The sequence below is a fragment of the Oncorhynchus kisutch genome, linkage group LG6, assembly GCF_002021735.2.
Source record: "Oncorhynchus kisutch isolate 150728-3 linkage group LG6, Okis_V2, whole genome shotgun sequence".
Taxonomy (NCBI): Eukaryota; Metazoa; Chordata; class Actinopteri; order Salmoniformes; family Salmonidae; genus Oncorhynchus; species Oncorhynchus kisutch.
In genome coordinates, this window is record NC_034179.2 from 16,922,187 (window position 1) to 17,054,686 (window position 132,500).

Here is a 132,500-nt window from a genome sequence, read left to right on the forward strand (position 1 = left end):
CATAAAGGAAAATATGAGGTAGATATAAACCCATGTTGACTCCTCAACAGTTGGCAGGTTGAACGAGAAATGTAACCCTTTCAGAAGTGTGAATTGAGGTGCCTGTGACGTCTACAGTTTGCACCTTATTTGTTTGTTGTTGACAGGGCACTGGAGAGTCGGCCTATAGGTTGGTAACATTCGAACAAAATGTAAAGGAGTTTTTAAACGGAGAGTCAAGAAAACAAGACTCGGTGAGAAAAATAAATAGCAAAGCCCCAATAGCTTTGGGATTAAGACCGTGAGCGGGGCCAAGCTTTGCTGCCACTGTCGCCTGCCAAGTGCGGCGGGGGTCCCCTCCGCGGCCCGGGCTCTCCCTTTCTCTCCCAACAAGCTGAACGGCCTCCCCCCGACAACAGAAATTACTGCTTTATTATCATGTAGAGTCACCAGTTAATACTAACCAGCACCACGGAAAACATTTCACATTCTACAATCTACAGATGGAGATGGATGGATAATCATGCATGCACGCGCTACAACTTCACACTGGCTATCAAGTTGTTTTTGTTGGCTCAATTTTAGGTTAGGTAATAACATGACAGTATGCTATGGACCTGCTTTTATCACTGTAATATGCTTTTGGTTGAAAAAATATACTGATGATGATGATGAGGATGATAAGGATGATGTGGTGGAGATGATAATGATGATGGTAGTGGTGGTGATGTTGAAAAATTGTGAGGATGAGGATATAATAATAATCATAATCATAATAATAATCATCATCATAATAATAATAATAATAATGATAAAACTCATACAATCTCACACAAATATGATGATGGTCCTTTATTTTGCGTAAAAACATAAATATTGTTAGCTTCTTGCCATAAATCAGACTATTTACACATTCATCTTAAACAACAGGCTACTTTTCTTTGAATAATTGTTGAATTGACCTTAATAATTCACACATTTCTTCAGACGAATTCTTAGACGAGTTATTTATGTACAGCAACAATGTGCGATTCAATTGATATTATTATGAATGCATAAAGTTGCCAATGTTGTTGTAATTGTTAATGTTGTTCTTGTTCTGATTTTAAAAGTTATTTTAAATGAAAATATGCAGTGGGTCAAAATGAACACCCATTGGGCTACTTAACCAACTCATTATACAAAACAATTGCTCAAACTTAGTTTTAAACCAGCCTCGCCTCTCCACTAACAACTATTAGTGTCTGCATGATGTTTGCACTGCCTCGACTAACTTAAATGATGGTCTGGGTAAATATTGAAATTCCCCTCGATTGGTGGCTATACTCTATTAAAGCGGCGGGCGACCAGGCTCTCCCTATTGATGAGGCCCGCTATCTTAATCCTATGCATTTCCCTGTAAATAGCTTTCTGTATGAGAAAGGGCATGCCTGGGTCCCCCTCCCTTCTCGTTCCCTCCACTCCACACACACACACGCATACTGTAAAGAGCCAAATGACAGCCTAATGCAGGAAGGGTTTTGTAGCCTTAACTCTTGTTCAGCTACTCCCGTCTCCCATTGCATCCCATTCAGGGTCATTTAAGGCGGGTACATGTCATGTAAGACGGCCCCCTCACTTTGTAGGCCGCTTTTAGGTGATGGCTGTAGGCATCAACATTAGGTCATCTTGTCACAGACAGAGGAGGAAGAAGAGGTGAAAATAAGAATTAAAATGAAAGATGATCCGCAGGTTTTTGTTCTGTGCCTTGGTGTCATCAGAAGTTTAATTTAGATTAAATTGAAACAATCAAAGCTTTCATTTCGCCTAAATAACATGTCTAATTGGCATAATTGTATCAGAGAAGATATTGTTGATTGGTGATATTAGACAAAAAGTATGTTTGGTTTCTTATAAGGCCCAGCCCAGGCAGCGTTCCATGGGGATAGTCCCTAAAATCTATTCACCCCACGAGTTTGACGGGAGCTACAGCAGGAAAATAGAAATTGTAAGATTATAGACCTGTTTATGCCGTTTAGGTCCATTCTGTAACGAGGCAGTAGCAAAACGAGAGTGACCATCATTTGCCAATGTCTTCAAAAAAAATCGTGTCCCTCTTAGCAGAATTAAAGTTTATTAGCCTATTTATGCTAGTATGGTTTAAGGTTTAGGTCGACCTGAAGGTAGGCTACCGACCATTATTTAAATGAGTAACCATGACAACTGAGTCCTGATTGGCCACCCAGGCACAGGAATTAAAGGAGAGCGTCACCCAATCTGAATACGGACGTGCCTCGCGCCAGCACAGCCGGGCACAGTGATGCGAAACGTGTCCACGTGAGGTGAGCGAAGGCGAAGAAGTGGAACCTAAAAACAAAAGATGACAGAATAATAAAAGAAAGGGCTATTTACAACAACAACAAAATAATAACTTTGCTACAGCCCCATGCAACGTATTCTCTACAGCGTGGAAGAACAGGCTTTTCAGGTGACCATTTTTATGCCCGTCAATGAAGAGGAATAGGTGCTTTTTAAATTCACCTTTCTATCTTCTGGATTTTGGATTGTGACAAGTGCCAGGACAGGACAGGGGCGTCCAGAACCAGAAGTACCGAAAAGGAACTTCGGGGAGTGTTCACCTATAGCCTGCCTTTAAACGGTAGGGGATAGGGTCTTCTCACCGCCCACCCACCTGACGGAACATTCGCGTCTGCTTTGTCCCAAACCCCGGAGCCAAGACGTTGCTGCGCAGAGAGCCGTGTGGCCCCAGACCCAGCACCGGAGCCCGCGTGGGAAGGTCGGTCCTCGGTGTCCTCCAGACAGGCGGGATGATGGTCCACTGCGCCGGGTGCGACAGGCCCATCCTGGACCGGTTCCTGCTTAACGTGTTGGACCAAGCCTGGCACGCCAAATGCGTCCAGTGCTGCGAGTGCAACTGTAATCTGACAGAGAAGTGCTTCTCCCGGGATGGGAAACTCTATTGTAAAATGGACTTTTTCAGGTAAGGATTCAGATTGGGGATTCAGGCGTAAAAGCAGGGCTTGACAAAAACTCATTAAGGAGAATTATAATCATCCTGCTTCTGAAGATTGTCATTCTGGATTATGTTTTCTTGTTTTTTGTTCGCCAGTGGATTTGTTTAAAATCTAATGCTGAAATGGGATTTCATGTCACAATTATATGAGCTAAAAATAGCTCTCGTTTAAGCGTCCCTCACATAATTAACCAGATATTATTATGCAGGCCTACACATTGTTTTGTGGAAATGGATATGGTTTACCAAGGCCTATTTCACATGATATATTTCACCTATAAGCGAGATAGCATACATATAAGTTACTTGAAATGTTTAAGAATGTCACTTCAAAATAATACTATTTATAGTCAATAGAAGTAATATTGCAGTCATGGCACATTGGCATCTTGGCATTTAGTGTCACATTGGTTTTGCAACAAAAATCATAGAACTATTAGGCCAATAAATTAATCATAGTTATAGGTTCACTTTGAATACCACAATAATATTTAGCATTTTGACAGAACCATATAATAATTGCCTAATATGGCCACGTTATCACTCTTTGTCCGCATGACGTGTGTGTTCTTAAAGAAACAAAGTGTGTTTTCTGACAATACGAAGCATTAACTTAGTTAATAATTGTTATTATGACACCAATAATATCACTTGTATTTATAAATAACATATTATGGGAATATTCTGAATATTATGTGGGCTTGAATATTCACACTTCTCTTAAAACATTCATGCAGACATGACAGTTTAAATCTATTTCTAAATCAGCTACATTTCCCTCAAACTCGTACTCTCTGCTTCCACTTTTGTTTGTTCCAATATATTTTAAAACCTCCTCATTAGGCCTACACCATCAGCTCAGTTCTTCAAAGTGTTCCATGTAATTCAGTGATAAGTATAGGCCCTTGTTTGTAGCATCATAGCAATTATTTATGTGTCAGCTTTTTCCCGTCTCCCCAAACAAATTGTTTAATGACATGTAAGGCCCAGTGTTTAAGCCTTTGTGACGGCATTGTTGCCCCCAAACGACCTTGACCATCATATTAGCCAGCTCCCATCAAGCAGTGGATTTAAATGGCCCAACCATTAGCCAGGAGAAACAGTAATCACCCTAACGTGGCCATTTGTTGTGTAAGTAGAGCGGTGGCCTGCACTCGCCGCACCAGAGGAGGCTGGCCCGGGCTGTGCGTGTAAAAGGCTACAGTGGAGCGATACTATTGCAAATGGATCGAGAGAGATTCCGTAGACTACATTAGTGTTCAAATAAAGGGGGCTTGCCTGAACCGCTCGTTCAGTCGTGCCCTCGTGCAACCGCTTCCCCAAATCCAAAACAACAGCCCCCCACTCACACCCTCAAACACACACTATCTCCAATACTCGTATTATAATTGAAATACTTTCAATTCCTGCAATTTTTTTCGTCCTGGAGGCGACTCCATATTGATGAGAGAGATTACCAAATCAGCATGAAGCGCATGACGAGGTTTCTGGCTTGTGATGAGTTGGATTAGGCCGATTTATTTCACATCCGAGAGAGAAACACAAAATAAGGCTTCCCATTCTCCATCACTTTATGTAGGCCTACATTAGCATACCTTTTCTTCCAATGCAACACAGGCATATTCAACCATTTACCTTGTCGAGTTATCCCTGGAAATGTTGAGACGTTGAATTATGCTATTGTATTCGTCTGTCTATCTAAATAATACAAGTCAAGGTTTTTGCATGTGAAGAGGGTGAATGTGGATTAACAGAGATTTTCACGGTAAAAACGTCCTATTCGGTTTAATCCTCGGATATCTCCGTGGTCACATTGTGCTGACTGTCACTAATGCGTTAACGTGGGTTTATTAATATAACAACTCCATAAACAATGTGAAAATGAATGTTTTTCTATTCAATGTTGAAAACCTGTCTAGCGCACATTGTAGGCTATTTCGTATCAAGTAGGATGTTAGATTTGAACGAAAATTAGTTCGAAATAGGCTACCCTTTCTTCAATTATGGCAAAGATGTAATAGCCTGCTATAAAACAAATATATTAAGTATGTTATTTATTATTTATTAAGATGATGTTATTGTTACTACTATTGTTATTATTAGACATATTATTATTATTAAAGGCTATCTGTTGTCATTGTTGAAATAGGCCTTTTATCTTGTTATGTAAAATCTCTTTACGACAGATTTAGTTAGATTTCGTGGATGCAATTATAAATTCAGGCTACTCACAAAAACATCTGCATTGCCCACAGTTGCATAATTCACTATAAGCCTATAATTTTCCTTTCTTTATTAAGACTCACGCTGGTTGAACGCCGCCTACTTATTTCCAGTTAAAACTGTACAATTTCCCGCTCAAATTCAGGATGTTGTTAACTATTTTAGTCTCAGAGTGATTTTACATCAACATGCTTGTTGTCTCTGTCCTCTCGCTTTCCTTTCAGGAGGTTTGGGACGAAGTGCGCAGGATGCCTCCAAGGCATCTCTCCCAGTGATCTGGTGCGCAAGGCGCGCAGCAAGGTGTTCCATCTCAACTGCTTCACGTGCATGGTGTGCAACAAGCAGCTGTCCACCGGCGAGGAACTCTATGTTATCGACGAAAATAAATTTGTTTGTAAAGAAGACTACCTGAGCTCAGGGGCGATCAAGGAAGTCAACTTGAATTCAGGTAATTATTGTTAAAGGCCCAGTGCAGTCAAAAACGGGATTTCCTGTGTTCCACACTATAACGTTGGAATACTATGAACTTGTGAAAAAGATTAGAATGCCCATTTAGTGGAAGAGCTGTTTGAAAATACATTTCAGCCTGTTTTGGTGGGATGGAGTTTTGGACTGCCTGGTGACATCACCAGGTGGTAAATGTGTTAATATACAAATAAGAAAGAGAGTTCTAAATCTCTCTGCCACTCAGACCACTCTCAGACATTCCTAGCAAAATTCTTGCTTGAGAAGAATAGCTAAGAAGTTTATATATATATTTTTTTGGTGACCATTTTAATTTAAAATAATCCCAGTAAAGATACCTACTTGTTACCCAGAGATGATTTGATTTGGAGATAAAAAACGGCTGCATTTGACCTTTAAGGGTTTCAAAAGTGAGTCTTCTTATATTGCTACACGGATACAAACATATCAGTGTTCTGTTGGTCTTGGAAAATGTCTATAGGCCCACTGATGTCTGAAAATAAGGGACCGTTTTTCTTTGTTGATTTACTGATTGTTTCAACGTGGGATCTCACGTTACCATACACTGGTACACATCCAACCAAACCAAAACCATAGACTGCTTATGGTGGACAATTAAACGACGTGTTCATGATATGAAACGCCACTACTGCTTGGATGTATTTGTTGGCATCCTGAAATGGGATAGCCTATATCACATATTTACAAATCCCACTGCAAACTAAAATGTATGAATTCGAAAATCTATTATGTTACTCTGCACCTTAAAAAAAGAAAAGTATCCAGAGGCATAACCTATATAGCCACCGGCCGCGGTAGCAGAGTTGAGTCTACACACCACGGCCAGGAAATTCAGAACCATGGACAGGGTGGGTGTCTGAGCGTCAGCTCTGGCTCTGCATAATTTGGGGTAGGCTGTCGCCTGCGTCCAATCTCACCGCTGTTGAAGTAGTCTTATATATGGATACATATTTTTTTATTCTATTCTGTTTGATTCTATTCTCTACTTTCCTATTTTAGCTGCAGTGTCGTATAGCACCTAACGTCACATGGTCAAACATGTGTAGGCCTATATGGAGAATTCGTCTACAAATTACTTCTCCTCTAATTATCTCAAAACAAATATCTCTAAAATGTAATTATTTAAAGACGTTGATATTGATAAGAGATTACGCCGATATGTTGGGTGTTTGGAACCAAAATGGATAGGCCTAAATCAACAACAACAACTGTCGGAAAAGCGTATTGTGTTCGAGGAGTTGTCAGGCTCCCATCACTGGCACTCGATTTTGTCTTTAGATCAACAAGGTGACGGATAACATGTGTATCGTCGAAAGACGTGACATTGATTTTAACCCCTCGTTGCGTGTCTGTTGCTTCAAATATGAACAACATATGACGACTGACATTCTTGCTGGCTCAATGGGCCGCATATAGAGCATGTGTAGCCTAGTGTTTGATGATGTTCCCCAACAAAGCATCTCCGCGTCGCTGAATGCATCTGACCATATAGCTAATGCTTATCAATGCTATAATTTCCTGTTTGATACATTTCTCAAACAGCCATCCCCTCGGACAATGACATGCTGTTATCGCGCGACGCAGCGGGTCCTTGGGGATCCGCTGTATAGGCAGCCTAGCTCCATTTTTTTTGTTTCACGTTACATGCATAATTTCTATTTCCATACGTCGATCCGCTTCAGGTCACACGCGGGCACGGTTGAGTTATAATGGTTGGTTACACCTGTTTTATTTGTGACTAGATTTAAACGGGTAAATCCAGGCATTTAGACTGTTTCATATGGACTTGGTAACGTGTATTTTTTTAATGTAAAAGGCACTCAAAGGGCTTCCATAGGCTATTTGTATTTTGTGAGGCGTCATTGTTCCACGTATTCTGGTTTATTTCTGATTAGACAGACTACAGAATTAATCTAGCAGCACACAGAAGGCCTTGTGATATCTCCGATTGAGACCTTTCCATTCTCTCTCGTTCCCCAGTGTCATCATGCACAGACAGAAGTTTATCGCCGGACCTCCAGGACCCGATGCAGGACGACACAAAAGAGACGGACAATTCCACATGCTCAGATAAGGACACGAACAATAACGAGAATGAGGAGCAGAGTTCGGGTACGAAGCGGCGAGGTCCGCGAACCACCATCAAAGCCAAGCAGCTGGAAACGCTGAAGGCTGCCTTCGTGGCCACGCCGAAACCCACCCGACACATCCGAGAACAGTTGGCCCAGGAGACGGGACTCAACATGCGGGTTATACAGGTAGAATGGTATTATATACTTCACTTGAGACTATACATTTTTGCTTAACAAAGAGCCTGGTTTTTATTTGGCCAAGTTAGAATTTCTACTCCTATATGGAATATGGGTGGATCTGTTGATTTCCCAGGTCCAGTGGAAAAAACGTTGTGTTTTTTTCTATTTGTGTTTGATGAGCACGGCTAGGTTTGATAGACTACTGGTGTTGTAAGCAACGTGGGCCTGTCTGCTGTCTTCGACATTCTTGATGAATTAGAATAGATTGGATTTTAATTTTCCCTGAAATTAGAGCGAGATTTAATTGAAGACATAATTGACAAAGTGAGAGTGAGAAGAAGAAATGTCACAACAGGTTACTATGAGGTTATTATCTAGTCCAGTCTATGGAGGGAAAACACATTTGGAATAAAATATGAGAAAAATACCTTCAAATGAAATGCTGATTGACAAATCCATAGGATCGTCATAAGATCAACTCGAGAGTTATTGAACATCCCTCCTCGGGAAATAGGAATGGGGTCTAGAAACCACAATATTAATTCGAGATGTTTATAGCTTTTGTGATATTTTTTTAAATATTTAGCTACACTATCATGCGATAAAATAACAATTGAGATTGCTATTTCTTTCAAATCAGTTTTTAGTAATCACACATTGGCAATTGGCTAGGCTATTTATCTTCTATTGTATATTGACTCCTGTTTGATACTTTTGGTTCTTTAAAACAACACAGCAATTACGATTTGATTAATATGAATGAAAGATGGAAGTTTTTTAATAATATGACAGGAATATTATATTTTCTGTTGATTTCTTATTTATTCTTAAAGAAAGTATAATAACCAGATGGCATGCACTGTCAAAAGTGGGACAAGAGGCTTTGTATAAAATAAATAGGCAATCCAATATGTACATATTTAAATATGTATCTGTAGCCATAGGCATTTAAATGTTGGAAATATCATGCACTGTTAATGGTTTTAACAGCCAATAATTTAACAACAGTGTCATTACAAAAAAAGCCCACAGCACTGCACAGAAATACTGTGAACAGGTGATGCAGGAAGGTGTTATAGAGATATAGTAAAACAGTTTATTAACATCCCAACCAAGACAATGGAGACGTTTTAGGGAGCAGTAGTTCAGTTCAGTCAAGGAAGGATTTTTCACTTCCTGAATTGACTGAAATGAAAACTGAATTGACCTCTGTTAGGGAGAGCTGATGTGAGATCATGATCACTGTGAGTGAGAGGGACATAACATTACTGTTTACATCCTGGAAGTGGAAATGTGGAATTTATAATCTCTGCTGCCCAACACACTCAGGTCTCCAGGATTTTAGTCTTAACCTCTATAATTCTCCGTTCTTTTTGACACACATACGCACACGCATGAACAAACTCATGCACAGGCACACTCTCAAGCACGCACGCACACACACACGCACAGTCACACACTCACACTCACACACACACACTCACACACACACACTCTCTCTCTCTCTCGCTCTCTCGCTCTCTCTCTCTCTCTCTCTCTCTCTCTCTCTCTCTCTCTCTCTCTCTCTCTCTCTCTCTCTCTGTCGGTGTCTGGGTTCAGACTGTGTTAGGGTGATTAGCACCGTCTCTGCCAGCTGAGATGTGGCTTTTTGTGCGCTTACAGTAATTATCACTGATTTCCCAGATTTACATATCGTACACCCCCCTCGCTCCTCTCTGTCCTCACTCATTTACTGCCAGACAGTCTCCTCTCTTCTCCTCTCCTCTTAGACCAGGCCATGCGTAGTGTAGTGTAGCACCTTCCCACTTTCATGTCTCCACAACACTGAATCCATCCCATTCATCTCTGATTAGCAACAACATAATGCACTGTGATATATAAAACCAAGATGGTGGCCAGTTTCATGGCCATCATCTCCCCCCTCATTTGCTGTGTAGTAACTGCCGATGCACCCTGAGCAGGGAGCCCTCTGGTGTGTGTGTGTGTGTGTGTGTGTGTGTGTGTGTGTGTGGTAATCCCTAAGAAATGCTCTCTCAAGGGGAGTGAAAGCATTTCCATAAAAATGTACCCTACAGTTAGACAATTGTTCTCTGTAGGCAGGTGTCGTCTTTGCTGGGAAAAACATAGAGAGGAATGCCTAAGTGGTTTTGTGTGTTTTTGTGTGTGTTTTATTTGTTAATCTCCAACGCAGTGGGATTGTGCCTTTGGTGTAGCCTAGCTGGTGTTAACATGCATTATTATGCCGTGCCGATGCAGAGGCACAACAAGAAATGGGTTATGTTTTTAGAATGTGAAGCTCCATATGTTGGACATTTTTACATTTTTCTCTTCTCCATTGTTCCTGTACAAATACTTTATTTGACTCCATTCATGACTGTTTTTTATTTCTCTGCTTCCAAGTTGTGTTGGGTTGAGGCCTGCTGAGTTGTGTTGTATTGAGGCCTGCTGAGTTCTGTTGGGTTGAGGCCTGCTGAGTTGTGTTGTAATAAGGCCTGCTGAGTTGTGTTGTAATAAGGCCTGCTGAGTTGTGTTGTTGTAATGAGGCCTGCTGAGTTGTGTTGTATTGAGGCCTGCTGAGTTGTGTTGTAATACGGCCTGCTGAGTTGTGTTGTTGTAATGAGGCCTGCTGAGTTGTGTTGTAATAAGACCTGCTGAGTTGTGTTGTTGTAATGAGGCCTGCTGAGTTGTGTTGTAATAAGGCCTGCTGAGTTGTGTTGTAATAAGGCCTGCTGAGTTGTGTTGTAATAAGGCCTGCTGAGTTGTGTTGTAATGAGGTCTGCTGAGTTGTGTTGTTGTAATGAGGCCTGCTGAGTTGTGTTGTTGCAATGAGGTGTGCTGAGTTGTGTTGTTGTATTGAGGCCTGCTGAGTTGTGTTGTATTTAGGCCTGCTAAGTTGTGTTGTTGTATTTTGGCCTGCTGAGTTGTGTTGTTGTATTGAAGCCGGTGGAGTTGTGTTGTTGTATTGAGGCCTGCTGAGTTGTGTTGTTGCAATGAGGCCTGCTGAGTTGTGTTGTTGTATTGAGGCCTGCTGAGTTGTGTTGTATTTAGGCCTGCTAAGTTGTGTTGTTGTATTTTGGCCTGCTGAGTTGTGTTGTTGTATTGAAGCCGGTGGAGTTGTGTTGTTGTATTGAGGCCTGCTGAGTTATGTTGTTGTATTGAAGCCGGTGGAGTTGTGTTGTTGCATTGAGGCCGGCTGAGTTGTGTTGTTGTACTGAGGCCTGCTGAGTTGTGTTGTATTTAGGCCTGCTGAGTTGTGTTGTTGTATTGAAGCCGGTGGAGTTGTGTTGTTGTATTGAAGCCTGCTGAGTTGTGTTGTTGTATTGAGGTCTGCTGAGTTGTGTTGTTGTATTGAAGCCTGTTGAGTTGTGTTGTTGTATTGAAGCCTGCTGAGTTGTGTTGTTGTATTGAGGTCTGCTGAGTTGTGTTGTTGCATTGAGGCCTGCTGAGTTGTGTTGTTGTATTGAGGCCTTCTGAGTTGTGTTGTTGTATTGAGGCCTGCTGAGTTGTGTTGTTTGATTGAGGACTGCTGTGTTGTGTTGCATTGAGGCCTGCTGAGTTGGGTTTTTGTATTGATACCTGCTGAATTGTGTTGTATTGAGGCCTGCTGAGTTGTGTTGTTGTATTGAAGCTGGTGGAGTTGTGTTGTTGCATTGAAGCCAGTGGAGTTGTGTTGTAATAAGGCCTGCTGAGTTGTGTTGTAATAAGGCCTGCTGAGTTGTGTTGTAATGAGGTCTGCTGAGTTGTGTTGTTGTAATGAGGCCTGCTGAGTTGTGTTGTTGCAATGAGGCCTGCTGAGTTGTGTTGTTATATTGAGGCCTGCTGAGTTGTGTTGTGGTATTGAAGCCTGCTGAGTTGTGTTGTTGTATTGAGGTCTGCTGAGTTGTGTTGTTGTATTGAAGCCTGCTGAGTTGTGTTGTTGTATTGAGGTCTGCTGAGTTGTGTTGTTGCATTGAGGCCTGCTGAGTTGTGTTGTTGTATTGAGGCCTTCTGAGTTGTGTTGTTGTATTGAGACCTTCTGAGTTGTGTTGTTGTATTGAGGCCTGCTGAGTTGTGTTGTTTGATTGAGGACTGCTGTGTTGTGTTGCATTGAGGCCTGCTGAGTTGGGTTTTTGTATTGAGACCTGCTGAATTGTGTTGTATTGAGGCCTGCTGAGTTGTGTTGTTGTATTGAAGCTGGTGGAGTTGTGTTGTTGCATTGAGGCCTGCTGAGTTGTGTTGTTGTATTGAGGCCTGCTGAGTTGTGTTGTTGTATTGAAGCTGGTGGAGTTGTGTTGTTGTATTGAGGTCTGCTGAGTTGTGTTGTTGTATTGAAGCCGGTGGAGTTGTGTTGTTGCATTGAGGCCTGCTGAGTTGTGTTGTTGTATTGAAGCCTGCTGAGTTGTGTTGTATTTAGGCCTGCTAAATTGTGTTGTTGTATTTAGGCCTGCTGAGTTGTGTTGTTGTATTGAAGCCGGTGGAGTTGTGTTGTTGCATTGAGGTCTGCTGAGTTGTGTTGTTGTATTGAAGCCGGTGGAGTTGTGTTGTTGCATTGAGGCCTGCTGAGTTGTGTTGTTGTATTGAAGCCTGCTGAGTTGTGTTGTATTTAGGCCTGCTAAATTGTGTTGTTGTATTGAGGCCTGCTGAGTTGTGTTGTATTTAGGCCTGCTAAATTGTGCTGTTGTATTGAAGCTGGTGGAGTTGTGTTGATGTATTGAGGCCTGCTGAGTTGTGTTGTTGCAATGAGGGCTGCTGAGTTGTGTTGTATTTAGGCCTGCTAAGTTGTGTTGTTGTATTTAGGCCTGCTAAATTGTGTTGTTGTATTGAAGCCAGTGGAGTTGTGTTGTTGTATTGAGGCCTGCTGAGTTGTGTTGTTGTACTGAGGCCTGCTGAGTTGTGTTGTATTTAGGCCTGCTGAGTTGTGTTGTTGTATTGAAGCCGGTGGAGTTGTGTTGTTGTATTGAGGTCTGCTGAGTTGTGTTGTTGCATTGAGGCCTGCTGAGTTGTGTTGTTGTATTGAGGCCTGCTGAGTTGTGTTGTTTGATTGAGGGCTGCTGTGTTGTGTTGCATTGAGGCCTGCTGAGTTGTGTTTTTGTATTGAGGCCTGCTGAATTGTGTTGTATTGAGGCCTAGTGAGTTGTGTTGTTGTACAGTGAGCTGCTGAGGCACATGGAGAGAACCTATAGAAAATAGTGTGTGTGTTTTGTTTCTTTGTGTTATTGACTGATTCATTGATTTTATTGGATGATTAAAAAATATACTGACCGCCATATCACTGATTACTAAACAGCTCCAGTGTGATTTCTGGGTGTTGTGGCTGTGTGGCTGTGGCTCTTTAACACCTGCATCCTTGTTGGAACTGAACCTGCACTCTGCTTCTCACTCACATCCATATTCCCTAACGAGGAGAGGCTGAACATTTTTCTTTTAGGCACTTTAAAAAAATTGTATTTATTTATTTCACCTTATTAATCAGGTAGGCCAGTTGAGAACAAGTTCTCATTTACAACTGTGACCTGGCCAAGACAAAGCAAAGCAGTGCGACAAAAACAACAACACAGAGTTACACATGGGATAAACAAACGTACAGTCAATAACACAATAGAAAAATCTGTATACAGTGTGTGCAGATGAAGTAAGGAGGTAAGGCAATAAATAGGCCAATAGCGGCGAAGTAACTACAATTTAGCAATTTACACTGGAGTGATCGATGTGCAGATGAGGATGTGCAAGAAGAAATACTGGTGTGCAAAAGAGCAGAAAAACAAAACAAATATGGGGATGAGGTAGGTAGTTGGTTGGATGGGCTATTTACTAGATGGGCTGTGTACAGCTGCAGCGATCGGTAAGCTGCTCTGACAGCCGATGCTTAAAGTTAGTGAGGCAGATATAAGTCTCCAACTTCAGTGATTTTTGCAATTCGTTCCAGTCATTGGCATCAGAGAACTGGAAGTGAAGGCGACCAAAGCAGGTGTTGGATTTGGGGATGACCAGTGAAATATACCTGCTGGAGCGCATGCTACAGGTGGGTGTTGCTCTGGTGACCAGTGAGCTAAGATAAGGCAGAGCTTTACCTAGCAAAGACTTATAGATGACCTGGAGCCAGTGGGTTTGGCGACGAGTATGAAGCGAGGACCAGTCAGCGAGAGCATACAGGTCACAGTGGTGGGGTGTATATGGGGCTTTGGTGACAAAACGGATGGCACTGTGATAGACTGCATCTGATTTGCTGAGTAGAGTGTTTGAGGCTATTTTGTAAATGACATCGCCGAAGTCAAGGATCGGTAGGAAAGTCAGTTTTACGAGGGTATGTTTGGCAGCATGAGTGAAGGATGCTTTGTTGCGAAATAGGAAGCCAATTCTAGATTTAATTTTGGATTGGAGATGCTTAATATGACTCTGTAAGGATAGTTTACAGTCTAACCAGACACCTAGGTATTTGTAGTTGTCCACATATTCTAAGTCAGAACCGTCCAAAGTAGTGATGCGTGGGTGCGGGCAGCGATGGGTTGAAGAGCATGCATTTCATTTTACTAGCATTTAAGAGCAGTTGGAGGCCACGGAAGGAGTGTTGGAGACTACACATTTTCATCATGTGTCTGGGTTGGACAGTGTCCATGTTTGTTAGTTTACCTCTACCGCCTCCATCCCACTTTGTCCCTATTCCTCCCATTTCTCCAGTAATCTAACTTATATCTAAGTGGAGCCCTTTATTTCTATAGGTGATGTGCCTGAGAAAAGCTATTTTCTGGATTTGAATCTATTTGCTGTGTTGACACTGGTCTCAAGACAGCAAACAAAACAAAAAACTATCATTGCAGAATGTACATAAAATGAGCAATGCTACAGAATTAGAATTCCTGTATGAGAATAGCAAGCATAGTTAAATAGCACTCCAAGTCTGTGGAAGGGACCATGTACAAATGGGCAAAACAACAAAGGTCTGAAATTAAGGTGGATTTAATTTGATGGTGATTTTGATTTGATGATGATAGGAGTGGGCCTTGTCATTTTAACTTCCTTGTCATTTTAACTTCCTTGTCATTTTAACTTCCTTGTCATTTAACTTCCTTGTCATTTAACTACCTTGTCATTTTAACTTCCTTGTCATTTAACTACCTTGTCATTTAACTACCTTGTCATTTAACTACCTTGTCATTTTAACTTCCTTGTCATTTAACTACCTTGTCATTTAACTACCTTGTCATTTAACTACCTTGTCATTTAACTACCTTGTCATTTTAACTTCCTTGTCATTTAACTACCTTGTCATTTAAGTACCTTGTCATTTAACTACCTTGTCATTTAAGTACCTTGTCATTTAACTACCTTGTCATTTTAACTTCCTTGTCATTTAACTACCTTGTCATTTAAGTACCTTGTCATTTAACTACCTTGTCATTTAACTACCTTGTCATTTTAACTTCCTTGTCATTTAACTACCTTGTCATTTAACTACCTTGTCATTTAACTACCTTGTCATTTAACTACCTTGTCATTTTAACTTCCTTGACATTTAATTACCTTGTCATTTTAACGACCTTGTCATTTAACTACCTTGTCATTTAAGTACCTTGTCATTTAACTACCTTGTCATTTAACTACCTTGTCATTTAAGTACCTTGTCATTTAACTACCTTGTCATTTAACTACCTTGTCATTTAACTACCTTGTCATTTAAGTACCTTGTCATTTAACTACCTTGTCATTTAAGTACCTTGTCATTTAACTTCCTTGTCATTTAAGTACCTTGTCATTTAACTACCTTGTCATTTAACTACCTTGTCATTTAACTACCTTGTCATTTAAGTACCTTGTCATTTAAGTACCTTGTCATTTTAACTACCTTGTCATTTTAACTTCCTTGTCATTTAAGTACCTTGTCATTTAACTACCTTGTCATTTAAGTACCTTGGCATTTAACTACCTTGTCATTTTAACTTCCTTGTCATTTAAGTACCTTGTCATTTAACTACCTTGTCATTTAAGTACCTTGTCATTTTAACTTCCTTGTCATTTAAGTACCTTGTCATTTAACTACCTTGTCATTTAACTACCTTGTCATTTAACTACCTTGTCATTTAACTACCTTGTCATTTTAACTACCTTGTCATTTTAACTTCCTTGTCATTTAAGTACCTTGTCATTTAACTACCTTGTCATTTAAGTACCTTGTCATTTAACTACCTTGTCATTTTAACGACCTTGTCATTTAACTACCTTGTCATTTAACTACCTTGTCATTTAACTACCTTGTCATTTTAACTTCCTTGTCATTTAAGTACCTTGTCATTTAACTACCTTGTATGTACTTTTTAATTTGTTTTTAATTCTCTGCAAAGTATGTTATAACGCTAATGTGAAAGGGATTATGAATACATCTGGTGAAGTAATGGACTAGAAATAAAGTTAGATTTGATTCAACTTTGATTACGACATTCTGTGTGCTTGACACGCTTGTCTAAAATGCAGTATAAATAAAGTTTGTTCATTCCATGAAAATGATCTAAACTCAAAGAAAAATAGTTTAACTTAATTTGATCTGATAACGATCTTTGATATTTTTCTTGGTCCTAGTTGTGTAACTCTTTCCTCTCCATCCTCATAGTTGTGCTGTCATTTGATAACTCACTGTCTCTTCCTCTTCGTCCTCATAGTTGTGATGTCATTTGATAACTCACTGTCTCTTCCTCTTCGTCCTCATAGTTGTGATGTCATTTGATAACTCACTACCTCTTCCACTCCGTCCTCATAGTTGTGAAGTCATTTGATAACTCACTACCTCTTCCACTCCGTCCTCATAGTTGTGAAGTCATTTGATAACTCACTACCTCTTCCACTCCGTCCTCATAGTTGTGAAGTCATTTGATAACTCACTACCTCTTCCACTCCATACTCTAGGTGTGATGTCATTTGATAACTCACTACCTCTTCCACTCCGTCCTCATAGTTGTGAAGTCATTTGATAACTCACTACCTCTTCCACTCCATACTCTAGGTGTGATGTCATTTGATAACTCACTACCTCTTCCACTCCATACTCTAGGTGTGATGTCATTTGATAACTCACTACCTCTTCCACTCCGTCCTCATAGTTGTGAAGTCATTTGATAACTCACTACCTCTTCCACTCCATACTCTAGTTGTGATGTCATTTGATAACTCACTACCTCTTCCACTCCATACTCTAGTTGTGATGTCATTTGATAACTCACTACCTCTTCCACTCCGTCCTCATAGTTGTGATGTCATTTGATAACTCACTACCTCTTCCACTCCGTCCTCATAGTTGTGATGTCATTTGATAACTCACTGTCTCTTCCTCTCCATCCTCATAGTTGTGATGTCATTTGATAACTCACTACCTCTTCCACTCCATACTCTAGGTGTGGTTCCAGAACCGTCGGTCTAAGGAGCGGAGGATGAAGCAGCTGAGTGCTCTGGGGGCCCGGCGGCACGCCTTCTTCAGAGGGCCCAGGAGGATGAGGTCCATGGGGGGACGACTGGAGGACCCAGACATACTGGGGCCTGGGGCCTACGGATACTACACAGGTAAAATACACTCCCTGTTTGAGTGGTAAAAACACTCACTGTTCATTGTATTACATCAGACATTACGATTCTATCGGTTTGGTCTGCGCATTGAGTAAGAATGGCACCACCTGTTGGAAGACAATGCTCACTGTTAGCTTACAAGTGATCCTTGGTGAAGATTTTAGTGATACACAACACACATTACCCCCGACATGGTTTTCGTCAGGAATGCCATTGCCCATCTCTGTGCTGTCCAGCTCTGGCTAAACTGTGGGGTGACAAGTGTGTCGAATGCTCATCAAGTGACCTACTGGAACAATGTAGAGGATTCTGAAATCTAGAAGTGAAAAAGAATGTTAAAATTAAGGCAGAACATTCTGGAATGGGCTGAAGTGAACAACCATAGAATGATTAAAAACAAGAGCATTTGTTAGTTAATTGTCAGTACAATGCTGAATTATTAGATTTTTTAATTGAATCTTTATTTAACTAGACGAGTCAGTTAAGAACAAATTCTTATTTAAAATGATAGCCTACCGGGGCACAGTGGGTTAACTGCCTAGTTCAGAACGACAGAGTTTTGCCTTGTCAGCACTGGGATTCAATCCAGCAACCTTTCAGGTACTGGTCCAATGGTCTAACCACTAAGCTACCTGCCTGCTGAAGAGAAATGAAGAAATTAGTCCTATACTGCAGGGGTTCCCAAACTCTTTCACTCAGGCCCCCCTTCCAGCATTGGGGAACATCCTGCGCCCCTCCTGCGCATGAGAGCACCATGTATATTTCTCTGGGCACAAGCACTGTTCATGACACAAACTGTTCACACCCCTCTTCTTGGCGAAGAGAAGATGTTGCAGGTTTAAAACTTCTTTCCTGCAATTCTACAAATTTTGTCATGGGGTGCAGATACATGTTTTCAGTTTTAAAGCAAATGTTCATGCAATTCTATACATTTTGCCATGTCTAATGTGTATTCATGTGACATTTGAGTGACTGAAACATTACAACAACATCTATGGGTTAAAAAAACCTAGCTAAACAATGTTAGCTGACATGGCTGACGTAAATAGCTCTCTAAGGTCTGCAATGACTGACATGACAAGAGGAACTGATGATGCACTACCCAATTTAGAAATTGCACCTTGTAAAAAGCTGGACTGAGTTCCTTAAAAAAAATATATAGAGAGAGTATATATATAGTACATATAAATATCTATAAATACTGTATATAAAAATAATAATTGGGGGGGAACCCGCACTCCCCCTACCGACCTCTCACGCCCCCCACAGTTTGGGAACCACTGCTAAACTGGAACAGAGCAGCGTCCGTCCACTGTAATTACAAAGGAACCTTGAAGGATGGAACATGGAGGGAGGGAAGGGAGATGTGAGGAAGGGAAGGAGACAAAACCTTTATCCCCCTCTCCTAGCTCCCTCCATTCTCAGCATTCCTCTTTTCACGCCCTTTTGTGCCTTGGTGGAGCAGTGGCATCTGTATTAGTAGCACTACTCCCTCCATCCCCCCAGTCTTCTTCTTCTACTGCTGCTGCTGTGTGTGTGTGTGTGTGTGTGTGTGTGTGTGTGTGTGTGTGTGTGTGTGTGTGTGTGTGTGTGTGTGTGTGTGTGTGTGTGTGTGTGTGTGTGTGTGTGTGTGTGTGTGTGTGTGTGTGTGTGTGTGTGCGTGCGTGCGTGCGTGCTTGCGTGCGTGCGTGCGCGCGCGTGTGTGTGTGCGTGCGTCCGTATGTGTGTGTTATTCTAACACCTCTCTCTCTCTCTCTGCCCCTCCCCCTTTCTTCCCACGGCTGCTCCAGGTTCAGGTTGATTCTCAAGGTCTGACGTAGCTAGCAGGGTTCTGTTTGTGGGACTCAATAATTAGCTTGTTTATTCAGTTTGGAGCAAAAAAACAGGGTCATCATTGCATTGCTAGTGGATTTATTCTTCCCCTCATTATCACAGTTTGTAACATAAGGTGTGTTGCTGATGTCGTAATGTAAAGGAGAAACATTTCTCTGTCTTGTTAGAAACAAAGCATAATGAAATGCTGACTACATTTAACTGATCTTGACATAACGTGTGTGTGTATGCTAGATTGATGATTTAAGTTGGATTAGGTAGTAAAATCAACATCATATACTATACAGTACATTAAACAATTTGATTTGTTTTGGTTAATTATTTGAGCTCCTTCCCTCTGTAATACTGACATAAAAAATACCCACTAAAAGATAAAGAGTATGGTGCCTAACTGAAATGTATGAGCGTGTGATTTTAATTTCCTTTTTAAAGTTTAGTCGCTTTGAATAATAAAGTAAGAAAAATTCGAAAGTCAACTCACAAAAGGATGAGTGGAAGCACTCAAAATCTTGGAAATATAGGAGATAAAAAATACATTTTTTTAAGTGCGTTTTCACTTTAACAGAAAGAGTGAACCAAACCATTCCCTAACCCATTTCGTCCCTTCACCTAGTACCAGGGTGAATTTAAGAAGTTTAGGCATGTTTTGCACTTTTACTTTTCAGCTATACCAGTGAACTAAACAGCTCCCTTCCCCTCCTTGAAATGTTATAATGTAACTTGGGCTACTAAATAATGCAATTATTTACAAAATCTTGAATCATGATGTAGGTCCATTAGAAGGCTGTTAGATTCAATGTCAGTGATTTTGAATGTTGTTATATCAATTGCTTCATCTGTGTGCTGCACAATTAATTTCCTCATTAGATTATTTGTTTTCTAATCAAATCGTCTCTCCCCTTACAGAGTACCAGGGCGACTACTACGGAGGGGGAAACTATGAATTCTTCCCCCACGGCCCTCCCTCCTCTCAGGCTCAGTCTCCAGCAGAATCCCCCTACATCCATGGAGGGACCATGGATGGCTCTGTGTCAGCCCACCACCCCTCTGACGACCAGAGGTTCACGGACATGATCTCCCACGCAGATACCCCCAGCCCAGAGCCCGGCCTGCCCAGCTCCCTGCATCCTGTCCCTGGTGAGGCATACGGAGGGGGGCCCAGCCCACCATTCTCCCTGGCTAGTAACTCCAGCTACAGCGCCCCCATGTCCCACCCTGGACAGGAGATGGGAGAGACCACCGTCTGGTAGACTAGAGCCTGGGTCTGGGTCTGGGAAAGGGATGAGGGTTTCGTTGGGGGGAGGGTGAACTTCCCATTTTAGATTTCAATCTACACGAGAGATGAATTTGAAGACATTATGAATAAGTAGTTATGAATTAAAAATGGCGTTTATGTATTTGTTAATGGGGATTTTTCTATTCACGGATTGGTATTTTTGAATTGACTTGCTGAATTGATGGAGTTGAAATGGAATTGTTCCCCCCGACTCTTATCCTTCACGTGAAGGACTGAGGATGGAAGATGGGGTGGCTTTGCTGGACACATCTGAAGTTTGTTGTACTATTCGCTGGCCTATTCGGCCCGGTTAGTAGAAATACACTCCCACCCACCTCTGGGAAAAATAAACTGGGATTGGAGAAAGAAAGACATTCAGCGGTTCCTCTTGCCCCAGTATCACTCCCCCCTCCCCCCTCCCACTAAGGACACGTGATATTGCAGAGAGAGATAAAGAAAGAATACAAGCCAAAAGGGACGCTTTATGTATTTTATTTTTTGGTTTCAAAACTGTCTTGGTTTTTTATTCTAGCCTACTGTTTCTTAAAGGCACAGTGTTGTAGGCCTAACTGGTCAGTTCCTCTTCTGCATAACAGATGTTTTACTGGTACATCAGTCTCCTATTGTAATATTGCTTCCAATACAATGTTCAAATACAGACAAATACACTTGTTCAGTGTTTTAACTGTTTCTAAGCACAGCCACCTTTTTATCTTCAACACCAATGAGATAAACCCTTCAGGGGGCTGTAGTGCAGAGCAGATATCTGCTTGATGACAGAGATGACAACAGTCAGTTTAGTGTGAAGGCAGGAGAGTCATTTGCGGTAGCCAGATAAACATGTTAGATACCAAAGACATTCTCATTGACAACACTTATGTGATCCCTTTGATAGCTTTTGAACAACTCTACTGCAGCTTTCATAAAGGCCCATAGTGACATACATGAATTATTCTGGAATTCTATATAATATACACGCACATACATTCCTCACCATTTTGGTCATCAATTCTAGTGATGTGTTCCTGTTAGATGGTCTCACTGTTCTCGTCTAGGATCTCTATATGGTTATTCAGAACACACACATGCATAAGCCGCGCATACACACACGCACACACCCACCCCTCTCTAATCAAGGTCCCCTCCACACACATATCCCTCATGCCCAACCAGGCACCCCTGTCAGTCCCTCTCTTTTCCTCTCCTTCTCCACTTCTCCTGATCTTCCCTTTGTTAGTGTCCCTTTAAAAAAAACATGTTTTAATGGAAATGATTTTCAAAAGAACATTGAAGCCATAATGGAGAACGTCCTTCAGCAGCTGAGGTCTCCTTCTTCAATAGACAGAAAACTAAAGGAGGAGCCAGACAACATCTGTGACTTGCTGCCCGTCTGTCTGCCTGGCAGCCTGGTAACCATCGCCACCTAGTGGTTAGATAAGACAACTAAAGATAAGGCTTTCCTTCAGCCGAGTGTCAAATCAAATCAAATTGTATTTGTCACATGCGCCGAATACAACAGGTACACCTTACAGGGAAATGCTTGATTACAAGCCCTTACCTAACATTGCAGTTTTAAGAAAATAGAGTTAAGAAAATATTTTCGAAATAAACTAAAGTAAAACATAAAAAATAAAGAAAGCACTACAATAAAATATCAATAATGAGGCTATATACAGGGGGTACCGGTATTGAGTCAATGTGCGGGGGTACAGGTTAGTCAAGGAGTGTGTGTGATGTGTATGTGCCTTAGGACTAGGCTTCGGGACGAATATTTAGGCATGCAGGGACACACACAGTCACACACAGACAACACACACACACACACACACACACACACACACACATCCAAAATGAAGGATGACAAATTAGCCACAAAATGACAAGTACACTGTCTGGGCAAGCGACAAAGAAAATATCAACTGCATACACAGCATTTGGATTTTAAACAATGTCATGGATACTATCTGTTGCCTATGAGTTATTATTTCTATCCTATTATTGAAATAATAATATCGTTGGTCTCTGTATGGGATCAAAACGAGGAGTACAGTGTCCACATTTATTGAGGTATATCTCCACAATGTAAATGAGAGAGAAAGAGAACGAGAAAGAGAGAGAGTGTGTGTGTGTGTGTGTGTGTGTGTGTGTGTGTGTGTGTGTGTGTGTGTGTGTGTGTGTGCGTGTGTGTGTGTGTGTGTGTGTGTGTGTGTGTGTGTGTGTGTGTGTGTGTGTGTGTGTGTGTGTGTGCGTGCGTGCATTCGAGCAGCTGAAGGAGAATGGGGGGTATTGTTTCAGTGTAAATAGTACTGATAACAAAACATCTCCTCTTGTACTACATTGGCTCTGGCTTTCTCAAACCTCTGTTTGATACAAGGAATGGAGTCCCCCAACCCCCAACCCATACTCAATGGTAGGAAGAAGACATTTGGGTAAGCAATAATAAAAGCTCAACCTTTTCCTTTATTACTACGACCTAGACAATCATTTCAGATCAACACTAGTGCCTAGGGGGTAGGGGCTAGGGGGTAGTTTGTGGACGGAACCTACTTCTCTTCCACCTACTCAGGGTAAAATTTGTCCCTAAGGTACAGGTCTTGGATCAGCTTACCCTAACCTGAACCATTACAGGGAAAACCAGAAACTTGACTTTAGATCAACATCTAGAGGCTATTCCATCCCACTCCTAGTGGGGCACCAGCCTTATCCTCCTCCCTCTCTTTCACCCCTTCATCCCCTCCTCCGGCTGCATCCTTCTCTCTGGTGGGCCCAGGTGGACTCAGGGTGGCTTAGGTCTGCAGTAATTTTCCCCCCGACTGGTTTTAATGTAAGGGGTAATGCGAGAGGAGACCGGCTCCGCACACACGCAGACGCACACCTCCCCCCTGTGGGAGTCTGGAGCAAGCCGCTGTCTGCACACACACACACCACAGCGGTGGACGTGGTCCTCACCCACCGCTGGGTCATTACCAGCATCCCTCCGTCCCCTTTATTTATTCCTCCTTCACTCCTGTTTACTCCCCTGAGCTTCTCCTCTCCTCCGCCCAGAACAGAGGCCTGTATCACTCCATCTCTCGGAGAGAGTCAGGGAGAGAAAGAGTGAGAGAGCAAGAGAGAACTAGGGAAGAGAGGGAGAGAGAGAGAGCGAGAGAGAGAGAGAGAGAGAGAGAGAGAGAGAGAGAGGGAGGGAGCAAGAAGAGAAGGAAGCAGCTGATACTATAGGAGCACCAACACAAACAGTGCTGTATATAAACACACACAGGCCGGGGGCTCAGCGACTGACCTGCTGCTGCGTGGCAAGAAACACCTCAAATAATTTTCCACTTCTTTTCACCAAAACATCCCTTGTTTACCATGTGCGCTGTGCAAAAAAAAAGAACACTGGTTCTTTTGTCATTTATTTCCTTGCTGTTGTGGGAGAGAGCAGAGTAGAGGAGGAGCCCTCGTGGAACTGCAATAAATCACCTGCTTGTTCCCCCCCAACTTTCCATCCCACCCATCCCCATTCTAGTGGAGGCTGGTGGGAGGAGCTACATGAGGACAGGCTCATTGTAATGGGTGGAATGGAATAGATGGAAATGAGTCAAACATGTGGTTTCCATATGTCTGATGTGTTTGATAACTTTCCAAATATTCCATTCCAGCCATTACAATGAGCCCCTCCTCCTACAGCTCCTCCCACAAGCCTCCTCTGCACCAGCCTCTTGTTGGTTCCCAGGCCCTAACCCCCCTCCCTTCATCACATCCTGATGGATGTACCCCTATCCTACTCCCCCTCGTCATTGCTGGCTGGGGCGGGGAAATCGTTTCAACCTATGAAGAAGACACATTAAGAGTCTAAGCCTGGTGGGGGGGGTATTTGATTTGGAATTTTAAAAATAAAAAAAATACATCAAAAAAAAGTATTTGTTAAATACATGGAGCACTAAACTACTTCCATATATATTTCAATTAACCGTTTTAACCTACAGATGCTGCAACATCTCAGAGCATTTCCTATTATTCTGTACGTTGCATAGATCTGAGACATGCCAAAGAGCCACACAGTGGAGATGCCATAATACCCATAAAACCTAGCGGTCAAACAAGGAAATGGTTCCAATAGTTTTTCCACAATTCATTTTTCCAATAGGGGATTTTTAGAAACACTTAAAATAAGGTCTGTGTTTCGTACAGTCTCAGCCTGGCATGGCATTCTCATAACCATGTAAATAAAGTAGACATCATGCAAAACTAGAAATTCCTGCAAACTCCTGCACGTCATCTCTAGCTGACACCTTTGATAACAGTTATTGTGGCAATATAAAACTTGCACAAGACAGTTCACAGAATGTAGCCGATTGATTAATTTCTACATTTAGCTAACATTAGATAGTTAATCCAGAGATTCTTACCTTTGCCTCAATTCGTCAGTCTGGTCCAGATCATCATGGCATTTGTAGTCCTTTATGATAGCCACATTATCAGCTAATTAGTATGCGAATATATTGATAAAAGTCACCTTGTAAGCCTACACGAAACACAGCCCTTATTTGAAATGTTTCTTAAATCCCCTAAGGGGTCAAATGTATGGTGGAAAAAAGATTGGAACCATTTCCCTGTTTGATCTCTAGGTTTTATGACTGTATGCGATGGATTAACACCCGATATCTATCTCTAGTTTAAACAAACAGATTTTTATGGGGATTTTTAATTATGATAATTAGATTTCCACAGGTGCGCAGACATCGACTCTAGGGGTCTTACACACACACTCTTATAAGAACTTGCACACAAGTGTCCCTGAAACATAAATACGTGTAAACAAACAAACACTACTTCCTTATACACAGACAAAATGTAGATTCAAAGTAATGGTCACTGTAAAGTTGGATAAAAGGCAAATGCTACAGAACGTAGAATATAATTGTCATGTAAAATATGGAATCGTGTTGGCCACACATTGGGCCACAACATGTGCAATGTTCTGAATGTTTCATCTCATTGAATACATCCGAGAGCTACATAATATGCTTAGTGTGTGTGTGTGTGTAGGGGGGTTTACATTTTGGATTATATTTTTTAAACCTTTATTTAATTAGGCAAGTCAATTAAAAACAAATTCTTATTTACAATGAATGCCTAACCCGGCCAAACCCTAACCGAGATGACACTGGGCCAAATGTGCATCGCCCTATGGGACTTCCAGTCACGGCCGATTGTGAATCAGCCTAGGATCAAACCAGGGTCTGTAGTGATGCCTCTAGCACTGAGCTGCTGTGCCGTAGACCGCTGCGTCACTCGGGATTTGGTGTAAGCTTGCTAGCAGGCACACCCCATGTGCCTTCAGTTCCCCCTATAGGCCAAAGAAACCAGAGACACATCTCAGTAAATGTTTGAGTCTGTCCCTGAGAGAAGACAATACATTGTCACATCACAGCAGCCGTTTAGGGAGAGACCATGTAACCACATACCTTACAGGCCCAACTCATTGAACAGACAATGTTGCACTGGCGAAAAGTCTTTATTGGAGTCAAATAGACGATGAACAGTACACATTTCAAACAGTAATAATCTTTGTCCTGTATACAAGATTCACTGGAGATTGTCAGAACCAGGAACCAGAATAGATATATATAGTGCATATAACATATCTATTCAGTATTTACAGACAGGGAGAAATAAAGGAAGAGGACAACTTTAGAATATCAGTGGTATGAATACGAAAATGATTGAATTTGAACCAATGCTATCCGATGAGGCATTGTCCCAGAGAGGTGACCTGTACAGTGCTTCGTTCTATCTCTTCCCAGCTGTAGCATCACAGTAGACCGAACATCACAAAGCCCACCACATTTTACTCACCATCTCCTGACACAGTAGACTGGTGGACAGAGAAAAGAACACGCAGTAGCTTGTAGAAGTGTTATTTGGATTTTGACAACATTTTGGGACAAGCATGTGCAGCATTAACAGCTGCCTCTTCACTCACTTTCTCCTCGTGGGTATCAGGCAGAATACAACAGCAGTCCGTTGTGTTGGACAAGAGAGGCAACAGAATTGGCTGTACTCTAGTAACTCCCGCTAAGCCAAAGGAAATTACAACAAAAGACCCAGTATTGTGTTGAATTTCAGCATGGTAGACAAAGAGGACCTCTATACAAGGTGTCCCCAAAAGTGGTATTTTTTTATGGTACTAAGAACTGTTTCTGTCAACCCTTATCCTCAACCCAACCATGATGCGCTAACATATCCCAATGGATTCTGGACCCAAAGAGGCACATCTCCCAGCCTTTTGGCAGGTTGAAAATCAGCACTGGTGACTAAGAGGTAAGCATTAGAGTGATTCTGACTTTCAGAAACAAGGTTCATCCTCTACTGATCTGACGTGGAAGCATATGAAAGGTGAAAGCAACATGGGGGACTAGGTTCATACCTTCACTAAAACAACTGTCTTATATTAATTTATCTTAATTCAACCGAGGAGGAGAGGAGATGAATTAGCCGTTAATGTAGATGAAGGAAAGAAGACGAAGAGAGGAAGCAACTTAAGACTTGTGAGGCGCCCCATCAGTCATCCCTCCTTCCTGTGGGGTCTAGTTGGTGGTAGTTGGGGTGACCTGTGAGGAGGAGCTGCTGCTTCCAGAGCTCTTGGTGGTCTTCTGCCCCCTGGTGGCGCTGGGCTGGCGTGGCACCCTCTGGCTGGAACCCTCTCTGCTCTTCTCCCCGTGGCCAGCACCCGTTTTACTACGCACTGCAAAAACAAAGAGAAGGGTGAGAGGGATGGTTTGCAGTGTGTGTGTGTGTGTGTGTGTGTGTGTGTGTGTGTGTGTGTGTGTGTGTGTGTAGCTATCATGCAAGGCAAATTGGCTGTGTTTGGGGTGGGATAAGAACATGCAGATAAGCATGTTCAGATGAGAGACCAATGAGACACTTATGAGAGCATGACAGACAGCAATGAAGATGGAACACTTTATTCAGTCTAGACTCTTCCTAAATCTCCCTATGGGGAAAATGTCCACCCCCTCAAGCAGGTGTATCAAATTCAAAACCATGCAGTCAAAAACGTTTTGTTAAATATAGCGCTGCAGTCTACATGAGTAGAGAAAACACAAAAACAGCAAGATGAGGTTAACGAACAAACACACATACACTCAGAGTCCAGTTTATTAGGTACACCTATTTAGTACCGGGTCGGACCCCTCTTTGTCTCCAAAACAGCCAGAATTCTTTGGGCCATGGAAATGTTGCTCAATTGGTATCAAGGGACCTAACGTGTGCCAGGAAAACATTCCCCACACCATTACACCACCGCCACCAGCCTGTACTGTTGACACCAGGCAGGATGGGGCCATGGACTCATGTTGCTTATGCCAAATCCTTACTCTGCCATCAGCATGACGCAACAGGAGCCAGGATTCATCGGTCCAGGCAATGCTTTTCCACTCCTCAATTGTCCAGTGTTGGGGATCATATGCCCACTGGAGCCACTTTTTGTTTTAGCTGATAGGAGTGGAACCCAGTGTGGTCGTCTGCTGCTATGAAAGGACAGACATGTTTTGTGTTCCAAGATACCGTTCTGCACACCACTGTTGTACTGCTCTGTTATTTTCCTGTTTGTGGCCCACCTGTTAACTTGCACAACTCTTGACATTCTCCTTCGACTTCTCATTAACAAGCTGTTTTCACCCACAGGACTGCTGCTGATTGGATGTTTTTTGTTTGTTGCACTATTCTCGGTAAACCCTAGACTGTTGTGTGTGATACTTGAAACGGTGTGTCTGGCACTGACGATCATGCCACGCTCAAAGTCGCTGAGGTCACTCGTTTTAGCCATTTTAACATTCAATCGAACAGTAACTTTATATAGCAAGCCACGGCCACGTGACTCCCTGTCTGTAGGAGCAACCCATTTTCATGAACAGGACGGTGTACCTAATACACTGAGTATACCTGAGTCCACACGCACACACACTGTGAAGCTCCTACACACTCTACAAGTAAACTCAGTGCACAAGGTGAAGACATTGAAGTACTGGAGCCAGACGGGCAAAAAAACAGAGGTTCAAGAGTTTCTGGAGAGAGATGGAGGGATAGAGGGAAGAAAATGAGTGAGTGAAAAGGGGACCTTGAGAGTGAGGAGAGGAGGTGTCGTAGACCATCTTAGAGTTGACCCTGGTGGGCCTGGGGCCAGCAGAGGAGGAGGTGGTGGAGGAGGTGAGGGGAGGTGCAGGGGGCTTAAAGCTTTTAGTGCCAGACACAACAGAGTCCTCTTCTTCAGCAGCGAGATAGATACGCACATAGAGTGTTTGTGCATACACACCACAAGTACACAGAAACACACATAGAGAAGAATTGGAGAGGAGTTAGAGTGCAAACTGAAATATACAGGTAACATTGTAAAGTTAGTTTTTGACTGGAGGCCAATGTATCCTATTCTCTTCTCCATTCATTTATATTCATCTGGCTGGCCATGGCCACAGTGGAGTGAAGTGGAGAAGACAATAGCAGCAATGTGTTAGCTAGTGAGGGGATTAGGAGACATTGGAAGATTAGGTGTAGAGACTCTGGGGAAGTGAAAGGGGGGAATATCCTGTCTGAGCAGGATACAAGGGTTTAAGCAGAAGGCTGCAAAGCAACAGAAAGATATTTATATTTTCTATTCCACCTAAATAATAAAAACAATAATTATCTGTCCTTACCCGACAGAAAGACACACAGGTATGGTTATGGTACGGTAAAGTCTCCCGTGGCTCTCCTTCCAAATCTTGTTGACTAAACTAGCGGAAGTCTGGAGAACTTTAGTATTGGTTTTTGCATTACAATGGGAGCGCTGGCATTCAACGCTCACATGTGATTGGCTTTGAGTAGAAATGACATTTCCCCTCAGGAGAGGTATTTCGCTGTGTCTCGCTTTTCCTACTTCGTCAGACAACGTTTTAGTAAGCTATACAACGTTAGTTTTGAATCTAGGTTGCAAGTCTGAAAATTTTTCAGAAACACAACTTCTGTTTGGAGCACCATCCACGCTAAATATTTAATTGGTTTGATAAGTGGAAAACGTAACACTAGTTTCTATCTTGACTCCACCACATTCCACCCTTTTTTAATCATCTTCATAAAGGGAGATTCCCAAGGATTTCTAACATAACTTCTGAGGCTATAGAAACATTAACGCTCTTCCCTGTCTGTCCCTACCCGAGAGACATGTACTGTTATGTAGAGGAAACAATGAGCTATATAGTCTGGCTGGGCTACCAATGAGAAAGCAGTATTGTTTTGCGGAACAGAAAACCACAACCCCTCTTTAGCTCTCTCACCACCTGATCCAGACCCTACTGACCTCTGGGTTCTGTAGGGGCTGTGGTGGTAGTGGTGGTGTTGGGGTAGGAGGCGGTGGAGGAGTCTCCCATGGAGGTGTCAGCTATCCTCTGGCCAGCACACATTGCCTTCAGGGTCTGGAACACAGCCAGTGGAGCCACGTTCATCTTCAACAGGTCCACAATAATCCTACAGGAGAGGACAAGTATTAAACTAAGAATACAGTGTACACGCTCTCTCACACACACACACACTCACACACGCTCTCTCACACACACACACACTCTCACACACACACTCTCTCTCACACACACACACGCTCTCTCTCACACACACACACGCTCTCTCTCACACACACACGCTCTCTCACTCACACACACACACACACACACAAAATCAGTCAGTGTACTGGCCTGATCAATGCATTAGTCCGAGTCTAGGTCTGTCGTATAAGATGGGTTAAAAATACCAGCTTAGAATAACACAGGGGATTGTGTGTTCACATCAGAGGAAAAGGAGAGGATTGATGAGGAAAGGAAGCCAAGTTAGACTATTGAGATACCCCCTCTCAGACGTACTTGAAGACCTCCTGGTCCATGGCGATGCCTGCGGCCTGCGTCAACTCAAATAGCTCACTCTCCTCGGCGTTGAGGATCTTCTTCTTCTTCATGGCATACTTGGTGACGTTGCCGCTGACCGTCACGCCCATGGCAGGGGAGTCTGGGGCCGTGGGAAGGGGCCCGGGGGCAGACTGCTGCTGAGAGTGAGACATGACGGGTCACTTCAGTCACCTGGGGGCCAAGAGAGAGGGAGGAGATCAGTATGAAGGCATCTTATTAGCAATTCAATCAACAACAACAACAAAAATGTAATGCATTTTCTCCATTGTTTATATTTTTTGATGAGTCCACTCATTGGTGGTATGTACGTCTCTAGTACCATACAACATTTCAATGTAATTTTAGCAACTTCGTCAGCTAGCTTGCAATCTATGTTCGTTTGGCAAGAATTGTGAATGTGGCTACGAAACGTAGCTAACGTCGCTATCTAACTAACTTAGCCCTATACCGCGCCGTGCATCCACTCGTGGGAATGCGCGGCGTCCGCTTGCCAATACCTCAACTCTGATAACATTATTGCACATGAAAAGCCTCTTACCTCAGCACTAAGTGGGGGCGAGGTTATTGAATTAGTGTGGTACTTATTTAGGGGGAATGATCAGGCTGTTTGCCCTGACGGTTGTCATTCGTGTCGTTCAAAACATAGGCGCGGAATAAATACGTCACAGTTTTAAAAAAAAGAAAAGGAAAGTGCGTAAGTGAATTGAATTGAAGTGTTGCAGAAAAACGCAAGAGGGCGTTAAAATCTAAAAACCTCAGAACCGACACGAACAGCTAACGGACTCTTCCATGTCCATATAAGGGGTCATGGATAGCGGCCAGTTTCATTGTAGCTTACATTTTTTGTATATATATATATATATATATATATATATATAACTGAAACGTATTTTCTATTTTACAAAATAAGCACCAAAGTTACATTTTATAGTTCTATTTTGTCAAATTAAATTTGTGGCCTACAGATATTCGGCATATGCATTTTCGAATCCACACTAACTGTGTAAATGGTTTAGTCCTAGGTCTAGGATGGCCGCTGCTGTGGGTGTAAACAAGCAGGGGACCGCAGCAACGATGGATGTCTGTGTTCGGCACGTCAGGGGGGCCACAAGCAGCACCGTGAAGGTTGGTTGAATACTTGCACGTCTAAATAAACATATAAACAACGTTTGAAGGCGATACGCCGTTTGCTCAAATTACCGACCAGGGCGCTCGGATCGGGGGAACTCTCTATTCTGCTGTTTTGCGGCCGGGCCGTAAACCCATTGTCAAACGATCGGCCTGAATTTTTGTGTGTGTCTGCGTAGACAATAGACATGCAATCTACAAGATTACAGACAGAATCACCATCTGGGTTAAGTGCCATGATCACAGCTTTTTGTATCAACCATGCAACTGCATCAGCTAACTCCACCTCTCATTAGCAGCATAGCATGCTAACGTTAAGGCGCTAATCCGCTAGCTATAGCTAATACACAGTCTAACATTTGTTAACTTACTACTTCTTTGTGTAGAACATTGTGTGCCATCTGAAAAGTCACTAGCTGGGTGCAGTTGATTCAGGAATCACCCTCAAAACAAATTTAACACCTTCATACAATTGTGCGGTTTTGCATGACAACTTCAATGAAATGGAGATTTCGCAGGCAGGCTAGTGTTGTCGCACTAGCTAGCTACGCACTTTAATAACAAACCACCATGTGTAGTTCGCTGTGTGACTTTTCGTCAACACTACACTAACCAAATGAGTTCCATGAGAAGCCAGATGAATTTGCCTCCAGGAAACATGACACAGACACCATCTCAGTCCATGCAGAAATAAGTCAATTTTGAATTGATATGCAATGACAAGGGGTCCATCTAAGTAAACTCAACCTATGTGTGTGGTTGAGCGACCTGTATGTGTGTTGTTGTCCTCAGGTGTTGGAGTGTGGGGTGTGTGAAGATGTCTTCTCTCTCCAGGGGGACAAGGTCCCCCGGCTGCTGCTCTGTGGTCACACAGTCTGTCATGACTGTCTGACCCGGCTGCCCCTGCATGGTAGAGCCATCCGCTGCCCCTTCGACAGACAGGTCACAGAGCTGGGTGAGTTCCGTAGGATTTAGTTTCTATACAGGCCTTTTGTGTTCCTGTGTCAGTGGGCGTGATGTAACATCCATCACAATATAAGGTCTAATGTCTCACTTGTTTACTTGTAAGCTTTTAGTCCATCGCCTCTGGGAAATGTGTGAATGATTTGATGATGAATGAATGCTTTTTATTGACTGTGTCTCCCAGGGGACTCTGGTGTGTGGGGTCTGAAGAAGAACTTTGCCCTGCTGGAGCTTCTGGAGAGGCTGCAGAATGGAGCGTCCAGCCAGTTGAGCATGGCAGAGGACGCCCTAACAGGCATGGGAGAGGTAGGCAGTAGTTACCCCCACCCTGGGTCCCCATCTGGAGGTAGGCAGTAGTTACCCCCACCCTGGGCCCCCATCTGGAGGTAGGCAGTAGTTACCCCCACCCTGGGTCCCCATCTGGAGGTAGGCAGTAGTTACCCCCACCCTGGGTTCCCATCTTGAGGTAGGCAGTAGTTACCCCCACCCTGGGTTCCCATCTTGAGGTAGGCAGTAGTTACCCCCACCCTGGGTTCCCATCTTGAGGTAGGCAGTAGTTACCCCCACCCTGGGTTCCCATCTTGAGGTAGGCAGTAGTTACCCCCACCCTGGGTTCCCATCTTTCATCTGCAATTATCTGAAAACACAGAAAGGATAGGTTAAAGCTATATGGGATTTTTTTGTATATATATATATATATATATATATATATATAACTGTATAACCGTATTTTCTGATTCTTATCTGCCTAGTTCTTTAACATCCATCCAATTCTCAGGGACACTTACTTAATGACAACGACACATGAAATGTAACACTATCGTATGTTCTCCCCTCCAGTCAATAATCCGCTGTGACGAGGACGAGAGCCACACGGCGTCTATGTACTGCACGGTGTGTGCCACCCACCTGTGTGCCGACTGCTCCCAGCTCACCCACTCCACCCGCACCCTGGCCAAGCACCGGCAGGTACCCCTGGCAGACAAGCCCCACGAGAAGACACTATGCCCGCAGCACCAGGTCCACGCCATCGAGTTCGTCTGTCAGGAGGAGCTCTGCCAGCCTGGGCCGCTCATGTGCTGCGTGTGCAAAGAGTACGGCAAGCACCAGGGACACAAGGTACGGAAGGCGGAGGAGGACGAGTCAGCTGGGAGTAGCCTCACTGGTTGCTGTATTTATTTATTGACTGACTGACAGGCCAATCACTGAAGCATCGTTCCTAGCAGCACTAGAGACAACAAGCAAATCAGAATAGCTAAATGAATGGTCACTTGTCGTTGTACTGGTTGGTAGTTCAGCTGGTGTGATTTAGAGCTGTGACGATCCCAGTATCGCAATATTTTGTCCATGGCAAAAATAGAAAGCAGACCAAACTCTTTGGTCCTTTAAAAACCTGCTGGATGTAAAATATTGTGTGCTATACTGTAGCTAAATAAATAAACGTGACTCTGGATGACAACATAATTATGTTTGTTTTCAACATTAGTGTTTTCATAAAGAAGTTTCATACGCTTCGTGTTTTGTTTCCTTGCCACGATAGCAATGAGGATTGTGTTCATTTCTCCTTGCTGATTGCTTCCTTCCTGTAGCATGCAGTTCTGGAGGCAGAAGCCAATCTGATCCGTGCGTCTATCCTGGACATGGCCCACTGTATCCGGACGTTCACAGAGGAGGTGTCGGAATATTCCAGGAAGCTGGTTGGGATCGTACAGCAGATTGAGGGAGGAGAACGGATAGTGGAGGATGGCATCGGCATGGCACACACCGAGCATGTAAGAACAGCTGGCTGTGGATAACAACTTTTTGCATACTAAACAACAGATTGACTTTAGATTTCAAAGTGGATAGATAGGCTATTCAAATGTAATTGAGGTATAATCGTTATGAAGCAGTTACTGTATTTACAAATTACGGTAGCTACATCTCAAAGTCCTGGGAAACATCATTGTATTTCCTTCCAAAAAGTCATAACATTGCTTATGGTTTATCATAGTGTATATTTCATGATGCGGTGTGTAATCTGCATATTCCTGATGGACTGTCGTCTGTGTGTATTCCCCAGGTCCCAGGCACGGCAGAGAGCGCGCGGTCCTGCGTACGGGCCTACTTCGCCGACCTCCACGAGACGCTGTGCAGACAGGAGGAGATGGCGCTCAGTGTAGTGGACGCACATGTCAGGGAAAGGCTCATTTGGCTCCGGCAACAGCAGGAAGACATGACCATCCTACTGTCCCAGGTCTCCACAGCCTGCCTGCACTGCGAGAAGACACTGCAGCAGGTAGGAGCCAAATGGGCCACTGGTGGAGATAACATCTCTAGAGCACACTATAGGAATGTCATCTCTGCTTGCACTGGATGGTGCCCTCTTTTTCAATAAGAACCACTAAGGTCTTCCTAAGGACTTTTGTATGGTCTGAAATCAGATACTAAGTATGACTGATGTCTTCCCTGTCTCTCTGTAGGATGACTGCAGAGTGGTCCTGGCCAAGCAGGAGATCAACAGACTGTTGGAGACTCTGCAGAAACAGCAGCAGCAGTTCACTGAGCTGGCCGACCACATCCAGCTTGACGCCGGTATCCCCGTCACCTTCACCAAGGTACAGCACTCTGCTCTACTCTGTAGGACTACAGAACGTCATACACTCCATTGAAAAACAATTAGTAACTTCATTTAGACTACATTGTTTTCTCTGTTCCAGGACAACCGGGTCCACATCGGACCTAAGATGGAGATCCGGGTGGTGACCCTGGGACTGGATAGTGCAGGGAAAACCACCATCCTCTTCAAGCTGAAACAGGACGAGTTTATGCAGCCCATCCCTACCATAGGTAAACCCACAACAGTGTCAGTCATTAAAATGTACCTGAATTGAATAGCCACTAGCCACTCCTCCTTGTCATCTGTAGGTTTTAATGTGGAGACAGTGGAGTATAAGAATCTCAAGTTCACCATCTGGGACGTTGGTGGGAAACATAAGCTACGGCCTCTATGGAAGCACTATTACCTGAACACACAAGGTATCTGTTTACCTCTTTCTTTCATATTACCTGCTTCCCTAACATGTACTGTATACTAAACATTAGGAACACCTTCCTACTATTGAGTTGCCCTCAGAACTCAGAACAGCCTCAATTCGTCGGGGCATGGACTCTACAAGGTGTCAACTGTTCCACAGGGATGCTGGCCCAGGTTGACTACGATGCTTCCCACAGTTGTTTCAAGTTGGCTGGGTGTCCTTTGGGTGACAGACTATTGATACACATGGGAAACCGTTGAGTGTGAAAAACCCAGCAGCGTTGCGGTTCTTACCACATTCAAAGGCACTTCCAATTTTTTGTCTTGTCCATTCACCCTCTGAATGACACATACAAACAATCCATGTCTCAATTCTCTCAAGGCTTAAAAATCCTTCTTTAACATGTCTCCTCCCCTTCATCTAGACTGGTTGAAGTGGATTTAAAAGGTGACACCGGTAATCGATCACAGCTTTCACCTGGATTCACCTGGTCAATCTCTCATGGAAAGAGCAGGTGTTCCTAATGTTTTGTACACTCATTGTATATCAATAACTATGACAAATGTACTGATTTTGAAAAGAGAATTGTAAAGTGTTATAAGGATGATTTGGGTGAAGAGACTTATTTTTTCTGTCTCCTTTCGCTCTTCAGCGGTGGTGTTTGTGATTGACAGCTGTCACAGGGATAGGCTGATGGAGGCCCACAGTGAACTGGCCAAACTTCTGACAGAGAAGGAGCTGAGAGACGCCCTGCTGCTCATCTTCGCCAACAAACAGGTACGCACACACACGACCCCTTGGTCCAAGAAACAGGTATACACACGCACATTGATTAATTAGCCCAGGGGGTTAGTGTCCGAGACTACTAGGTGAAAAATCTGTGTCTGAGCAAGGCACTTTTATACCTTTATTTAACTAGGCAAGTCAGTTAAGAACAAATTCTTATTTTAAATGACGGCCTAGGAACAGTGGGTGGGCAGAACGACAGATTTTTACCTTGTCAGCTCGGGGATTCGATCTTGCAACCTTTTGGTTACCAGTCCAACGCTCTAACCACTAGGCTACCTGCCGCCCCTAACTGCTCAAATCAAATTTGATTTGTCACATACACATGGTTAGCAGATGTTAATGCGAGTGTAGCGAAATGCTTGTGCTTCTAGTTCCGACAATGCAGTAATAACCAACAAGTAATCTAACTGTAGAAGTTTGTGAGTGCTTTTGGTGACAAGCCGAATTTCTTCAGCCTCCTGAGGTTGAAGAGGCGCTGCTGCGCCTTCTTCACGATGCTGTCTGTGTGAGTGGACCAATTCAGTTTGTCTGTGATGTGTATGCCGAGGAACTTAAAACTTGCTACCCTCTCCACTACTGTTCCATCGATGTGGATAGGAGGGTGTTCCCTCTGCTGTTTCCTGAAGTCCACAATCATCTCCTTAGTTTTGTTGACGTTGAGTGTGAGGTTATTTTCCTGACACCACACTCCGAGGGCCCTCACCTCCTCCCTGTAGGCCGTCTCGTCGTTGTTGGTAATCAAGCCTACCACTGTTGTGTCGTCCGCAAACTTGATGATTGAGTTGGAGGCGTGCGTGGCCACGCAGTTGTGGGTGAACAGGGAGTACAGGAGAGGGCTCAGAAAGCACCCTTGTGGGGCCCCAGTGTTGAGGATCAGCGGGGTGGAGATGTTGTTGCCTACACTCACCACCTGGGGGCGGCCCGTCAGGAAGTCCAGTACCCAGTTGCACAGGGCGGGGTCGAGACCCAGGGTCTCGAGCTTGATGACGAGCTTGGAGGGTACTATGGTGTTGAATGCCGAGCTGTAGTCAATGAACAGCGTTCTCACATAGGTATTCCTCTTGTCCAGATGGGTTAGGGCAGTGTGGTTGCAGGCCGTGTCAGTGGCACTGTATTGTCCTCAAAGCGGGCAAAAAAGTTATTTAGTCTGCCTGGGAGCAAGACATCCTGGTCCGTGACTGGGCTGGATTTCTTCTTGTAGTCCATGATTGACTGTAGACCCTGCCACATGCCTCTTGTGTCTGAGCCGTTGAATTGAGATTCTACTTTGTCTCTGTACTGACGCTTAGCTTGTTTGATAGCCTTGCGGAGGGAATAGCTGCACTGTTTGTATTCGGTCATGTTACCAGACACCTTGCCCTGATTAAAAGCAGTGGTTCGCGCTTTCAGTTTCACGCGAATGCTGCCATCAATCCACGGTTTCTGGTTAGGGAATGTTTTAATCGTTGTTATGGGAACGACATCTTCAACGCACGTTCTAATGAACTCGCACACCGAATCAGCGTATTCGTCAATATTGTTATCTGACGCAATACGAAACATATCCCAGTCCACGTGATGGAAGCAGTCTTGGAGTGTGGAGTCAGCTTGGTCGGACCAGCGTTGGACAGACCTCGGCGTGGGAGCCTCTTGTTTTAGTTTCTGTCTGTAGGCAGGGATCAACAAAATGGATTCGTGGTCAGCTTTTCCGAAAGGAGGGCAGGGCAGGGCCTTATATGCGTTGCGGAAGTTAGAGTAACAATGATCCAAGGTTTTTCCACCCCTGGTTGCGCAGTCGATATGCTGATAAAATTTAGGGAGTCTTGTTTTCAGATTAGCCTTGTTAAAATCCCCAGCTACAATGAATGCAGCCTCCGGATAAATGGATTCCAGTTTGCAAAGAGTCAAATGAAGTTCGTTCAGAGCCATCGATGTGTCTGCTTGGGGGGGGATATATACGGCTGTGATTATAATCGAAGAGAATTCTCTTGGTAGATAATGCGGTCTACATTTGATTGTGAGGAATTCTAAATCAGGTGAACAGAAGGATTTGAGTTCCTGTATGCCACCTGTAAGTAGCTCTGGATAAGAGTGTCTGTTAAATGACTCAAATGTTGATTGGCTGACGTGACCATTGACTCGTTTATCCTCACCTGCAGGATGTCCCTGGGGCTGTGTCGGTGGAGGAGATGACGGAGCTGCTGAGTCTCCATAAGCTGTGCTGTGGGAGGAGCTGGCACATCCAGGGATGTGACGCCCGCAGTGGCATGGGGCTCCACGAGGGCCTGGACTGGCTGTCCCGACAGCTGGTGGCTGCAGGTGTACTGGACGTGGCCTAGACCTCCCCTTGCTGCAGGTGTACTGGACGTGACCTAGACCTCCCCTTGCTGCAGGTGTACTGGACGTGGCCTAGACCTCCCCTGATGACTGACTTCTGTTACCAAGTAAAACCCCTTACCATAGATCCCAGAACGATCTTCTTAAACCATCCACACCATAAAGACCTGTCCACCATAGACCTGCACCAGTCACATCTACCTAAACCTTTTACCTGATGATTGGCTTATGGTAGACCCAGTCCAACCCATACCCTAAAGACCAGTCCTACCAAAGTCTCATCCCATACCTTTCAGTTCTACCCTACATCCCATACCTTTCACCCCATACTAAGGCCCTAGCCCTACATCCCATACCTTTCACCCCATACTAAGGCCCTAGCCCTACATCCCATACCTTTCACCCCATACTAAGGCCCTAGCCCTAAATTTCACCCCATACCAAGGCCCTAGTCTTTCACCCCATACCAAGGCCCTAGTCTTTCACCCCATACCAAGGCCCTAGCCCTACATTTCACCCCATACTAAGGCCCTAGTCTAAGGCCTTAGCCCTACATCCTATAGCTGTTCTACCCTTCTCACCCCTAACCTGCAGATAAGCTTCTTACCCACAGCCAGTGAATCCATCATTAGTCGTAATGCTTTGTACTTTGCTCTATCCTGGGTATGCTAACAGGGCCCTTTGTACTTTGCTCTATCCTGGGTATGCTAACAGGGCCCTTTGTACTTTGCTCTATCCTGGGTATGCTAACAGGGCCCTTTGTACTTTGCTCTATCCTGGGTATGCTAACAGGGTCAGGTTATAGGGATTCCCTCAAGCTTACTAAACTAACCTGCTTATAAGACTACACATTCCCATACTGCCTCAATGCAGATCAGATGAGATTCAGTTCATGGCGAAACTCCATGTAGTAGATTTTCTTCATTGGTACCAATGCACTTGACTTGTGATGATTTCATGTAATGCAGCATCAGGTCTTGAAATGATACAGGTAGTGGGCTGATTTCAGCTATTATTGACATTGGTTAAATAGTGCAGTTGAGTCAAAAAGCTATTTATGTTGAGTGGGTAGGGGATATTGTAGTAGCTGTGGTGGGAAATATCTAAAGTGTTATATGAAATCTTTCTCCCACCTGTTTTGTGGAGTGTCTTGCATGCAGAATTCATTGGATGCACTTTTCTGCCGCTTCAATACATCTGGGTTGTGCTCATGAGGGTGCAACGATTGACTCATGTTGCAGATGTATAGACTAGACATGATTCCTTCATCTAATTGACAGAGGATGATCTACACACTATATTTCTGAACGTTCCAGAATGTTGTGCCCTACAGAGTGTGATACTGGCTTCTTTTGAAACCAGGACCCCTTGTTTGAATTCTTTCATCACAACCTGTGATGGTTTTCTGTTTTAGCCCATCTGTCTAGAGTGCTGATTGTTACATTCTACATTAATGTTACCCACATGTAGATGTGAAACCTAGTCGAAACATTAACCAAACACCTTTCAACTCCTGTTATTGTATGGAGGAACCATCCTTTGGTTTGAATTCACTTTCCTCATTGCTATGTAATGTTACAAATTCTATGTAGAAATAAAATGCATGTGTGAAGAGCCCTCTGTTAAAGCATCTCAGATTCTGACAGGAGTTTTTGAAACATTTAGAAGCACAGTGCACATCCACACGTTACTCGTGGATTTGATCATGGCTTTTGTAAATCATAATTAATGTGACGCTATTAAATAAACTGTCTGGATGTTGCTTTTTTAAAATGTAACCTTAACTAGGCAAGTCAGTTAAGAACAAATTCTTATTTACAATGGATGGCCAAACCCGGATGACGCTGGGCCAACTGTGCGCCACCCTATGGGACTCCCAATCACGTCCGGATGTGATACAGCCTGGATTCGAACCAGGGACCGTAGTGAAGCCTCTTGAACTGAGATGCTGCGCCACTCGGGAGCTTATATGGTCCAACCCATTCAGAAAAGTTGCAGCTGGATAATACCTAAAATTATTCTATATGTTGCCAGTAACATGGACATTTCTATCTGAATGTTCTGTAATGAATGTTAAGACACTGGTTTATTCAAAGTACAGCTCTGTTGACAAACATGTTACTAAGCAACCAACAAATTCTTAATTTCTCACGTCCAAGATAGAAAAATGCAACAGGCGGCAAGATGCATTCTTGAATAATCCAACACTTTACTTTAAAAATGGAACGTAATAGTACACAACATATTGGTGAGATGGAAACATGATTACTTGATGGTGATGTTAATGATGCTGATGTCTTCGTAAGGTTTGTCTGTTTTAGGGTTGACTTTGAGGTTGGAGATCCGCTGAACCACCTCCATTCCTTTGGCACTCCTTCCAAACACGGTGTGTTTGTTGTCTAGCCAGGGCTGTAAAGACAAGTAGGGAGAGATGATCACTTAGGTTTATTTGAACTTCTTTGTACATAATGCAGAAATGTACAATACTTGACAAAACAGGGATAAAAACATTACTTCAACTGAAGGAGAGAAAGTAAAAGATCAGACTTCACAGAGAGTGAAGAGTTACCGTGGGCACGACGGTGATGAAGAACTGTGATCCGTTGGTGCCGGGGCCTCCGTTGGCCATACTGAGTGTGTAGGGCCGGTCGTGTCTCAGCGTGGCATGGAACTCATCCTCAAACTCCCCTCCCCAGATACTCTCCCCTCCCATGCCCGTCCCTGTAGGGTCCCCTGTCTGGATCATGAAGCCCTGGGTGGAGAGGAAAGAGAACAGTCAAAACATAGGAACTGAATCACAAGATGTGACGGACTACTACAAAGTCAAAACAATGAGCAGTGATTGAAATGTCCTACCTTGATGACGCGGTGGAATATGTGGCCATTGAAATAACCATTCCTGCTGTGAACACAGAAGTTCTCCACTGTTTTGGGACACCTGAGATACATAAAGTAGTCTATAAACACAAGTAAAATTGTCCAATAAAATATATCATAATTGCAAAACTGTATAGGTTCTGAGGAAAGTTAACAGACAGAACCCATGGCATTGCAAATGGAAAGGAAGCCCTCTAAAACAGAGGGTGACCTACTCAACAGGGAACAGTTTGATGTGGATGTCTCCCATGGTGGTGTGGATGATAGCACTGTCTGACACCCTCTTGGGTCCCTCTGCCTGGGTAGCAGCCATCACCTCCTCCTTAGACGGCTTCTCGTTGAACACGTCTCTGTCTGACTCGGCACTTTTAGTGTCCTCCGGCTCCCTCTTGGAGAACTACCAAGACAAAAGAAGGAATAGTGACAAAAATCCTGAGAAAATTATGTAATGCGGGTGAAAATATGGCAAAGAATGAAGCAATAAGGCACAAGGGGGTGTGGTATATGGCTGGTATAAGGGCTGTACTTATGCACAACGCATCACAGAGTGCCTGGACACAGCCCGTGGCCATGGTATATTGGCCATATACCACAAACCCACGAGGAGCCGTATTGCTATTATAAACTGGTTACCAACGTAATTAAAGCAGTAAAAATAAATGTTTTGTCATACCCGTGGTATACGGTCTGATATACCACAGCTTTCAACCAATCAGCATTCAGGGCTTGAACCACCCAGTTTCTAATAACAAATAAATAGCAGCACTGCAAGGGAGCAACAGTAATAGACCATTTCTCTTTTGGACGGGCTACAATTGCCCTGCAGGGACAAATAAAGTTGATTACCATGTAGAAGCGGTTCTTCTTGAAAGCAGTACAGAAGATGGTGGGATCTGGCATTGTGCTCTGCAGGGCCGGGTTGTCTGATGCCTTCATCTCAATGGTGGGAGCTGTATTGCATGCCTTGGCAACCCCCTGGAACAGGCTCAGCTTCACCACACGAATGTTCTCTAGCTTCCCCAGGATACGTACACACCTGAACACACATGGGTGGGAAATAAAAACATGTTAGACTAATGCTCTCGTCACTTTCACAAGACAAAGGGGTTTCATGAAAACATTGTTGGGGCAAGAGTTAGAGACAGTCCACAACCCTGGCCCTGGAGAGCAACAGTGTGTGCAAAATGTTGTTTCCATCCAGCCTTAAAACATCTGATTCAACTAATTAACTTATCAAGAGCTTGATAAGTTGAATGAGTGTTTTTTTGGTGCAAAAAGCCTGCTCTCCCTGTAGCTCTCCGTGGCTGACACCCACTGTGTTTTTAGAGGATATTACTGTCTTAAGTCCATTTTGACCATTTAATTGCTACCTGTTAGTCTCCACATTGATGACCTTGATGCCCAGCATGGTTCCGTAGAGGACAAAGTGACCAGTCTCATCAAAGATGATGTTGGTCAGCCTGATGCCATCTACTTTCTCCAGTTCCCTCTCCACCGCCATCCTCCGACCAAACTCCATGTCTGGCAGCTGTTGCTTCATTTGCTGCAGCTCTGTGAACTTCTACAGGATCAGGTCAGAGATGGGCCATGATGAGAGAAATGAGCACAGTTCAGATAAATGCACTGGGGAAATGTGGGAAACTGTGATAAATTATAACAAGATGTAGCACAGTTTATTAATAGCAATATGAAATAAAGTCCCGATTCTGAAAGTTGGAAACTTACCGATAACGACTCATCAAACACCCTCATCAGTTTTCCCGTCAGGAAGCGGAAGATCCTGACTTTCCTGTCGGTTGCGATGGTAGCCATCTTCTTCCCGTCGTGGGAGAAGGCCAGACTGGTGGGGTAGGTTTTGTTTTTGGCAAACTCATAAAGGTCTGTGTCAGTCTTATACTGCCAGTCCACGTGCCTGGGGAATTTGAACTCACTGGGGAGGCCGGTCCAATACTCCAGCATTCCAGCCTTGTCTGCGGAGACGATAACCCTGTATCTAGGGTTGAGGCGGATCTGGGACAGCGGAGAGGAGTGCATCTTGTCGAAGGTGTGGAGCTTCTCGTTGCTTCCTCGTCCATCATAGACGAAGATCTTCCCAGTGGATTTCTCTGAGCAGGCCACGCAGCAGATGGCATCGCCTGGGTTGTAGATCCACTCACACTGGCCAGGGTGGAAACTACACAACACACAGAGCAGAGGAATGGCAGATCAACTAGGAATAAAATATGTGCTGTAGCTCTATAACTCGTATGGTGTTTTTGAAGCGGGAGAAGGGATATCTTTTGGCTTTAAGAAAACAAGCTAAATTGCTAAACGTTTCACCTTTAAAAACAATAAGCAAAAGATGCAAACTCACCCCAGCTTCAGCATGTTGATCATGTCAAAGTTGACCACATCAAAGACTTTCATGGCCTGGTCGTCCCCAACAGAACAGAATAGAGCTCCATCAGCACTGACAGAAATACACTCTATAACTCCTGTAACACATAGAACAAGAATAACAGTGAATTATAGCCTTGAAATTACATTTCAGTCAATCTAAAGCCGAGTCTGAGGTTGCATAAAGATACATGTTAATTCATACAGAGGCATTATTCGTACCAAGATGACTGCGGAAGTGTTTGACAAACTCTACCCCCTCATCTTCTTTCTTTTTCCAGAACTTCACATGGCCGTCCTGACTGGCTGTGATGATGAAATCTGTCCTGGAAATGAAAATAATACAAGAGTTTATGAGGCAGACTGATCACCATTGGTGTGTGTGTAACATTTGGCATCCAGGAAAACACAAATCAATGTACGAGGAAGTAAACAAATCAGCAAGTGAAAGTGTCTCATACGGGACCAAGACCTGAACCACAGCCGCAGTCATAATGGGCAATGTCGTAAATATGAATGAAAACCCTAATTCAGGGTTATGCATAAGGTTACCAGTGTAGTTAAGGTTACTGCTAAGGTTAGGTGCAAAATCCGATGTTAAGAAGATCAATTGTAGACATAGGCAGGGTTTATGACTTTGTGGCTGTGGTAATTAGTGATGACCGACAAAAGAACCATATACCTGTAGCTAGAAAACTGCAACAGCTAGTTATCGAACCATACAATACTTACTTGGAACAGACAATGTGCGTTATAACATCCCTATGCATGTAGCTCCTCTCGTACATGGCTGCCGATGGCAAGTTGTCCAAATACACACGTTCATACTCCAGCACTGTACGAAAATAAAACCACTATTGTTAGAAGCAATCACAATGAGAGCAACACGATTTCAGCTTTGTTCTGGGAAATTGTTTGAGCGCTAGGCACTCTGGCTAGCTTAATAGCGAGGAGCACAGAAGTTAGCACACATCCAGCAATGCAACATAGCTCGCTAGCTCAAGTTGCTTTAACTCGCTGGTTAGCTTTTCCATCATAAACCTTTTCTCTTCTTGGTCTGTGTCGCTTCGCTTGGCATGGGTCCAACCCATTCCTCCTCTTCTCCAGCTTCTCCATCATCCTGATTATCGTTTAGTTTTCGTTTCAGATCTGCGTTATCTGTGGTGGCCGCCATATTTTCCGAATTCACTGTTTTCCCCTCGGTTTCCGTATCCGTTCACCGCGGGCTTGGAGAACAACTGAATAGCTTAATATCGCTCCCTGCAGTACAGACGTGGAATTAAAGTGCATGGCTCTGCATCTATCCTTTTCCATTCTGATAATTTACTTGAAAGATCAACACTTGGAAAATAAAAAGTTCAAAAGGTTTGCTAATAAATCAGATAATCTACAAGCTTTCTATGTATAGAATACCTTTAATAACAAATTCCATCAATAACAACAAATATACTTTCAGCATTCACCAAAGTCAAACAAGTAACAGTAAATGTGGGTCCATTGTTTCATTTGTAGCAGAGGCTATATTGACCAGACCTTGAATCTGTGAAACGCGAGGGCCAGACACACTCAGTGTCTGCACCTATTACTTTCCATAGGACATAAATCATAGAACAACATTTAAAATTAAAGTTGAAAAAAACCTCTATCATATTTTATGGTAAAGTGTGTCTAAATACATTCCCATGTCTTAGTTTGATTCCTCTGTTAAATGACAGGTGCAAATACTCAGCAAATCTGTCCCTAAATGTTCCATCTTCTCAATCAGTGTCAGAGGACCTGCTGGAGCTGTCAGATGAGGAAGAATCATGTTTCTTCTTCTGCTTCTTCTTGTGACGTTCCTTCTTTTCCTTCTTGCCCTTTTTCTTGTGGCTTTTGTGTTTCTTTCTCTTCTTGCTCTCTTCTTCGTCACTTGATGAAAAGGACCTGCAAAAAATGACAACTTCCACAGTTATTAAACATACAACACCACTAATAATAGGCATAATTATTTATCACAGATACTGGAATTAATAGACAATGTGACGTACCTCTTCCTTTCAGACTTTCTGTCTTTACTTTTCCTCCTCTTGTGTTTAATTTTCCTGGTGTCCTCCTGGGAACCTAAAGCAATCAGGACAAATACACAAAACCATTCAGACAAAAAAAAAAACACTTGAATAAAAGTGAGCGCAACACAGGTGATGAAGCCAAGACTAGGTCATATAACTGTGTATGTTATAACAAAGTAATACAGCAGTGCTAAGTCTTATAACATAACTATTGTTCTGTTGTTTGTGGAACAAGCTTCAAAATGTTCTTAAATGTGATGTTTTGGTGCCTCTAAGACAATTCAGAAAGCTGATTGAGGACCTTATTACTGATGAATGTGTTTTTCTTTCTGCTTGCATTTTGATGTGTGTATTTTCTGTAATTCAGGGCTTATCTGCAAAAGAGACCGTGGTCTCAGTACTGAGAAAATAAAGGTTCAATTAAAAAAAATATTTAAAAAATTGTTTGTTGTACTGTATTGACCTTTTGAGTCTTTTCCTCCCCGGCCCAGCTTGTCGTTAGGCAGATCCTCCTGCTCGTCCTCCGTACTCTCTTCGCTGCTTGTACTGCTCACGTCCAGGACAATGTCTTTCCGGGGGTCCACACGCACAAAGTTACGGCACTCGAACGTCAGGTGGCCCGCTGATGAAATGACAAGGGTAGAGAAGAGAGTAATGAAGGGAGGTACTTTAGAGAGCAGCTGTATCTAGCACAGTATGATTATGACAAACAACATCTCCACTTTGCTGATCCTCAACACTGGGGCCCCACAAGGGTGTGTGCTCAGCCCCCCGCCTGTACTCCCTGTTCACCCATGACTGCGTGGCCATGCACGCCTCCAACTCAATCATCAAGTTTGCAGACGACACAACAGTAGTGGGCTTGATTACCAACAACGACGAGACAGCCTACAGGGAGGAGGTGAGGACACTCAGAGTGTGGGGTCAGGAAAACAACCTCTCACTCAAGGTCAACAAAACAAAGGAGATGATCGTGGACTTCAGGAAACAGCAGAGGGAGCACCCCCCTATCCACATCGATGAGACAGCAGTGGAGAAGGTGGAAAGTTAAGTTCCTTGGCGTACACATCACAGACAAACTGAAATGGTCCACCCACACAGACAGCGTGGTGAAGGCGCAGTAGCGCCTCTTCAAATTTGGCTTGTCACATAAAACCCTAAAACTTTTACAGATGCACAATTGAGAGCATCCTGTTAAGCTGTATCACCGCCTGGTACGGCAACTGCACCACCCACAACAGAAAGGCTCTCCAGAGGGTGGTGCGGTCTGCACAACGCATCACCGGGGGCAAACTACCTGCCTTCCTGGACACCTACAGCACCCGATGTTACAGGAAGGCCAAAAGGATCATCAAGGACAACAACCTACCAAGCCACTGCCTGTTCACCCCGCTACCATCCAGAAGGCGAGGTCAGTACAGGTGCATCAAAGCTGAGACCGCAAGACTGAAAAACAGCTTCTATCTCAAGGCCATCAGACTGTTAAACAGCCATCACTAACACAAAGAGACTGCTGCCTACATACAGACTTCATTGGCCACTTTAATAAATGGATCACTAGTCACTTTAATAATGCCACTTTAATAATCTTTACATATATTGCATTACTCATCTCATATGTATATACTGTATTTTATACCATCTATTGCATCTTGCCTATGCCGCTCAGTCATCGCTCATCCATAAATGTATATATTCTTATTCCATCCCTTTACTTAGATTTGTGTGTATAAGGTAGTTGTTGTGGAATTGTTAGATTAGATAACTTGTTAGACATTACTGCACTGTCGGAACTAGAACACAAGCATTTCGCTTCACTCGCAATAACATCTGCTAACCATGTGTATGTGACCAATAAAATGTGATTTGACACACTCAGGGGTCAGGGGTCAGCAAAGACCATGTTGTAACTGTATTCACAAGGCTTGAATATGTAGAGTTAGAGACATGATATAAGCAATAAAGATTACTTACGATAACCACATTTCTTACACCCAGCTCTGATGTCCTTATTGGGACCTGCAAATTAAGTGAGAAATCAAATCATTTAGAAATGTAACAACTTCTTGCTTTGTTCTTGTGTAGCAAAAACGTAGGCCTGTAACGTTATATTCCACGCCTAAAATAATTGGATTCCTTCTATGATTCACATTGAGACTAGCTATAACATAACACAACTATTATCAAATGAATAGGGAAGCTAAACTGCCATACACAAACTATTATCGAAATAACTTTAGCTAGCTATCTAAACATTGAGCACAATCATGCTAGCTAATCAGAGGTGCAAGGCTAGCTAACCTAGCCGTCCATAAATTCCATAAAAAAGGCAACTATTCGATAGTTAGGCTATAGCTAGCTAACTCCAATTGCCATTCTAATATGACATCCGATTAGTTTTAAGTTGGATCAAACATACCTGATGCAGCCATTATCACACTTTATTGACAAAAACCTTGTTGCGTTCATAAACTTCAAACCATAAAGTTCCCAGTGGGTCCTCTACAAAATAGCTCCGGTAGGAAATATCAACGGGTTAGTTCCCTGTAACGTCTTTGGTAAAACCGCATTTTGAGCGGATTTCACTCACTACTTGAGAAATAATTCTAATTTACTAGTATTTGTGACTCTCTTCTTTTTCATATATCTTTCATAATGAGGGGTTTCTTGATATAAATGTGCAAGCCTCCTTCAAGCAAATTTATGTTCTGTGCGATGTTTTAATGGGATTGTTTATAATGTAACACACGGACCACTTTTTTTTTCAAGAATATGAAAATAATGATTCATCTATATTTTAACAGATTTGTGTAATTACGTGATTTTCCTACAAATATGTAATAATAGTTCGTTACTATTTGAAAAATATCACCCTCGAACTAATATTAGGGAAAAACGCTTCCAAGCATTGATTTGGCAAATATCCTTCACCCCCATTGACTCGAGGTAAATAAAGCACCCATGATTAAACAACAGGGCGGTTGACAGTAATCTGGGTTAGCAAGAAATGTAGACATTCATCTCTACATCTTTGCAAACCACTTAGTGCTGAATTCTCGAAAAAAAGTAAATTAGCTATCTATTCTACTGCTGAAAAAACAACGGATTTCCGGTTTCTAGTTGTTCGTTGATCTCAACGACAGAATGAGCAACATCTACATTCAAGAGCCTCCATCAAATGGAAACGTGAGCGCGAACATTTGTTCCCCTGGTGACACATATTAATATCTCACTGTCACTACAATGGCTTGCATGATAAAGTGATCATTCAGAACAAATTAGCTTTGTCTAGAAACCCGACATTGAATTGCATTGAATCGTACGTTGGGCAGAAATGAGCGTTTGTATCAGGAAAGTTTACTCTTACGATCTCTACAAGCCAGATTGTTAAATACCCGTTGTCTGTGCAGTTCGGACTTTTGGCGGTAGGGGATTTGAGACAATATATCACAGGAAGGAATAATTACATCAAATGTTCAAAGCGCTGGTAGTACGTTCAGATTTCTATCACCTGAATTATATGCACAATATAAAATGCACGAGATGCATGCGTACTTGCCTAGCTCGTGCACCTGTTTACATGGTTCTGCTAGAAATCTGAACCAGCACTTTGAAAGTTGATGTAATTATACTTTCCTGTGATTTTATTGTCTCACATCCCTACCAAAACGAGCAACTGTATGGACAACAGGTAAACTAAGTTAAAATATCATTCCATAGAGTGGTGCCAGAGTTCATTGTCCAAGGAGGCGATCCCACAGGCACCTGGACGGTGGAGAGTCCCATCTATGGACGGCAGTTCAAGGTTAACCTTCACTGTCTCATCACCTCATTATCTCGGATCATGTTCAATCCCCCCAAAAGATAAGACTAGACATAAACAGAACTCTTCTACTTGGAACCTTTGCCAACTCACCCATACTACTGCTACTAATGATGAAACTGTTTTTGTTTTTCTGTTGGTTCTGTCCCACGTTCTCAGGATGAATTACACTCCAGACTGCACTTCAACAGATGAGGCCTGGTTGCCATGGCCAACGCAATGCCCCATGACAATGGCAGCCAGTTCTTCTTCACCCTTGCCCGGGCAGATGAGCTCAACAACAAACACACCATCTTTGGAAAGGTAAAACGACAAAAGAAGATCCATGCATGTTGTAAATCTTTTAGTATGCAGCATTTGTAATCTGAGCCAACTCAGTTGTAATTGCAGCAAACAGATTCTAGAAGCCATCTTTTCCTGTAAATGAATCTTCCTTTCCTCAATACAGGTGATACAATGTACAACATGCTCAGGTTAGCAGAAGTGGAATGTGATCAGGAGGAAAGACATTTAAATCCACACAAGTTACGAACCACTGACGTATGGGTTGGGTTTACATCACACTATAGTATTTTAGCACTTTGACCATTCATTTGTTCCAATTCCGCCAGACTTTTGTTTCCTTAAATCTTCTCTTCAGGTGTTACATTCTCCCTTCGATGAAGACAAAAAATAGGGCAAGAAATCTGTCCAAAGCAACAGTGTTTAATTTACTATTATACACACTTTCTCTGCTCCTCACTCTCAATCTGTTGCTGACTTGGAAGCGTGGCACTGTAGTTATGAACGGTCGACCATACTTGTTTTGTCAGGAACTTTAGTCTGTTGTCATTCGGAGAGGAAGCTGAGGAGGAAGAGGAGATGGTAACTTAAGTCAGCCAGGTAATTATAACATGACCTGTGTTATTCTTATTCTGCACTTCAAATCAAGTGCGCCATCTTATGTATTGTCACCCATTCTTTGTCTGTCAGATATATACACACACCTTGTTTCTTTTCATCCAGACACCGAAGGGGTAAAGCAAAAGCAGTCATGACCTGCTGAAGGATGATCCACTGCTTAGCTCTGTCCCCACAGTCAACAAGTCAGTACACGAAGATGTAGTACAGACACCATGTTCTGCTGCCTCAACTTATCTTATTTTGACAATGAATTATATTCATGAGTTAATATATTATTTATTTGAATCTATTTGTCTTGTTATTGAAGGAGAAAAGCCAAGGTGCAGCTGGTGCAGCATTCCTTCATGTTATCTGCTCAATCAAGACCACATGCATCACATTATAATGCATTCCATTCAACTTGTTGGAAAACACATTTTCTCTGAGTGTTCTCCATTCTTTCTCTCATCTCTCTCTCACATTCTCTTGTGTTCGGGAGAGGATGATGAGGCTGCGGAGGGAGATGCGGATGGTGATGAAAAGGAGTATGACTGATGAGAGGGAGGAAATGAGGGAGAGGATCTCTAAGAAGATGGAGGAGAAGAAGAGTACAGACCCCAGTGAGGAGGACAGAGGGAAGAGGACCAACCGCAGGTTGATTACACAAAAATGATATACCATCCACAGCATAGCCTAAATGCCTTTTACACACCTCTTTTTAATTTGGGGAATGTTTTCTCACATGTACCTTACTAGCTAGGTTTCCATCCAATTGTCGACAGATTTTTATGCATAAAAACAATATTTTCCCACCAGAGATGTGTTTCTGTAAAATGGACTTGTTGCAGATTAAAGGCTGTACGTGATGATATAGTGCACATAAAAATACCTAGATTTTTAAAAATTATATTGCATTTTCAACTCTACTGATGGGTTTTCTCAAAATATGCTCTGTTATATAGTGAGTATGCCCACTCTGGTATTGGCATGTAAACTCTAGCCAAAAGCTCCCAAATACTCTACCTGTATAGCCTGCATGGGATTATTATGGACAAAGGAGCAATATTATTTTAATTTGTCAAACGACAGCCAAGCATCGACGGTCATGTCACCAGAATAAGACCCTCAATATTTATTGGAAAGGTGCATCAAGCTCATCACCTTGCACTTTCACCACCCTGTGACGTTCATTACTGACTTCATCTGTAGCCTAATAAACTGCAGGCTTTCCTGAGTCGTGGTGGGAGGACCACACATGTCATTGTGTGACTCCAAGTTTACTTCGATTTTATGGTTATTATATCAATATTTGCGCATAAAAGCGTTTCAACTGACATTTCTTGCATATTAATTTTACAGACGCAAAAAGATCCCACCTTGTCTAGCGTGTTTTGTCGACATTTGGAAAGTTTAGCGAAACATTTTCTGTTTCTATTAGGCCTGTCGTAAAAAATATATATATATTCGACATGTACTTTTATTTGTAAAAAAATCTAATAAAATGCCCCTTCACCACCACCCCCCTCTTCTGAGGACAAATTTATTTTATCTTTTGCTCGACATGCAATTTGCTCGTATTAAAAGGTTGTATGGAAACCTGGTTTGTGTAATAGATTTCCATTAAAATGGTCAAAAATATTTTTTTAGCAAATAACTATTTCTCAGGCAAGAATTTTGCTAGGACTGTCAGAGTTTTCTGTAGGAAAATGGAAAACTAGCTGTCATGGGCAAACGCTTTGAACTTTTTATTATTGGTCAGCAACAAGAAATAACACTGATCACATTTTTTTCACACTTTTCCAGTGTTAGTTTCATCAGGTCTTACACAATATGACACTGAATTTTGAGTGCATTGGGCCTTTAACTGCTACATTTCTTATAAGAGAGCTGACTAGGTATCCAACAAGTGGCGCTATTGTACAAGAGAAAGTGATGTCAAAGCAGTGGTACAGAGGCAGTTGTAATTCTGTAGACTAGCCAGGCTGAGGTGCTGTTGTACTGCGTAGACCTATGGCGTAGACATGGGAGCCCAGTCTGACAGGTTGGTTCAGTTCACAAGGAAATCATTTGATCTTTTCTAACAAAAATAGGTGTTCTTCAAAGGAATCTTGTGATAAATGTTATGATGCTGTATTACTGAACACACAGAAATAGATTGAATAGAACTAATAATAGACTTGAATGGGGAAGCCTGTTCTATTCATTCTATGACTGAAAATACCAGCGGTCCTCTTCATAGAAATACAACCGTGTAGTTCAGCAGCTTTGCAGTAATGGCATTGGGCATCATTAATCCGATGGACAGGCTGTACTGTAGGCTGCATGCCGACACTGATAACTCAACAATGTACCTTTTATTTTACTAGGCAAGTCAGTTAAGAACAAATTCTTATTTTCAATGACGGCCTAGGAACAGTGGGTTAACTGCCTGTTCAAGGGCAGAACGACAGATTTTGTACCTTGTCAGCTCGGGGATTTGAACTTGCAACCTTTCGGTTACTAGTCCAATGCTCTAACCAAAGGGGACTCCTCACTCTCCACATTTAACATTTTAACTTATGCAGAGCGACTCAGGGCTCAGACACTCCAGTAGCGTTTGCTGGCCGAGAGTACTGAGCACCTCTGAACAGAGTGCGTCTGTCATTTTGCCCCCATTTTTAAATCGAGAATCTGTCAAACATGTCGGCTGTAAGACGTCTACAGCGGGTGATTCCTAAAACGCTGTGCTGAACGATCGGCAGACAATCTCTAGATCCACATTTGGTGCGATGTGTGCGATCCTTTACAGTTAGCTACACTACTGTAGCTAAGTCCAAGATAATTACAATGACAAACACCATATCTGATTGATTGAACACTATCTGTTGTAAAAGTACACACTAACATTTTAAATACAGTGACTTTTTAGTGACCATGAATGAATCAGAGCGTTGGCGGTACTGATGCTAGGGTGTTGATGAGGACTAGTGACACCCTGTCAGCCAAGCAGAACCCCCACCTCCCCTGCTGTTGCTGCTAACACACACACCTCGGGCCACTGGCCCCACATCAATGAACCCGGCCTGTCCACTGCAGCCAGTTCCTGCTAGGTGAAAGAGAAATGCTGGCACCCACACTACATGACTTACCCTGCTGTAGTAAGGAGGGGGGGGGGGGGGGGGGGGGGGGGGGGGGGGGGGGCACGAGACCGAGACCGAGAGAAGGGAGGGAGAGTCGGGTAGAGAACCGTTGTGACAGTTTTTGTAACCTAGATTGAAAAGAAGTATCACAGACCTCGAGTCCATTGTCCAAAATCAGTTGTTGAGAGAATCCTGTAATCCGTGTTGTAATCTCACAATACCACTGTGCAGATTTCCATACAACAGCAGCTTTATCAGAAACTCTGTTATCTAGCTGCGAGTTGTTTTGCCTCTTAACCCCAATGGGATAAGGATTCGGCCCTGCCAGTCAGCTGTACGTGTGACTGACAGGTAGGCCAACCCTAACAGACTAGGGTATATTAAACACAAGTGTAGATTGTTTGACTGTAGACCTGTACCCCAGCACTGTGGTTTGTGTTGGCACAGAATCAAAGAGGAGGCTGTTCGGTACAGTACAGTGTTGGGCCTGGGACAAAGGGGCAATTGTTGTAGAGCAGATCTCCTCTCCTGTCTCTCTCGCTCTCTGAGATATTGTTTTAGACCACAAAGGTGTATTTTATTGTTTGGTCCACCGAGTTATTCCTTTATGCTCAATTGCAGGGGGTAAAACTGAAGGACAGTTGTGTGTGTGTGTGGTGTGAAAATTAGGAATCTCACTGAAAAACCAAAATATATTTCACATCTACACAAAACGTCTTTACCGTATTGCCAGGCAATTGTTTCCCATAGTTGCCAAGTGACCAAACAACATTTCATTTACCTCATCAAGTGACGTAATCAGTCTGAGGTGTGTGCTATTTTCACAAGAGAGGCCATCATAATACAGTATATATTTACTATGACCAGATTGAAATTGAAGAGGGAACCCCAATTTGGTCCTGTATGTTACAGGAGAGATGAATAAACCTCTCTAGATATACTCACACTGCTGGTGGGGTGCAAACAGTATTTAATGTGAACTTAAAAAGCCTTTATCAAACTTACAACACAGGCAGTGCCAGACGTGTCGCCCTGCTTAAGCCAGTACATGTCCAGGCCCGTCTGAAGTTTGCTAGAGAGCATTTGGATGATCCAGAAGAAGATTGGGAGAATGTCATATGGTCAGATGAAACCAAAATATAACTTTTTGGTAAAAACTCAACTTGTCGTGTTTGGAGGACAAAGAATGCTGAGTTGCATCCAAAGAACACCGTACCTACTGTGAAGCATGGGGGTGGAAACATCATGCTTTGGGGCTGTTTTTCTGCAAAGGGACCAGGACAACTGATCTGTGTAAAGGAAAGAAAGAATGGGGCCATGTATCGTGAGATTTTGAGTGAAAAGGGCATTGAAGATGAAACGTTGCTGGGTCTTTCAGCATGACAATGATCCCAAACACACTGCCCGGGCAATGAAGGAGTGGCTTCGTAAGAACCATTTCAAGGTCCTGGAGTGGCCTAGCCAGTCTCCAGATCTCAACCCCATAGAAAATCTTTGTGTTGCCCAGCAACAGCCCCAAAACATCACTGCTCTAGAGGAGATCTGCATGGAGGAATGGGCCAAAATATCAGCAACGGTGTGTGAACCTTGTGAAGACTTACAGAAAACGTTTGACCTCTGTCATTGCCAACAAAGGGTATATAACAAAGTATTGAGATAAACTTTTGTTATTGACCAAATACTTATTTTCCACCATAATTTGCAAATAAATTCATAAAAAATCCTACAATGTGATTTTCTGGATTTTTTTTTCTCATTTTTTCTGTCATAGTTGAAGTGTACGTACCTATGATGAAAATTACAGGCCTCTCTCATCTTTTTAAGTGGGAGAACTTGCACAATTGGTGGCTGACTAAATACTTTTTTGCCCCACTGTATATACTTATCACATCATTATCCATTATTATAAACTGGGTGGTTTGAGCCCTGATTGCTGATTGGCTGGCAGCTGTGGTATATCAGACCGTATACCACAGGTATGACACAACATTTTACTGCTTTAATTACATTGGTAACCAGTTTTTAATAGCAATAAGGCACCTCGTGGGTTTGTCCTATATGGCCAATATACCATGGCTAAGGGCTGCATCCAGGCACTCTGCATAAGAACAGCCCTTAGCAGTGGTATATTATCCATATACCACACCCCCTCGTGCCTTTATTGTTTAATTGTATATCAACCTCATGATACAGCTATATACAGTACATTTGGAAAACATCGACCACTTGATATTTTGTTACATTACAGAATTATTCTAAAATCTATTAAATATTTTAGCTTTTATTTATTTATTACTCATAATACTGCATAAGGACAAAGCAAAAACAGGTTTTTGGAAGTTTTTGCAAATGTATTACAAATAAAAAATGGAAATATCACATTTACATAAGTATTCAGACCCTGCACTCAGTACTTTGTTGAAGCACCTTTGGCAGCGATTACAGCCTCGTTTTCTTGGGTATGACTCTACAAGCTGAAAATAGCTGTGCAGCAATGCTCCCCATCCAACTGGACAGAGGTATAGAGGATCTGCAGAGAAGAATGGGAGAAACTCACCAAATACATGTGTGCCAAGCTTGTAGAGTCATACCCAAGAAGACTGGAGGCTGTAATCACTGTCAAAGATGCTTCAACAAAGTACTGAGTGCAGGGTCTGAATACTTATGTAAATGTCATATCAGTTTTTTCTAACCTTCTGTAACCTGTTTTTGCTTTGTCATTATGGGGTATTGTATGTGTGTGTGTGTGTGTATGTATGTGTATATATTGATGAGTGGAATAACAATTGAATACATTTTAGAATAAGACTATAAAGTAACAAAATGTGGAAAAAGTAAAGGGGTCTGAATACTTTCCAAATGCTCTGTACATCAATCCCACTCACCTACACAGCATTCACCAGAGAGAGATCTGAGCTCAACACCTCATCACCATTCCTATTGATTAAGTCAGGTCTCAGTCTGTATGAAGTGCCTCTGCAGTAGTTTGTTTAAAAAATATATATATATATTGAAGTGAATCCTAAAAGCAGGGCATGTGGTAGCCGCCACTTTTGTTAAACCCGACGGGGCATGACTGGGGAAACAAAACGCTTCCATATGGGTCTATGTACACTATGTTGCTAACGAATAACCATGACCAGTCTTTTCCAATCTTAGTCATGGTTTAACTGAAAAATGTCTTGGTTAGGGGGTTTAAGGTGCATAGCCTGTTGAGCCAGTCCAGGGGGTGGTTTATCTCGTGTGGTGGATTGTAATCCCCCCCCCATCAACGTATTGATCACATCTTTACTAATGCTGCAGAAATTTGCTTTAAAGTAGTATCCAAATCATCGTATGTAGTGATCACAGTATAATAGCCATGTCTAGGAAAACCAAAGTTCCAAAGGCTGGGCCTAATATACTGTATAAGAGCTCATTCAATAAGTTTTGTAGTGATTCATGTGTTGATGATGTAAAGAATATTTGCTGGTCTGTGGTGTGTAATGAGGAGCAACCAGACGCTGCTGGTCTGTGGTGTGTAATGCGGAGCAACCAGACGCTGCTGGTCTGTGGTGTGTAATGAGGAGCAAGCAGACGTTGCTGGTCTGTGGTGTGTAATGAGGAGCAACCAGACGCTGCTGGTCTGTGGTGTGTAATGAGGAGCAACCAGATGCTGCTGGTCTGTGGTGTGTAATGAGGAGCAACCAGACGCTGCTGGTCTGTGGTGTGTAATGCGGAGCAACCAGACGCTGCTGGTCTGTGGTGTGTAATGAGGAGCAAGCAGACGTTGCTGGTCTGTGGTGTGTAATGAGGAGCAACCAGACGCTGCTGGTCTGTGGTGTGTAATGAGGAGCAACCAGATGCTGCTGGTCTGTGGTGTGTAATGAGGAGCAACCAGACGCTGCTGGTCTGTGGTGTGTAATGAGGAGCAACCAGACGCTGCTGGTCTGTGGTGTGTAATGAGGAGCAACCAGATGCTGCTGGTCTGTGGTGTGTAATGAGGAGCAACCAGATGCTGCTGGTCTGTGGTGTGTAAAGAGGAGCAACCAGACGCTGCTGGTCTGTGGTGTGTAATGAGGAGCAACCAGACGCTGCACTTGACATTTATGAAATTGCTTATTCCAGTTACAAAAAAGGACGCACCAATTTAAGAAAATGACTGTAAAAACGGTTAAATCTTGTTATGGTTGAGAGGGATGAGGCAAAAGGTATGGCAAATAACCGATTGGCAAACATACTGCAAATTAAGAAATCATGTGACTAAACTAAATAAAAATAAACTATAGTATGAAACAAAGATAAAGAATGATTGTAAAAGGCTTTGGGCATCTTTAAAAAAAATTGTGGGGGGGAGCCAACTCGGCTCCATCGTTCATTGAATCCGATGGCTCATTCATCATAAAGCCCACTGATATTGCCAACTACTTCAATTACTTTTTCATTGGCAAGATAAGAAAGCTTAGGGATGACATGCCAGCAACAAATGCTGACACTACACATCCAAGTATATCTGACCAAATTATGAAAAACAAGCATTGTACTTTGAATTCCGTAAAGTCAGTGTGGATGAGTTTATTGTTGTCTATCAACAATGACAAACCACCGGGGTCAGACAACTTGGATGTTAAATTACTGACGATAATAGTGGACAATATTGCCACTCCTATTTACCATATCTTCAAATTAAGCCTACTAGAAAGTGTGTGACCTCAGGCCTGGAGGGAAGCAAAAGTCATTCAGCTACCTAAGAATAGTAAAGCCCCATTTACTGGCTCAAATATCTGACCAATCAGCTGGCTCAAAAAGCCGACCAATCAGCCTGTTACCAACCCTTAGTAAACTTCTGATAAAAATTGTGTTTGACCAGATACAATGCTATTTCACAGTAAACAAATTGACTACGGACTTTCAGCACGCTTATAGGGAAGGACATTCAACAAGCACAGCACCTACGCAAATGACTGATGATTGGCTGAGAGAAATTAATGATAAAATTATTGTGGGGGCTGTTAAACTTCAGTGAAGCTTTTGACATTATCGATCATAGTCTGCTGCTGGAAAAACGTATGTGTTATGGCTTTACACCCCCTGCTATAATGTGGATAAAGAGTTACTGGTCTAACAGAACACAGAGGGTGTTGTTTAATGGAAGCCTCTCCAACATAATCCAGATAGAATCACGGATTCCCCAGGTTAGCTGTTTAGGCCCCTTTTTTAAAAACATTTTTACTAATGACATGCCACTGACTGAGTTTAAAAAATATATATATATTTTTATTTCACCTTTTATTTAACCAGGTAAGTTAGTTGAGAACAAGTTCTCAAGTACAACTGCGACCTGGCCATGATAAAGCAAAGCAGTGCGACACAAACAACAACACAGAGTTACACATGGAATAAACAAGCGTACAGCCAATAACACAATAGAAAAAAACGAAGTCTATATAAAGTGTGTACAAATGGCGTGAGGTGGTAAGGCAATAAATAGGCCATAGTAGCGAAGTAATTACAATTTAGCAGATTAACAAGAGTGATAGATGAGCAGATGATGATGTGCAAGTTTATTTTTTTTATTTATTTCACCTTTATTTAACCAGGTAGGCTAGTTGAGAACAAGTTCTCATTTGCAACTGCGACCTGGCCAAGATAAAGCATAGCAGTGTGAGCATACAACAAAGAGTTACACATGGAGTAAACAATTAACAAGTCAATAACACAGTAGAAAACGAAGGGGGGGTCTATATACAATGTGTGCAAAAGGCATGAGGAGGTAGGCAAATAATTACAATTTTGCAGATTAACACTGGAGTGATAAAAGATCAGATGGTCATGTACAGGTAGAGATATTGGTGTGCAGAAGAGCAGAAAAGTAAATAAATAAAAACAGTACGGGGATGAGGTAGGTGAAAAGGGTGGGCTATTTACCAATAGACTATGTACAGCTGCAGCGATCGGTTAGCTGCTCAGATAGCTGATGTTTGAAGTTGGTGAGGGAGATGAAAGTCTCCAACTTCAGCGATTTTTGCAATTCGTTCCAGTCACAGGCAGCAGAGTACTGGAACGAAAGGCGGCCAAATGAGGTGTTGGCTTTAGGGATGATCAGTGAGATACACCTGCTGGAGCGCGTGCTACGGATGGGTGTTGCCATCGTGACCAGTGAGCTGAGATAAGGCGGAGCTTTACCTAGCATAGACTTGTAGATGTAGTGATACTGGTGTGCAAAAGAGCAGCAAAGTAAATCAAAACAATATGGGGATGAGGTAGATAGATTAGGTGGACTATTTACAGATGGACTATGTACAGCAGCAGCGATCGGTTAGCCGCTCAGATACCTGATGTTTAAAGTTAGTGAGGGAAATGTAAGTCTCCAGCTTCAGTGATTTTTTTTTTGTAATTCTTTCCAGTCACTGGCAGCAGAGAACTGGAAGGAAAGGCAACAAAAGGAGGTGTTGGCTTTGGGGATGACCAGTGAGATATACCTGCTGGAGCGTGTGCTACGGTTGGGTGTTATCGTGACCAGTGAGCTGAGGTAGGGCGGAGCTTTACCTAGCATAGAGAGCTAATATTGATAATATGCATGTCAATCTCCTGGCTTAAAGTGGAGGAGAGATTGACTTCATCACTACTTGTATTTATGAGAGGTACTGACATGTTGAAAGCACTGAGCTGTCTATCTAAGCTACTGGCACACAGCTCGGACACCCATGCATACCTCACAAGACATGCCACATGTCTCTTCACGGTCCCCAAGTCCAAAACAGACTATGGGAGGCACACAGTACTACATAGAGCCATGACTACATGGAACTCTATTTCACATTAAGTAACATATGTAAGCAGTAAAATTTGATTAAAAAAAAATATATATATGGCCTCCCGGGTGGCGCAGTGGTGCCACCAGAGAATCTGGGTTCTCGCCCAGGCTCTGTCGCAACCGGCCGCGACCAGTAGGTCCGTGGGGCAACGCACAATTGGCCTAGCGTCGTCCGGGTTAGGGAGGGTTTGGCCGGTAGGGATATCCTTGTCTCATCGCGCACCAGTGACTCCTGTGGCGGGCCGGACGCAGTGCACGCTAACCAAGGTCGCCAGGTGCACAGTGTTTCCTCCGACACATTGGTGTGGCTGGCTTCCGGGTTGGATGCGCGCTGTGTTAAGAAGCAGTGCGGCTTGGTTGGGTTGTGTATCGGAGGACGCATGACTTTCGACCTTCGTCTCTCCCGAGCGCGTACGGGAGTTGTAGCGATGAGGCAAGATAGTAGCTACTAACAATTGGATACCATGAAATTGGGGAGAAAAAGGTGGATAAAAATTCAACAAAAAAATTAAGATATATTTAACACCTTATGGAACAGCAGGGGCTGTGAAGCAACACAAACATAGACAGACACCCACACAATAACATACGCACTATACATACACATGGAATTAGTACTGTAGATATGTGGTGGAGTAGGGGCCTGAGGGCACACAGTGTGTTGTGAATGTATTGTAATGTTTTTAAAATTGTATAACCTGCCATAGTTTTGCTGGACCTCAGGAAGCAGCTAATGGGGATCCATAATAAATACAGTACCAGCCAAAAGTTTGGACAGATCTACTCATTCAAGGGTTTTTCTTTATTTTTACTATTTTCTACATTGTATAATAATAGTGAAGACATCAAAACTATGAATTAACACATGGAATCATGTCGTAACCAAAAAAGTGTTAAACAAATCAATATATGAGATTCTTCAAAGTAGCCACCCTTTGCCTCGATGACAGCTTTACACACTCTTGGCATTTTCTCAACCAGCTTCACCTGGAATGCTTTTCCAACAGCCACATATGCTAAACACTTGTTGGATGCTTTTAGTTCATTCTGCCGTCCAAATCATCCCAAACCAATTGGGTTGAGGTCGGGTGATTGTGGAGGCCAGGTCATCTGATGCAGCGCTCCATCACTCTCCTTCTTGGTCAAATAGCCCTTACACAGTCTGTATATGTGTTGGGTCATTGTCCTGTTGAAAAACAAGTGATAGTCCCACTAAGCGCAAACCAGATGGGATGGCGTCTCGCTGCAGAATGCTGTGGTAGCCATGCTGATGAAGTGTGCCTTGAATTCTAAATAAATCACAGATGGTGTCACCAGCTTATTTTAGCTGTTCTTGCCATAATATGGACTTGGTCTTTTACCAACTCTGGCTATCTTCTGTATACCACCCCTACCTTTTCACAACACAACTGATTGTCTCAAACACATTAAGAAGGAAACAAATTCCACAAAGGAACTTTTAACAAGGCACACCTGTTAGCTGACAAGGTCAAAATCTGTCGTTCTGCCCCTGAGTAAGGCAGTCAACCCACTGTTCCGAGGCCGTCATTGAAAATAAGAATTTGTACTTAACTGACTTGCCTAGTTAAATAAAGGTTAAAACATTTTTTTAAATGCATTTCAGGTGACAACCTCATGAAGCTGGTTGAGAGAATGCCAAGATTGTATACAACTGTCATCAAGGCAAAGAGGGGCTACTTTGAAGAATCTCATATATTTGTTTCACACTTTTTGGGTTACTACATAATTCCATGTGTTATTTCATACTTTTGATGTCTTCACTATTATTCTATAACGTAGAAAATAGTAAAAATAAAGAAAAACCCTGTTATGAGCAGGTGTGTCCAAACTTTTGACTGGTATTATTTATTTATACATACATACATGCATACATACACAGTTGAAGTCGGAAGTTTACATACACTTAGGTTGGAGTCATTAAAACTTGTTTTTCAACCACTCCACAAATTTCTTGCTAACAAACTATAGTTTTAGCAAGTTGGTTAGGACATCTACTTTGTGCATGACACAAGTAATTTTTTCAACAATTGTTTACAGACAGATGATTTCACTTATTCACTGTACCACAATTCCAGTGGTTCAGATGTTTACATACAGTTTACATACACTAAGTTGACTGTGCCTTTAAACAGCTTGGAAAATTACAGAAAATGATGTCATGGATTTAGAAGCTTCTGATAGGCTAATTGATGTGATTTGAGTCAATTGGAGGTGTACCTGTGGATGTATTTCAAGGCCTACTTTTAAACTCTGTGCCTCTTTGCTTGACATCATGGGGAAAGCCAAGACCTCAGAAAATAAATTGTGGACCTCCACAAGTCTGGTCCATGGGACCACGCAGGCATCATACCGCTCAGGAAGGAGACGTGTTCTGCCTCCTAGAGGTGAACCTAATTCAGTGCGAAAAGTGAAAATCAATCCCGGGAACAGCAGCAAAGGACCTTGTGAAGATGCTGGAGGAAACCGGTACAAAAGTATCTATATCCACAGTAAAGCGAGTCCTATATCGACATAACCTGAAAGGCCGCTCAGCATTGTCTGGCTTTTTTATGGTGGTTTGCTCCAAAGCCAGACTACGGTTTGCAACTGCACATAGGTACAAAGATCGTACTTTTTTGGAGAAATGTCCTCTGGTCTGATGAAACAAAAATAGAACTGTTTGGCCATAATGACCATCGTTATGTTCGGAGGAAAAAGGGGGAGGCTTGCAAGCCGAAGAACATCATCCCAACCATGAAGCACGGGGGTGGCAGCATCATGTTGCGGGGGTGCTTTGCTGCAGGAGGGACTGGTGCACTTCACAAAAACTGTCAGCTTCATTAAATAGCACCCGTAAAACACCAGTCTCAACGTCAACAGTGAAGAGGAGACTCCAGGATGCTGGCCTTCTAGGCAGAGTTGCAAAGAAAAAGACATATCTCAGACTGGCCAATAAAAAGAAAATATTAAGATGGACAAAAGAACACAGACACTGGACAGAGGAACTCTGTCTAGAAGGCCAGCATCCCGGAGTCGCCTCTTCACTGTTGATGTTGAGACTGGTGTTTTGTGGGTACTATTTAATGAAGCTGCCAGTTGAGGACTTGTGAGGCGTCTGTTTCTCAAACTAGACACTAATGTACTTGTCCTCTTGCTCAGTTGTGCACCGGGGCCTCCCACTCCTCTTTCTATTCTGGTTAGGGCCAGTTTAAGCTGTTCTGTGAAGGCAGTAGTACACAGCGTTGTACGAGATCTTCAGTTTCTTGGCAATTTCTCGCCTTCATTTCTCAGAACAAGAATAGACTGACAAGTTTCAGAAGAAAGTTCTTTGTTTCTGGCCATTTTGAGCCTGCAATCAAACCCACAAATGTTGATGCTCCAGATACTCAACTAGTCTAAAGAAGGACAGTTGTATTACTTCTTTAATCAGCACAGCAGTTATCAGCTGTACTAACATAATTGCAAAAGGGCTTTCTAATGATCAACTTGGATTGGCTAGCACAACATCCCGTTGAAACACAGGAGTGATGGTTGCTGATAATGGGCCTCTGCATGCCTATGAAAATATTCCATTAAAAAATCTGCCGTTCCAACTACAATAGTCATTTACAACATTAGCAATGTCTACATTCTATTTCTGATAATTTGATGTTATTTTAATGGACAAAAAAAGGGCTTTAAAAAAAAGGGCATTTCTAAGTGACAGCAAACTTTTGAATGGTAGTGTGTTATACATACATACATACATACATACATACACACAACTTAAGACACAACACAATGTACACCTTTTTATTTTTAGGGGAGCTACTGGGTCGTCCTGGTGACCACTTTACAGTCAGTCAGGCAGCAAAATGCCACATCTAAATCAAGCTCCAGGGTTAAAGAATAACAGTCATTAGACTTTTATTCACACACAAAGATAGTCTACCGTTGTTATTTCAGTAGACATTCCTTCAGCCCTGCAGACAATGGAACTCGCGCTTAAAGGGCAATTCCACCACTTTTCACCGTGAATTTCATTATCTCCAGCACATTACCAGTGTTTACATACTTTTGTGTATATATAAGTTTATGTGGACACCCCTTCAAATCAGTGGATTTGCCTATTTCAGTCACACCCGTTGTTGACATGCATATAAAATTGAGCACACAGCCATGCAATCTCTATAGACAAATATTGGCAATAGAATGGCCTTACTGAAGAGCTCAGTGACTTTCAACGTGGCACTATCATAGGATGCCACCTTTCCAACAAGGCAGTTTGTCAAATTTCTACCCCAGTCAACTAAGTGCTGTCTTTGTGAAGTGGAAACGTCTAGGAGAAACAACGGCTCCGCTGAGAAGTGGTAGGCTACACAAGCTCACAGAAAGGGACCGCCAAGTGCTGTAGCACGTAAAAATCGTCTGTCCTGCAACACTCACTACCGAGTTCCAAACTGCCTATGGAAGCATCATCAGCACAAGAACTGTTCATTGGGAGCTTCATGAAATGGGTCTCCATGCCATAGCAGCCTCACATAAGCCTAAGATCACCATGTGCAATGCCAAGCGTCGGCTGAAGTGGTGTAAAGCTTGCCGCCATTGGACTCTGGAGCAGTGGAAACGCATTCTCTGGAGTGATGAATCACACCTCCCTCACCATCTGGCAGTCCAACGGACGAATCTGGGTTTCGCGGATGCTAGGAGAACGCTACCTGCCCCAATGTATAGTGTCAACTGTCAAGTTTGGTGGAGGAATAATGGTCTGGTGCTGTTTTTCATGGTTCGGGCTTGGCCCCTTAGCTCCAGTGAAGGGAATTCTTAATGCTACAATGACATTCTAGATGATTTTGTCCTTCCAACTTTGTGGCAACAGTTTTCCCTTTCCTGTTTCTGCATGACAATTCCCCCATGCACAAAGCGAGGTCCATTCTGCTAGCTCCCTGAACGCCGTGTCTCCCGCTCGCCTAGCGTAGTAATCTACTACCGAGCGGCTCCCTGTTTCATCTATTACTACTCATTGGACCCTATGATCACTCGGCTACACAACCAATGCCTGTTGGACTGTTCATTAACACGGTACTTCATTTTGTTTATCTGTCGATCTCAGCCTCGAACTCAGGCCTTGTGTGTAGCTAACTGACCCTCTCTGCCCTTTCATCGCCATTTACCCGTTATTGTTGTCCTAGCTGTTTATCCGTTGTTGTCTCATCCGTTGTTGTCTTAGGCCTCCTAATCAACACCTGTGATTTCTTTATGCCTTTCTCTAATGTCAATCTAATGTCAGTATGCCTTGTATACTGTTGGTTAGGGCAGCTCTCATTGTTTTATTTTACTGTGAAGCCCCTAGTCCTGCTCAACATGCCTCAGATAGCCCCTGTGTCCCACCCCCCACACATGCGGAGACCGCACCTAGCTTAACTGGCGCCTCCAGAGATACAACCTCTCTCATCGTCACCCTACCATACCCTTGTCTGTTCACTATGTCCTGAATCTATCCTACCACGCCCAGAAATCTGTTCCTTTTATTCTCTGTTCCCAAAGCACTAGACAACCAGTTCTTATAGCCCTAACCGTACCCTCATCCTACTCCTCTTCTGTTCCTCTGGTAATGTAGCAGTTAACCCAGGCCCTGTGTGTCCCCAGGCACTTTCATTTGTTTACTTCCGCAACCGTAAAAGCCTTGGGTTCATGCATGTTAACATCAGAAGCCTCCTCCTTAAGTTTGCTTTATTCACTGCCTTAGCACACTCCGTCAACCCTGATGTCCTAGCCGTGTCTGAATCCTGGCTTAGGAAGGCCACCAAAAACTCTGAAATTTCCATCCCCAATTACAACATTTTCCATCAAGTGCTAAAGGGGGCGGAATTGCAATCTACTGTAGAGATAGCTTGCAGAGTTCTGTCATACTATCCAGTACTATGCCCAAACAGTTTGAGCTTCTACTTCTAAAGATCCACCTCTCCAGAAATAAGTCCCTCACTGTTGCTACTTATTATAGACACCCCTCAGCTCCCAGCTGTGCCCTGGACACCATATGTGAATTGATTGCCCCCCATCTACCTAGCAGTTCGTACTGCTAGGTGACATAAATTGGGATATGCTTAACACCCCGGTCGTCCTACAATTTAAGTTCGCTGCCCTCAATCTCACACAAATTATCAAGGAACCTACCAGGTATAACCCCAAATCCGTAAACATGGGCACCCTCATCCTGACCAACTTGCCCTCTAAATACACCTCTGCTGTTTTCAAACAGGATCTCAGCGATCACTGCCTCATTGCCTGCGTCCGTTATGGGTCCGCGGTCAAACAACCACCCCTCATCACTGTCAAACACTCTCTAAAACACTTCTGCGAGCAGGCCTTTCTAATCGACCTGGCCCGGGTATCCTGGAAGGATATTGACCTCATCCTGTCAGTAGAGGATGCCTGGTTGTTCTTTAAAAGTTCTTTCCTCACCATCTTAAATAAGCATGCCCCTTTCAAAAAATGTAGAACTATGAACAGATACAGCCCTTGGTTCAATCCAGACTTTGACCAGCACAAATACACCCTATGGCGTACCTCATTAGCTTCGAATAGTCACCGCGATATGCAACTTTTCAGGGAAGTCAGGAACCAATACACACACACAGTCAGTTAGGAAAGCAAAGGCTAGCTTTTTCAAACAGCCATTTGCATGCTGCAGTATGCAAATGCAGAATAAGAGTACGTCCTCCCAGCTGCCCACTGCACTGAGGCTAGGAAACACTGTCACCACTGATAAATCCACGATAATTGAGAATTTCAATAAGCATTTCTTTACGGCTGGCCATGCTTTCCACCTGGCTACCCCTACCCGGGCCAACAGCTCTGCACCCCCCAGCATCTGGTTTCCGAGCTGGTCACGGGTGCACCTCAGCCACGCTCAAGGTCCTAAACGATATCATAACCGCATCGATAAAAGACAGTACTGTGCAGCCATCTTCGTTGACTTGGCCAAGGCTTTCGACTCTGTCCATCACCGTATTCTTATCGGCAGACTCAACAGCATTGGTTTCAATAATGACTGCCTCGCCTGGTTCACTAACTACTCCTCAGACAGAGTTCAGTGTGTCAAATCGGAGTCTCTATGGGGGTGCCACAGGGTTCAATTTTCGGGCAGACTTTTTTCTCTGTATATATCAATGATGTCGCTGCGGGTGATTCTTTGATCCACCTCTATGTAGACGACACCATTCTGTATACATCTGGCCCTTCTTTGGACACTGTGTTAACTAACCTCCAAACGAGCTTCAACGCCATACAACACTCCTTCTGTGGCCTCCAACTGCTCTTGAATGCTAGTAAAACGAAATGCATGCTCTTCAACCGATCGCTGTCCGCTCGATTAGCCTCACTACTCTGGACGGTTCCAACTTCTGACTATGTGGACAATAACAAATACCCAGGTGTCTGGTTAGACTGTAAACTATCCTTCCAGACTTACATTAAGCATCTCCAATCCAAATTTTAATCTAGAATCAGCTTCCTATTTTGCAACGAAGCCTCCTTCACTCATGCTGCCAAACATACCCTCGTAAAACGGACTATCCTACCAATCCTTGACTCAGGCGATGTCATTTACAAAATAGCCTCCATCACTCTACTCAGCAAATTGGATGCAGTCTATCACAGTGCCATCCGTTTTGTCACCAAAGTCCCATATACTACCCACCACTGCGACCTGTATGCTCTCGTTGGCTGGTCCTCGCTACATATTCGTTGCCAAGCCCACTGGCTCCAGGTCATCTATTAGTCTTTGCTCGGTAAAGCTCCGCCTTATCTCAGCTCACTGGTCACCAAAGCAACACCCACCCGTAGCATGCGCTCCAGCAGGTATATTTCACTGGGTATCACCAAAGCCAACACCTGCTTTGGCCGCCTTTCCTTCCAGTTCTCTGCTGCCAATGACTGGAACGAATTGCAAAAATCACTGAAGTTGGAGACATATATCTCCCTCACTAACTTTAAGCATCAGATGTCAGAGCAGCTTACCGATCGCTGCAGCTGTACACAGCCCATCTGTAAATAGCCCATCCAACCAACCAACTACCTATCTCATCCCCATATTTGTTTTAGTTTTTCTGCTCTTTTGCACACCAGTATTTCTTCTTGCACATCCTCATCTGCACATCGATCACTCCAGTGTAAATTGCTAAATTGTAGTTACTTCACCGCTATTGGCCTATTTATTGCCTTACCTCCTTACTTCATCTGCACACACTGTATATAGATTTTTCTATTGTGTTATTGACTGTACTTTTGTTTATCCCATGTGTAACTCAGTGTTGTTTTTGTCGCACTGCTTTGCTTTATCTTGGCCAGGTCGCAGTTGTAAATGAGAACTTGTTCTCAACTGGCCTACCTGGTGAATTATTATTTTTTTAAATACAGAGATGGCTTGTCCAGGGCGGTGTGGAAGAACTTGACTGGCATGCACAGAGCCATGACCTCAACCCCATTGAACACCTTTGGGATGAATTTGAACGCCGACTGCGATCCAGGCTTAATCACCCAACAACAGTGCCAGACCTCACTAATCCTCTTGTGGCTGAATGGAACCAAGTTTCTGCAGTAATATTCCAACATCTAGTGGAAAGCCTTCCCAGAAGAGTGGAGGCTTTTATAGCAGTAATATTCCAACATCTAGTGGAGAGCCTTCCCAGAAGAGTGGAGGCTGTTATAGCAGTAATATTCCAACATCTAGTGGAGAGCCTTCCCAGAAGAGTGGAGGCTTTTATAGCAGTAATATTCCAACATCTAGTGGAGAGCCTTCCCAGAAGAGTGGAGGCTTTTATAGCAGTAATATTCCAACATCTAGTGGAAAGCCTTCCCAGAATAGTGGAGGCTGTTATAGCAGTAATATTCCAGCATCTAGTGGAAAGCCTTCCCAGAAGAGTGGAGGCTTTTATAGCAGTAATATTCCAACATCTAGTGGAAAGCCTTCCCAGAAGAGTGGAGGCTGTTATAGCAGTAATATTCCAACATCTAGTGGAAAGCCTTCCCAGAAGAGTGGAGGCTGTTATAGCAGTAATATTCCAACATCTAGTGGAAAGCCTTCCCAGAAGAGTGGAGGCTGTTATAGCAGTAATATTCCAACATCTAGTGGAAAGCCTTCCCAGAAGAGTGGAGGCTGTTATAGCAGTAATTTTCCAACATCTAGTGGAAAGCCTTCCCAGAAGAGTGGAGGCTGTTATAGCAGTAATATTCCAACATCTAGTGGAAAGCCTTCCCAGAAGAGTGGAGGCTGTTATAGCAGTAATATTCCAACATCTAGTGGAAAGCCTTCCCAGAAGGGTGGAGGCTGTTATAGCAGCAAAGGGGGGGACCAACTCCATAATAATCCCCTTAAAAAATATATAAAGTTAAAACATTCCTGACAACATCAAGTAAAAATATATTTCAAACAGTGATTTTCAAACACTATGAGATTCATAGTGACGTAGGGAGCAAGGAAAACCCCTCCCATCTGGCTAGAAACTCGTTGCAGGTTTTAAAAATCACTGTTTTTCTTTTAATTCTACCCTGTGATGTCACAGATAAACATTTTTTAGGACCTTAGCTTTTTAACCACAGATCATAGAAATGTGATGTTTTCACATGTCGACACTGGTATAGTGCTGGAGATGATGAAAATGAGGTTGAAAAGTGGTGGAGTTGCCCTTTAACTGGGACACGACACCAATTATCCAAGCCCAAGTGGCCTTACCCTCGACACACACACACCGGTGACACAGTGTGGCTAATTGGCTGCACCTGTCTGTTGTGATTGGTCATAACCCAGCGGACTCTCAGCGAAAGGTCATGGGGGTCAGGAAGCACTGGACTCTGTTCTCTAGTTGAGAACCACTAGAGGTAATCCAGTTCCTGACCCCCTCCTGACAGTCTGTCTGTCTACACATCTCTGCTGGCCTGACCTAGCATGTCTACCCAGCATGGGTCTCTCTCTCTCTCTCTGGAAACAGATGTGCGTGTTTAGCACTCTTTGTGTTTGATGGGCTGAATGGAATGAAGAACCTGTGGGGAATTTAGCCTACTTGGTAGCAGAGAGATCCACATTGCTTCTTTCCTTCTCTGCACAGTCATGCAGATTCCTGCCTGTGCTGGTGCTGCGGTAAGATCCCCCCTCTCTGTCTCACTGTACTGCTTGGCTGTGAACCAAGCCATGAAGTGTCCCCCTCAAACCCCCCTGAGGGGAGTCAGTCAGTCCACCCAGACACCTTGTTATTCCAGCACATTCATCCAAATCTCTATGGCAGTCATAGTAGTGGGTTTTCATTTGGCTAGATTCCAGCCCTGGCCTGGTGCTTCAGTCTTGTCCAGAGATAGACACAAAAGGTTTAGATGTTGTTGTCATCCCACTCTCTATGGTATACCAGAGACCTGGTTTAGACTGCTGCTCTGAGGCAGGGGAATCACTCACTCCCTCCCTCTGTCTGTCTAAGCTGAGGGTTCCTTCTGGCCACTGGAGGGTTAAACGCTGCCGGCTGAGCCCTCTGATACAGCAGAGACAGCGAGAGCAGCTGGCTGGGCCATAGCCAGTCACTTTGTGTGCTTTCTTTATGAAAAGTAAATCATCCACAGCACCCTAGGTTTCGCTTATTTGAATTGTCTGAATGAGCGACAATCGCTGGCAGCCCCTGAGAGGCTGAGAGCCGCCCGACCCAGCGGAGAGGAGTGACAAGGACCTGTTCCTACTTCACTCTGCTCAGAAAAGGAGAGGAAAGGGAGGAAGTTTAATGTATATAGGTTGGTCCTATCCAAACGTCTAACTGGCTGTCTCTGTCTGCCTGTCTGTCTAACCACATCTGATCTCCTCACTCACTCTTCCTCCTTCTCCTCACTACTCCTCCTTATGGTGTTGTGGGAGGACAGTCCCAGTTCCAGGAAAGGTGCTGCTGAATGGCTGGCATTGTGCTCCGGTTGGGATGGTGGGAAGAAGGAGGGGTGGAGGGGAGTAGGAGAGGATGGATGGGTGTCTGTCTCTCGACTCTCCCCCCCCGGCTGATGGAGGGAGGGGTAGGCAGTCGGAGAGAGTCAGTGCACTCTGGCGTCTCTTCAAAGCCTGGTCTCATTAAGTGTGTGTGGGAGAGAGAGGCTGGGATGGTCCTGCTAACACAAGGCCACTGTATTCACTAATATGTTATTCAATGAAGTGTTATTCTTCATCTGGCTGAATGAATACCCACTGAGACCTCACATTGGGCAGGCTGAAACTAGGGCACACCTTGTGGTGTTTCTGCTATTTTTAACTGTACACCTCCACTCAGGCTCACTCTCAGTCATTAGCTGAGGGGTATACTACAAAGCAGTATCAATGAGTTAGCCAGCTAACTTTGATTAACATTCAGAAATAATAGTTTCTGGTTCATTCATTAACTTAGACATGAATCAATCATGCCCATTTTAAGCATATTTTTAGCTGTCTAACACATTGATGCTGCTTTGTAGTACACCTCTCTGGTCAATATTTTAGGCTGTTCGTGACAGTTTACCACTTCTTGAAATAAGATTATGCGTAATTACTGCGCTATACACTTTATATGTAGCTAGTCTATATATGAGGCTATAGGTTACATGTCTATTTCTTGTAAAGTAATATAGAATTAACCATTTCCTCTCACACACCCTGTCATCCCATATATATGGCAGATTGTGTCATTGATAATCGCCTAAATTGGAATGCAGTGTCCGTATTGTAACATGCTATAGCCTAAGGTTCTCTTTTTCACAGCCTGTAGAAGTTTTAACTGACAGTCGTTATAAACATGTCCCCATCCCTCCCACTAATTGTGTCGTCACTAGTTACCAGAGCCACAAAGTCATAACCCCCCACCTAATTCTATGCGATTTTGTGTTTTTACCTTAACCACACTACTAAACTTATGCCTAACCTTAGCCAATTTTGACTTCTTGCTGTGCTATCAAGTAGAAGCCCTCTGATTGGGCTACTTTTGCACATTTGGTGTTCTTGGAGTGAGTACAATGCTTTAAATCAAGAGGATGTGTTCTGAAAGATGAGATGTTGAGGATTATAATAAATATTGTTTTGATATTGTACAAGCAAACCACACCCATAAGTCTAAACGTGCACTTCACATTTCCTTATTTGAAAACTCCTGTAATTTACAATATCAATGATTATGACCTCCATGTTTGATCCAAAGTTACAAGATGGCATGAGTTATACCCTGGGTTGTCCTGAACACAATGAGTTTCTGTTTGTCGTATTGTGAAGAAAATTAGACACGGAACCCGCACTTGAATGCATTCGTGACCATTCTATGTGCACCAAAATTACACTCTGTCTTAAGTGCCTTTTGAAAGCCTAACACTGTAAGATTGTATTTTATAACTTAGCTAGCCATGTTGGCAGTAGAATAAGCTTTAAAATGTGCCTGCCTGACCCAGATTGAGATTTATAATGGAATGTTTTTGGATTGCTACAGTAGTGCCTTGCTTCAGTTCCTCAATGGCAAATGTTCTAAAATTAATACACATGTAAAAACTATTTTGGTCCCCACACCTTGCTATTGGTTTTAAGGTGATCTAGGGTTTCTTTTCCTCTAGTTGCACGTGTGACATGCTGGTAGAAATTCGGTAAAACGGATTTCAGTTTTCCTGCATTAAAATCACCAGCCACTAGGAGCGCTGCCTCTGGGTGAGCATTTTCTTGTTTTTATTATGGCCTTATACAGCTCGTTGAGTGCGGTCTTGGTGCCAGCATCGGTTGGTGCCAGCATGGTCTACAGCTTTTCATGAGGTATTCTAACTCGGGTGAGCAGAACCTCGAGACTTCCTTAATATTAGAGATTGCGCAGCAGCTGTTGTTAACAGAGACACTCCCCCACCCTTGAGTTTACGAGGCGCTGATGATCTGTCCTGCTGATGCCTAGAGAAAACAACTGCATTTACATTAACCATGTCCTCATTCAGCCACCACTCCGTTATGCATAGGATTTGACAGTTCTTCAGGTCATGTTGATATGATAGTCTCGAACGGAACTTGTCTAGTTTGTTCTGAAATAGAATGGAGGAGGTTTATCTACACGTTGTCGTAGTTACATCAGGCTCAGCCCACATCAGCCTCTATAGCGGCGTCTTTTCCTGTACCGAGTGTCTTGGATTAGGCCCTAGTTCCGGGTGAGCAGTATATCCTGCGCGGCATAGTCATGGAAGTAGAATTCTTAAACCAAATCAAGGTTAGTGATTGCGCTTCTGATCATAGTGATTGCTCTTTTCAATCATAGGGAACAATGGCGGAAACATTGTGTACAAAAAAAGTTCAGATCAATGCGAAACACCACAAAAAAGTGTGATTGGTCAGGAGCCCGTAAACCGGCCACGTAGAATCATGAGTGTTTTCAAGTACGTGTTCCGCACCGTTCTCAAACAGCTGTTGGTGGAGGGTACCCCTCTATCATTGAAGAATTAGTGCATTTTGCTGCTGAAGAGTGGTCCACATTGCCAGAAAGGTGCAGCAAGCTCATTGATGGCTACAAGAAGAATTTGTTGGCAGTTATCTTGGTCAAAGGTTGTGCAAGCACGTACTGGCTCAGGGGTGCCAATCATTTTATCCATTCCATTTGTTGTTTTATTTTTTTATTGTAAACTTAAGTTTCCAAAAATATAATTGTTTCTGCAATGTTAAAAATCCAATAACAAGGAGTAGAGACCAAAACTTTGTTTAAATTTCAACTTATTTTACGAGAAATAAGGATTTTTTTTGTCACAACTGTATTGCTTCTGTTAGGAAAATTTTCAATTGGCCCTATCCATATAGGCCAATTTCCACGATTCTAAGGGTTAAAATGTTTTCACGTTGTCTACTTTTATCTTATGACTATCAATGCAGGTGGCTGCCAATCAACCAGTCTGGTCAAGAATAGTGTTTTTCGACTTGATTGATACTGTCATCTCTACAGGCAGGCAGATGGAGGCAGGCAGAATAGGTAGTTTACCTATGTGTTAGTGAGGGGAAACAAACAAATGTGTCAGTGTAGCAGTATTGTAGGCCTTTGTGTGGAATGTGCTGAGCCCCCAGGATTGAATGAGCAGGTGTTGCTGGCTGGGTGTCTTCCCTCCCTTCGTTCCCCTCCTCTTTGGCCCCAATCCTTTATCTGGCCCCTCTCCCGCCATCGTTCCCCGTCTCCTTTATTGGCACGGGGAGCTGCCAGCCACGCCATGGTTTGGCTGTTGCCTTGGAGATGTCTCTCTTGTTTTTCAAATGTTAGCGTGTCAAGACAAGCAGCAAATGATCCCTCCGTCAGAAGTGTCTCCCTCCCAGTAGAATATATAGCCTATGGTCTGTCTCCATCCAGATCCTCCCAGTAGAATATATATAGCCTAGGGTCTGTCTCCATCCAGATTCTCCCAGTAGAATATATATAGCCTATGGTCTGTCTCCATCCAGATCCTCCCAGTAGAATATATAGCCTATGGTCTGTCTCCATCCAGATCCTCCCAGTAGAATATATAGCCTATGGTCTCTCTCCATCCAGATCCTCCCAGTAGAATATATATAGCCTATGGTCTGTCTCCATCCATATCCTCCCAGTAGAATATATAGCCTATGGTCTGTCTCCATCCAGATCCTCCCAGTAGAATATATAGCCTATGGTCTCTCTCCATCCAGATCCTCCCAGTAGAATATATAGCCTATGGTATGTCTCCATCCAGATCCTCCCAGTAGAATATATAGCCTATGGTCTCTCTCCATCCAGATCCTCCCAGTAGAATATATAGCCTATGGTCTGTCTCCATCCAGATCCTCCCAGTAGAATATATAGCTCCATCCAGATCTTTGTGCTGACAAAGCAGAGCTTGTGTAGTTACCGTATCAACAGCTAGCAACCCCAGAGTTGTTTTGCCAGTTAAGATGATGCAATCAAGTTGTGGTACATCCTCTTGCTGAACTGGACATGATTACTAAACAATGCATTCTGATTGATCATTACATTTTTCTACATGGTTAACATGATCAGCAAACATTATACTGTTCATTGAACTTAGTCTCCTGGTATCCATATTTTAAGATGGACTGGAGCTCCTTCATCTTGAGCCAATGTGACCTGATCGTGCCCTAACTCCTTATGTTTGAGTCCACTCAGCCCGGCTCCCCAAAACAAGCTCTTCCAGGAAATGAGCCTGCCAGCCCGTCTCTGACACAGAGAGATGGTTTTGAGACACACTGAGACGTGGCACTGAGCAGGCGACGGTTTTCAGAGGCCTCCAACAGAGATCCAGGCTGCTCCTGTCTGCCACCTCCGCTGTGAGGACCTGCTCTGGAATCAGCTCTGACAGTCTCTCTGCTGGATGGAGAGAGGAAACATAGCAACACCATGCTAAGCTGTGTTTGAGGCTCACAAACCTCAAATACCTCATCTACCTGAGACCCAATAGAGGAAAAACATACCAACACCATGCATGGCTGGCTGGCTGGCTGGCTGGCTGTGTCTAAGCCTCACATGCATACATCATAGACCTCCCATACCTGAGCCTCTAAAGAGGAGAAATACCATTAAACAAACCAACACCATGTCCAGCTGTGTCTGGAACTCATTACCTCATATACAGTATACCTCCCATACCTGAGCCTCTAAGGAGGGGAAACATCTCCACCATGCCTAGCTGTGTCTGGGCCACACCTACAGTACCTTATAGACCTCACATACCTGAGCCTCTAAGGAGGGGAAACATCTCCACCATGCCTAGCTGTGTCTGGGCCACACCTACAGTACCTTATAGACCTCACATACCTGAGCCTCTAAGGAGGGGAAACATATCCACCATGCCTAGCTGTGTCTGGGCCACACCTACAGTACCTTATAGACCTCACATACCTGAGCCTCTAAGGAGGGGAAACATCTCCACCATGCCTAGCTGTGTCTGGGCCACACCTACAGTACCTTATAGACCTCACATACCTGAGCCTCTAAGGAGGGGAAACATATCCACCATGCCTAGCTGTGTCTGGGCCACACCTACAGTACCTTATAGACCTCCCATACCTGAACCCCTAAGGAGGGGAAACATCTCCACCATGCCTAGCTGTGTCTGGGCCACACCTACAGTACCTTATAGACCTCCCATACCTGAACCCCTAAGGAGGGGAAACATCTCCACCATGCCTAGCTGTGTCTGATCCACACCTACAGTACCTTATAGACCTCCCATACCTGAACCCCTAAGGAGGGGAAACATCTCCACCATGCCTAGCTGTGTCTGGGCCACACCTACAGTACCTTATAGACCTCCCATACCTGAACCCCTAAGGAGGGGAAACATCTCCACCATGCCTAGCTGTGTCTGAGCCACACCTACAGTACCTTATAGACCTCCCATACCTGAACCCCTAAGGAGGGGAAACATCTCCACCATGCCTAGCTGTGTCTGGGCCACACCTACAGTACCTTATAGACCTCCCATACCTGAACCCCTAAGGAGGGGAAACATCTCCACCATGCCTAGCTGTGTCTGGGCCACACCTACAGTACCTTATAGACCTCCCATACCTGAACCCCTAAGGAGGGGAAACATCTCCACCATGCCTAGCTGTGTCTGGGCCACACCTACAGTACCTTATAGACCTCCCATACCTGAACCCCTAAGGAGGGGAAACATCTCCACCATGCCTAGCTGTGTCTGGGCCACACCTACAGTACCTTATAGACCTCCCATACCTGAACCCCTAAGGAGGGGAAACATCTCCACCATGCCTAGCTGTGTCTGGGCCACACCTACAGTACCTTATAGACTTCCCATACCTGAGCCTCTACTTGGACACATCAGGGAGCAAATCAAGGAAGAGACACGACAGGATCAAATCAATCACCATAATACATTTTACTGAGGCAGACATATCAGACGTCACTAAGTTTGATGCCTTCATTTCTCCCCCGCCTCGCCCCCGAGCTTCTGATGAGCAATGGAGGATTGAGGGAGAGCTGGGGAAGTACAGAAGGAGGAATAAAAGGAAGAGAGAGAGAAAGACTAGAAAAAAGTGTTTCAGTTCAGAGAAGCAGCTGTGAGGAGAAACAAAGGCAGACATTGTTTGGAGAGATGCTTCCTTGATGTGTTTCTGGGCTGGGGCCCAGCCAGACTGAAGCTTACCTGTGTTACCTACCTGTGTTACCTGTGTTCTGCAAAGGGACCCAAACAAAGCTGTCAGGCTGTGTATGTGATGTGTTATCTCCACATCACATACCTGAGTGGTAAACTACGAAGCAAGCTAGATCTCCTCAGTTTTTTCTAAAGCTAGCCAGCTTCAGTTAGCTTCACATTCCAGGGCAGGCTTCATCCATACGACTACGGTGGATGTTGCTTGTTCATCTGCCACTAACTCTAGCAGGCTTGTAAATGTCACACGTGGCTAGTCGAACAACGAACTCTTCATTGAGACAGTGTTGAAACATCAATCCATAGGTGAGGCATTGCCACATTTTCATTTGTGCTGAAATCAAAATGAAGGTTCACTAGGCTATGGTGTGAAGTAGGCTTTTAAAGTGCCCTCTTTATTTTATTTCTTCTAGTTAATGCCGTCTTTAGTGTGCTTATCAATGCACAAGCACCTTTCACCACTCCTATCAACTTGACTGTTAAACCCATGGGTACACTAGCAAGACTGCCAGTCTTGACTTGAATGTGAACTGCCATCTATGGATTAAGAATTTGTGGTTGGTTCTGCCTGTCAGTTTGTGTTTAGAAAATATCAAAATACATGACTAAATGTGTAATGTGAGTGGTATTTTAACAGTTCTCTTTTTTATACAAATAAATATTTGTTTAATCAAATATTTAATCAGTCCTTTCTCAATCTTTGTGAGAGGGAGGGTATCTGATTTCATTGGTCCTCAATTCGTTTCGGACTCCTCATTCAGGATAAATGGAGTTAGCCCTGAGTTAGCCTGCCCCAGCACAGGTAAGTTCTGAATGATTTGTTGCCACAGAAATGTACCTGGCTAAAAGGTGAGACACTTTTGTGATACCAGTTATCCTGAGTTGAAATCAGAGTTAACCAAAGTTGCCTCACTAACTCCTCAAACCTGATTTGTAGTACAGGGCTCTGGTATGGCCCTTGTTGCCTCAGTCAGTCATGTTAAAGTATGAGAAGGAATATTGGCATAGAGAGCAAACTTCCTCTCCAGTCTCTCCATCTCTTGATCTTTTCTTTCTTCCCTCCCTCCCTCCTTCTCTAGCTGGGGGTTTGGGCAACCAGCCAGTACACCCATCATGTCTGGACCTGTCTTGGCCTCAGTGGCCTGACTTTATCACTGTTGGAGGACTTCTCATTCAGGGTCAGAAAGGCTGGACAATCACACTTGATTGAACATTTTCAGTTTAAATGAATGTGCAGTCAGGCTCAGCACAGTAATTGTAACATACTTTATTTGTAGATCCAGTACATACCACTGCTTGTGTCTTGAAGTCTTTTGCTCTCTCTCTATTGTTGGCTCTGATGTATCTTTACATTTATTTGAGTCCATCTGAAGATAACACCCCTTGTTTTTTTTATTACTGTAATTGCAATCTATAGAAATAAACGTAGGAAGCAAGTTATGACAAGGGGAGCGATTTTTGAATAGAGCCTGGATTCTTCTTTGCGAAGGGTATGAATATAGCCAGCCAGCCACAATTTAAAAACCAACCAAGGACATGTATTTTTAACTGGGAACAAATTGAAGGCAGTTTGAGCACCAGTTTCCCCGTCTCAAGCACTTCATCAAGTTAATTTGCTCAACAGCCGCAGTAGGGATCAGTAACTTGTTGCTCAGAGAGAGATGGACTTTACTCTGCAGGAGTTTTATGGCGCTGTGTTGTACTCACTCAACCACAACATCCCTTCTAGTGGTGCCAGAACCCTGGCCTGCTTGAAAGGCCGTTTCAACATCCCTTCTAATAAGGCGCCACTCGATTTATTTGAGCCAAGCTAGTTTTTAATGTACATGTTTCAACCCTTAAACTGTATAGAAGTGCTGCCTATGATCATTGTGTATTTATGCTCGTTTTACGACAGCTCAGTGAACACACACACACACACATTCCGTATGATAATTATATTGTGAGAAGCTTGGAGTAGGTGTCTTTGAACAATAAGTGTTTGTCAAAACCCACAACAGTGGATTGCTATTTATCCTATAGAAAGGTCTGGATAAATAAATGGTCATTTAAACTGACATAAGACCACATGCCAAAAGCTAGTATCCTTGGATCTCTTCAGTCTGCATGATTGACTGGGTGACATCAGTATTAATAGCTGTGACCTGTGGTAATGACCTGTTGATCTGTGGTATACCTGACTGTGAACTCCTCTTCTCCCTCCGCAGCGACGAGCTTCTCCACAGAAGGAGGAGGAAGACGAGGGTATGTCACTACCTCAATTACTGTTTCAAATACCATGTACAGTGCCTTCACACAGTATTCACATCCCTTTTACTTTTTACACATTTTGTTTTGTTACAGCCTGAATTTAAAATGGATTCAATTGAGATTTTGTGTCACTGGCTTACCCATAATGTCAAACTGGAAATGTGTTTTTTGATTTTTTTAAATGATATTTGATAAAAAATGAAAAGCTGAAATTTCTTGCGTCAATAACTATTTAAGCCCTTTGTTGTGGCAAATCTTTTGTTATGGCAAGCCTAAACAAGTTTAGGGGTAAAATGTGCTTAACAGGTAGCATAATAAGTTGCATGCGCTCACTCTGTGTTTAACATGATTTTTGAATGACTACCTCGTCTCTGTACCCCACACATACAATAATCTGTAAGGTCCATCAGTCGAGCAGTGGATTTCAAACACAGATTGAACCACAAAGACCAGGGAGGTTTTCAAATGACTCACAAAGAAGGGCACCTATTGGTATAAAAAAAACAGACAATGTATATGAGCATGGTGGAGTTATACACCCAGTCACTACAAAGATACAGGTGTCCTTCCTAACTCAGTTGCCGGAGAGGAAGGAAACCGCTCAGGGATTTCAACATGATGCCAATGGTGACTTTAAAATAGTTACAGAGTTTAATGACTGTGATAGGATAAAACTGAGGATGAATCAACTACATTGTAGTTACTCCACAATACTGACCTAAATGACAGAGTGTAAAGAAGGAAGCATGTACAAAATTATAGATATTCCAAAACCTGCATCCTGTTTGCAATAAGGCAATTGGATCTCGGGCGGCAGCGTAGCCTAGTGGTTAGATCGTTGGACTAGTAACCGGAAGGTTGCGAGTCCAAACCCCCGAGCTGACAAGGTACAAATCTGTCGTTCTGCCCCTGAACAGGCAGTTAACCCACTGTTCCCAGGCCGTCATTGAAAATAAGAATGTGTTCTTAACTGACTTGCCTGGTTAAATAAAGGTAAAATAAAAAATAAAAATAAAGTGCAAAGAAATTAACTTTATGTCCTGAATACAAAGCATTATGTTTGGTGCAAATCCAATACAACACATTACTGAGGACCACTCTTCACATTTTCAAGCATAGTGGTGGCTTCATCATTTTATGAGTATACTTGTCATCGGCAAGGACTAGGGAGTTAACTTTTTTATTTTTTATAAACGGAATAGAGCTACGCACATGCAAAATACTAGAGGAAAACCTGGTTCAGTCTGCTTTCCAACAGACTCTGGGAGACATTCACCTTTCAGCAGGACAACAACCTAAAACACAAGGCCAAATTTACACTGGAGTTACATACCAAGACGACATTGAATGTTCCTTTGTGGCCTAGTTACAGTTTTGACTTTCATCGGCTTGAAAATCAATGGCAAGACTTGAAAATGGCTGTCTAGCAATGATCAACAATCAACTTAAATATTTTTTTTTATAATAATGTGCAAATATTTTACAATCCAGGTGTGCAAAGCTCTTCGACTTATCCCGAAAGACTGCCAAAGGTGCTTCAACAAAGTATTGACTCGGGTGTAAATACTTATGTAAATTAGATATTTCTGTACATCATTTTCAATAAAAACAAGTTTTGACTTTGTCTTTATGGGGTATTGTGTGTGGATTGGTGAGGGGGGAAAAGTATTTAATCCATTTTGAATTCAGGCTGTAACAACAAAATGAGGAATAAGTCGAGGGGTATAAATACTTTCTGTAGGCACCATGTTAGAGAAGGGTTTTATGCATACTTTATATAGACTGGTAAAAAAAAGTACTTCTTTACCTTACCCTTTATACTCTTTCTAAAGTCAAGTGTTACCGAAAATTATTTCCTTTGGCTTGGTCCCCTTAAATCTCTCTTTGTGAGATAAGTCTCGAAGAGGGTGGTCTTCTCTGGGCCACATTCTCTCTAATGGCAATGTATGTAAGCAGACAGTCCTCTTGTCTCTGACATTTTAAAGCAGACATTGTTGTCTTGTTTCTTCTATCCAAGGCTCTGCATTTTTGTGTAAAAGAGTTGCCTATCCCTTTGGTTGAAAACCAAAGCCCTTGGTGTAGGTTGGTCACCAGCGTTGCCCAAAGTGATGGGGCAACAAAGTGGTTGTCTTTGTCAGTACTCCCAGCATGATGAACATATTTCTGGACAATTATCGAAACCTCATTGGCTCAGAGTTAAGTATGGATGAGAAGGTTCAGATTGTGTGTGTTGTTTTGCAACTAAAGACATGGGCCATGGGTTCTTGTGGTAACATAAGTGCCAACAGAACTGCGGGGTTGAGATGTTCTCATCTCCTCCACACTGTTTGTCTTTTATACCAACACTGCCTCTTACTTAGTGCTTCCCACATGGTGGGTACCACTCAGAACCCACTATTGGGTCTCAGCTGAGACTGGATCCCAGCTAGAATCAATTCAGTTTTTCTGTCTATTTGGCATCTCACAAGGAAACTACAAAAACTTCAGTTCAGCCTATTACTGTAGCCAGGGTTATCCAGCCTAATGCTGTAGCCAGGGTTATCCAGCCTAATGCTGTAGCCAGGGTTATCCAGCCTAATGCGGTAGCCATGGTTATCCAACCTAATTCTGTAGCCAGGGTTATCCAGCCTAATGCTGTAGCCAGGATTATCCAGCCTAATGCTGTAGCCAGGGTTATCCAGCCTAATGCTGTAGCCAGGGTTATCCAGCCTAATGCTGTAGCCAGGGTTATCCAACCTAATGCTGTAGCCAGGGTTATCCAACCTAATGCTGTAGCCAGGGTTATCCAACCTAATGCTGTAGCCAGGGTTATCCAGCCTAATGCTGTAACCAGGGTTATCCAGCCTAATGCTGTAGCCAGGGTTATCCAGCCTAATGCTGTAGCCAGGGTTATCCAGCCTAATGCTGTAGCCAGGGTTATCCCGCCTAATGCTGTAGCCAGGGTTATCCAGCCTAATGCTGTAACCAGGGTTATCCAGCCTAATGCTGTAGCCAGGGTTATCCAGCCTAATGCTGTAGCCAGGGTTATCCAGCCTAATGCTGTAGCCAGGGTTATCCAGGAGGCCTTTATGTGAGTCTCTGGCAGGGCAGCAGCCTCTGAAGGTTCCTCTCATTACATGGATGTTTTGAATATGAGGCTTTATTCCGTTGGATGGAATGTAGAAGAGAAGTCACGGGCCAGTAGCCTGCATGGGGCTGGATGTCTGCTTAAACACTGTGAATCCTGAGACTCAGCTGAGGGAGAGGAATGCACTGTTGTGTGGTGTGGTGGGTTAGATACTGGAGGAGGTGGTTTTATCTCATTCTCGTCATTCCGGATGGATGGTGACGTTGGGTTTAAAGCAGCGGAGCAGCAACTGCTACACGTTTTCCAAGACTGAAATGGCACCGTATTTCCAATGAAGTGCTCTGACTACTTTTGACCAGAGCCCTATTTGACCTGATCAAACTAGAGCAGTGTATAAGGGAATAAATAGGTTGCCATTTTGGACTCCACTTTGCTCTGACGAAGACCTTGAGGCCGATACGTAAAGCTTAATAAAGAGCGGGTTTCTTCTTTTTTCTCAGGTTATTCAACTGTTACCTTTACCTGCAACAAAGATAGCTCAGATGTGCGAGTGCCTTTTTAGAATTTTGGATTTTGCTGTTACTAAAAAACCTAAATCAGTGTGACCCAGACATGGTCAGTGAGTCTTGGTATATTAATAAAACATACCCTCTCTGCATGTTAAAGCATGTTTCTGCCCTACTTTCTCTAAGGATTAGTGTGGGCTCAGGAAAACCTTTTTGACCTTTTTAAACCTCTTTGAATGGAGAGACTGTTGTCTGTCACAGTCCTCACATTGAATTTCCAAAGGGAGCCAAAGATCTGACCCCTCAGCCTAACCTCTGGGCAGCGGTCAACTGAAGAAGCCCAGATGCTGAAGAAGCCCAGTTGCAGCTGTGCTGTGGTGGGTTTGTCTGTAGTCTCTAGAGAAAGTCCAGATATGATATGGTGAGGGAACTTGCTGACATGATGTTCTGTATCATCATGCCCTCACTGGTCTGCTATTAAAACAGAGACATCTCTTCCAAAACATACCTATATTTCCATGCACTTGAATACCCTGTCAACATTCCTCACATTCTTGTGTCAAAGAAAGGACTATTGTTCATTTATACTTTCAAAAGAGAGAGGACATTTGGAGAGGACCATTAGACCCAAAGACGTTTTGAATTTCTGACTGTTGGCAGAAGACTGGTGTGTTTGCAAAGCCGTTTTCCCTCAAATGTTTTCAGAGCGGCTTTTGATACATTTTAATTGTGACCGAACAACGTTTTTTCAGCTTGCCAAACACACTGTTAATGAACACACACAAGAAGATGGAAGTGTTCTAGATTTCTCTTTGTCTTATTTTTGAAGAGAATGAAATCTCAGAGAATGGAATTCCGGTCCTGCTTGCGCACGTTGTGCTTGGACGGAGTCCTCGCCGGTTGTGTCCCAAATGGCACCCTATTCCCTATATAGCACACTAGGGCACTGGTCAAAAGTAATGAACCTATGTAGGGAATTGCGTGCCATTTGGGACGTACACCCCACCATGGCTGCTTGGCCAAGATGGGTCATGGACTGTTTGGAGGAGGCATGTTCACCATGTACTCTGCAATCTCCAACAAAATACCAGGAAAAACAAAGAAGTGGAGCTCCATCTATCTGGGTCAGTTAGGCTAGTGGCAGACGAAAGCCTGGGCCTGTATCCATAAAGCATCGCTTAGTAGGAGTGCTGGTTTAGGATCAGTTTGTCCGTTCAGATCATAATTGATTAGATTAAATGGATCCTAGATCAGCAGTCCTACTCTGAGACACTTTGTGGCTACCGGCCCTGAAGTTTAATCACAGAGTTTGTCATTGTAAGAATATGTTAAAAACGGCTGTTTTTCTGACCTGAAATGTCTCTCCTGTTTCTAGCTGTAAGATTCCCGTTTGAACTTATCACCTCAAATCACTAATGTCATTTAGAAGGGAAAATATTGTATATTAAATTAATGTTTAATGCAAAGTGAGAGAGAAATTTGAAGTGAGAGAAAACTGTCATTCAATGCATGTTATTGTCCTAGGTGTGAGTAGAGGCTATTTTCACTGGCAACGGATCTGTTCCCAGACACAAATGGATCTGTTCCCAGACACAAACGGATCTGTTCCCAGACACAAACTGATCTAATTTTGTTTTCTAACAGCATGCCTTCAATCTGGTCCCCCTGTATTTCCTATGTCCACTAAGGTTACACACGTCTTTGTGCTCAGTCCCAAACGCATTCCTCCTTTATGCACTAGCAACAGCAGCAGCCACTACCCGCTCTTGGCATGCGGAGTCATATTGAAATGAAAAAGCCAACTGTCTCCTCAGAATTCACGCAGCAGAGTGCTAAAAGAGACATTAGGAACCATTTTGAGTTATCATTTATTTTTTATTATCTCTTCAATTTTCAAGATGAATTATAGCATGTTCCTTTAGTCTGTTTTTTTCTTTCTTGGAATCAGTGTTGGTTCTGAGAGCCAAAATGAAGCGTCACTGTCTGGTTTATACCCACCCTCAATGGTGTGGCAACATTCTTTTGACCACTCTGAGTTATTTATACAGGTTATGCCTGTGTGCACAGCGTGTCTTATTTCAATGGCGCCTTGTCAGTCAAATTGTGGATGTGGAAGAAATTAATAAAATAAATAAAAAAATGACTTAGATTTAACTTAGGTTTCTGCCTCGTCTTGAAAAGGCGTTGATTGGGGAAAGAGAGGAGCCTGCTTCCCTAACGAAGACGTGTCTGTCGTCCACAACAACCCACATCAGGCCATGGATTTGTAGCTCTCCAAGGCCCAGGGGACAGCTAGGGGAAGAATGTAGTTAGAATGGCCATCAAACTCAAATATAGTAGTTAGTGACAACAGCTGGAGAGGGTGAAGTGAGTTCCTCGTGTAGCGCCCCGAGGGAGTCATTATTCAGCCTGCAAGTCCCGGGCTGCTGCGAAGGGGCAGAGCGCTAGGGGTGAATGGGAAAGATGGAAGGAGATCACTTCTTGCTTTCATAAATCAAAGGGAAAGATTTGCACTTCGAACAGCAGAGCAGACATCCGTGTTGACTCGGGGGAGGAGGCTTGTAGAGTGGCCCTAGCCCAACACTTCACAAGTCTCTGCTAAGGGATTCCCATGATTGGTCAGAATTTGTAGTATTCGTGGGCTAAATGCCTTAGGAAATAAGAATAATTGCATGGTTTCTTCGACCTAAATGATAGCCATCCAACTCCAAATACCCCCTTGGACTTGAGCTTTTTGTTATTCAGTGAAGTTCCTCCTGAAGTGAATTGACAACTTCTCTGAGAAACTGCCTGTTCACTCTAAACAGACTATATTATAACCGTTAGAATGATGGTAGTTCTACTGTCTGAGTTGTAGTCCCAGCATAAGAGTCTTGTTGGCCTCCAGTACAGGCACCAAAGTTATGACCGTTGTGTCAGTTGATTCTCCTCGTAACTTTGGACCCCTATATAATTAAAATCACTTCTGGAGAGACTCATACAATTGGGTTTGTTTTTGGTTTAGGTAGTAAACATTGTTTCATTGCTGTCATTAATACAAATGTGCATTGTCGCAGTGTACTAACCCTGGGAACCCAATATCTGGAGGGATTGAACCCCATATCTTATCTGCAAACCAGATCAGCTTAATTGTCATGTTGCAGCAGAGTCGTTGCTACAGATGTAGCATCTTGATTCGATACATTTTTCTACAGCAGGAAAATAATCCTGCAGCAACAGGACATGTTCATTATTATGTGGATTTTAATTCATGGACATTTTTGTAGGGTATATTTCTTTATACATTTTTCATAAGGTGAAATAAAGTCTGACATTTCAAAGTGGAAATTACAAACCTCAGAGGCCTTTTTAAACCTTAAATGCACTACAAGTAAATTAGATAGTAATGATACTGTACTTGGGTAGTAGAGGAAGTATACAATCGTCTCAAAGATAATTTAGATGAATGAAGGATGTTGTCCAAGTTGGTGTTTGACTTCACTGTCCAGAAAGTATAGACTAGTGTATGTTTTTTCTTGTAATAATACTCTTTTTAGTGTTATATCCAACTAAGTACTGCAGATTTATTGTTTGCATACATTTATTTTTAAGAGCAGAACTTTGTTGCTGAAACGGTTTACAAGTTCAACGTTCAAATTCAATGTTAAAAAATATTAAAGACCAAAACACCACTCAATAGAGTTTACAAATGTCAGTTTGTGCCGTTTCAATACAGGAAGTGTTTACATTTTCCCCCACAAATAAATCACAGAATTGTACATCTAAATGTTGGGAACTTTTGTGTATTTAAGTAGAGATGAACATAGAGGCTGACCGTATGTTTAGAAAAGACTGTTGTATGAACTCAGTCAAATTAGGCGTTTTGAGAAAACAAACTCATGGGCTGTGTCTGAAATGGCACCCTGTTCCCTGTGGTGCACTACCTTGGACCAGGGCCCATAGAGCTCGGCTCAAAAGTAGTTCACTATATAGGGAATAGGGTGCCATTTCAGACACACCCATGCTGCAACTGCTTCTAAATGAGTTGAGACTGTCTGGATGAATTTAGAGTTTAGCCTAGAAGTTGTGTGAGGACACCGTGTACCGTACAGCCCGGCTTCACAGCACTTAAAAATAGTTTGGAGAATGAACAAGCAACATTTTGTTTATGGATCGGTTTGGTCAGAGTCGTTACTCCCTGGTAAAGCAGGCCTGTATGTGTTGCTGGCCATAAAATGCAGGCCTCTACACACCAAGTAGTGGAAGGTAAAGTACAGTCACAGCATTATGATCTAAAGAAGAGATAGTTTAAAAAAATCTCTCTGAAGAATTGGCCTCAACCTGTGATCATGGGTGCTAAATACCATTTCTCACATCCTGGAATGATGATCACATGCCTATCATACCATCCTCTCTGACAGCGGCCCAGTGTTCCAGCCAGAAGGATTTATACCGTACTACAGTAGCTCTTAATAAATGACAGGCCCAGACACAGGAGGTCTGTCCTCGACACATTACATTGTTTATTTTGTCCCCCATCAGTGTGTCCTGTCGAGGTCTGTGGCCGTTACCTGCTAGTCAGAATAACCATGACTCCAGTAGCCAGGTGACTGAGCCTGCCTGCCTGTCTTCTCAGTCTGTGACATCAGAGGGCTGTTATGGAAATAAGTGCGCCACTGGAACGGATTTGCTCTTTTCTCACTGTCTGCCCCCGCTGTGACATCACTGCCTGGGCGTCTGATCGCAGAGATTAAAACAAGCACATTAACGCCTCGAGACACCAAACGTCAACATACATGCAAGTTCCCACCCACCACACGCTCTCTCACTCTCATCTCTCTCTCTCGCTCTGTTTTTCTGTGCGCTCTCTTTCTCTCATCTCAGCATCTCTCTCATCCCTTCCCATCTCTCCCTCTCATTAGTTCATGAATTCATTATCAAAGTAGAGTCCCATTCACACAGAAGATCTAGATCACAAAATGGTGAAAAATCTCCAGTATTTTATTTACTGACTCCATTCAGTCACACTGCCTTACTCCACACTAGTTTGCCTCATTCATGTTGATCAAGGGAAGGCCAGCCGTGCTTGTGCATCTCCTCTCCAGTCAGTAAATTTTATTTTATTTATTTTACCTTTATTTAACTAGGCAAGTCGGTTAAGAACAAATTCTTATTTACAATGACAGCCTACTGGGGAACAGTGGGTTAACTGCCTTGTTCAGGGGCAGAACGACAGATTTGTACCTTGTCAGCTCAGGGATTTGATCCAGCAACCTTTTGGTTACTAGTTCAACACTCTAACCACTAGGCTACCCTGCCACCATAAGTCAGCAAAACCTTTAAATTATTTAATGTCAGAAATGGTTAATTTCCACAAATACAGTACCAGTCAGAAGTTTGGACACACCTACTCATTCAAGGGTTTCCTTTATTTTTACTATTTTCTACGTTATAGAATAATAGTGAAGACATCAAAAGTATGAAATAACACTTATGGAATTATGTAGTAACCAAAAAAGTATTAAACAAATCAAAATATATTTGAGATTCTTCAAAGTAGCCACCCTTTGCCTTGATGACAGCTTTGCACACTCTTGGCATTCTCTCAACCAGTTTCACCTAGAATGCTTTTCAAACAGTCTTGAAGGAGTTCCCACATATGCTGAGCGCTTGTTGGCTGCTTTTCCTTCACTCTGCGGTCTAACTCGTCCCAAACCGTCTCAATTGGGTTGAGGTCGGGGGATTGTGGAGGCCAGATCATCTGAAGCAGAACTCCATCACTCTCCTTCTTGGTCAAATAGCCCTTACACAGCCTGGAGGTGTTTTGGCTCATTGTCCTGTTGAAAAACAAATGATAGTCACACTAAGCGCAAACCAGATGGGATGGCATATCGCTGCAGAATGCTGTGGTAGCCATGCTGGGTAAGTGTGCCTTGAATTCTAAATAAATCACTGACAGTGTCACCAGCAAAGCACCATCACTCCTCCTCCATGCTTCACGGTGGGAAACACACATGCGGAGATCATCCGTTCACCTACTCTGCGTCTCACAAAAACATTGCAGTTGGAACTCATCAGACCAAAGGACAGATTTCCACCGGTCTAAGGAGTGGCTAATAAGTCTGGCTGCACATCTGACTGGCTGACTTACTGCAAATTGAGAAATTGTTACTAAACTCAACAAAAATAAGAATAAACCGTATTATGAAGGACGGATTTCCACCGGTCTAATGTCCATTGCTCGTGTTTCTTTGCCCAAGCAAGTCTCTTCTTATTGGTGTCCTTTAGTAGTGTTTTTTTCCCAGCAATTTGACCATGAAGGCCTGATTCACACAGTCTCCTCTGAACAGTTGATGTTGAGATGTGTCTGTTACTTGAACTCTGAAGAATTTATTTGGGCTGCAATTTCTGAGGCTGGTAACTCTAATGAACTTATCCTCTGCAGCAGAGGTAACTTCCTTTCCTGTGGCGGTCCTCATGAGAGACAGTTTCATCATAGGTCTTGGTGGTTTTTGCAACTGCACAAATATTCCGCCTTGACTGACCTTCATGTCTTAAAGTACTGATGGACTGTCGTTTCTCTTTGCTTATTTGAGCTGTTCTTGCCATAATATGGAATGGGTCTTTTACCAAATAGGGCAATTTTCTGTATACCACCCCTACCTTGTCACAACTGATCAGCTCAAATGCATTAAGAAGGAAAGAAATTACACAAAATAAATGTACTGTATGTCAAAGCAAACATGAACCATTTGAAAGAACAAAGAAGTTGGTTTCTTTCTCTCTGTCCATTCTGCTGTTGCTACATTCATTTTTGGACTTACACTTTTATGAAATGTACCCATTTGATTTCGAAGTATGTAACTTTGAAATGCCGTGAGCGTAGTTAAACTTCTTAGGGCTGCAATCCTGTTAACGGGATCGATATGACAACAGCCAGTGAAACTGCAGGGCGCCAAATTCAAAATAACAGAAATCTCATAATTAAAATTCCTCAAACATACTTGTATCTTATACCGTTTTAAATGTAATCTTGTTGTTGATCCCACCACAGTGTCCGATTTCAAATAGGCTTTACAGTGAAAGCAACACAAACTGTTATGTTAGGTCACCACCAACTCACAGAAAAACACAGCCATTTTTCCAGCCAAAGAGAGGAGTCACAAAAAGCACAAATACAGATAAAATGAATCACTAACCTTTGATGATCTTCATCAGAGGACACTCATGTTACACAATACATGTATGTTTTGTTTGATAAAGTTCATATTTATATAAAAGAAATCTCAGTATACATTGGCGCATTATGTTCACTAGTTCCAAAAACATCCGGTGATATTGCAGAGAGCCACATCATTTTACAGAAATACTCATAAATGTCGATGAAAATACAATTGTTAGGCATGGAAATATAGACATACCTCTCCTTAATGCAACCTCTGTCAGAATTTTTTTTTACGGAAAAAGCAAACCATGCAATACAGTTAGTGCTAAATACGGCTGCTAGAATCCTGACTAGAACCAAAAAATTTGATCATATTACTCCAGTGCTAGCCTCTCTACACTGGCTTCCTGTCAAAGCAAGGGCTGATTTCAAGGTTTTACTGCTAACCTACAAAGCATTACATGGGCTTGCTCCTACCTATCTCTCGGATTTGGTCCTGCTGTACATACCTACACGTACGCTACGGTCACAAGACGCAGGCCTCCTAATTGTCCCTAGAATTTCTAAGCAAACAGCTGGAGGCAGGGCTTTCTCCTATAGAGCTCCATTTTTATGGAACGGTCTGCCTACCCATGTCAGAGACGCAAACTCGGTCTCAACCTTTAAGTCTTTACTGAAGACTCATCTCTTCAGTGGGTCATATGATTGAGTGTAGTCTGGCCCAGGAGTGGGAAGGTGAACGGAAAGGCTCTGGAGCAACGAACCGCCCTTGCTGTCTCTGCCTGTCCGGTTTCCCTCTTTCCACTGGGATTCTCTGCCTCTAACCCTATTAAAGGGGCTGAGTCACTGGCTTACTGGGGCTCTCTCATGCCGTCCCTGGAAGGGGTGCGTCACCTGAGTGGGTTGATTCACTGATGTGGTCATCCTGTCTGGGTTGGCGCCCCCCCTTGGGTTGTGCCATGGCGGAGATCTTTGTGGGCTATACTCAGCCTTGTCTCAGGATGGTAAGTTGGTGGTTGAAGATATCCCTCTAGTGGTGTGGGGGCTGTGCTTTGGCAAAGTGGGTGGGGTTATATCCTTCCTGTTTGACCCTGTCCGGGGGTGTCCTCGGATGGGGCCACAGTGTCTCCTGACCCCTCCTGTCTCAGCCTCCAGTATTTATGCTGCAGTAGTTTATGTGTCGGGGGGCTTTGTTATATCTGGAGTACTTCTCCTGTCCTATTCGGTGTCCTGTGTGAATCTAAGTGTGCGTTCTCTAATTCTCTCCTTCTCTCTTTCTTTCTCTCTCTCGGAGGACCTGAGCCCTAGGACCATGCCCCAGGACTACCTGACATGATGACTCCTTGCTGTCCCCAGTCCACCTGGCCGTGCTGCTGCTCACAGTTTCAACTGTTCTGCCTTATTATTATTCGACCATGCTGGTCATTTATGAACATTTGAACATCTTGGCCATGTTCTGTTATAATCTCCACCCGGCACAGCCAGAAGGGGACTGGCCACCCCACATATGCTCTCTCTAATTCTCTCTTTCTCTCTCTCGGAGGACCTGAGCCCTAGGACCATGCCCCAGGACTACCTGACATGATGACTCCTTGCTGTCCCCAGTCCACCTGACCGTGCTGCTCCTCCAGTTTCAACTGTTCTGCCTTATTATTATTCGACCATGCTGGTCATTTATGAACATTTGAACATCTTGGCCATGTTCTGTTATAATCTCCACCCAGCACAGCCAGAAGAGGACTGGCCACCCCACATAGCCTGGTTCCTCTCTAGGTTTCTTCCTAGGTTTTGGCCTTTCTAGGGAGTTTTTCCTAGCCACTGTGCTTCTACACCTGCATTGCTTGCTGTTTGGGGTTTTAGGCTGGGTTTCTGTACAGCACTTTGAGATATCAGCTGATGTACGAAGGGCTATATAAATAAATTTGATTTGATTTAATCTGAGACGGCGCTCAGAAAAATAAAATAAAAATATCTGCCATGTTGGAGTCAACAGAAATCAGAAATAACGTTATAAATATTCCCTTACCTTTAATTGTTTGGTTTGTTTGATAATGTCCATTATTTATGTCCATTATTTATGTCCAAGTAGCTACTTTTGTTAGGGCGTTTTAGTACACCAATCCAAACGCTCGTGCAGGTCCAGCCGAACGTCGGACGAAAACTTCAAAAAGTTATATTACAGATCGTAGAAACATTTCAAACTAAGTATAGACTCAATCTTTAGGAAGTTTTTATCATAAATCTTCAATAACGTTCCAACCGGAGAATTCCATTGTCTGTAGAAAAGCCATGGAACGCAGGTCGCTATCATGTGAAATGCGCATGACCAGGACCTGGCTCTCTGCCAGAACACTGACAAAGAGTTCTCATCCGGCCCCACATCACAGTAGAAGCCTCATTCAAGTTTCTAAAGACGGTTGACATGTAGTGGAAGCCTTAGGAAGTGCAACATAACCAAAAGCCCACTGTGTATTCAATAGGGGCTGGGTTGAAAATCGACCAATCTCAGATTTCCCACTTCCTGTTTGGATTTATTCTCATGTTTTTGCCTGCCATATGAGTTCTGTTATACTCACAGACATCATTCAAACAGTTTTAGAAACATCAGAATGCTTTCTATCCAATAATAATAATAATATGCATATATTAGCAACTGGGACTGAGGAGCAGGCCGTTTACTCTGGGCACCTTGCATCCAAACTACTCAATACTGCCCCTGCAGCCATAAGAAGTTAAAACTATAATGTTGATGTCATGGATGGTCAGTCCATGCATCCACAACTTTGTCTATGAATTTAAGAGTGGTTACTTTTCTCCATCCCCAGTCCTCAGCTTTTTACCAAAACGGGCAGGGAGAATGCTTTGTTATTGTTTCAACTGCAGCTAGCCCACTGTAGTTTATAGAATCCATTGGAAGATTATCCTTTACACCCAAGGCCTGCATGTAGAATTTGACCTAGTATAGAAACAGTGTTGCAACACTGAGCCGTGATCTATACCCCCAACTTCATTCACCCCTCACTGATGACAATTTGTTCTCAGGTCTTACCTGGTTCCAGTCAATTTATGTCAGGTTTCACCAATCATCTCACATATGGCCCCCTTCCCTCTGTTTCTGCTTAGCTCTCAGCACTCTCTCTTACCGTACCTTTAAGCCAGGTGTTCAATTACATAAAGATTAGCATTATGAACAAGAGAGTGGAGGGTTAGTGTGTCGTGACCTCTCTGCTCCACGTTTCTTTCAGCCTGCACCTGTACAAGGGTTTCAGGCCCTATAGCCCCTGTAGCCTTGGCCCTGTCAGTCAGTCAGAGATGAGAGAGGAATGGGTATGATGTTTGTCCTGACCCAGATTGTCTCGCTCTCATCTCATATCAACCAGTCTTACAGCTTAATCTGCTGTCTCCCCTCGCATGTTGGGATTGTTACTGTTTGTCGTTAACATGTTGTGTGTTTTGCTAAGTGTGATTGTTAGTTGCATCTCGGGTGTGGGAAATGTTCCTCAAGTCTTTCTCTTTCATCTCGCTCATTCTCTCCCTTGCCTCTTTCTTTCTCTCGCTCAGTCTCTTTCACATACACACTCTCTCTATCTCATTTAAATTCAGATGGGCTTTATTGGCATGGGAAACATATGTTTTCATTGGCAAAGCAAGTGAAGTGAAGTTAACAAAACTGAGAATAAATTAATTTAACAGCATCAACAAAAAAATATTAGAAATGAACAGTAAGCATTGCACTCAAGGTTTCTCTCTCTCTCCTCTCTCATATATTCTGTGTGAGTACTCTCTCCTGTCTTGCCATGGCCACTTGGCCAGCCAACAGGCTTATCCCTCACCTGTCATCAGCTGGTTCCTTTGAAAGAGCAGGGCCAAAACCTGCGTTACTGGAGGCAGTACGCTCTGTACTTCATTTAGACTTCATCCAAATCTCTACTGACACTGTTTATGGATGCTTCCATGTTTATCTCTTTAAGGGCACTACATTCTACAGTTTGAATGTGTTGTATTCTGTATTCTGTATCCTCTCTTAGCAAGGTTCATTTCAGTGTGCAGATACTGAATTAAAGTAGTAAGTAGACCTGCTACTGTGCTTTGTAAGTATTGTTATGCTTGAATAATACAAGGTTATATCCACTTATTTGAGCCACTTGTTTTTCTCATTGAAACCCTCCTTGCCCAGAGGTATACTTTCCCTTTGCAGTCTCATCCAGTCTCATCCAGTCTCAAGGCTGAAGCTGAAGAATGTAGTCCCTTTTTCCTCCTTTCTTTTTCATTGGGAACATTTCCAATACGTTGGATGTGGCTAGCTCTGGCACGGAGCAGAGCAGGAAGAGAGGGGTTTCCTTGTTAAACTGGGAGCCCATCATTCATCCTGCTGGTTCTGTTGGCCATGCAGCAGGCGCTGTAGGGGAGCATTCCCTCAGACCACATCCGTTCACCTTGTGTTTGTCACTGTGACTCAACGGGTCTCTCGTTGCATTTGAAATGGCACCCTGTTCCCTATGTAGTGCACTACTTCTGATCAGGGCCCATAGGGCTGTGGTGAAAAGTAGTGCACTATATAGGAAATAAGTGGGGTGCCTTTTCAGACACACCCTCTGTCTTACTAATGATGAGGCAGCGCTTCAGATGATTATTTACATGTTGGATGTTACTAGGATGCACATTAATTAACTGTTTAATAACTAAACGTAGTAAAACGCCAGTCTTGACTGACTGTTAGTCTGCGAGTCTAGCCTTTACAGATGATGCACAGTTTTTATATAGCTGATACCAAGATTGCTTAGTCAGTCACTTTTAACCTTCCCATAACCAAGGTGGCTTATCTACACAGGATGGTCTTTTAATTAGTTTCCCAGATCCCTCTGTCTCAACTCTTCCAGGCTCTCTCTATCTCGAGTCACACACACCACATCTTGTCTATAGAATGCTAGCTTTTAGGTTTTTATCACCAACACAAGTCAATTGCTTCAAGCCATCTCTAGTAGGACCCATGTCCTCACCACCCAGACTAGCTACAGGGCGCTAGAGTGGAGACCATAAAACACAGCATTAGCAGGACAGAAATATTTTACGTTAATTATTTAATTAAAAATAATTGTTACATAGCCAACAAATAAGGTGAATACATAATTTTTCCCTCACACCAGTCATCACAACACAGGCTCCTTAACGACTTGACACATTGCTGACTAACTGGTATAGATTAGATAGATGCAGCTGTATGGCCTGGGTGCCAGCCTTCACTTTTAGTTTCCTTATTCCCAGAGAAACACAGACTGCCAGACAATTGAAAAGATGGCTCTAACAGGGGCATGTTTTCTCTCTCTTATTTAGAACTTTGTTTCCTCGTGTGTGTGTGTGTGTTTGTGTGTGTGTGTGTGTGTGTGTGTGTTAAGCCGTGTTGTAAAGACCGTTCCTGAGCACAGCACTACACTAATAGTGGACAACAAAGGAGCAGGTTGAATAATGCCCTGTCAGCAGCGGGGCTGAGCTCTGCATCACAGTCCCTGCTCCGTACAGAAGATACATATTAGGTCTATTGGCTTTCATTCCACACCCACGCTGTCTACTAGCAAGACCTAATACAGCTGCTTCTTTACTACCTAAAACTAAAAACAGGACGGTGAAGTTTTCAGTGTTGTCTTTACCCAAGCCTATTACTGAATAGTTTGTCATCCCTAATGCATGTTTTCACACAACACAACCTTGGGTTGCCACTGTGTAAGAAACTCTGAGATGCATAGATGCCTTGTAAGTATAGGACGTATAGGGATGTTTCTGTAATGTTTTAGAGCGTACAGGGTGAGAATATAGAATGTGACGAACCCTACAGTGAGGAGGCCACATTGAGGACTGTAGTTTGTTGGCTCACACCACTCCTTCTGTCAGACAAATCAGACTGTAGTCTGTTGGCTCACACCACTCCTTCTGTCAGACAAATCAGACTGTAGTCTGTTGGCTCACACCACTCCTTCTGTCAGACAAATCAGACTGTAGTCTGTTGGCTCACACCACTCCTTCTGTCAGACAAATCAGACTGTAGTCTGTTGGCTCACACCACTCCTTCTGTCAGACAAATCAGACTGTAGTCTGTTGGCTCACACCACTCCTTCTGTCAGACAAATCAGACTAGTCTGTTGGCTCACACCACTCCTTCTGTCAGACAAATCAGACTGTAGTCTGTTGGCTCACACCACTCCTTCTGTCAGACAAATCAGACTAGTCTGTTGGCTCACACCACTCCTTCTGTCAGACAAATCAGACTAGTCTGTTGGCTCACACCACTCCTTCTGTCAGACAAATCAGACTGTAGTCTGTTGGCTCACACCACTCCTTCTGTCAGAAAAATCAGACTAGTCTGTTGGCTCACACCACTCCTTCTGTCAGACAAATCAGACTGTAGTCTGTTGGCTCACACCACTCCTTCTGTCAGACAAATCAGACTAGTCTGTTGGCTCACACCACTCCTTCTGTCAGACAAATCAGACTGTAGTCTGTTGGCTCACACCACTCCTTCTGTCAGAAAAATCAGACTAGTCTGTTGGCTCACACCACTCCTTCTGTCAGACAAATCAGACTGTAGTCTGTTGGCTCACACCACTCCTTCTGTCAGACAAATCAGACTGTAGTCTGTTGGCTCACACCACTCCTTCTGTCAGACAAATCAGACTGTAGTCTGTTGGCTCACACCACTCCTTCTGTCAGACAAATCAGACTAGTCTGTTGGCTCACACCACTCCTTCTGTCAGACAAATCAGACTGTAGTCTGTTGGCTCACACCACTCCTTCTGTCAGAAAAATCAGACTAGTCTGTTGGCTCACACCACTCCTTCTGTCAGACAAATCAGACTGTAGTCTGTTGGCTCACACCACTCCTTCTGTCAGAAAAATCAGACTAGTCTGTTGGCTCACACCGCTCCTTCTGTCAGACAAATCATATTCATATGGAATATAAATTTTTTCTCCCACAGCCAGTCACCTTTCTGGGCTTTTTTCTGTTTTTAAATGTAATGTTTCTCTTCTCTGCTGCTGCTGTGTGTGTCCCTGTGTGTCCGCAGGTGTCCGCGTGTGCGTGCGTGAGAGGCGCCTTGTGGAGCGGCTGCTGGAAGTTTAAACACGACTGTGTGTATTGGCACCTGAAGTCGTGCCAATACTTCAGATATAACAATTTATTTAAGACAATGACGACAGCAGTGTGCATGTGTGTTTGCATAGCCTGGTCTCTCTGCCCAGACAGAGTTAGCATCAAAAAAATCAGCTGTGACCATAGAAATACAATGAATAGAACTGGCATCCCCATTCAAGTCAATAATGGCAGCCATTGCAAGTCTACCCATGGGAGCAAAGCAGGAAGTGTACCCATCAATCTGTGCTGTGCTTTGTTGAATCAACTCAACTGACATGACAAAAAATACATTCCATTGCGTGAGCCACATCAGTTAGCAGGGCTCTGGTCAAATGTAGTGCACCAGCTAGGGAATAGGGTGTCATTTGAACCGTAGTCCTAGTCTAGCCAGTATAGTAGATGTCTGTGCCACTCTGAGAGAACTGGTACAGGAACTAGAACATTACTACAGGTCAGACTCCCCAAGTCTGGGCGGACTAGAAACTACTCCAACTGTGTCTGAGTCTACAAACTCTACTTTATAGATATAGAACATACACACACACACACCACACACACACACACACCATTCTTATAACACACACACAGACATACACAGGCTCGCAGACATGTCTCTGTCTGTCTGGCTCTGTCGCTCTCTCTGTCCTCCCTCTTATGGGTTTGATGAGCAGACTGTGGAACTCTGGGTAGAGAGTGGGTTTGATGAGCAGACTGTGGAACTCTGGGTAGAGAGTGGGTTTGGTGAGCAGACTGTGGAGCTCTAAACGGTGGAAGCCCAGAGCCTGACACGCACTGTTCTTTAGTAAGTCTGAGTGGTGAGGCTGTGTGCCTGTCATCACTGAGGCTCCTAGATAAATGATGGTAGTGGTTGGCCTAATCCTAACCCTGTCTGCCAGAATAGAGCCATGACATCCTAGATGAGCTGTTACTACTACTGCCCAGTTCACATGAACACAGGAGGGGGACTGCAGAACATACACATACCGCTTCATTGAAGGCAGACATACACACATGCACAGAGAGACAAGCCAGCTGACACAAATTCACTTGTACTTAGCTTCGCACACAAACTCAAGTGCACACTCAGACACACTCCATCCAACACACACATACGAGGAGGACAAGCATTTCAATATGATCTTCGTGGCTGATTAAAGGGGTTCTGCCAGTGGTGTCTGACAGCATAGAACACAACTCATATGGCAATACATTGACTTAAATAACTACCTGTAATACCCCCCTCCCCTCCCCCAATTAAAATAACTTCCTGTAACACCCTCCCCCAAAATAAAATAACTACCTATAATATCCCCTCCCCAAAATCAAATAACTACCTGTAATTCCCCCCCAAAATGTAATAACTATCTATAATACCCAACCCCCCAAATAAAATAACTACCTGTAATAACCCCCTGAATAATAAAATAACTACCTGTAATACCCTCCCGAATAATAAAATAACTACCTGTAATACCCTCCCGAATAATAAAATAACTACCTGTAATACCCCCCCCCCGAATAATAAAATAACTACCTGTAATACCCTCCCGAATAATAAAATAACTACCTGTAATACCCTCCCGAATAATAAATAACTACCTGTAATACCCTCCCCCCCGAATAATAAAATAACTACCTGTAATACCCTCCCGAATAATAAAATAACTACCTGTAATACCCTCCCCCCCGAATAATAAAATAACTACCTGTAATACCCTCCCGAATAATAAAATAACTACCTGTAATACCCTCCCGAATAATAAAATAACTACCTGTAATACCCTCCCCCCCGAATAATAAAATAACTACCTGTAATACCCTCCCGAATAATAAAATAACTACCTGTAATACCCTCCCGAATAATAAAATAACTACCTGTAATACCCCCCCCCCCGAATAATAAAATAACTACCTGTAATACCCTCCCGAATAATAAAATAACTACCTGTAATACCCCCCCCCCCGAATAATAAAATAACTACCTGTAATACCCTCCCGAATAATAAAATAACTACCTGTAATAACCCCCTGAATAATAAAATAACTACCTGTAATACCCCCCCCCCGAATAATAAAATAACTACCTGTAATACCCCCCCCCGAATAATAAAACTACCTGTAATACCCCCCCCCCCGAATAATAAATTAACTACCTGTAATAACCCCCCGAATAATAAAATAACTACCTGTAATAACCCCCTGAATAATAAAATAACTACCTGTAATACCCCCCCCCCCGAATAATAAAATAACTACCTGTAATACCCCCCCCCGAATAATAAAACTACCTGTAATACCCCCCCCCCGAATAATAAATTAACTACCTGTAATAACCCCCGAATAATAAATTAACTACCTGTAATACCCCCCCGAATAATAAAATAACTACCTGTAATACCCCCCCCCCGAATAATAAAACTACCTGTAATACCCCCCCGAATAATAAAACTACCTTCTATACCCCCCCCGAATAATAAAATAACTACCTGTAATACCCCCCCCGAATAATAAAATAACTACCTGTAATACCCCCCCGAATAATAAAATAACTACCTGCAATAACCCCCCTGAATAATAAAATAACTACCTGCAATATCCCCCCCCCCGAATAATAAAATAACTACCTGCAATACCCCCCCCTGAATAATAAAATAACTGCCTGTAATACCCCCCCGATTAATCAAATAACTACCTGCAATACCCCCCCAAATAATAAAATAACTACCTGCATAACCCCCCCTGAATAATAAAATAACTACCTTCAATACCCCCCCGAATAATAAAATAACTACCTGCAATACCCCCCCCCCCCCCCCCCAAATAATACAATAACTACCTGTAATATCCCCCAAATACTAAAATAACCTCATCTTCTGTGAATTGATGATTAAAGGGAGGATGTCATCTTGATTTTAATTAACCCAGGGTTCAGCTCGGTGACCCCTGTGTAACACATGGTCTTCATCAGAACCGTCCAAACAGGTGTGTCGTGTCCCTGTCGGAGCATTATGCATGTGGTGCAAGTCCCTTTGTGCCGGATAGATGAGTCCACCTGACGGACACCGGTGACCTGCCTCCCCTCTATTGAAGTCATCTCTTTCTCCACTGTCTTTACCTGTCTCCTCGTGGAGTTCCTGGTCTCTGTAGATATACACTGGTAGTTTGATGTTAACTGTTTGACTGATAGGCTTGGCCTATTAGGTAACGCATCAGAGTTTTCCGTCAGTGTGTTCTAAGGGAAGCAGGTTGATAGAGGTTAAATCATTAAGATTTGACTTACAGCTGATCTAAGATATGTGTTCTCTCCAGAAGAAGAAGGTGATGTTGGGTAGATGACGTGTGAGGCTCTGGGAATATAGGCCACCTTGAGTTATTAGACGGGACTGACTAAGCGGAGGGGGAAAAAACTTGATGAACACGACAGCTAAATCTATGTTTGTGTTATTGTTGTGCTTTCATTCATCTTCCTGAAAGGTAGCTGGCCATTGGCCAATCAGTCCCTGCTTTGGTCGTTTTATGACATTTAAGACCCTTTGCTTCTCTTCCAATCCCTTTCCTCTCCAACCCTGTGATCTTTCCTCTAAAATATAGATTTTTATAAACAGATAAGTATTTCTATAAGCAGCGTCAGTTGAAAGATCAACATACAATATTTTCTGGACATCCAGACGCTGCACTAGATGAATTTATGAAATTGCTTCTTCCAAGTATTGATAAACATGCACCTGTTAAGAAACTGACTGTTAGAACTGTTAGGGCTCCATGGATTGATGAGGAATTGAACAACTGTCAGATTTCTTTCCAAAGGCATTGCATGTGTAACTGATAGATGCACACAGGCTACATGTTCATGTTTTTAGATGTATGTCAATTGTAAAGTATTTCGTCTGTAAGGTATTTTTGGTAATTTGTTGGACCCCAGTCCATTGGTGTCGGCTAATTGGGATCCTAATAAATCAAATCGTAATCACCTCTTCCATTACCTTCTCTCTTCTCTACTCCTCTCTAACCCTCTCCTCCTGTGTTTTCATCTCCTTTATTTACTAATGAGGCAGCAGTCCTCTGATCCTGAAGGAATTTTCAATACACTTAGAATTAGCAGAACACACATTTCAGTTGAAAGCTTGTGGCCATATTGGATCTACCCTTGGAATGATCATTAAACGGAATGCTTATCAGTGAAACGATAAAGAATGTGGAATTCTAGAAGTATGCTATATCTGACATCGCGGATGTCAGTTGTAAACTGCTGCCTCCTTCAGATTCAGCTGTTCTCCCTCTTTTTCTCTGTGATGGTGCTGCTTCTAGCTGCCTCCTTCAGATTCAGCTGTTCTCCCTCTTTTTCTCTGTGATGGTGCTGCTTCTAACTGCCTCCTTCAGATTCAGCTGTTCTCCCTCTTTTTCTCTGTGATGGTGCTGCTTGCTGCCTCCTTCAGATTCAGCTGTTCTCACTCTTTTTCTCTGTGATGGTGCTGCTTCTAGCTGCCTCCTTCAGATTCAGCTGTTCTCCCTCTTTTTCTCTGTGATGGTGCTGCTTCTAACTGCCTCCTTCAGATTCAGCTGTTCTCCCTATTTTTCTCTGTGATGGTGCTGCTTGCTGCCTCCTTCAGATTCAGCTGTTCTCCCTCTTTTTCTCTGTGATGGTGCTGCTTCTAGCTGCCTCCTTCAGATTCAGCTGTTCTCCCTCTTTTTCTCTGTGATGGTGCTGCTTCTAACTGCCTCCTTCAGATTCAGCTGTTCTCCCTCTTTTTCTCTGTGATGGTGCTGCTTCTAACTGCCTCCTTCAGATTCAGCTGTTCTCCCTCTTTTTCTCTGTGATGGTGCTGCTTCTAACTGCCTCCTTCAGATTCAGCTGTTCTCCCTCTTTTTCTCTGTGATGGTGCTGCTTCTAACTGCCTCCTTCAGATTCAGCTGTTCTCCCTCTTTTTCTCTGTGATGGTGCTGCTTCTAACTGCCTCCTTCAGATTCAGCTGTTCTCCCTCTTTTTCTCTGCTGTGATGGTGCTGCTTGCTGACAGTCCCCAAAGGACAACAGGAAAGACCCCATATTTTCAATGTGCTATTCTTCTTTAGCACACTTCTGTGACAAGCACACTCATTACTGTTGCACTGTGTAAAAGGTGTAGCCTATTCCTTTATCAGCAATACAATGACATCTCTAACCACCATGACATCTTGATAACACGGATGCCTGTTGTGACTGAACATCCACTTCAGAGGAAGGCATCTGTTCTCAATTGATGACGGAGGAATCTCTTTCTGTTGTGATTATTGATGTTTTTATTGTGGACATTTGTGCTTTAATATCTGTAGGGGAAGTTAGAATGATATGAGTCAGAAACCTGGCCATGTGTTGCAACTTTCACCATTTTGGATCTGTGTGTTAATGTCTCAGTGAAACAGGGTCTAGTCTGTTGGTTATAAGTCGTTAACCTTTCTTTCTTTCTTATATATTTAGGATGGCCCATGTTCTCCAGTTTGATGAGCAAACCAGAAATGTCAAGGATTGCCAACATGCAGGACGAAGACACGTTTGAGATCTATGATCCACGCAACCCCGTCAACAAACGGCGGAGAGAGGAAGAGGGTCGGGAGTTAGGCCTGGAGGTTAACCCCGGCCATGTGACAGACCAGGCCTCACTCCTCTCTTCCGCTCTAACTCACCACTTCAAAACAACTGTCTCTCCATCCTGTTAAACTGTGTGAACTTTGAACCCTGGAATGCCATTAAGCACCAAAACAGCTGTTATTGAGAAGCTGTTGGCCCCTGTTCACATCTGGACTGATGTAGCTAACACAGGGCTAACGTGACTCCAGCCCATCAGCATAATCCCCGATAAAAGGGAAACGCTCGTGACCTGACAGCTATTGTTAATGTAAAGCTCTCTGTCATCATGACATACTATCCTTCTAGCATTTTGAACTGGAATCTGAACCCACATTTCCGGGAATTCATTTGTATCATCCTACGTATGTTTATGTTGTGATTGAGTGAAAATTGGAAAGTAAAGGTGAAGTGGTGAGAAATGCCCAGGTACCTTGGTAAAGTAGTAAGGTTGATGGATGGCAATATAATGAACATGTACTGATAATAAATTACCTTTCTCATAAGACGTACATGCCTTTTGATGTTTGCAGCTGCATTTCTGTTCCTCTCTGATTCCAGGAATCATCCAACAGGGATTTCTGGGAATTTTAGGAAAGTTACCAGAATTTTGCAACCCTAACTGTGGTGCGCAATGAGGGGAAAGGGGGAAGAGGCAGAAGCTGCTGCAGTAGTTTCCCCAAGAGAATGACCTAAGGTCAGTTTAGCGTTGTTCCCCCTAATAATTAAGATAATTGGAGAGGGTAAGCTGATCCTGGACCTGTACTAGAGGTCGACCAAATAATCGGTATGACTGATTAATTAGGCCCGGTTTTCAAGTTTTCATAACAATCGGTAATCTGGACATTTTTGGACGCCGATTATGGCCGATTACATTGCACTCCACGAGGAGACTGAGTGGCAGGCTGACCACCTGTTACGCGAGTGCAGCAAGGATCCAAGGTAGCTAGCATTAAACTTGTCTTATAAAAAACAATCAATGTTAACATAATCACTAGATAACTACACATGGTATTGATGATATTACTAGTTTAACTAGCTTGTCCTGCATTGCAAATAATCAATGCGGTGCCCGTTAATTTATCATCGAATCACAGCCAACTTCGCCAAACGGGTGATGATTTAACAAGTGCATTTGCGAAAAAAGCACTGTCGTTGCACGAATGTACCTAACCATAAACATCAACGCCTTTCTTAAAATCAATACACAAGTATATATTTTTAAACCTGCATATTTAGTTAAAAGAAATTCATGGTAGCAGGCAATATTAACTAGGGAAATTGTGTCACTTCTCTTGCCTTCTGTGCAAGCAAAGTCAGGGTACATACAGCAGTTTGGCAGTTTGGGCCTCCTGGCTCGTTGTGAACTGTGTGAAGACCATTTCTTCCTAACAAAGACTGTATTTAATTTGCCAGAATTTTACATAATTATGACATAACATTGAAAGTTGTGCAATGTAACAGCAATATTTAGACTTATGGATGCCACCCGTTAGATAAAATACGGAACGGTTCCGCATTTCACTGAAAGAATAAACGTTTTGTTTTCGAAATGATAGTTTACCATATTAATAACCTAAGGCTCGCATTTCTGTGTGTTTATTATATTATAATTAAGCCTATGATTTGATATTAGATAGAGCTGTCTGACTGAGCGGTGGTAGGCAGCAGCAGGCTCGTAAGCATTCATTCAAACAGCACTTTCCTGCGTTTGCCAGCAGCTCTTCGCAATGCTTGAAGCATGTTTATGACTTCAAGCCTATCAACTCCCGAGATTAGGCTGGTAATACTATAGTGCCTATAAGAACATCCAATAGTCAAAGGTATATGAAATACAAATGGTATAGAGAGAAATATTCCTATAATAACTACAACTACAACCTAAAACCTCTTACCTGGGAACATTGAAGACTCATGTTAAAAGGAACCACCAGCTTTCATATGTTCTCATGTTCTGAGCAAGTTCCACAAGTTTTTTTACATGGCACATATTGCACTTTTACTTTCTTCTCCAACAATGTTTTTGCATTATTTAAACCAAATTGAACATGTTTCATTATTTGAGACTAAGTAGATTTTTATTTGTGTATTATATTAAGTTAAAACAAAAGTGTTTATTCAGTATTTTTGTAATTGTCATTATTACAAGTATATACAGTATATAAAAATCGTCCGATTAATCGGTATCTACTGTTTTTTGTCCTCCAATAATCGGCATCGGTGTTGAAAAATCATAATCGGTCGACCTCTAATCTGTACCCAAGGCAAACTCTTCCTCAGATCTGATAAAACAGCAGCCGAGTAGACCGAGCCAGCCAGTGTTACTACACATGACTGGAATCATAAAAACAGCTCTCCAGCACAAGTTGTGAAAAGTGGTAATAAAGCTCTATTAAGTCCCTGACTCCATCTTTATTTGCACCCCAAATGGCACCCTATTCCCTATATAGTGCGCTACTTGTCCCTTAAAAAGTAGTGCACTACATGGGTTGTTTCACGAAATGTGGTGCCTTTTGGACCTACTAACTTTTAAGAAATGAACATTAAAATATCTCTTCTTTCAACACTCAATTGCATGGAGGAAAGTATTTAGACCCCTTGACCTTTTCTACATTTTGTTACGTTACAGCCTTATTCTAAAATGGATAAAAACAATTAAATAATCCTCATCAATCTACACACAATACCACATAATGACGAAGTGAAAACAGGTTTTTAGACGTTTTTGCGAATGGATAAAAAAAAACATCTCACATTTACATAAGTATTCAGACTCTTTACTCAGTACTTTGTTGAAGTACCTTCGGCAGCGGTTACAGCCTTGAGTCTTCTTGGGTATGAGGCTACTGTCACGCCCTGACCATAGAGAGCCCTTAGTTCTCTATGGTGTAGTAGGTCCGGGCGTGACTAGGGAGTGATCTAGTATAGGTATTTCTATGTGGGTGCTAATATGGTTCCCAATTATAGGCAGCTGTTTATCGTTGCCTCTGATTGCGGATCATATTTAGCTAGGTTGTTTCCCCACTTGCATTTGTGGGATATTATTTTGTGTTTTGTGCATCACGTAGTCACTTTTCGTTGTTAGTTTATTTGATTTATTGTTTTGTTTTGCTAAGTTTCACATTATAATAAATATGTGGACCTCAACATCCGCTGCTCCCTGGTCCGTCTCTCCTCAAGTTCGTGACAGCTACAAGCTTGGCACGTCTGTATTTGGGGAGTTTCTCCCAGTCTTCTCTGCAGATCCTCTCAAGCTCTGTCAGGTTGGATGGGGAGCGTCACTGCCCAGGTATTTTCAGGTCAAGTTGTTTGCATAACAGGGTTTACCTTTAAAATATAGGAACAGATGTAAATGCGTCGCTAATCACAGAATCAATAATAGTCTTCAGCAAAATAACTACCCTGTTACAATGATGGTGAAACTTTGAGATATTGTGGGATTAAGTGGGTTGAAATCTTTCTAGAAGTGACACAGGGTTGACTGAGGGCACTTTAGCTAGCCTTTATTCATATAAAACGTCTGATTTAGTTATTTATCCATGTGGTCTATATTAAAGTGCACTTCAATTAATATAACCAGCTTTTAAAATTCATTATTGGTGCACAATTATAAAATATCAAAGGGACGCAAAAGACAGCCATCTTGTGGAACGACCCATAGAGGGAACAGGCTGAAACTTGGGATGCACTTTGAGGACTTTAGGACTTCCTCTACTCTCTGTTCCAACCCTGTCAGCTACAACTGTCAAGCAGATATCATCTGCCTTCACACAGTCATGTCAGTCATTTCATTAGATTGATGCTAGGAACATATAGCTGTGGTGAAACTAGTGACAGTCAAACCCCCTTGCTTCCCTTTTTTCATTCTCCAACTGAGAGCCATAGACTCGGGTCGAGAGTAGTGCACCAAAATTGTAGGGAATAGGATGCTTCCGGTCATAAGTCATAGTGTACAATATGGAGGTTAGAATAGGGTGTTACTGGTCAACAGTAGTGCACTACACAGAGAATAGGTTGCCATTTGAGACCAGCCATGCCTCTCTGCCTTCCTGTACTAGTGGTTGGAGTAAATGCTGTAGCTCTCCACCATGTGTGACCAGGAGCTGAGTTTGGCCGGTAGGCCACTTTTTACTGCTCTTCTGGGTTACTGCTTAACTTCTCATATGGAACAGGAAGGAGAGGTAATGTTCCACTATGAGCCTGGTCGGCCGGCCGTGGCCTGGCCCGCGCCTAAGCTGCCACTGCTAATGTAAAACAGGTGATAGGCACCATGCTTCCCTCAGACTACCTACTGTAGCCATGCCAACGGTGGGTTGCGACCCAGGCTTGTGAGTGGCTGAAATCAATATTGGCTCTTGGCAAGAAACAATTTGTGTTTACAAAAGCGCTCACAATGTTGTGCAGAACAAAACAAACAAATATACATGAAACAGTCAATCAATTCAAAATAAGGAGCTTGCTATTAGCTTGATATATTTTTCTTCTGAAAATAAAAAGCAGCTTAGCTTTAACATACTGACTTCCTGTAGTGGTGGTTGGACAGAGTACAGAGGACAACACAATGTCACTCTCCAGTCCGGCAGCACCAGCAGAATACTTAACATTCCCTAGCCTTGCTGTGCTGTGGCTAGCTCTGGGCAGGACATACTGCTCATGGCCGCTGTCTGTCTATCACTGCTGAGTATGAGATGGTAATAACACGACTATGATCCTTCAATATCACCACCATCACCACTATATCCTCTGCCCTTGTCCAGACTGAGCTGTCTGTCTGAGCTACTGTAGGAATGCTTATATTACCTTTCTCCTCTGTTATTTTACTTATTGGCAGTGGGAGCTGGATTACACTACAGTCTACAGTAGACTACAGGGCTGGATTACACTACAGTCTACAGTAGACTACAGGGCTGGATTACACTACAGTCTACAGTAGACTACAGGGCTGGATTACACTACAGTCTACAGTAGACTACAGGGCTGGATGACACTACAGTCTACAGTAGACTACAGGGCTGGATGACACTACAGTCTACAGTAGACTACAGGGCTGGATTACACTACAGTCTACAGTAGACTACAGGGCTGGATTACACTACAGTCTACAGTAGACTACAGGGCTGGATTACACTACAGTCTACAGTAGACTCTACAGTTCTTGTTTCTGATCTACCATCACAGCACCCATTTGACATGATATGAAATACATCTTTCCTCCTCGTATGCTCTTGCCCCTGTACTGCTCTGTCATCTGTTTAGACCCCCACACCTGCAGTGCTGAGGCTCACGTCTGACCTTTAACCCCTAGCCATGAGTCCTCACAGCCTGGCCAAGTCCCCTGTGTGAGAGGGAGCAAGCTGGCTGTACGGGGCAGGAGCTGTGTGTGCCTGTGTCTTTCTCTTGTGCTCTATAGGCCATCGGTAGGGATATCTCATCGGAATAGGGTCACCAGAGCATGTCCAAAAGAAGTGTGTTGATATTGGGGTTATTACTGAGTTGGAAAAGAGAGCTCAAAGAGGAGAGAGAAGAGAAAGGCCACTGTAGGTCTCTGTGACCTATTGTAAAACAGTATGACCTTGGTACAACATCCAGCACTGCTCTTTCAATCCCCCCGAATTAAACTATGATTACATGAACTGACTCTGACCAACGTGTACTGTGATTTTACAACCTCTGTCACAATGTCCCTTCCTACCTGAGCTGTGTGCTGAAAGTCTATGGTCTTGTCATCTGAGTGTTTGTATTCTAATTGCCTCACGGTGAAAACAGAGGGGATAGTTATAGACAAGCCGAGGCAGACAGGGCCACTGTTCTTTAATATGGTTAACCTGTGTAAATGTCAGTGTGTCATACATCATATTTCACTGCCACTTTGAGATGTATTCTTCAGCAGTGAGGTTTTAACTCTCTCTCTTCCTCTTCTTCCTCCCCTCCTTCCTCTTCTCCTTAGTCCAAATGTGCTTCTTGCATTACAATGGAGACAAGTGAGCGTGCTTCACTTGTAAAACTCCCTGAATGATGTATTAGAAAACAGTCACTAGCTCCGTCCCTACGCCTGACTGAAACCTGTTTCTCCTGTGTGCTGCTTGTCCTTTCCCATCTTATAAGGCACAAACAACCGCTTAGTTGCTGTATAGGGCACTACTTTTGACCAGAACCCACTATTTCTTGTAGTGCACTACTTTTTTTTACCAGATCCCTTACTGTGGTACACTATTTTTGATTTACCATATCCCTTACTGTGGTACACTACTTTTGATTTACCAGATCCCTTACTGTGGTACAGTACTTTTGATTTACCAGATCCCTTACTGTGGTACAGTACTTTTGATTTACCAGATCCCTTACTGTGGTACACTACTTTTGATTTACCAGATCCCTTACTGTGGTACACTACTTTTGATTTACCAGATCCCTTACTGTGGTACAGTACTTTTGATTTACCAGATCCCTTACTGTGGTACACTACTTTTGATTTACCAGATCCCTTACTGTGGTACACTACTTTTGATTTACCAGATCCCTTACTGTGGTACACTACTTTTGATTTACCAGATCCCTTACTGTGGTACACTACTTTTGATTCGATCACTTGAGGCTTAGTGGACTGCATGCACTATAAGGGGGATAGGGTTCAGAGGATGTCATTTGAGCCTCAGTTAAAGTGCCACTGGAGGGGTATGTGTCAGGAGAGATGCCAACCAGGGGATGTGATCTAGTATAATATCCTCCTTCTGAAGGGGGGTACTGGAGCAAACACAGAGATGAATTCCCCCTGCAAGGCCTCCAGTAGAGGCCAGGCTGCCTCCACACGAAACCCCACACAACCAGAGGGACCAGACTGAGGAGTGAAGACTATTTCCCCCAAATATTAAATTAAAGCATAGAAAAGAACCAGTCAAAACAATAAATTAAGGCCAAGACTACAACCAAGACCAAGGTTAAACTCTAAAAAGGAAACTTAACAAATATTTTACCTCGGACTGAATTAACATTTTGCATTAAATTGCACGCTGGACGGTTGTAATCAACCCACCCGTTGGAGACTGCAAAAATATTTCCATTTAAGATACTGCATGAATTTATACCATATTTCTGGGAGACGATTCTTACAAAGGGGACGTTTTATTTGAAATTACTACATTGGTGCTATAATGTTAGTATGGTTATTGAACTCTGAATAAAGTCTTCAGAAATGAGACCTGTTGAAATTTTCGGGATTTTCACCAAATCAAATGAATTTATTAATTTATTGTATGAGAGGTTTCATGATGCTTGAATCTAAACCAAAGTAGAAATGTTTAAGATTGTTCTATACATCAGTTGGTGTCTATAAGCTTCAATGAGGTCCTAAACCTGGCATGAAAGTGCATCCTTGTAGCTGTGTGGGCTAATATAAAGTGTTTGCCTTGGGGTGTGTTGAGCCAATGGCAAGTAAAAGTGTTTTCTCCCCAGGCATAATGCAAGGCATTACCACTGGGTTATGAGGTAACAACAGGGCCTGGACTATGTTGAAAGTGTTTTCTCCCCAGGCATAATGCAAGGCATTACCACTGGGTTATGAGGTAACAACAAGGCCTGGACTATGTTGAAAGTGTTTTCTCCCCAGGCATAATGCAAGGCATTACCACTGGGTTATGAGGTAACAACAAGGCCTGGACTATGTTGAAAGTGTTTTCTCCCCAGGCATAATGCAAGGCATTACCACTGGGTTATGAGGTAACAACAAGGCCTGGACTATGTTGAAAGTGTTTTCTCCCCAGGCATAATGCAAGGCATTACCACTGGGTTATGAGGTAACAACAGGGCCTGGACTATGTTGAAAGTGTTTTCTCCCCAGGCATAATGCAAGGCATTACCACTGGGTTATGAGGTAACAACAAGGCCTGGACTGTGTTGAAAGTGTTTTCTCCCCAGGCATAATGCAAGGCATTACCACTGGGTTATGAGGTAACAACAAGGCCTGGACTATGTTGAAAGTGTTTTCTCCCCAGGCATAATGCAAGGCATTACCACTGGGTTATGAGGTAACAACATGGCCTGGACTGTGTTGAAAGTGTTTTCTCCCCAGGCATAATGCAAGGCATTACCACTGGGTTATGAGGTAACAACATGGCCTGGACTATGTTGAAAGTGTTTTCTCCCCAGGCATAATGCAAGGCATTACCACTGGGTTATGAGGTAACAACAAGGCCTGGACTATGTTGAAAGTGTTTTCTCCCCAGGCATAATGCAAGGCATTACCACTGGGTTATGAGGTAACAACAAGGCCTGGACTGTGTTGAAAGTGTTTTCTCCCCAGGCATAATGCAAGGCATTACCACTGGGTTATGAGGTAACAACAGGGCCTGGACTATGTTGAAAGTGTTTTCTCCCCAGGCATAATGCAAGGCATTACCACTGGGTTATGAGGTAACAACAAGGCCTGGACTGTGTTGAAAGTGTTTTCTCCCCAGGCATAATGCAAGGCATTACCACTGGGTTATGAGGTAACAACAGGGCCTGGACTATGTTGAAAGTGTTTTCTCCCCAGGCATAATGCAAGGCATTACCACTGGGTTATGAGGTAACAACAAGGCCTGGACTGTGTTGAAAGTGTTTTCTCCCCAGGCATAATGCAAGGCATTACCACTGGGTTATGAGGTAACAACATGGCCTTTTTTAAATTACAAAGTGTTTGTTAGGTATTAAGTCTGTGTTAAAATATGCTTCACATTATTAAAAGACAAAAAAGTTATTGTGTTGAATTATGTATGGGGAAATAAAGATAGACATGGTTTTAAAAAGGCAGTGGTAATATTTAATTCAGTACATACATTTGGAAGTGGCTTAATTTACCCTGTCCTGTGGCACACCTTAACCCATACCAAGGGTAAGTTGTGCCAAGAGACCAATTGTTTGGGACACGCTATGTTTTCAAAACTGTAATGATTACATTAATTCTGATTATTTTCAGGGATACACAACATCCTGAAATATATGTAGATACCTTTGTTAGAAAGAATACTATATTTCCCTTGATGGAATGATGCTGAATGTACAGAAATTGTGTCTTGGGCCTAACACCCTCCCCTAAGCCAACCTTATCTTTCCCTTAGTAAGAAACACCTTGTGACCAAACACCATGGCTCTTCTCTCTAAAATGCAAATAGTTTTGTTAACTAGGAAAATCAGGAAATGTCTGAAATGGAGATGTCCATTCTTAAGTGTTGTGTCATGGGCCTAACATTCTCCCCAAAGCCAGCCAGGTGTTTTTGACCTTCTGTTGGAGACATTGCTAGAGCATACAACAGTCAGTGTGCTGTTATTTATACTGAACAAAAATAGAAACGCAACATGTAAGTGTCGGTTTCATGAGTTGAAATTAAAGATCCCAGAAATGTTCCATGAGCACAAAAAGCTTATTTCTCTCAAATGTTGTGCACATATTTATTTACATCCCTGTTAGTGAGCATTTCTCATTTGCAAAGATAATCCATCCACCTGACAGGTGAGGCATATCAAGAAGCTGATTAAACATCATGATCATTACACAGGTGCACCTTGTGCTGGATACAATAAAAGGCCACTCTAAAATGTGCAGTTTTGGCACACAACACAATGTCACATATTTCTCAAGTTTTGAGGGAGCATGCATTTGACCTGCCGACTGCAGGAATTTCCAACAGAGCAGTTGCCAGAGAATGTAATGTTAATTTCTCTACCATAAACCTCCCTCCAATGTCGTTTTAAAGAATTTGGCAGTATGTCCAACCAGCCTCACAACCGCAGACCACGTGTAACCACGCCAGCCCAGCACCTCGACATCCAGCTTCTTCACCTGCGGGACTGTCTGAGACCAGCCACCCAGACAGCTGATGAAACTGAGGAGTATTTCTGTCTGTAATAATTACCTTTTGTGGGGAAAAACTAATTCTGATTGGCTGGCCTTGCTCCCCAGTGGGTGGGCCTATACTCAGTAAAACTGCTGAAATTGTTGAATGTTGCATTTATTTTTCTCTCTAAAATGCAAACAGTTCGGGTTTCCAGCAAAGGCAAGACATTTCTGTAATTGAGATGTTCATTCCACGTTAGTGTTCTGTCATGGGCACATTGCTCTGAGGGCCTATCACTCTCACCTGAGCCAGCTGAAACATTCCAGACGGAAACAGTGCTAGAGCCTACCATACAGCAGTATTTCTGTTCCTCTATGTACACTGGCCAGGGTCTCTCTCTCTCTCTCTCCCTTTCTCTCTCTCTCGATCAATTCAAAGGGCTTTATTGGCATGGGAAACATGTTTACATTGGCAATGCAATCTCACTTTCCACCTCATTTTGTGGGCAGTGTGCACATAGCCTGTCTTCTCTCGAGAGCCAGGTCTGCCTACGGCGACCTTTCTCAATATAAAGGCTATGCTCACTGAATCCGTATATAGTCAAAGCGTTCCTTAATTTGGGGTTAGTCACAGCGGTCAGGTATTCTGCCACTGTGTACTCTCTGTTTAGGGCCAAATAGCATTCCAGTTTGCTTGTTTTTTGGTTAGTTTATTCCAAAGTGTCAAGTAATTATCTTTTATTTTCTCATGATTTGGTTGGTTCTAATTGTGTTGCCGTCGTGGGATTCTGTGGGATCTGTTTGTGTTTGTGAACAGAGCCCCAGAACCAGCTGTCTGAGGGGACTCTGTCTGTCGGTGATGGCTTTATTATGGAAGGTTTGAGAATTGCTTCCTTTAAGGTGATTGTAGAATTTAACAGCTCTTTTCTGGATTTTGGTAATTAGCGGGTATCATCCTACATTGTACATGGGGGATGTTTTTTCAGAACTCTGCATGCAGAGTCTCAATTTGGTGTTTGTCCCATTTTGTGAATTCTTTGTTGGTCAGCGGACCCCAGACTGTATTTTTTGCAAGATCCTAATTGGGATGTCGGATTTTATGTTCCTTTTGCTGGCATAGAATGCCCTTCTTGCCATGTCTCTCAGATCGTTCACAGCTTTGTGGAAGTTACCTGTGGTGCTGATGTTTGGGCAAGTTAGGTATAGTTTTTTGTGTGCTCTAGGGCAACGGTGTCAAGATGGAATTTATATTTGTGGTCCTGGCAATTGGACCTTTTTTGGAACACCGTTATTTTAATCTTACTGAGATTCACTGTCAGGGCCCAGATCAGACCGAATCTGTGCAGAAGATATAGGTGCTGCTGTAGGCCCTCCTTGTGATTCTAGTAGGGTGAGGCCGGGTACTGTAAACTGTTCTAGTGTAACGGTTCTCTTGTGGTGAAGGAGAGTCGGACCAAAATGCGGCGTGTAGATTGCGATCCATGTTTAATAAACAAACGTAAAACACGAATCAATACAAACACTACAAAAACAAAGAATGTAATGAACGTAACGAAAACCGAAACAGCCCTATCTGGTGCAAACACAGAGACAGGAACAATCACCCAAAAACACAGTGAAACCCAGGCTACCTAAATATGGTTCCCAATCAGAGACAATGACCAACACCTGCCTCTGATTGAGAACCATATCAGGCCAGACATAGAAATAGACAAACTAGACAATGAAACATAGAATGCCCACTCAGCTCACACCCTGACCAACCAAAACATAGAAATATACAAAGTAAACTATGGTCAGGGTGTGACATCTAGTGCCCTCGCCAATTCGTTGATGTATATGTTGAAGAGAGTGGGGCTCAAGCTGCATCTCTGTCTCACGGCACGGCTCTGTGGAAAGAAATATATATGTTTTTTTGACAATTTTAAACGCACCCTAGTTGTTTGTGTACATGGATTTTATAATGTTGTATATTTTTCCACCACACCTCTTTCCAACTATTTATATTGCAGACCCTCATGCCAAATTGAGTCAAAAGCTTTTTTGAAATCAACAAAGCATGAGAAGACTTTGCTTTTGTTTTGTTTTGTTTGTCAATTAGGGAGTGCAGGGTGAATATGTGGTCTGACGTAAGGTAATTTGGTAAAAAGCCTATTTGACATTTGCTCAGGACATGGTTTTCACTGAGGAGGTGTGGGTGTCTGCTGTTGACACATATCCCACAGAGGTTTTTGGGGACAAATTTTATTGGGGGGGGATCAATCCTTGGGTCCAAATATTAGGGAACATGCCAGAGGCTGATGATAAAGAGTTTAAATATAGCCAAAAGGAATTTGTGGTCTGTATATATATATAATTTTTTAAATATCCAATTGTTTTTAGTAGCTACTATCTTGTCTCATCGCTACAACTCCCGTACGGGCTCGGGAGAGACGAAGGTTGAAAGTCATGCATCCTCCGATACACAACCCAACCAAGCCGCACTACTTCTTAACACAGCGCCATCCAACCCGGAAGCCAGCCGTACCAATGTGTCAGAGGAAACACTGTGCACTTGGCAACCTTGGTTGGCGCGCACTGCGCTCGGCCCGCCACAGGAGTCGCTGGTGCGCGATGAGACAAGGATTTCCCTACCGGCCAAACCCTCCCTAACCCGGACAATGCTAGGCCAATTGTGCGTTGCCCCACGGACCTCCCGGTCGCGGCCGGTTACGACAGAGCCTGGGTGCAAGCCCAGAGTCTCTGGTGGCACAGCTGGCGCTGCAGGACAGCGCCCTTAACCACTGCGCCATCCGGAAGGCTGGTCTTTATATTTTATCATTTCATTTAGGATGCCATTGACACCACAATACTTTTTGGATTTGAAGGTTTGTATTTTGTTCTGTAGTTAATTTAATGTAATTGGAGAATCCAGTAGGTTCTGGTATTCTTTAATAGCTGATTCTATGATTTGTAATTGATCATATATACAGTGCCTTGCGAAAGTATTCGGCCCCCTTGAACTTTGCGACCTTTTGCCACATTTCAGGCTTCAAACATAAAGATAAAAAACTGTATTTTTTTGTGAAGAATCAACAACAAGTGGGACACAATCATGAAGTGGAACGACATTTATTGGATATTTCAAACTTTTTTAACACATAAAAACTGAAATATTGGGCGTGCAAAATTATTCAGCCCCTTTACTTTCAGTGCAGCAAACTCTCTCCAGAAGTTCAGTGAGGATCTCTGAATGATCCAATGTTGACCTAAATGACTAATGATGATAAATACAATCCACCTGTGTGTAATCAAGTCTCCGTATAAATGCACCTGCACTGTGATAGTCTCAGAGGTCAGTTAAAAGCGCAGAGAGCATCATAAAGAACAAGGAACACACCAGGCAGGTCGAGATACTGTTGTGAAGAAGTTTAAAGCCGGATTTGGGTACAAAAAGATTTCCCAAGCTTTAAACATCCCAAGGAGCACTGTGCAAGCGATAATATTGAAATGGAAGGAGTATCAGACCACTGCAAATCTACCAAGACCTGGCCGTCCCTCTAAACTTTCAGCTCATACAAGGAGAAGACTGATCAGAGATGCAGCCAAGAGGCCCATGATCACTCTGGATGAACTGCAGAGATCTAGAGCTGAGGTGGGAGACTCTGTCCATAGGACAACAATCAGTCGTATATTGCACAAATCTGGCCTTTATGGAAGAGTGGCAAGAAGAAAGCCATTTCTTAAAGATATCCATAAAAAGTGTTGTTTAAAGTTTGCCATAAGCCACCTGGGAGACACACCAAACATGTGGAAGAAGGTGCTCTGGTCAGATGAAACCAAAATTGAACTTTTTGGCAACAATGCAAAACGTTATGTTTGGCGTAAAAACAACACAGCTCATCACCCTGAACACGCCATCCCCACTGTCAAACATGGTGGTGGCAGCATCATGGTTTGGGCCTGCTTTTCTTCAGCAGGGACAGCGAAGATGGTTAAAATTGATGGGAAGATGGATGGAGCCAAATACAGGACCATTCTGGAAGAAAACCTGATGGAGTCTGCGAAAGACCTGAGACTGGGACGGAGATTTGTCTTCCAACAAGACAATGATCCAAAACATAAAGCAAAATCTACAATGGAATGGTTCAAAAATAAACATATCCAGGTGTTAGAATGGCCAAGTCAAAGTCCAGACCTGAATCCAATCGAGAATCTGTAGAAAGAACTGAAAACTGCTGTTCACAAATGCTCTCCATCCAACCTCACTGAGCTCGAGCTGTTTTGCAAGGAGGAATGGGAAAACATTTCAGTCTCTCGATGTGCAAAACTGATAGAGACATACCCCAAACGACTTACAGCTGTAATCGCAGCAAAAGGTGGCGCTACAAAGTATTAACTTAAGGGGGCTGAATAATTTTGCACGCCTAATTTTTCAGTTTTTAATTTGTTAAAAAAGTTTGAAATATCCAATAAATGTCGTTCCACTTCATGATTGTGTCCCACTTGTTGTTGATTCTTCACAAAAAAAAACTGTTTTATATCTTTATGTTTGAAGCCTGAAATGTGGCAAAAGGTCGCAAAGTTCAAGTGGGCCGAATACTTTCGCAAGGCACTGTATGTTTTTGCTGTTTGTTCTTTGGAGCCAAAAAGATAGGAGAAGTGGTTTATCCATAGATCTCAATTTTGGATAGATAGCTCTTGTTGTTGTTTGTTTAGTGTGTTCCAATTTTCCCAGAAGTGATTAGATTCTATAGATTCTTCAATTACATTGAGCTGGTTTCTGACGTGCTGTTCCTTCCTTTTCCTTGGTGTATTTCTGTACTGTTTTTGTGTTTCACTATAGTGAAGGCGTAGACTCAGGTTTCTAAAACTCTATCTTAAGTTTTTGCATTCTTCATCAAGCCATTTGTCATTATGGTTAATTTTCTTATGTTGTCTGTTTGAAGTGTTTAGATTTGATAGGGAAGCATAAAGGGCAACTATACTGTTTAAGCTTTCTACTGCCAAGTTCTCATCTTCATTATTGCAGTGAAATGTTTTGAAAGTCTAAAAGTCTCTGGAGTGGTTGCCTACCTGCTATTGGCTGTGACTGAACACACACCTTCATTTGTGCGTGATATACTGCCCCCCCACCCCCCTCTCTCTCTCTCTCTCAGTGTCCCACTGACTGGTCCCAGGCCAGATAAGAATTGAAGGTATGTAACCCTCCCAGCCCTGTGCAGTCCTGTGCAGTGGACAAAGCCCCAGGTCAGGATATAAAAGAGATTGATGGTCAGGAAGCGAGTGGTTGCCTACCTGCTATTGGCTGTGACTGAACACACACCCTTCATTTGTGTGTGATATACTGCCCCCCCCCCTTTCTCTCTCCTTCTCTTTCTTATGTTTTAGCGTTTTATTGGTGTGTTGCATAGTACCAATGTCTGTAGTCCTGCTGGGATACGAATACCTTTGTGAATTTCCTGAGAAAAAAAATAAATTATCTTGACCTCAAGACCTGATGTCTTTTCAAGACACGCCCAAACATCCTGCCGCAGTCTTTCTGTCTCCAAATCTAACGCAAGCAACAATCAAAAGGAGTCTTTAAAACAAGAGCAGACAATATAAACAGACAAGAGTTTGCCAGGTAATGATAGTACCTGCCATTGTATTCCTTCTGTGTATTTCATTTCCTTATTTACACATAGCAGCAGGTCCATTCACATATCCACCCCGAGACTAGTCTGGAGATAGTATCAACCTCAGAGAAACAGTGAGAGACATCGATCCTTCACCTAAGTAGATACTCGCATCTTTACTTTGAGGAATTATTTGAGGTATGTAACTTTTTGTACAGCATTCCTGAAATGGGTTACTAGCAATTAATGCAAATTTACTTCTTGGATTTTACCACCCAAAAAGAAAGATGAAAATGCATTTCTTTACATGACGGGTTGTGTTAAACTTAAATAAATACACACTTCCAAACGTATCATCAGAATGTATATATTATAATTACGATTAATCGTCAGCATTAATCAGAAAGACCTGGAAGACAGCTTTTATCACACACACACACACACACACACACACAGCACCAAGGGATGTTGTCATTCTTCTAATGTTATGTTTAATCCCTTAGTCAGTTCATTACACTTTTATGGCCTGGTATATGGACTCGTTATCAGGATAAGGTAAGACCCAGATGCAGACCCTGTCGAAGTAACAAAGTTTATTACAGCAACAGGGGCAAAGGTACAGGTCGGCAGGCTCAGGGTCAGCTCAGGTAGAGGACGGCACGCTCAGGGTCAGCTCAGGTAGAGTACGGATGGCCCAGGGTCAGCTCAGGTAGAGGACGGCAGGCTCAGGGTCAGGTCAGGTAGAGGACGGCAGGCTCAGGGTCAGGTCAGGTAGAGGACCCCAGGCTCAGGGTCAGGTCCGGTAGAGGACGGCAGGGTCAGGTCGGGTAGAGGACGGCAGGCTCAGGGTCAGGCAGAGTGGTCAGGCGGGCGGGTTCAGGGTCAGGACAGACAAGGGAAAAAACAGGAGGACGAGAAACGAGAGACTGGGGGAAATCCGGAGCTGATACAAAAACGCTGGTTGACTTGACAACAAGATGAAATGGCTACAGACAAATAGAGAACACTGGTATAAATACACAGGGGATAATGGGGAAGATGGGCGACACCTGGAGGGGGTGGAGACAATCACAAAGACATGTGAAGCAGATCAGGGTGTGACACTCGTTTACTTTGTCTAAGTGGCAGTATTAGCCAGATTTATATATAGAGGCTTTATTCGGTTCTGTTTTTAGCGAGTAGCAGTAGACTCAGCCTCATTCAAAGCACACATATAATGAAGGTACAGCAGTAAAAGGAGGCTCCAAAGGAGGAACATGTTAGGATTCACTAGCTATATATGGTGTAACCACAGTGGTTATTCTATGATGTCATTTCATTATTCTAGGATGTCATTTAGTTATTTTATGATGTCATCCTTTGATGTTCTGAGACTCCCAGGGTGGACGGAAACAACCTAAAACATGTTCATTCAGCTACAGCTCTTAGACTAGACACAGATCAAGTGCAGCATAACAATGAAGCAGAACTGCAAACAAGAGCTCTAACCCTGAGACAGCTATACTGCCTACTGTAACTGTACAGTACCAAGAGTACCCAGAGCCCCATCATCACCATTCATCCTCAGTAGTTTACTGTCTGTCATTAGCTGTGTAGAGGAGGAAAAGGATGGGGAGGATGGCCTGTATAACTCATCTCTGATGGAGATTAAGATGTGATGGCCACTTGGCCAAGAGACAACATCCCTTTACTACTGTGGGGACTCAGAGTCCTTACTGCTGGCTTTAACACACACACGCACATACACACAATACACTCACAGACATGGAGACACACACACACACCATCTCATCCAACCTCGGGCCGCTCAAGAACTCTCTCTTGCATGGCTCCATGGGGCTAAGTGATTGGCTATTGATTCGATGTGGACCTAATCTACTTACCTGCTTGCCTCTGCCTCTAAATGGGGACAGGAGACATGATGGGACTGGAGGCCTCTGGAAGCCTCTGAAGGTGACCTTCTGTACGGACAGCGAGGCCAGAGGAACCAGGGCAATCACTGAGAGATGAAGACTCAGTTTGGGGCCCAAACGCTGTCCTATTAAACACTTTGGGAGGATAATACCAGTGTGCAGATTCACTTTCTGTTCTACAGCCGCGACACACAGTAGTTTCTGTCCAGCAGTACTTTGTATCACGTGGATTATCCCATAGTATCTTTAGCATGAAAAACATACATCACAGTTTCTACTTGTTACCACAGCCACAAAGTAAAAATTGTCTATTCATTCATGAATTTTTATTTTATTTTTGGGTTAGGGTTAGGCATAAGTTTAGCAGTGTGGTTAAGGTTAGGCTTAAGGTTAGGGTTAGGTTTAAAAATCACATTTTAAGAAGATCATTTGTAAAAATAGGCAGGGTTTATGAATTTGTGGCTGTGGTACTAGTGACAACCATAAATCCCTTATCAGATGTTTTCCATCCTTTGTTATTGCGGTGTGTTTAGATTTACCTACAGGTGGAGGGAATGTTGGAACATAACTAACAAAATGACAGTTAACGAAAATGTACACTTACACAATTCACAAATTCTACAGCACAACGGCATAGTCATGTAAAACTCAATGCCTTCTGGGAATGCTATAAAGTCCAAAAGTTATGGGCGGAGTTCGAAAGTTGGCTGTCAGAAGTATTACAATGTAAATGTACTTTTAATTCATCTATTTCAAGACATGGCATATGAGGGTGCAGTGAGATACCTGATGGGTTGGACCATACTTTTCTCTTGTATACTTAAAAACTGGAAATCACCCAATCCTCCATTGTTAATGCAATGAAAAGGTCAAATGCTTTATTATCTCAAAGTTAAGTGCTTGGGCGGCAGAGAGAAACAAGATGGTGCAGTTTGAGGCCATGTGGAAGAGAGTTAAGCTGGAGATGGGGGTGTGAGCAGGTGGGTCTGAGTAGGTGTGATGGAGATGGGGGTGTGAGCAGGTGGGTCTGAGTAGGTGTGATGTTGTGGATGTTTGTGTGAGTCTGTATGTTGTCATTTATATGTGTATATTTTGTATTGTTAAAAATAAATAATAATAGTAAAATAAAATATTCACCTACAGGTGTTGACCCTAACAGGTCATGACATGCTATAGAATAAAACTTCCAGGATTGTGAGAAGGACGAGGTGGACAGATGTCACCCCAGGAGACCCACATCTCATCCTTTGATGTCCTGTACAGTAACTCAGTCTGGCTGATGTCAGCTGTGGGAGAGAGCAGCGAACAGGAGAGAACAGACCAGATCAGGGTTTAACACAGGAGAAAACAGACCAGGTCAGGGTTTAACACAGGAGAAAACAGACCAGATCAGGGTTTAACACAGGAGAAAACAGACCAGATCAGGGTTTAACACAGGAGAGAACAGACCAGATCAGGGATTAGCACAGGAGAAAACAGACCAGATCAGGGTTTAACACAGGAGAAAACAGACCAGATCAGGGTTTAACACAGGAGAAAACAGACCAGATCAGGGTTTAACACAGGAGAAAACAGACCAGATCAGGGTTTAACACAGGAGAAAACAGACCAGATCAGGGTTTAACACAGGAGAAAACAGACCAGATCAGGGTTTAACACAGGAGAGAACAGACCAGATCAGGGTTTAACACAGGAGAAAACAGACCAGATCAGGGTTTAACACAGGAGAAAACAGACCAGATCAGGGTTTAACACAGGAGAAAACAGACCAGATCAGGGTTTAACACAGGAGAAAACAGACCAGATCAGGGTTTAACACAGGAGAAAACAGACCAGATCAGGGTTTAACACAGGAGAAAACAGACCAGATCAGGGTTTAACACAACAGAAAACAGACCAGATCAGGGTTTAACACAGGAGAAAACAGACCAGATCAGGGTTTAACACAGGAGAAAACAGACCAGATCAGGGTTTAACACAGGAGAAAACAGACCAGATCAGGGTTTAACACAGGAGAAAACAGACCAGATCAGGGTTTAACACAGGAGAAAACAGACCAGATCAGGGTTTAACACAGGAGAAAACAGACCAGATCAGGGTTTAACACAGGAGAAAACAGACCAGATCAGGGTTTAACACAACAGAAAACAGACCAGATCAGGGTTTAACACAGGAGAAAACAGACCAGATCAGGGTTTAACACAGGAGAAAACAGACCAGATCAGGGATTAGCACAGAAGAAAAGAAACCAGATAGGTGGCTCATGGTTCTCACCCACTTCCATAGACTTACACAGTAATTAGGACAACTTCCGGAGGATGTCCGCCAGCCTATCAGAGCTCTTGCAGCATGAACTGACATGTTGTCCACCCAATCAATGAATCTAGAACTGAAAGCATAAACTACAGCCAACTAGCATTTGCAGTGTGTAAAATGTGGTGAGTAGTTTTTATTTTATTTATTTTTTATTTCACCTTTATTTAACCAGGTAGGCAAGTTGAGAACAAGTTCTCATTTACAATTGCGACCTGGCCAAGATGAAGCAAAGCAGTTGTACAGATACAACGACACAGAGTTACACATGGAGTAAAACAAACACACAGTCAATAATACAGTATAAACAAGTCTATATACGATGTGAGCAAATGAGGTGAGATAAGGGAGGTAAAGGCAAAAAAAGGCCATGGTGGCAAAGTAAATACAATATAGCAAGTAAAACACTGGAATGGTAGATTTGCAATGGAAGAATGTGCAAAGTAGAAATAAAAATAATGGGGTGCAAAGGAGCAAAATAAATAAATAAATAAAATACAGTAGGGAAAGAGGTAGTTGTTTGGGCTAAATTATAGGTGGGCTATGTACAGGTGCAGTAATCTGTGAGCTGCTCTGACAGTTGGTGCTTAAAGCTAGTGAGGGAGATAAGTGTTTCCAGTTTCAGAGATTTTTGTAGTTCGTTCCAGTCATTGGCAGCAGAGAACTGGAAGGAGAGGCGGCCAAAGAAAGAATTGGTTTTGGGGGTGACTAGAGAGATATACCTGCTGGAGCGTGTGTTAGTTGACTCAAAGAGAGAGGAAGACATTAGTCGAATAGTTTTGGTCAAATTTCTTCCATAATGAGAGAAATAGAGTTTCACTTACATAGCTAGCTAGCTAGTTTAGCCTACTGAAACACCCTGCTCAAACAGGGGGATGCTATGTTAGCTAGCTGGCTATGACTTTCCAACTTTCCAACACAACACTGGAACTCTTCCATGTCAAGGTAAGCTTTTGGTATGACTAATTTATTGCCACCGGGGCCCGCCTGTGTAACTGCTTACTGACTGTACACTGTTTTATTCATTTTATTTGAGTTATTTAACCTTTATTTAATTAGTCAAGTAAGAACAGTGCCTTAGATCACTGTGCCACTCGGGAGCCCACTGTATCATTACTGCATGATTGTAGCGGGTTTACTAACGCGTTTATGACATAGTTTTGCTTGGAAAGTTTTTTTTTACTGGTCACATACAGCTGATGTGTTGTGCATTGAAATCCACAAGCAAAGGGAAGAGGTGAGAGGAGGAGAGATGTGAGAAGGAATACAACTTGGCTCCTATTAAAGTGAACTGTGTTTACGTGTGATCAGGGGTGTCTTCATTCCGCCGATTCTGTTCGCAAACGGAAGACAACGGGGATAAACATACCTGAATTTGCAGGCAAGAGTGTTCAAGGCAGTATTGAATGTCCCTGTCTGTCCATGTGTCACTGTCTGTCACCTCAAATGTTCCTCTCGACTTGTGTGCACCTACATTGAAAACTTGAATTCATAGGCTAGGTTGTAGCATGATGAGTATAAGGGAAAATTCTAGTATCATGTAGTAGCCTAAACCTATCGCTGTTACGTTGAACTGGGTTTATAGAATAGAAATAGAATGAGAGTCATCCTAAACTCAGCAAAAAAGGAAACGTCCCTTCTTCAGGACCATGTCTTTCAAAGATAATTTGTAAAAATCGAAATAACTACACAGATCTTCATTGTTAAGGGTTTAAACACTGTTTCCCATGCCTGTTCAATTAACAGTAAACAATTAATGAACATGCACCTGTGGAACGGTCATTAAGACACTAACAGCTTACATACGGTAGGCAATTAAGGTCACAGTTATGAAAACTTAGGACACTAAAGAGGCCTTTCTACTGACTCTGAAAAACACCCAAATAAAAAAGCTGCCCAGGGTTCCTGCTCATCTGCGTGAACGTGCCTTAGGCATGCTGCAAGGAGGCATGAGGACTGCAGATCTGGCCAGGGCAATAAATTGCAATGTCCATACTGTGAGACGACTAAGACAGTGCTACAGGGAGATAGGATGGACAGCTGATTGTCCTCGCAGTGGCAGACCAAGTGTAACAACACCTGCACGACAGGTACAGGATGGCAACAACAACTGCCCGAGTTACACCTGGAATGCACAATCCCTCCCCAGTGCTCAGACTGTCCGCAATAGGCTGAGTCGGGCTGGATTGAGGGTTTGCAGGCCTGTTGTAAGGCAGGTCCTCACCAGACATTACCGGCAACAACGTCGCCTATGGGCACAAACCCACGGTCGCTGGACCAGACAGGACTGGCAAAAAGTGCTCTTCACTGACGACTCGCGGTTTTGTCTCACCAGGGCTGATGTCCTGATTCGCGTTTATCGTTGAAGGAATGAGTGTTACACCGAGGCCTGTACTCTGGAGCGGGATCGCTGAAAATAAACGCAGTTTACAGTTAGAGGACGTTTCTTTTTTTGCTGAGTTTATATGCTGTAATAGAAATAAGACCATGGTCATGAAAAAAACGTGTCCTCCCTCATCTTAAACGGCACTGACCGCCACTGACACATACACATGCACTGTCTCCTGTCTCCAACACCTTTTGTAGCTGTTAGTCGTGACATGGTTTGCTTAAATGGAATCGTGTCCAAAGCACTTCCGAATGTCATCGGCGACACCAGGAGTACTGCATACCTTTGGGCATGGTATAGTTTGATACGTGTTATTAGGGGAGAGTGAGGTAAGTTGAACAGTGTTTTACAGTCAGCGTCACTCCGTAAGAGGAAATATAGTATTCTTTCTAACAAGATATCTACATACTGTCTATTTCAGCATGTGTGTCCCTTGAAATAATCAGAATTCATGTAAATTACAGTTTTGAAAACATAGCTTGTCCCAAAACATTGGTTTCTAGGCACAACTTACCCTTTGGTATGGGATAAGTTGAGCCGCGGGACAGGGTAAGTTAAGCCGGCTACATATTTCTGTACAGAATTAAATATTACCACTGCCTTTTTAAAACCATGTCTATCTTTATTTCCCCATACATAAATCAACACAATCACTTTTTTGTCTTTTAATAATGTTAAGCATATTTTAACACAGACTTAACACCTAACAAACACTTTGTTAATTTTTTCAACATAGTCCAGGCCCTGTTGTTACCTCATAACCCAGTGGTAATGCCTTGCATTATGCCTGGGAAGAAAACGCTTTCAACATAGTCCAGGCCCTGTTGTTACCTCATAACCCAGTGGTAATGCCTTGCATTATGCCTGGGAAGAAAACGCTTTCAACATAGTCCAGGCCCTGTTGTTACCTCATAACCCAGAGGTAATGCCTTGCATTATGCCTGGGGAGAAAACACTTTCAACATAGTCCAGGCCCTGTTGTTACCTCATAACCCAGTGGTAATGCCTTGCATTATGCCTGGGGAATGAACACTTCAATTTATTAAACGTGCCATTGGGTCAGCTTACCCCATGGCCATTGGCTATACTTAACCCAAGGCAAGCATTTTTACTATATTAGCCCACACAGCTACAAGGATGCACTTTCATGCCAGGTTTCGGACCTCATTGAAGCTTATAGACCCCAACTGATGTATAGAACAATCTTAAAAGTTTCTACTTTGGTTTAGATTCAAGCATCATGAAACCTCTCATACAATAAATTAATTTTGGACCTAACTTGCTTTTCCATGTGGTTTCTTCCTTCACAGACTTCATTAACTGATACCTCTGCCTAAATATTTGGTCAAATTATTAATTTTGTGTACTCCGCTCCCCCCTATCACAGCTACCTTTGATTGGGAGAAGCAAACCCATGCAGCAGACAGCCAGACAGGGGGGCAGGGGACAGGGGCGCAGGGGGACAGGGGGGCAGGGGGACAGGGGGACAGGGGGGCAGGGGGGCAGGTGGACAGTGTGGCAGGGGGGCAGGGTAGTGAGGATCTTGTTATCTCTGAGAAGAGATGCCATTTGTCATCATGTTAATCATCACCCCTCCAGTAGAAAAAAACTAACATCCAGCAGAAACTTTACAATCCAGACCCTGTTCTTTGCTGTTATCAGTTTGTCCTCAGGCACCCTTGGCCCTTTGGCTGGCAGAAGGCTGCCTTCCCTAACCTGTTATCTGTCACGGCATCACCGCGACATGTCACAGGGGCTTTGTTGCTCGGGCCCGCTGCCAGGTTAGGGTCTGGGTTTCTGTCAGGGAAGGATCTGACTCTACACTCCCCATTGGAGAACCCTTTTTGGTTCCAGGTAGAACCCTTTTGGGTTCCATGTAGAGCCCTCAGTGGAAAGGGTTTTACATGGAACCCAAAAGGATTCAACCAGGAATCAAAAAGGGTTCTTCAAAGGGTTATCCTATGGCAGGGGTGTCAAACTCCTTCCACGGTGGGCCTTGCACTTTTTTTTCTAGGAGTGTAGGGTTTGGATTTCTGTCAGGGTAGGATCTTGCTCTAGGATCTGGCTTTCCAGGTCTAGATAGAGGTGAGGAGGATTAGAACCAGCCAATGGCACTGGTCTTTCTCCCAACCCTTGGCAGGAAAGGAGAGGCAGCTTAAAGCAACAAATACTTTCTTGGAATCAATAAAGAAAAATCTAGGATGCACTTGTTAGGCATGCCAGCGATATGTGTGAAGAGGGGAGGCTAGGTGTGTGCATTCTTGTGTGTCTAAATGCCACAAGTGTTTATTCATGGAGAATGGCTTTTCTCACTGTCTATAATTGTCTGCCCATGTACAAAGCAGAGCCGGCGAGAGGAGGTGTCTATGTTGCACCTCTTTATCAGCAGTAGGAGCAGATCTCCCAAAGATCCTGTCACTTCAGACAGCTAACATACTGGCAACACACTTCAGCACATTCATTCTCACACACATGGACTATGTCACAGGGATTAATATTATAGCCTTGACAACAGGCATAGACAAATAGAGAGAGAAGCCCCATTTATACCTGCTTCTAACATGCGTCTGTTGTCCTGATCTTGTCCACATTCTGATCGTGCCCACATTTGTTGACAGGTGTAGACAATCAGAAGACACATTGTGATCTATGATTAGATCTTCCTGGGCACCTCCCGAGGTAGTCGAAGACGCATCATCTTGTACAGATAGCCTTGAAGTCTAAATGAATCCTGACAACGCAGCACTTACATTTGTCCAACTTCACCGTGTTCCCTCGTTCTCAAACAAAAACCAAACTGGCCAGTTGAGGTAGTAGTTATGGACGATACGTCTACAATTCCTCCAGAATTAAGATCACAGTCTTCATTAGAAACCAACTGCCTACTGGCACTGCCTACTGGCACTGTCCAATCGAAATTAAGCAATAAAGCCAGAGGGGGTGTGGTATATGGCCAATATACCACAGCTAAAGGCTGTTCTTATGCATGACGCAACGCGGAGGGCCAGGACACAGCCCAAAGCCGTGGTATATTGGCTATATACCACACACCTCCGAGGTGCCTTATTGCTATTAAAAACTGGTTACCAACGTAATTACAGCAGTAAAAATAAATGTTTTGTCATACCCGTGGAATACGGTCTGATATACCACAGCTGTCAGCCAATCAGCATTCAGAGCTCAAACGACCCAGTTTATAATCAAAATTAGATCACGCATGAAGAAATAAAGATATTTATGAAGTGTTACCTCCCGAATGAGAGAAAAAAGGTTCCCCGTTCCCACTTCCAATGCCGGCGCAAAATCAAATATTTGAAAACATGGTACAGAATGGCCAAGGGCTGTAATAGCAGGAATGGAAACGGGAGAACCCAATGGATATTTGATTCAAAGCTGGACGCTGTATTGAGGGACCATGCCACCACCTGCCCACCATTCATTCTGGACAGTGCTGTGGCAACATTGAGGGAAAGCTGCTCAGCACTTTATCAACTTTTTAGGTAATGTGAACAGTGTAATTCAGTTGCTGTATCAGATATGAAAATAATACAGTGCAGTATTGCAGTGGTACCAATGCAGTGGTATAATACAGTGGTACCAATGCAGTGGTATAAAACAGTGGTATAATGCAGTTGTCATGCTCTGACCATAGAGAGCCTTTTTATTTTTCTATTTGGATAGGTCATGGTGTGATTTGGGTGGGCATTCTAGTTTGTATATTTCTTTGTTGGCCGGGTATGGTTCCCAATCAGAGGCAGCTGTCTATCGTTGTCTCTGATTGGGGATCATACTTAGGTAGCCCTTTCCCCACCTTCAGTTGTGGGATCTTGTCTTTGTTTGTTGCATGTTTAGCACTACGAAGCTTTACGTTCGTTGTGTTGTTTTTTGGGTGGAACATTAATAAAGAAAATGTACGCCTACCACGCTGCACCTTGGTCCGGTCATTCTACAAACAAGGAGCGTAACAGCAGTGGTATAATACAGTGGTATAATATAGTGGTATAATGCAGTGGTATAATATAGTGGTATAATACAGTGGTATAATATAGTGGTATAATACAGTGGTATAATATAGTGGTATAATACCGTGGTATAATATAGTGGTATAATACAATGGTATAATATAGTGGTATAATACAGTGGTATAATATAGTGGTATAATACAGTGGTATAATATAGTGGTATAATACAGTGGTATAATGTAGTGGTATAATGCAGTCATATATGCAGTGGTATAAAACAGTGGTATAATACAGTGGTATAATGCAGTGGTATAATACAGTGGTATAATGCAGTGGTATAATACAGTGGTATAATACAGTGGTATAATACAGTGGTATATGCAGTGGTATATGCAGTGGTATAATACAGTGGTATATGCAGTGGTATAATACAGTGGTATCTGCAGTGGTATATGTAGTGGTATAATACAGTGGTATAATGCAGTGGTATAATACAGTGGTATAATGCAGTGGCTCTGCTATGGAAATGTTATAAAAGTCCACTCTGGCTAGATCTAAAGGTACAGGGGGAACATTTGGCCTACACATTATACCTTGAGCCATACACTTGTCATACACTGTGTTCTTCTGCTGCGACTCCATCATAGTCCGTCTCATGCATCGCCAATACATTTGTAGTTCCGTTTAAATTCTGTAATGCTAGGACAACAGTCTATCAACCATCGATGAGTGAACGAGTCTCTGTTACTGAATTATTACTAATCAATGATTTGGAGGAAACCAAACCATGGTCGTTCTCCCAGCATGTCGGATTTGTTTTTCTTTGGTACTGTTTAGGCCTATACTAAATAAGAATCAGACTCCTGGAATATAATGCAATCCTTTTGAATTTGATTCTATTCTATTCTATTTTGTGAATCTTTTAACATTTTCCAGACAAATTGTTAGCAATAAAGTGCAGAATATGTCCAAACTGATGCGTAAAGGCGCATAGCTTTCTGTAAGCATGATCGAGGCCACTGTCCAGTATGATGTAAATAGGAAGGACACTTGAGTACTTTTAGATTGACAGTTTAGTCTTTCATAAAACCATAGAATTTGCCCGCTCTTTTTGCACTTCATTGCCACTTTTTACACTCTCATCGTTACAGCCTATACTTGTTGTTCGTATGGGAACCTAACTGACATTTTCACCATTTGAGCATGCGTCTTGCTATAGGTTATCACACAAACAACAAATATAGGCTGTAATGATGAGAGTGTAAAACTATTGACTATAAATGTGTGTGAGGGGAGAAAGAGCATTCTGAAACAGCTATGCAAATCAAATCTATCAAATCTTATTTGTCACGTGGCGAATACAACAGGTGTAGACTTACCGTGAAATGCTGGCTTAAGAGCCCTTCCTAATGATGTGAATAAAAAGAAAAACACAGAAGAATGAAGCTATTTACAGGGAGTACCAGTATCATCAGAGGTACGAGGTATTAGAACTAGATACAGTCGAAAAGTATTCAGATCCCTTGATTTTTCCCACATTTTGTTACATTACCGCCTTATATTAAAGAAGATAAAATACATATCAATCTACACACAATACCCCATAATGACAAAGCAAAAGCAGTTTAAAAAATAATAATAATAATAATTTCACCTTTATTTGGGCCATTTGTGGGCCATTTGAGAACAGATTCCCATTTACAACTGCGACCTGGCCAAGATAAAGCAAAGCAGTGCGACAAAAACAACAACACTGTCGGACTGTGTGCGCAACTGGTGAACTGGAGTCAGGTGCAGGAGAGCAGAGATGAGTAAACAGACACACTTTAATTGGCAGAAGCAAAACAGTCGGACGCAACAACGTCACAACACTCCAGCCAAGGGCAAAAGCAAAGAGCGCCCTAGTCACACGTCACACAAAATAATGTGTGACTAGGGCGACAATAACAATACAATACCCCGGGTTCCATACAAAACCTGGAATAAAACAGCCTGACGAGTCACACAATAAACGTAACAAACAATTTCACACACAGACATGGGGGGGGGGGGGACAGAGGGTTAAATACACGACAAGTAATGAGGGAAATGTACACCAGGTGTGTGGGAAAACAAGACAAAAAAAATTGAAAATTAAAGGTGGATCGGAGATTGGCTAGAAGACCGCCGAACGCCGCCCGAACAAGGAGAGGAACCGACTTTGGCGGAAGTCGTGACAAACACAGAGTTACACATGGGATAAACAAACGAACAGTCAATAACACAATAGAAAAATCTATATACAGTGTGTGTAAATGGAGTAAGGAGGTCAGGCAATAAATAGGCCATAGTAGTGAAGTAATTACAATTTAGCAATTAACACTGGAGTGATAGATGTGCAGATGAGGATGTAGTTGGTTGGATGGGCTATTTACAGATGGGCTGTGTACAGCTGCAGCGATCGGTAAGCTGCTCTGATAGCTGATGCTTAAAGTTAGTGAGGGAGATATAAGTCTCCAACTTCACTGATTTTCGCAATTCGTTCCAGTCATTGGCAGCAGAGAACTGGAAGGAAAGGCGGACAAAGGAGGTGTTGGCTTTGGGGAGACCAGTGAACTATACCTGCTGGAGCGCGTGCTATGTGGGTGGGTGTTGCTATGGTGACCAGTGAGCTGAGATAAGGCGGAGCTTTACCTAGCAAAGACCTATAGATGACCTGGAGCCAGTGGGTTTGGCGATGAATATGTAGCGAGGATTAGCCAACAAGAGTATACAGGTCACAGTGGTGGGTAGTATATGGGGTTTTGGTGACAAAACGGATGGCACTGTGATAGACTGCATCCGATTGCTGAGTAGAGTGTTGGAGGCTATTTTGTAAATGACATCGCCAAAGTCAGGGATCGATAGGATGGTCAGTTTTACGAGGGTATGTTTGACAGCATGAGTGAAGGAGGCTTTGTTGCGAAATAGGAAGCCGATTCTATATTTCATTTTGGATTGGAGATGCTTAATGTGAGTCTGGAAGGAGAGTTTACAGTCTAACCAGACACCTAGGTATTTGTTGTTGTCCA

At 43.0% G+C, this 132,500-nt stretch overlaps 5 protein-coding genes and 1 long non-coding RNA gene across 13 annotated transcripts; 3 read left to right on the forward strand and 3 right to left on the reverse strand.

The window, feature by feature from the left end:
• The first annotated feature begins 2,268 nt into the window (after positions 1–2,268).
• On the forward strand, positions 2,269–21,264 carry LOC109892052 (LIM/homeobox protein Lhx5). Its single transcript, XM_020484471.2, has 5 exons — positions 2,269–2,959; positions 5,440–5,663; positions 7,682–7,959; positions 17,316–17,481; positions 20,224–21,264. The coding sequence occupies exons 1-5, from the start codon at positions 2,787–2,789 to the stop codon at positions 20,565–20,567; spliced, it is 1,185 nt and encodes a 394-aa protein (XP_020340060.1). The 5' UTR covers positions 2,269–2,786; the 3' UTR covers positions 20,568–21,264.
• Positions 21,265–26,074: 4,810 nt separating this feature from the next.
• Positions 26,075–31,197, reverse strand: mzt2b (mitotic spindle organizing protein 2B). 3 transcript variants are annotated; one of them, XM_031826301.1, is made up of 5 exons: positions 31,049–31,172; positions 30,469–30,681; positions 29,913–30,079; positions 28,698–28,841; positions 26,075–27,323 (listed from the first exon to the last, which is right to left on the reverse strand). In XM_031826301.1, exons 2-5 carry the CDS (start codon positions 30,660–30,662, stop codon positions 27,166–27,168), a joined length of 663 nt encoding a protein of 220 aa, XP_031682161.1. In that variant the 5' UTR covers positions 30,663–30,681; positions 31,049–31,172; the 3' UTR covers positions 26,075–27,165. The 3 variants fall into 3 exon arrangements, with proteins under 3 accessions (XP_031682161.1, XP_020340519.1, XP_020340520.1); XM_020484930.2 differs by having other exon boundaries at positions 28,698–28,844; XM_020484931.2 differs by lacking the exon at positions 28,698–28,841 and having other exon boundaries at positions 31,049–31,197.
• Positions 31,198–31,267: 70 nt separating this feature from the next.
• LOC109892416 (E3 ubiquitin-protein ligase TRIM23) lies at positions 31,268–40,480 on the forward strand. Of its 2 annotated transcripts, none has more exons than XM_020484929.2 (11): positions 31,268–31,635; positions 32,431–32,593; positions 32,786–32,907; positions 33,442–33,720; positions 34,191–34,373; positions 34,664–34,879; positions 35,064–35,198; positions 35,301–35,430; positions 35,509–35,619; positions 36,271–36,395; positions 38,546–40,480. In XM_020484929.2, exons 1-11 carry the CDS (start codon positions 31,540–31,542, stop codon positions 38,723–38,725), a joined length of 1,740 nt encoding a protein of 579 aa, XP_020340518.1. In that variant the 5' UTR covers positions 31,268–31,539; the 3' UTR covers positions 38,726–40,480. The 2 variants fall into 2 exon arrangements, with proteins under 2 accessions (XP_020340518.1, XP_020340517.1); XM_020484928.2 differs by having other exon boundaries at positions 31,506–31,635; positions 35,277–35,430.
• A 310-nt stretch (positions 40,481–40,790) lies between these two features.
• On the reverse strand, positions 40,791–45,232 carry ppwd1 (peptidylprolyl isomerase domain and WD repeat containing 1). Its single transcript, XM_020484926.2, has 11 exons — positions 45,018–45,232; positions 44,709–44,811; positions 44,199–44,302; positions 43,954–44,074; positions 43,326–43,773; positions 42,971–43,161; positions 42,447–42,636; positions 41,816–41,997; positions 41,580–41,661; positions 41,293–41,475; positions 40,791–41,132 (listed from the first exon to the last, which is right to left on the reverse strand). Exons 1-11 carry the CDS (start codon positions 45,148–45,150, stop codon positions 40,989–40,991), a joined length of 1,881 nt encoding a protein of 626 aa, XP_020340515.1. The 5' UTR covers positions 45,151–45,232; the 3' UTR covers positions 40,791–40,988.
• Positions 45,233–45,371: 139 nt separating this feature from the next.
• LOC109892418 (protein SREK1IP1-like) lies at positions 45,372–49,429 on the reverse strand. Its single transcript, XM_020484932.2, has 5 exons — positions 48,444–49,429; positions 47,999–48,043; positions 46,488–46,646; positions 46,004–46,076; positions 45,372–45,899 (listed from the first exon to the last, which is right to left on the reverse strand). The coding sequence occupies exons 1-5, from the start codon at positions 48,454–48,456 to the stop codon at positions 45,734–45,736; spliced, it is 456 nt and encodes a 151-aa protein (XP_020340521.1). The 5' UTR covers positions 48,457–49,429; the 3' UTR covers positions 45,372–45,733.
• Positions 48,755–103,977, forward strand: LOC109892419 (uncharacterized). 5 transcript variants are annotated; one of them, XR_004210198.1, is made up of 7 exons: positions 48,970–49,210; positions 49,745–49,829; positions 50,007–50,150; positions 50,660–50,729; positions 50,853–51,383; positions 79,976–80,012; positions 103,319–103,977. It is a non-coding gene; the product is annotated as an uncharacterized LOC109892419 (long non-coding RNA). The 5 variants fall into 5 exon arrangements; XR_004210199.1 differs by lacking the exons at positions 79,976–80,012; positions 103,319–103,977 and adding an exon at positions 60,235–60,359; XR_002255622.2 differs by lacking the exons at positions 79,976–80,012; positions 103,319–103,977 and having other exon boundaries at positions 50,853–50,932; positions 51,058–52,249.
• Positions 103,978–132,500: the final 28,523 nt, after the last annotated feature.

Excerpts from the sequence above, each read along its gene's own strand:
- LOC109892052 (XM_020484471.2), top strand. The coding sequence starts at position 2,787 with ATGATGGTCCACTGCGCCGGGTGCGACAGGCCCATCCTGGACCGGTTC. Across the intron at positions 7,960-17,315 it reads TCAACATGCGGGTTATACAG|GTGTGGTTCCAGAACCGTCG; the intron begins GTAGAATGGTAT and ends TCCATACTCTAG. Across the intron at positions 17,482-20,223 it reads GGCCTACGGATACTACACAG|AGTACCAGGGCGACTACTAC; the intron begins GTAAAATACACT and ends CTCCCCTTACAG.
- mzt2b (XM_020484930.2), bottom strand. The coding sequence starts at position 30,662 with ATGTCTCACTCTCAGCAGCAGTCTGCCCCCGGGCCCCTTCCCACGGCC. Across the intron at positions 30,080-30,468 it reads ATGGACCAGGAGGTCTTCAA|GATTATTGTGGACCTGTTGA; the intron begins GTACGTCTGAGA and ends CCTCTCCTGTAG. Across the intron at positions 28,845-29,912 it reads AGCCCCTACAGAACCCAGAG|AAGAGGACTCTGTTGTGTCT; the intron begins GTCAGTAGGGTC and ends TCGCTGCTGAAG.
- LOC109892416 (XM_020484928.2), top strand. The coding sequence starts at position 31,540 with ATGGCCGCTGCTGTGGGTGTAAACAAGCAGGGGACCGCAGCAACGATG. Across the intron at positions 34,374-34,663 it reads GCATGGCACACACCGAGCAT|GTCCCAGGCACGGCAGAGAG; the intron begins GTAAGAACAGCT and ends TGTATTCCCCAG. Across the intron at positions 36,396-38,545 it reads TCATCTTCGCCAACAAACAG|GATGTCCCTGGGGCTGTGTC; the intron begins GTACGCACACAC and ends CCTCACCTGCAG.
- ppwd1 (XM_020484926.2), bottom strand. The coding sequence starts at position 45,150 with ATGGCGGCCACCACAGATAACGCAGATCTGAAACGAAAACTAAACGAT. Across the intron at positions 44,303-44,708 it reads ACGCACATTGTCTGTTCCAA|GACAGATTTCATCATCACAG; the intron begins GTAAGTATTGTA and ends TTTCATTTCCAG. Across the intron at positions 42,637-42,970 it reads ATCAATGTGGAGACTAACAG|GTGTGTACGTATCCTGGGGA; the intron begins GTAGCAATTAAA and ends ATGTGTGTTCAG.
- LOC109892418 (XM_020484932.2), bottom strand. Across the intron at positions 46,077-46,487 it reads GGGAGGAAAAGACTCAAAAG|GTTCCCAGGAGGACACCAGG; the intron begins GTCAATACAGTA and ends TGATTGCTTTAG. Across the intron at positions 45,900-46,003 it reads AGAAAGTCTGAAAGGAAGAG|GTCCTTTTCATCAAGTGACG; the intron begins GTACGTCACATT and ends CATTTTTTGCAG.